The sequence below is a fragment of the Callorhinus ursinus genome, unplaced genomic scaffold (genome assembly GCF_003265705.2).
Source record: "Callorhinus ursinus isolate GAN/ISIS: 27379988/994484 unplaced genomic scaffold, GSC_fseal_2.0 scaffold6, whole genome shotgun sequence".
Taxonomy (NCBI): domain Eukaryota; kingdom Metazoa; phylum Chordata; class Mammalia; order Carnivora; family Otariidae; genus Callorhinus; species Callorhinus ursinus.
In genome coordinates, this window is record NW_027397068.1 from 2,683,361 (window position 1) to 2,827,539 (window position 144,179).

The following is a 144,179-nucleotide window of genomic DNA, read 5'->3' on the forward strand; positions in this document are numbered from 1 at the left end:
GTGGTTCCATACAAATTTTGGGATTATTCTAGTTCTGTGCAAAATTCTATTGGTATTTTGATTGGGATTGCATTGAATCTTTAGATGGCTTTAGGTAGTATGGACATTTTAACAATATTAATTGTTTCAATGCATAGGATGGAATATCTTTCCATTTGTTTGGGTCATCTTCAATTTCTTTCATCAATGTTTTATAGTTTTCAGAGTGCAAATCTTTCGCTACTGATTTCTGGGTATTAATTTTGTATCCTGCAACTTTACTAAATTCATTTATAACTTCTAATAGTTTTTTTGGTAGAGTCTTTAAGAGTTTTCTATGTATGGTATCATGTTATCTGCAAATAGTTACAGTTTAACTTTTTCCTTAGTAACATGGATGCCTTTTATTTCTTTTTGTTGTCTGATTACTGTGGCAAGGATTTCCAGTGTTATGTTGAATAATAGTGGTGAGAGTGGACATCCTAGTCTTGTTCCTGATCTTAGAGGAAAGATCTTAGTTTTTCCCCATTGAGTGTGATGTTAGCTTGGGTTTATCATATGTGGTCTTATAATGTTGAGGTATGTTCCCTCTAAACCCACTTTGTTGAAAGTTTTTATCATGAACAGATGTTGAACTTTGTCAAATGCTTTTTCCACATTGATTGAGATGATCATATGATTTTTATCCTTTGTTTTATTGATGCAATGTATCACATTAATTGATTTGTGATTATTGAACCATCTTTGAATTCCTGGAATAAATTCCACTTGTTTGTAATGAATGATCCTTTTAATGTATTATTAAATTAGGTTTGCTAATATTTTATCGAGAATTCATTGATGTATTTGGAAGCTTTCTTTCCTCTTTTATTTTTTGGATTAGTTTAAGGAGAATGTTTGGTATAATTCACCTATGAATCCGTCTGGTTCTGGGCTTTTGTTTCTTGGGAGTTTTTTGATTACTGATTCAATTTTGTTATTTGTAATTAGTCTGTTCAGATTTTCTATTTCTTCCTGATTCAGTTTTGGAAGATTGTGTTTCTAGGGATTTATCCATATCTTTTAGGTTGTCCAGTTTGCTGGCATATAATTTTTTTGTAGTAGTCTCTTATAATCCTTTGTATTTCTGTGGTGTCAGTTGTTACTTCTCCTCTTTCATTTCTGATTTTATTTATTTGGGCCCTCTCATTTTTCTTGATAAGTCTGGCTAACGGTTTATCAATTTCATCTTTTAAAAAAAGCTCTTCCCTTGATTTTTTTTTGTCTCATTTATTTCTGCTCTGATCTTCATTAATATCTTTTCCTCTATTAGCTTTAGGCTTTGTTTGTTCTTCTTTTTCTAGTTCCTTTAGGTGTAAGGTTAGATTGAGATTTTTCTTGTTTCTTGAGGTAGTCCTGTATTCTATATATTTTCATCTTAGAACTGCTTTTACTGCATTTCAAAGATTTTGGAACATTGTGTTTTCATTTTTATTTGTTTACATGTATTTTTTAATTTCCTCTTTGATTTCTTCATTGGCTATTCACTAGCATGTTGTGTAGCCTCCACTTGTTTGTGGGTTTGTTTGTTTTCTTGTAACTGATTTCTAGTTTCATATCGTTGTATTTGGAAAAGATATAAGATTTCCATTTCTTAAAGTTATGGAGTCTTGTTTTGTGGCCTAACATGTAATCTATCCTGGAGAATGTTCCATGTGCACTTGAAAAGAATTTGTATTCTGCTGTTTTTGATGGAATGTTCTATCTCTTTTATGTCCATCTGGTCTAATGTGTCTTTCAAAGACACTATTTTCTGCCTGGATGATCTATCCATTGATGTATGTGGGGTGTTAAAGTCCCCTCCTATTTTTGTATTGCTGTCACTTTCTTTATGTCTGTTAATACTTGCTTTATGTATTTAGGTACTCCAATATTGGGTACATAGATATTTACAGTTGTTACATCCTCTTGTTAGATTGATGTCTTTATCACTATGTAATGCCCTTCTTCGTCTCTTAATATAGTCTTTGTTTTAAATTCTATTTTGTCTAAGTATTGCTAGCCTGGTTTTTGTTTTTGCTTCCATTTGTGTGGAATATCTTTTTCCATCTTTTCACTTTTAGTCTGTATGTGTCTTTAGGTCTAAAGTGACTCTCTTATAAGCAGCATAGTTGGGTCTTGTTTTTTATCCATTCCTCCATTCTATCTTTAGGGTGGAGCATTTAGACCATTTACATTTAAAGTAATTATTAATAGGTATGTACTTTTGACATTTTTTCATTGTTTTCTGGTTATTTACATTCTCTCTTATTTCTTATCTGCAATTCTTGAATGGTGTAATCTATCTTCCATATTAGTATAGAAGTTGTTCTTCCAAAAGGAAAACCTCATGTCATCTAAAAATCCACTTTGACTTCTCGTAAAGTGCATTGTATATAATAGAAGTTCCATAAACTCTTTTTAAATGAATGAATAAATAAACTGGATGATTGACAGTTGAGTAGTTTCAGTCAGTTATTTTCAGAATAATTAGCTATAAAACAATTGTTGGAAGAATGCCAACCATTTAAAGCCATTTGCTCATCCTTAATCTTTGAGACAACTGGCCATATCACATCAAACTATTGTAGATGAAGTTGCTTTCTTTGTAAGTTTCTTGATTTCATTAAATCAGCCAGAAACAATGATCATACCTTATATGAAAGTTTGGGATTGAAAACGTCAATAATAATAATGATGGTAACTACAACAGGATTTTTGCAGTATTACAGACACCGTGGAGATGTATTTCCTAGTAGCAATTTAAAAATCAGAATTCTTTCAGCTCCAAACCCATATATATTGTGCAACACAAAGGAATACTCTCCCTTAAATAAAAGTGACTAATTCTCATCCACTAAATTGTTATTCAAAACACATTCTTTGTAAGTGTACCTAAACACATTTCTGTAAAGCTAAAAGCATCCAGAGATATATAGCACTCATCTTGCTATAAATTTAAATGCAATCCTGACCTGTATTTTTATGAATTAATAAAAATGTTACTTGGGCAATCCAGGTTTTGCAATTAATCAAGAGAATTGTATCTTTAAGAGAGTATCCTAGCAACATTTCAGCAGCTCAGGAAAGACCCAGCTGACAATATACACCGATTTAATTATGCTGCTGGCTCTATCAAACTTTGTAGTTAATCAAAAAAATGGTTAAAACAGAAACAAATTAAGTCATAGCTGAAAATGAGAACTGGTGAAGGAGCATAAGGGAAGAATTTCATAACTAAAGGAGAACTTTTTACTTGGAACATGTTTATCAATAGAGTAGAAATGAAATTGGTAAAATTATGATTTCACAAAGAAATTGGTAAAGTCATGATTGCTGTGGGGGTGTCAGAACCAACATATTGATTACTCTAAGAGATTGCTAGTCCAGAATCAAAATTACATTGGGATAATCACAGCTTTAAGGATATACTTAAAACTTTCAACCCCACTACATTTTCTAGTGGCAATGCATTTTATGGGACCTAAGCCCTGGAAAAATATATTTCTCCTGAGTACACATTTGGGAATATAGCTAATTTCATTAGCACCACTTCCTTCAACCACCACTCCTCCTACCTCATCACCACCACCACCACCACAATTTTACATGGTCCAATACTTGGTACCATCTTTATCTGTTTATATCTAATCGGTTTATAACAGATTATACAGCAACAGGTCTGTCCTTGATGAGGTGGGGGTTTTTGGTAATAGCCATCAAAGTCAAGGAAGCCAGAGCAAGACAGATGGAGATTTTATATAGCATATAAAATCCAAACTCATGAAAACATGACCTACTTCTCCATCTATAAGTAAACAATACCTCCGGGATGTATATAGAAATTCTTGTTTATATACATCTGTCTTCACAGAGGCAAAAAGTGGACACATGAGAAATTTGAATACTTAGTTCTAATTTTTCTTTTATTTAACATATTCCCTGTTTATAGGCTAATTTCATTTAGATAATTTTAATATTTATTAAACCTCAGGTGCAGAAACTACTTGCCTGAACCATTAAGTACACACACACACACACACACACACACACACACACACATTTTTCTCAAACTTTGAAAAAGCTTAACTTTTAAATTTAACAAACTTGTTGCTATACCAAAATGCATGCTCTACAAAGAATGTCAAATTTAAACCACATTGATTAGTTCTTCAGGAAATGCTATAGGACAACATTTTGAAGGTTTTTCTGGAAGCTTGGGGATTATAGACTATGATAGAGGAATGACATATGAACCACCGAATCTTTTTGGTCTTGGTTGTTCCAATGGCATTCCTCTTTCCTGACTAGTTTAACTCTTCTGATATATTAACCACAGAGAACTGACAGTACAGACCATAACTGTTGTAGCCATAAAAAAGACAGTGGTTTGTTTCTAGTCCAGAAAGTACAGTGTGAGGGGGCAAAGGTGAGTTCATATACTGTACATGGACACTGTGATCCCAAGCTGTGTTAAATGTCAATTTGCAAAACCCTGCAGGTAGCCAATCTAAATAGGAACGCCCCCAACCACTACCTACCGGTGTTAGCTTAGAGCACTGGTTTTCAAACTTGAGTTGCATCAGAATCCCTAGAAGACTCGTACAAATACAGACTGCCTTACCTCCAGAGTTTCTAATTTAGGAGGTCTGGGGCGGATCCTGAGAATTGGCATTTCTATCAAGTTCCCAGGGGACACTGGTGAGGCTTGGGGATTGGGGGAAAATACACTTTGAGAACTACTGCCTAAAGTATAAAGCAAATTAGTTTATTTAAAACTAGACTTCAGAGTTATGAGCCCCACTGATTCTGGACCCCAGTGATAATGTTTGAGGTGATAACATTAACAGATTTTCCTAACATCTGTTCTTCGGTTCTACTGATTCTATTTCTCTACTGAAAAATATTCTGGACACAGAACATAGAGATTTGTGATTACTTGAATGAGCTCTTCTGTAAGAGAATAAACTTTATGGATGTCACTGACATTAGAAATAAACGATGAAGCTAAATTTAAGATTTGGAGGGAAGTTCTTGTAGAAGGGGGAAAAAAGCTACAATAAACCCTTGTTTCTACATGTACCCAGAAGTTTTCAGTATCCATGATTGCCTATGTATAGTAACTCTCAGGTTCTTTTTATCAAGGTGAAGAAACTGAAGTCTGTGATGTGCTGTTACAGATAGTGTGAAAAGTAGGCCTTACCAAGATCCATATTAACTGGGACAAAAATTCTGAAATTTGACATTCAAGTCAGTTAGGAGAGAAGAAAGGCAGCCGCCTTTGGCCATCTATTCATGGCATCCCCCAGCTATATAGCAGGGAGGTTTCTTCCTGAATTCTAATACTCTGCCTTCAGACCAGAGTATGGGCTCCTGATTTCTGTTACTCCTCCATGGAAACAGCTGGAGAAGCAAAACTATGTGTGGATTTAACTGCTTCTCCCACAGGCTGCCTGTTCATGGAAGCAGCAGAGTGCTTTCTATGGGAGACTGCAACTTCTGCATGGGTCCTTAAAGACAAGACGACTTCAAAGATGGCAGATTATAGGAAAAATAATACATTCAGTTTTTAAAAGACCACATTGACAAGCTTCTGTCGTTTAAGAAAAAAAAGTTTGGGGTGCTGATACAGAAACAAAAGAAAACGCTGAATAGGTCATGCTCTCCCTCTACTGACATGCCTATTTTATCTATTCTCTTCTCTCAAGAAAACATCGTCTCATTTAATCCTCACAATAACTTTGTAAAATATGATCAGCCCCATTTCACATCTGAGGAACCTTAAGAAAAATTAAATTATTTGACGAAAGTTGTAATCAGTAAGTGGTAAACTCCAACCTAACTCCTGACTGAAAAACCAGTATTCTTTCTACCCTATCCGGGCTACCCATTTCTAATTTTTGTTTTATTCTAGACTGAGATAGAATATGTTCATTTACATATGAATATATTTCATAAATGTTAGCATTTAGTATGAAAAAATATTTATCTGGAACTTTTCTGTGAATTCCAAAGTATAATTTAAATGTCTTGCATACATATCTTACATAATGATGGAACAGCTCACCCTTCAATAACAAAATGAACTTCATAGTGCAACCCCATGGTTATAATCATATCACAAAAATAGCTTGTTCCTAGGAATAAGGTGTTTTGAGTAATGCTTGTCCCATTAAGATCCTTTCAATGTTTTTCCCTAAGAGCCATTAATTTAAACATTTTTAATTGGAAAATACAGGCATAGCTCATTTTATTGTGCTTCACTTTACTGCACTTCACAAATACTACATTTTTAAAAAAATAATTGCATTTTTTATAATTTGAAGGTTTGTTGCAACCCTGCATTGAACAAGTTGGTGTCACTTTTCCAACATCATTTGCTCACTTCATTTCTGTGTCACATTTTAATGATTCTTGCTAATATTTTAAACTTTTTCATTTTATTTGTATGGTGATCTTTAATCAGTGATCTTTTTTTATCAAAGTGTAGCTGGCACACAATATTACATAAATTTCAGGTATACAACATAGTGATTCAACAAGTCTATATGTTATCTGTGCTCTCAGCAAGTGTAGCTACACCATCTGCCATCATACAAAATATCTAATCAGTGATCTTTGATGTTACTATTTTAATTGTTTTGGGACACCAACTGCTCCCATATAAGATGGCAAACTTAATCGATAACTGTTGTGTGTTCTGACTGCTCCACTGACTGGTCGTTACCTGTCTTTGACCCTCCCCTTGGGCATTCTTATTCCTTAAGACACAATATTGAAATTAGGTCAATTAATAATCCTACAATAGTCTCTAAGTGTTCAAGTGAAAGGAAATATGGCTCTCACTTTAAATCAAAAGCTAGAAATGATTATGCTTAGTGAGGAAGGCATGTTGAAAGCTGACATAGACCAAAAGCTAGGCTTCTTGTGCCAAAGAGCCACGCTGTGAATACGAAGGAAAAGTTCTTGAAGGAACTTAAAAATTCGACCGCCTTGAAGACATGGATAATAAGAAAGTGAAACAGCGTTATTGCTGATATTGGGAAAGTTTTAGTGTTCTGGACAGAAGATCAAAGCAGCCATAACATTCCCTTCAGCCAGAGCCTAATCTAAAACAAGGCCTTAACTCCCTTCAGTTCTATGAAGCCTGAGAGAGGTGATAAAGCTGCAGAAGAAAAGTCTGAAGCTAGCAGATATTGGTTCACGAAGGACAGAAGCCATCTCCATAACATAAAAATGCAAGGTGAAGCAGCAAGTGCTGATGTAGAAGCTACAGCAAGTTATCCAGAAGATCTAGCTAAGATCATTAATGGAGGCTACACTAAACAGATTTTCAATGTAAGTGAAACAGCCTTATATTGGAAGATGCCTTCTAGAACATTCATATCTAGAAAGAAGTCAGTGTCTGTCTCCAAAGCTTCAAAGTACAGGCCAACTCTCTTGTTAGGGGCCAATGAAACTGGTGACTTCGTGTTGAAGCCAATGCTCATTTACCATTCTGAAAATCCTAGGTTCCTTAGGAATATGCTACATCTACTCTGCCTGTGCTCTATAAATGGAAAAACAAAGCCTGGATGACAGCACATCTGTTTAAAACATGGTTTATTGAGTATTTTAAGCCCACTTTTGAGGCCTACTGCTCAGGAAAAAGATTCCTTTCAAATTATGACTGCTCATTGACAATATATCCGGTCACCCAGGAACCCTGATGATGTACAGTGAGATTCATGTTGTTGTCATGCCTGCTAACATAGCATCCATTCTGTAGCCATGGATCAAGGAGTCATTTTGACACTCAAATCTTATTTAGGAAATACATTTTGTAAGACTGTGGCTGCCACAGGTAATGATTCATCTGATGGATCTGGGCAAAGCAAGTTGAAAACCTTCTGGAAAAGATTCACCATTCTAGATGCCATTAAGAACATTCGTGATTTGTGGGAAGAGGTCAAAATAGCAACATGAACAGGAGTTTGGAAGATGCTGATTCCAATCCTCAAGGATGACTTGGGGGGTTCAAGACCAGCAGAGGAAGTAACCACAATTGTGGTGGAAATAGCAAGAGAGCTGGGAGTGGAGCCTCGAGATGGGACTGCATTATTACAATCTTGTAATGAAACTTGAATGGATGAGGAGCTGCTGCTTATGGATAAGCAAAGAGAGTGTTTTCTTGGGATGGAAATCTACTCCTGAGATGCTGTGAAGATTGTTGAAATGACAACAAATGATTTAGAAGATCACGTAAACGTACTTGATAAAGCAGTGGTAGGGTTTGAAAGGATTGCCTCTTATTTGGAAAGAGATTCTAACTGTGTGTAAAATGCTGTCGATCAGCATCGCATGCTACAGAGAAACCATTCATAAAAGGAAGAGTCAATCGATTTGGCAAACTTCATCGTTGTCTTATTTTAAGAAATTGTTACAGACACCCCACCGTCAGCAACGATCAATCACCCTGATCAGTCAGCAGCCATTAACATTGAGGCAAGACCTGCACCAGCAAAAATAATTACAACTTGCTGGAAGCTCAGATGATGGCGAGCATTTTTTAGCAGCACTTTTATATATAGTTTTTTTTAAAGATTTTTATTTATTTGACAGAGAGAGCCAGCAGGCAGAGGGAGAGGGACAAGTAGGCTCCCTGCTGAGCAGCAAGCCCGATGTAGGACTCGATTCCAAGACCCTGGGATCATGACCTGAACAGAAGGCAGACACTTAACCGACTGAGCCACTCAGGCACCCCTTAGCAATATTTTTAAATTAAGGTATGCACATTGCTTTTAGGCATAATACCACTGCACACTTAATAGACTATAGTGTAAACCTAACTTTTGTATGCACTGGAAAACCAAAAAAATAATTTTTTTTTAGACTATCACCTCATTGTGGTAGTCTAGAACCAAATCCACAATAATTATAAAGTAAATGGATTTTTTTGTGTGTGTCTAAAATTTCATCAGGAAAAATGCCTCCTCTATCCATAGAAGTTGTGATCATTCCATGAAGAGGGATAGTAGTTTCATCCTTCTACACAATGCCACCAGCCCTATAGGTGGCATATAACATAAACTAGCCAAGCAGACTTTTGCCAGAGCTATAGGAAAGATTTTATTTTTGAAGTGGGTGCCAGCTGAAGGGAGTCAAGCTAAAAGGTGGACAGAGTAAGCACTATTATTTGAACCTCCAAATCAAACCACACTTTCCTGAGCTTTCCATATTCAAGCCAAAAATAATTTCCTCATTTTGTTTAAGCTGGTTTGATTTGGGTTTCTCTCACTTAACACTTAAAGAGTACTAATGCAAAATTCTTTTCTAAAATATCTTATTTCTTTGGACTACTTAAATTGAGACTACTGAATGTAGTCTATTACCTGTATCCGTCACTTTCATATTACAGTCTACTAGCCCCAACTGTAAAATGGGAGTAACAGCATCTACTTTAGAAAAAATTTTATGAGGAGCTAAAGCACATGCATAAAAACCCCAACTGCTATGCCTGGCATTCAACAAATATCACTTCTCTTCCCTGTTTCTCCATTACCTTTCCAAAACATCAACAGCAATAATCTGAGCCTTTATAATTCTGTTTTTCACGTATCAACTCATTTAATATATGCGATCACCATGAAGTAGGTACTATCATTAGCCCCATCTTGTAGAGGGGGGAAAGGAGATGCAGAGAGGTTTTGTAGCTTATCCAAGGATACACACATTGTGCGAAAGCTGGGGTAAAATTATCACATTATGCAATCATAAAGTCCTGCGTTTTCTGTATTTCATTTTTGCTGTGAGGCTTACTGCACAGTTAATGATGAATAAAGCAAGGAAAGTTCTAAGTGCAGACCTAAGGGGCACAATATATTTAGTACAGATGTTTTAAGATAATTTGGAGGGTTTTTTTTTTTTGCTTGTTACCTTGTATAAAGTGTAGTGTCAATATACGTACATACTTATGCTCTATTTTTCAATTATACTCTAAAAGAACCTCAATCAGCAATGAGAACAGCTAATGTTTACTGAGCACTTATAATGTGCCAGGCACCCTGCCAAGCATTAACTTAAGTATTTCCTTCATCCCTCATAATCACATGAAAAAGTATTAAGAGCAGTAACAGCTGAGTAGACCCAAGGACAGTGAGAGAGCGGTGGGCGGGCAGGGAGGGAAATGTGTACAGTCTGGCCTACTGGGCTCTGCATTCACTGTGAGGGCAAGGGCAGGGTCTATCTTACTCTCCTGGCACCTACTATATGCAGAGCACCCAGTTAATGAATGAGTATACGCTCTTTACTAAAAAAGAGAGCACTTTGAAATGATATAAAAGGTGACTTTAATGTGAAAGGGGCATTTGTTGTGTAGAAAGGAAAAAGCTTTAAAGGCAGATCTTTTCTTGACAATTTACAGTTCCTTTTTTAATCCTAAAAACCCCACATTGTCACTGTAACACAGATCTCCCTTCCCCTTTTCATCAGGCAGATCTGCATTCTGTATCCAACACACACCCAACCAGGGAGACCAGAAGGTGAGCATGTCTGATAGGAGATGGAGAGGAGGATCATTTGAAAAATAGCAAGTCAGCCATGAAATAAGTTTATTTTATGATTCAATTTAATCCTCCTTACCCCCACCTTTTTTATATTATGAGCAATATATGCCATTAGTATAGCTATTAAGGGTGAAAGGATTAATTAAAACTATAATTATCTGATAAGACAAGCATACTGTTGAGCCTGATTTAGGGCAAATTCATCTACTTCAATTAAAAATACTGGACAGGAAAAAATAAATAAATAAAAACTATGCAGGTCCTGTTTCTACCATGAATTTCCTAAATGACCTAAGGTATCATTCAAACAAAGAGCCGTAGTGTGTTTTTAGTTTTTATTAGTTAACAGTTCTTAGTACAAATAACAAATTTAACTTGACATTTAGAAAAAAAAATGATTTACTCTGAGGTTTGTTCATAAAGAAAAACCTGTTCTGTACACTTTAAATTTTAATGTCTAACACCATAATGCTTCTAAGTCTATAACTTAATTTTAGGTTTAATTTTAATAATTCTGTCCTACTATATCTGATGAAAGAGACTAGAAAACATTATGTAGGAAAAAAGCAAGAGACTAATTAAAGACCTGAATATAAAACTTCTACTAAAAGGCTTTTAAAAAGCCTCTTAAAACAATCTAAAAATCAGAATACTTTTGGCAGAAAAATTAGCAACTATGAACAAAATTAACATTACATAATATTTTATCAAGAACTACATTACAAATTGTGGTTTACAGATATCAGAATGATTTGCGGGATACTAAAAGCTTATTTATATCAGACATAAAAATCTCTTTGCTAAAACAATTTTTAAATGTAGTTTAGCACTTTTGGGAGACTCAGTTCCCAATGAATGACAGTAACACAATTTAGAAGACAATAGATATTCTATCTTTTCATTAGAGACCTATCCAGGTAAGTCTTGCCAAACAGTTATGAACTTATACTCAATAACAAGCATTAAGAACTCAAGATAAAACAGTAACTCCGGTCCCCTCATCAGTATATATGCTTGGCATCAGAAATCATACTATTAGTGAATACATACTAAATTCTGGGGGTGGGGGGGAAGCTCACTTTAGAATTAAGTGTCAATCTACATTTTTTTATGCTTTCCCTGATACACTGTTTCTCCCACTCTTCACTTTAACAGTGTTTTCTCCTCGGTTGGTGGTATATTACTTCTTAAAGACCAATCATACCCAACATAATCCAAGGTCATCAACTCCTTTGTAGCTGAAGTAAACTACAAACAGCAGAAAACCAACACATTTCAACAGAAAAACATCTGCCCTACTCAGCAAGGCAGAAGCCCCATCTCTAAAACATTTTTAAACAATGGTTGCTTTAAAATTAGTCCTATAAGCACAATAGTATTACACTATCATTATCATTGGTTTTGATAGCAAGTTCAAACCTTAAAAATATATATTAAAAATTTCCAAGTTAGATTACTCTGGAAACATAACTGAGTTGAAAAATCTTTCTATATTATTAGGATGAAATTTCTTTAATTTCATGTATTTGGGTATGAGATTTCATACCCAGTCACTGAGATACAGAGTGTAAGAGGAAAAGAATTACTGATTACCACTGTACCCAAGTCTCCAGGAGCTATGACAGAGGAATTATCCAAGCAGACAGACAAATGTCTCCTGATCTCAACCTAATATGTTAGCAGAGTTGTAGGCAAGCGATTTAATGCATCTCTTAAGTGGGAAATCCCTATGTTGTCACAGCTTCCACTTAAGAGTAGCTCAACTATGCTATGTGAGAAAGGGACCCCTGTCCACAGAGGACAGGGCTCCTAAGTAGCACCAGTGCTCCACCATCTGGGAGCTATCTTCCCAACGCAGAGCCTCACACCTTCAATTTCCACTCGACAAGACTATATTTACTTCAATGAGGACATGACCAAAAATAAGTAAATAAATAAATAGGGATAAAAATAGGAAATAAATATGAACTCCAATGGAGTAAAACTTCCTATAGAGCTGATTAAGAGGTAAAACCTATTTGTAAATAAAAAGCCAAAACCAAGCAAAATACATCTGTTTTTGGGTTCATTCAAAAGTCTCCTTCATTCTTAGCAAACTATGTGGTGAGATATGATCTACTTCTTTCCATTTACACTGTATTTGTCTATTAAAAATCATTCCTTAATAAGGACTTTTTAACATTAAAAATTCTAAAGGTTTATAATAAATATTGTATTAAAATATTTTAATATTTACAATTGGAAAAATGTATACTGTAGTCAGTCATCTCAGGGCTACTTCTTCAATTTCATCTTCTACAGATTCCACTGCTTTTACTGCTGGTTTACTGTTTGCATGTTTTAATCGGTGTCTATTTGGATTAAAACTTCTTCCTTCACTGAGGAAAAAGTCATCATCTTCATCACGTTCTCTATCCCCGCTGCTCTTATCCCCTGGGAGAAAATTTAGAGGGTCAAGGTCTCCTTTGCTGGCAGCCCGAGAATTTGCGTCACTGCTTTTAGAGGAAATGGTGTTGCTGCCACTGGCACCAAACAGCTGTTCCATCAGATTAGCTTTTTTCTCTCTTCTTGTAATTAAATCTACACTGTCTTTACTATGTTTCTCTATACTGTTTCTTTGGACATCCACAAGGCCACTCTTTTGGCTAAATGGATTTGACTTCCCTGATGTTTTCGCAAATGAAGGCACATAGCTGCCAAATGCAAGCTCATTTGGGAAGGCTGGGCTTCTAGTATTTCCTGGATTCTGACCATCTCCTTTTGGAGTGAAAAGGCTGATGTCTTGCAGATGATGCCCATTAGATACTCTCTCTGAGGATTCAGAGAACATGTATGTTTTGGGGCTTCTCTCTGGGGAATGCAGTTTTGATTCCAAATCAGGAAGCAATGGCAGAGGAGGGCATTTTATATTCCGAGAATCTTGGAGTTCTCTGTTGATCTCATTCAGTTTAGCAAGTAGCATTTCTCTCTTTAGCCTTTCTTCTTCCTCTTCTTCCAATTTATCAATATTTTGAATTTGGTACATTTCCATTTGGTATCTTCCAGTTTCCAATGTGGGCTTTTCTTCTCTCTCCAGCAAAGATATCTTGTCTTTTTGCTTTTTAGCAAGTTCTTCTCTTTCCCATTCTGTATGAAATCAAATTTAAAAAATGGGATTTTACAGCAGTCATTATTTTTAAGTAGGAAAACTTGATTCTCATCTGTTACAAAACAGTCTATCTAATTTAGTTATCAGTACAGTGAGAATGAACACCATAAATTTCATTGCTACACTTGATATTCTGGAATTCAGAAAGAATATACTTAATGTGTATTGCATTTAAAATTCACATTTATAGAAAAAATTTTGTTCTTCAGTGTAGAGGTAATTGGAAGAAGGTTCTCTCTTTTTTTATACCTAGTATAGTACTGTACACTGAATGGATGTACACTGAAGAGATGGATGGAGTTTATTTTAAACTTAAACTGAACCTCTGGGTGTCCTACCCTGAGAAGGACACAACATCACTCATTTGGTATTCTGACTCAAGATACATTAAGTTGAATCTAATTAAGAGAACACTTCAGATAAACCTCAAATGAGGAACATTCTATTTTTTGAAAATGGGTCTTTATTCATCAAAAATGTTAACCTCAAAATATTTAGAGAAGACTAAAGAGATAGGAGAACTAAATGCAATTCATGATCATATCCTGGAGAGAAGAAAATGCTATAAAGGACAATACTACATCAAATAATAAAACTAATATGGACAGCAGATTAGAGAAATGTGTTGTATCAAAGTTAAATTTTCTGAAGTTGCAAACTATACTGGAATGATGTTAGAAAATGTCCTTATTTTGTAAAAGTACACATGCAAGTATTTTAAGGTATGGGCATGAGATATACAACTTATTCTTAGTAACTTTAGTAAATGACATACATTCTCACTGATGTTTGAGATCATTATTCCATACAAACTCCAGGAAAAAAAATAAAGATGAAAAGAAGGGGCCAGTCTTCTGTTACTTTATTCCTTTTCCTGGTACCTAGGAAGACCACAGTACCTTTCTATTCTGTTTTATTAATAATGTGAAAGAATCTCCCTTTGTGCCTTAGCCAATAGTAATATATCTTCTATTTCAACTGTTACATTGTTTTAAGTACACACACACAAATATACATTCACTAATTTAAGCAACAATTTGGTCATAATTTTACGTTCCATTAACTTTAAGGAAAAAAAGGATTTCTCTGCAAGAAGCTTCTATAAAACTAATGAAATATATATAGAGGATTAGAGTCAGGGATTCCTCTTACCCATACCTTTAAGACATTTTATCCAGATGGAAATGAATTTATTCCTGAACTTCATTTTCAGTATCTGAAACTATGTGAGTTGGTTCACTCAACTTCCACACTATTGGTTAAACATGTTAAAGATTTACTTTCATACTAAAATGAAAGAAAACTTACAGGAATATATTTAGGACCTCACAATTCATTGATTTTAATGTTTGGGCTAGTCTACAGAGTCTCAAGGTCAAGCCAATAGAGTGCATTATTGTCTTTCAGTTATCTCTTCATCAAGCTTTAACTAACATACACACAAAAATTTCCCCTTTTATCTGAATTTTACTTCATCTGAATTTTCTGAAGGTAACTTGTCCTTATTCCCTAACCCCAAACAGCAACTTAACCATATGTTTTTCTTTCCTTAGTAACTTTATTCAAATGTTTGTGATTCCTAATAGACCATCCCCTACCACTTTATCAACCTTTTGTTATTCTGTATAACCAATTCATTGTTCAGCTGGAAAATATCAGGGGATGCTAACCCTTTCTTTCCCAAAGGATGCTGATTCATCACTTGATAAAACAAACTCTTTCTTACCATCTTCCAGCTTTTCAACCTCCTGATTTACAACATGGAGTCCTTGATCTTTAAAAAATTTTTCTTCTCTTTTCACAATTGGGTTTAGAATCCCTGCTTCTTCATGTTTACCTCTCTCTTGCAATTCCAGGTCCTATTACATATTTTTTTAAAAATGCAAGTTCACAAAAAAAAATAAAAAAAATAAAAAAAATAAAAAAAATAAAAAAAATGCAAGTTCACATGTCAAAAGGGGGAAAAGCTATTTAAATATCATAGAGTCATCTCCCATTAAATATGACACCAACTAAGTTAGAAATTAAAGCAAATTTTAATTTAATAAAGCAGTAAGTCACAAGCTACCTACCCTTTGAGAGATATTTTAAAGGCACACATGATTATTTACTTAAAAATTTTTTTTAAAAGTATAACACATATCAGAACCAATATCATGGAATTAAAGCCAATACCCTACATAAAATTCTTAAGAGACATGTTTCAGAAGTATCCTTGCTTTGTACGTTTCACAACAAAATCTGATTAATTCAGTTAACGAGGAAAGGTTATTAGCCAACTATGGAGGCCACATGAGAAGGCGCTGAACTATAATACAGGCAACTGCACTGAATCTTTCGAGTTTATACTTACTGTGTCCAAAGCCTCCAGTAAATTTTATATTTAAATCAAAAATGAAAACTTAAAATTACTTTTATATGGTCCCTTTCACGTGTATAATTTTTCTGAATAAAAGAAAAATACCTATTATTAGTACAGCAGTGGATTGTCCCCTAGTATCAATTTTCCTCTTCTTCCTTTTAGTTACAGAATCCCTTGAGTTTTAGCAGGGTTTAAGGCTGCTCAACTGGAAACTACATTTGCTAGTCTCCCTTGCACTTAAACAGGACCAAAGAGATTTGAGTGAAAGTATGTATGCAACTTCTGATCACATTTATAAAAATAAAAGCTGCTTGCCCTCCACTTCCTTGTTCCTCCTTCTCACAAAGGTGGTGAGCCAGTTCTAACCATACAGAGGAACCGTACACTCTTTAAGATGGAAGAACAGTAAGACAGAGGATGACTACCAAGGAACAAAGCTGTCTACCTATAATGGACTACCCACTGACCTTCAATCTATTAGAAAAGAAAGAAAACTTGTATCTTTCTTGAGCCACTGTATTCTGGGTCTCTTTCCAACAGGAAATTTGCTTGCACTTTAACAATGTTCCCTTTTGCTGAGACCCTTTAAAGTGGCAGGATCAGTCTTAAGAACTTTATAAACTGTGTGATTAGTTATTACTACAACCTGATGCACAGCCCATCCTTGTTTTATAGATTAGGAATTGGGGATCCAGGAAGTCACACATGTCAGAGCCAGAATTTAATTAAAAAGGCAGTGCTAACTCCAAGGCTATACCCTTTCACTGTATCAGGTTGCTGCTCCTCATGCTGCATCTTACAAAGACCATTTTTTTAGTCCTTTTAAAGTTAAGAATGACTTTGCTATTTCAAAAAGACAACATGATTTAGTTTCAAAGACAGTGAAAATATAGGAAGAAAGAAACTTAGCAGATACAGCTACTCAGGAACCCAATCAGACCATCTTTTCTCTTTTATACCACAAGAAAAAAATCTCAGGGTCACTGGAAAATCTATAAGGCACAAAAACACAGGAATATATGAGATATGCTGGATCCCTGGCATATTGTTTTCTTTGGAATTTAAAACTATAAATACAAAATATAGAACCTTTTAGACAAAAGAACATTGTGGTATTCTGTTTAAAAGTCCTTTTAAATGAAGGCCCAACACAGACTCCCCTGAATGTCACTCTAATTTGAATAGTCTGAAGTCAGATTCCACTGCAATACTTTGCTCAACATTCAACTAATCTGTAAAATTCTCAAATAGGAGACCAAAAAATATGTAGATAAATCCTAAAAAATTATTTGAAAACTAGTAAAATTTGCTAATAAGTGTAAAAGCAAGGAGGGTTTTTAGAAATTATCTGGGTACATAAAAGGTAAGAACCTCTATTTCTGGGACACCTGGGTGGCTTCAGTTGGTTAAGCATCTGATTCTTGATTTCAGCACAGGTCATGATCTGAGGATCGTGAGATCGAGCCCTGCTTTGGGCTCTGCACTGAGCATGGAGCCTGCTTAAGATTCTCTCTTTCCCTCTCCCACTGATCTCTTTCTCTTGAAAAAAAGAAAAAAGAAAAAAATAAGAAAAACCTCTATCTTCAACCCAGAAGGTACAACTAACCTTCCTGAAGCATCTGGAAGATGCAATAAAAACTAAGAGTCAATCCAAAGGAATTTAATAAAATACTCTCTTTAGAAGGCTACTTGCATATTTACACAAATACAGTACTGATATTGTTTTTGGGAATAACTTCAAACCTAGACTTTAGTACCTAATCATGTTGCTAAACTCACCAAAGTAAGATGTTCAGGTTCTTCCCAACTGTTTTCATAACACATAACCGTTTGTGGTGTTATAGGAAATTCTTCCAGCTCCACGTCTTCACTGGTTTGTACTCCTTTTGTACACTGGTTCGTAAAATCACTCTGGCATGCAGCTACCATGAAAATTACAGAAGTCTTCATTGAACAGTGCTAAGATATATGGAATTTAACTGGTATATGTTTGCCATCTACCTGATATAATGCATGTTTTGCTCAGCTCTATGACTAGTACTATCTTTTTTTTCTAGGATTTACTGGCAATTATGTAATTTGAGGACAATTTAGACAGGTAAACCCTGTTAAAGTCTGTTTTTAACTTTCTGCAATTCAGAAGAGGAAAATTTATACTTTTATTTAAAAAAAAAAGTAAAGATATGCATAATAATACCAAAGTATTTATGAGTGAAATGAAATGACAGCTGGGATTTACTTTAAAATAGTCTAAAAAAAAAAATACTCGAAGTAGAAAAAAATAGATGAAATAAGATTAGTAAAATATGTAACTGTTAAAGCTAAGTGATAGATAAATAAAGGTTCCTTAAAATATAATCAAGTACCAGTTTGGAGTCTTATTTTTATAAAAGTTTCAAAAATTATTAAGAAAAAATTTAAACCTTAGAAAAAATAGAAGATTGACATGATTTCTGAAAATTAACTATAAGGAAATTTAAATTTACTTCAGTGAAGTTCTTTCTCCTTCCTTCTACTTTAGAATTATTTGATTTTATTATTAATAAGTGACAACTACAATGTTTTTCAATAATAATAGCTACTATACCATTTTTTCTTGATCTAAGTTCTTTTTCTTTCTTTGGAGAAGACTTTGGTAGCCGATTAGAATATATGTTTTTTATATCCAGTTCTCTCTCCTTTTCCTGAAAAGTAACCCAATACAATTAAGGATGTAGAGTATGAGTTTAAAATAGAACAGAAAAATTCTCACCTTGCCAACTGGTATTTTCCTTACCAAACTGGAATATATTATACCTAGTTCAGTTTCCCTTCTTAATTACTGAACTATAGAAAGGAATATCTCTAGGACATCTAGGTTAGGGCAGTGATTCTCCCTAAAAAGTGCAATATGTACTGGCAAACAAAAAAAATTAGAGTAAATAAGACAAAATTCATTTTCTACCCATTCCTACCTAATAGAGCTAGTAAGGTCTGAAGACTGTCTTCCAAGCTTGGCAACAGAGACCAAAATAATTTCATTAGCATCTTTCAAACATGGCCTTGGAGTTACTGACAAGTTAAAAATTGGACTTTTTAAAAACACAGTGTTCTTTTATCATTTTGAGGCTATGGTTCCTAGAATTTGATTAACAAAAAATTCTATGTAAGATAATGCATGAACATTCAATTTTGCACAAAATTTCCACCCATCAACGACCTCTGGATAGAATTAAGAACACCTTTAACAAAATTAAATAATGTGAATGCTTCCTCTCAACACTGTGAAAATGAAGGGCATTATTTGAAACAACTTTTAAAATAATCCTAGGGTTATCTGAGAAGAACACTGGGATATTTAATCACGCAACAGAGAAAAACTCCAGTTCCCATAATTCCTTCCAGGATTTCATAACTTATTTTAGTTATATCAATTCTATTAGGATTCAATGTGTCACTTTTGGCATTTGTCACAGTGATTATATCAACAAAACTTCTCTTTAAAAGTACCAAAGAGAATAGAATTTTGTAAATTACATTGTCCCAACTTACAAATATGAATGTTTTTTACAATGCTGAATGTTCAATATATTTTATATATATATATTATCCATTAAATAAATAAACACATACTTACTTTTAATTTGTGATACAGTTGTTGTAGCTCCTTTTGAAGGACTTTATTTTCATCATGAGCCTCATATGCCCTTTTCCTTTCAGCAAGCAACTGTCTTTGGAAACTGTTAGTACTCAGCTCAAGGTTTTTGGATAGTTCCTATAATGTGTATATAAACATATAAAAAAATAGTACTTGAAAATAACTGAAGAGTAAAACACTGCACTCAGCACTGAAATAATGTTTTTAGTAGTACCATAAAAGACCTACAAATCAGGCTGCACTTAGTGTTCATGAACATAAACTGGAAAACAGATCTATCAACAATTTAGTAAGGTACTTAGCCTATTATTCCTTATTTTGCTTTTCACAATGATTTGCAAATAAATCCTTAAGCATTTGCCTGAAGCATACATGAACAGTCATTTAAGTTGGTTGTAAATTCAGCCAAAGCATGTGATGAGAAACACTGGCTTTTGGGAATCATAGTTCAGGCAAATATATACCAAGGCAGCTGCATAAAACTACACAGCACTATTCAAGGTGCAGAGATTACTTTGTAAAACATTTCTAGATAAAAATAATAGTCATTTCAATGGTCTTCAAATGTTTTCCATAAAGTTTGTGAAAAAATTTAGGTTAAAATCTTTTCTTTTAGGTGACATCAACATCATGGTGGCATGAGTCATTCCTTTTTTCCCCACCTTTCAATTTACAACTAATCAGATCCATAAAACAAACATCTATAATTAAACTAAAGCACTTCTGCACAGCACACCAGCATACCTGAGAGAACCATCCATCTCTGCACCTGAAAGTGGGTGGACTGGACATCAGAGGAGGCTATGGAGCCAGGGCTGGTGGTACAGGTGGCAGAGGTGGTGGCAGGCCCATATGACCTTTCTGGCAGAGGAGGCGGAGGGTAAAGGTGGTAAGTGGGAATCTGCCCAGCCACATGTGCGGCAGTTGGAGGGACTCACTCTCTGAGAGATCGCAGTGACTAAGGGGAGGAGAAGGAAAGGGAAGGAGGCAAAGAGAACTGAAGGAATGAAGGAATACCATTTCCTGGGCTGTATACCCAGGATTCTGACAAGAGATCATCCATGAATCTCTGGGAGACATCCCCCAACTCAAGGATCCCCTACTGGGAAATGGGCACAGCCAAAGAATTAAGTGGTAAGCACACACCTCCCTCCACTCTGCCACCACACCTCTTCTTTCCCATCCATCAGCTTTTTTTAATTGTATAATTTTTTTTCTCATATGCATTTTATTTGAAGGCCCCTGATTTTCTCAGTACTGTTACATGTATATAGCCTTCTGGTCCCTAGGGATGGCTTAAGGTCTTTAAATAGCTCAAGGAACAATTGGGAACTTGAGCACTAACTAGATATTTGAAAATATTAAAAAGCTGTTAATTTTTTAGATGTTATTCTTGGTATCGGTTAATGGCATTGTGTTTTTAAAGTCTATATTTTAGAGAGATACAAGGTGAAATATTTAGGAATAAAACAATAGGATATTCAATATCTACTTCCAAATAATACAGAGAGGTGGAGGAGAGTATATATGAAAAAATATTTTTTATAAGGTGACATTTTTTACTGAAGTACAGTTGACCCACAATGTTAGTTTCCAGTGTACAACATAGTGATTCCACAACTCTATACCTTATGCTGTGCTCACCACAACTATAACTAACATCTCACCATACAATGCTATTATAGTATCACTGACTACATTCCCTATGTTTTGTCTTTTATTCCCGTGACTTACTCATTCCACAACTGGAAGCCTGTATCTCTACTCTGATTCACTCATTTTGTCCATCTCACCACCACTCTCCCCTCTGGCAAAAATCAGTTGGATTTCTGTCTTTATGGATCTGTTTCTGCCCTCCTTAAGCCCCATCACCTATTTAACCCATCCCCCCCAAGCCACCCCCTTCAGTAACCCTCAATTTGTTCTCTATAGTTAAGTCTCTTTTATGGTTTGCCCCCCCTCTCTTTTTTCCCCTGTTCATTTGTAAATGGAATTGTTTTCTTAATTTCACTTTCTGCTACTTCGTTATTAGTGTATAGAAACACAACTGACTTCTATTAATTTTGTATCCTGCAACTTCACTGAATTCATTTATTACTTCTAATGGTTTTTGGCGGAGTCTTTAGTGTTTCCTACATATGATCATGTCATCCGAAAACAGTGACAAGTTTAACTTTTTTCTTACCAATTTGGATGACTTTTATTTCCTGTCTAATTGCTATGCCTAGGTCTTCTAGTACTATGTTATATAAAAGTGGCAAGAACAAGACATCCTTGTCCTGTTATTAATCTTAAAGCTGTTTTGCCCCGGGTATGATGTTAGCTCTAAGTTTGTCATATATGGCCTTTATTATGTTGAGTTATGTTCCCTCTACACCCACTTTATTGAGAGATTTTATCATGAATGGATGTTGAATTTTGTCAAATGCTTTTTCTGCAGCTATTGTGCTGATTATATGATTATTATCCATCACTTTATTAATGCTGTGTATCATGTCGACTGATTTTTGAATATCGACTGCCCTGATATCCTGGAATAAATCCCCCTTGATCATGGTGAATAATTTTAAAAAATATATTGAATGCAGTTTGCTAATATTTTATTGAGGATTTTTTGTATCTGTGTTCATAAGGGATATTACTGGCCTATAGTTTTCTTTTTTTGTAGTGCCTTTGGTTTTGGTATCAAGGTAATATGACCTTGTAGAATATATCTGGAAGCTTTCCTAAAAACCTCTTCTATATTTTAGTTTGAGGAAAATAGGTATTAACTCTTCTTCAAATGTCTGGTAGAATTCACCTATGAATTCATCTGGTCCTGGACTTTTATTTGTTGAGTTTTTTAAATTATTAGTAACAAAATTGAATCAGTAATCAGTGTATTCAAATTTCCTATTTCTTTCTGATTCAGTTTTAGAAGATTGTATGTTTCTAGGAATTTATCCATTTCTTCTACATTGTCCAATTTTTTGGTATATAATTTTTCATAGTAGCCTTTCATAATCCTTTGCCTCTGTGGTGTCATTTGTTACTTCTCTTTCATTTCTGAATTTATTTATTTAGGTCCCATCTCTTTTTCTTGGTGTGTCTGCCTAAAGACTTATCAAATTTTTTTTTTTTCAAAGAGCCAGTTCTTGGTTTCATTGATCTTTTCTATTGTTTTTTTAAGTCTCTATTTCATTTATTTCTGTTCTGATCTTTATTATTTTCTTCCCTCGACTGGCTTTGGGCTTCGTTCTTCCTTTCCTAGTTCCTTTAGGTATAAGGTTATATTATTTGAAATTTTTGTTTCTTGAGGTAGGTCTTTATCATTTTAAAATTTCCCTCTTACACCTGCTTTTGCTATATCCCAAAGATTTTGGAACATTGCGTTTTCATTTTCAGTTGCTTCTATGTATTTTTCACTTCCTCCATGATTTCTTTGTTGACCTCTTGATTGTTTCATAACATGTTGTTTAGCCTCCTTGTTTGTGTTTATTCATAATTCTTTTATTGTAACTGATTTCTAGTTTCATATCATTGTGGTCAGAAAGGATGCATGATATGAATTCAATCTTCTTAAATTTATTGAGACTTGCTTTGTAGCCTAATGTGATCTGTCCTGGAAAACGTTTCATGTGTACTTAAAAAGAAATGTGTATTCTGTTGCTTTGCGATGGAATGTTCTGTTAAGTCCATCTGGTCTGTGTCATTCAGGCACTGATTTTCTGCCTAAATGATCTATCCATTGATATAAGTGGGGTGTTAAAATCCCCAACTGTTACTATTTTGCTGTCACTTTCTCCATTTATGTCTATTAGTATATGCTTCATGTATTTAGGAGCTCCAATGTTGGGTGCATAATTACAATTGTTATATCTTCTTCTGGTATTAACCCCTTTATTAGTAGTAATAAGATTAAAAAAAAGGCATTATGTCTATTTTTTTCAAAGGTTTTATTTATTAGAGAGAGAGCATGACTTGGGGGGGCAGAGGGAGGGGGGGCAGAGGGAGAGGGAGAAGCAGACTTCCCACTGAACTGGGAGCCTGATGTGGGGCTGGATTCCAGGACCCTGGGATCATAACCTGAGTCGAAGGCAGACACTTAAATGACTGAGCCACCCAGGTGCCCCTACATGTCTGTTTTAAATTCTACTTTGTCTGTTTTAAGTATTGCTACCCCAGCTTTTTAAATTTTCACTTCCATTTGCATGAAATTATCTTTTCCCCTCTTCACTTTCAGTCTGTGTCTAGATCTGAAGTGACTCTCTTGCAGGCAGCATATAGATGAGTTTTGTCTTTGTATGCATTCCTCCTAACCCCTCCCCACCATGTCTTTTGACTTGAGCATGTAGGCCATTTCAATTACAATAATCACTAATATCTATATACTTATTGCCATTTTGTTAATTATCTTCTGGTTGTTTTTGTAGTTCTTCTGCGTTCCTTTCTTCTCTTTGGGATGGAATGTTCTGTTAAGTCCATCTGGTCTAAGGTCTCTTCCCTTTGGAATGACGGACATTAGTGTTTTGTTTGGCTTACTTTCTCTTCATTTTCTTGTGTATCTATTATAGGTTTTAGATTTGTCGTTACCATAAGGCTCATATATAACATGCTAAGTACATATACCCAGTCTTAAGGTGATGATGGTACTTAAGTTCAAACACATTCTAAAAGAACTTCATTTTTTTACTTCTCCCTCCATTTTTAATGTATATGTCGTCATATTTTACATCTATTTTGTGTGTCCCCTTATTTTTAGTTAAAATTAATTTTGCTATTTTTGTCTTTTAACCTTCATACTAGCTTTGTAAGTAATTGCTCTATTCCCTTTGTTGTGTGTTTGCTTTTATTCATAAAATCTTTTCCTTTTATAATGTTCTTCTAATTATGTCCTTTACTTTTCCACTTAAAGAAGTCCCTTTAACATTTCTGGTAAGGCCATTTTAGTGGTAATGAACTCCTAAACTTCTGTCTGGAAAACTGTTTCTCTCTCTTTCAATCCTTAATGATAACCTTGCCAGTAGAATATTCCTGATTGTAATGTTTTCCTTTCAGCACTTAGGATATATCATGCCACTCTCTTCTGGCCTGCAAAGTTTCTGCTGCAACTTACCTGTACCCAACCTCAGCTTTAGCTGCACTGCCAGGGTGTCCCTGAGGAGGACCTCCTGGCTGGCATACGGCCAGGTTGTCCTCTGTGTCGAGAGCCCCAGGACAAACCAGTTAGCACCCACTTCAGCTATCAGGCCAGAGCACCCACTGTGTGGAGAGCCCTGGGACTCCCTCAGCTTACACCCACTAAGCTTCAGCTGTCCTGCCAGGGTGTCTTCTACATGGAGAGACCCAGGACTGACCCGGCCCCCAACCACTTCAGCTCTAGCAATCCCAACAGGGCAGGCCCAGCATGGAGTGCCCTAGGAACCACAGCCCATGTCAGATACAGCTGAAGAGACAGAGAAATATATGACAAACGAAAGAAGACAAAAACCTCAAAAAAGGACTAATGAAACATAAACCAATTTAGCTAATAAATAGTTCAAAGTAGTAATCATAAAGATGCTCACCCTGAAGAGTGTAAGACTCAGTGAGAACTTCAACAAAAAGATAAAAAATATATAAGAACCAATCGGAGTTGGTTCCAGTCCCAAATGGCGGAGGAATAGGAGACTAGTTTCGTCTGGTCCCAGGAATTCAGATAGATAGCTATCAAATCATTCTGAACAACTGAGAACTCAACTGGAGATCTAAGAAAAGAAAAGCTGCAAGCAACTCTACAAACAGAAAAGTGGCCACTTTTTGCACCATAGAAGGTGAGGAGAAATGAATCCGAGGCAATATAGTGGAAGATAACTGCCTGCTGGGGTAGGGAGCCTCTGTCAGCTGGCTATCGAAAAGTGACATGGCAGTGGAGTGCAAAATCAGAACTTTTAGATTCTGGATCTAAAAACTGCTCCAGTGAGGGACGTCCCTGCTTGAAAGGCGCTCAGGTGGCAAAGTGGGGCAGAATCCTAGGTGGGGCAGTGTGGTCTCAGGACCCCCGGGGATCACAAAGAACGGGGGTGTCTGAGTGAAGCAGAGTCCCAGGCACTGGAGTGGGAAAGCCGGCTACAATCAGCAAGCCCGGAGTGGGTGTTCAGCTCAGTGTTGCCATAAACCAAGAACAGACTGGCACCACACCTATCCACAAAGACCTGCCAGACCAGAGAGGTCTGACCATGTTATATTCAGGTGCTAAATAAGAATACTTTATCCAGCTAGGATGTCATTCAAATTAGAGATAAAAAGCTTCCAGGACAAACAGAAACTAAAAGAATTTGTCATCACTAAACAAGCCCTACAAGAAAAGGGGATCCTTTAAGCAAAGAGAGAGCCCAAAAGTAACAGAGACCAGAAAGGAACAGAGACAATACACAAATGGTAACCTTTCAGGTAATACAATGGCAAAAAATTCATATCTTTCAATAGTTACTCTGAATGTAAATGGGCTGAGTGCCCCAATCAAAAGACAGAGGGTATCAGATTGGATAAAAAACCAAGACCCATCAATATGCTGTCTGCAAGAGACTCATTTTATACCCAAAGACACCTCCAGACACAAAGTGAGGGGGTGGAAAACTATAATCATGCTCATGGACATGAAAAGAAAGCGGATGTGGCAATCAATCAGACAAATTAGATTTTAAACCAAAGACTGTATTAAGAGATGAGGAAGGACACTATATCATGATTAAAGGGTCTAGCCACCAAGAAGATCTAACAATTATAAATATTGATACCCCTTACATGGGAGCAGTCAATTACATAAGCCAATCAATAACAAAATTAAAGAAACACATTGATAATAATACAGTAATAGTAAGGGGACCCACTTGCTGAAATGGACAGATCACCTAAGCAGAAGATCAACAAGCAAACAAGGACTCTGAATGACATATTGGACCAGATGGATTTCACAGATATATTCAGAACATTCCATCCTAAAGCAACAGAATACACATTCTTCTCAAATGCACATGGAACATTCTGCAGAATAGATCACATTCTGGTCAAAAACCAGGTCTCAACCAGTACCAAAAGATTGGGATCATTCACTGCATATTTTCAGACCACAGTGCTTTGAAACTTGACCTCAATCACAAGAGGAAATTTGGAAAGAACTCAAATACATGGGGGCTAAAGAGCATCCTACTAAAGAATGAATGGATCAACCAGGAAATTAAAGAAGAATTTAAAAAATTCATGGAAACAAATGGAAATGAAAACACAACTGTACAAAACCTTTGAGATGCAGCAAAGGCAGTCCTAACAGGGAAGTATATCCCAATACAAGCCTTTCTCAAGAAACAAGAAAGGTTTCAAATACACAACCTAACCTTATACCTAAAGGAGCTGGAGAAAGAACAGCAAATAAAGTCTAAACCTAGCAAGGAGAAGAGAATTAATAAAGATCAGAGCAGAAATCAATGAAACAGAAAACAAAAGACCAGAAGAACAGAACTATAATATTAGGAGCTGGTTCTTTGAAAGAATTAATAAGACTGAGAAACCCCTGGCCAGACTTATCAAAAAAAAAAAAAAAAAAAAAAAAAAAAAAAGAGAAAGGGCCCAAATACATAAAATCATGAATGAAAGAGGAGAGATCACAGCCAACACCGAAGAAATACAAACAATTATAAGAACATATTATGAGCAACTATATGCCAACAAATTAGATAATCTGGAAGAAACGGATGCATTTCTAGAGACATATAAACTACCAAAACTGAAACAGGAAGAAACAGAAAACCTGAACACAGACCCATAACCAGCAAGGACATTGAAGCAATAATCAAAATCTCCCAACAAACAACAGTCCAGGGCAGGATGGTTTCCCAGGGGAATTCTACCAAACATTTAAAGAAGAGTTAATACCTATTATCCTGAAGCTGTTTCAAAAATAGAAATGGAAGGAACACTTCCGAATTCTTTCTATGTGGCAAGCATTATCTTGATCCCAAAACCAAAGACCCCACCAAAAAGGAGAATTACAGACCAATATCCCTGATGAACATGGATGCAAAAATTCTCATTAAAATACTAACCAATAGGATCCAACAGTACATTAAAAGGATTATTCACCACAACCAAGTGGGATTTATTCCTGGGCTGCAAAGGTGGTTCAACATCCTCAAAACAATTTGATACACTACATTAATAACAGGGCAAGAACCATATGATCCTCTCAATAAATGCAGAAAAAGTATTTGACAAAGTACAGCATCCTTTCTTGATTAAAACTCTTCACAGTGTAGGGATAGAACCATATTCCTATTATAAAAGCCATATAAAAAAGCCCACAGCAAATATCATTCTCAATGGGGAAAAACTGAGAGCTTTTCTCCTAAGGTCAGGAACATGACAGGGATGCCCACTATCTCCACTGCTGTTCAAGATAATACTAGAAGTCCTAGCCTCAGCAATCAGACAACAAAAAGAAATAAAAGGCATCCAAATCAGCAAGGAAGAAGTGAAACTCTCACTCTTTGGAGATGACAGGATACTCAATGTGGAAAACCCTAAAGTCTTCACCCCAAAATTGCTAGAACTCATAGAGGACTTCAGCAAAGTGGCAGGATATAAAATCAATGCACAGAAATCAGCTGCATTTCTATATGCTAACAATGAGACAGAAGAAAGAGAAATTAAGGGGTCGATCCCATTTACAATTGCACCAAAAATCCTAACATACCAGGAATAAACCTAACCAAAGAGGCAAAGGGTCTGTACTCAGAAAATCATACGAAAGAAATTGAGGAAGAATACTCATGAAAGAAATGGAAAAACGTTCCATGCTCATGGATTAGAAGAACAAATATTGTTAAAATGTCTATGCTACCCAGAGCAAGCTACACATTCAATGCAATCCCTATCAAAATACCATCAACTTTTTTCACAGAGCTGGAACAAATAATCCTAAAATTTGTACGGAACCAGAAAAGACCCCAAATAACCAAAGGAATGTTGAAAAGGAAAATCAAAACTGGTGGCATCACAATGCCAGACTTCAAGCTATATTACATAATCATCAAGACAGCATGATACTGGCACAAAAACAGACACATAGATCAATGGAACAGAAAAGAGAACCCAGATATGGGCCCTCAACTCTATGGTCAACTAATCTTCAACAAAGCAGGAAAGAATGTCCAATGGAAAAAAGTTTCTTCAACAAATGGTGTTGGGAAAATTGGACAGCCACATGCAGAAGAATGAAACTGGACCATTTCCTTACACCACACACAAAAATAGACTCCAAATGGATGAAAGACCTAAATGAGAGACTGGAATCCATCACAATCCTAGAGGAGAACACAGGCGGCAACCTCTTAGACCTCAGCCACAGCAACTTCTTGCTAGACACGTCTCCAAAGACAAGGGAAACAAAGGCAAAAAGGAACTATTGGGACTTCATCAAGATAAAAAGCCTTTGCACAGCAAAGGAAACAGTCACAAAACCAAAAGACAACTGACAGAATAGGAGAAGATATTTGCAAATGTCTTATCAGATAAAGGGCTAGCATCCAAAATCTATAAAGAACCTATCAAATTCAACACCCCAAAGAACAATCCAATCAAAAAATGAGAAGACACGAACAGACTTTTTTCTAAAGAACACATACAAATGGCCAACAAACACATGAAAAAAATGCTCCACATCACTCAGCATCAGGGAAATACAAATTAAAACCACAATGAGATACCACCTCACACCTGTCAGAGTGGCTGCAATTAACAAGTCAGGAAACAAGAAATGTTGGTGAGGATGTGGAGAAAGGGGAACCCTCTTACACTGTTGGTGGGAATGCAGGCTGGTGCAGCCATTCTGGAAAACAGTACGGAGGTTCCAACTTCCTCAGGGAGTTGAAAATAGAGCTACCGTACAACCCAGCAATTGCACTACTAGGTATATACCCCAAACATACAAATGTAATGATGTGAAGGGGCACCTGCACCCCAATGTTTATAGCAACAATGCCCACAATAGCCAAACTATGGAAAGAACTCAGATGTCCATTGATAGATGAATGGATAAAGATGTGGTGTGTATACAACACACACACACACACACACACACACACACACACACACACACACACAAATGGAATAATACTCAGACATCAAAAACATAAAATAAAATCTTGCCATTTACAACAATGTGGATGGAACTAGAGGGTATTATGCTAAGTGAAGTAAGTCAGAGAAAGACAATTATCAAATGATCTCACTCATATGTGGAATTTAAAAAAGAAAAATCCAGAGGATCATAGGGCAAGGGAAATCAGAGAGGGAGATAAACCATAGGAGACTCTTAATCCTAGGAAACAAACTGAGGGCTGCTGGAGGGGAGAGGCTGGGGAGATGGGGTATGGGTGAAGAACACTGAGGACGGCATGTGGTGTAATGAGCACTGGGTATTATATAAGACTGATTATCACTGAGCCTTACCTCTGAAACTAATACACTATATGTTAATTGAACTTAAAATAATTTAAAAATAAAATGAAAAAAAGAGAACCAGAGTTGAAGAATACATAACAAAAATGAAAAATACACTAGAAGGAATCAACAGATTAGCCAATGCAGGAGAAACTAACAGCAGTCTTAAAGACAGGATAACAGAAAGCACCTAAGCTGAAGTGCAAAAAGAAAAATGAATTAAAAAAATGAGGATAGTTTAAATGATCTCATGGACAATATTAAGCAAACAAATGTTCGCATTATAGGGGTCCCAGAAGGAGAACAGTGAAAAAGGCAGAAAATTTACTTGAAGAAATAATAGCTCAAAACTTACCTAACTGGAGGAAGGAAACAGAATCCATGTTCAGGAGAAAAGAAGAGTTCCCAACAAGGTAACCCTAGGAGGTTCATACCAAGAGACATAAAAATTAAATGTGAAAGATTAAAGAGAGAATTTTAAAAGCAGCAAGAGAGAAAAAGTTATATAGAAGGGAAAGCCCATAAGGCTATGAGCTGATTTTTCAACAAAAACGTTGAAGGCCAGAAGACAGTGGCATGATATATTCAGAGTGCTAAAAGGACAATACCTAAACCAAGCAAGGTTATCATTCAGAATGGAAGGAGAGAGAGAGTTTTTCTGACAAACAAAAGTTAAAGAAAGGAGTTTATCACCACTACACTGGCCTCACAGGAAATGTTAAAGGGATTTCTTTAAGTGGAAAAGAAAAATCCACATTATAAGTAAAATAAAAAGTTATGAATTAAGATATAAAATATGACAAATGGATCAAATGTAAAAAGATTTCTTTTAGAATGTGTTCAAAGTTAAGGGGCTATCAACTTAATATAGACTTCTATATACTTAGGATCTTATAAATGAACCTCATAGCAATCACAAATTCAAAACCTATAATAGATACATAAAAAAATAAAGCCAAGCATAACCCTACAGAAAGCCATCAATCACAACAAAAAAAAGAGCAAGAAAGGAACAGAGAAGAACTAAAAAAACAACCAGAAAACAGTTAATAAAATGGCAAAAAGTACATAACCATCAATGATGACTTTAAATGTAAATAGTCTAAATGCTCCACTCACAAGTTATGGAGGCGGGAGGGTAGGGATAAAAAACCAAAACCCATCTATATGCTATCTAAAAGAGACTTGTTTCACACCTAAAGACACATACAGACTGAACATGAAAGCATTCAAAAAGATATCTCATACAAATAGAAGCAAAAGAAAAGCCAGAGTAGCACACTTCTACCAGACAAAACAGGACTTAAAATGGACTATAATAAAAGACAAAAATGGGCATTATGTAATAATAAAGTAATAATAATAATAAATAATAAAATCCAACAAGAGGATATAAAAATTTTAAATATATGAAGGAAATATTAAGACACTATGGGAGAAGTTGGTAGTAATACAATAAAAGTAGGTGATTTTATTATCCCACTTACATCAATGGAGGGATCATCCAGGCAAAAAGAAGTAAATAATGTCTCTGAATGACACATTAGACCAGATGGATGTAACGAACATAACCAAAACATTCCATACAAAACAACAGAGTACACATTATTTTCAAGTGCAAATGAAACATTCTTCAGGACAGATCACATGTTAGGCCACAAAACAATGCCTCAACAAATTTAACAAGACTGAAATCATACCATGCATACTTTTCTGACTACAACAATATGAAACTAGACATTAAGGAAAAAAAATGGAAATAGCACAAACACATGGAATATGAATAATATGCTACTAAACATCCAATGGGTCAACCAAGAAGTCAAAGAGAAAATAAAAAAAAAATACATGCAGACAAATGAAAGTGAAAATACAATGTTCCAAAATCTCTGGCATGCAGCAAAACCATATGTAAGAGAGAAATTTATAGCAATAAAGGCCTAACTCAAAAAACAAGAAAAATCAAGGAAACAATCTAGCCTTACACCTAATGGAACCAGAAAAAGAAGAGGGAAGGAAATAATAAAGATTTGAGTAGAAATAAATGAAATAGAGACTAAAACAAAACAAAACAGAAAAGATCTGTGAAATCAAGAACTGGTTTTTTGAAAAGATAAAAAAAATTGATAAACCTTTCACCAGACTTAATAAGTAAAGAAAAAAGACCCAAATAAGTAAAGCCAGAAATGAAAGAGAAGTAACAACCAACAACACAGAAATACAAGGGATTATAATAGTATGAAAATTTATATGCCAAAAAATTGGACAATCTAAAAGAAATGGATAAATTCCTTGAACCATAGAATCTTCCAAAACTGAATCAGGAAGAAACAGAAAATCTGAGCACACTGATTACTAGTAATAAAACTGAATCAGTAATCAAAAAACTCCCAACAAACAAAAGTCCAGGACCAGATGGATTCACAGGTGAATTATATCAAACATTTAAAGAAGAATTAATACCTATTTTCAAAAAATAAAAGAGAGAAAGCTTCCAAATACATCAATGAATCCTCAATAATCCTCAATAAAATATTAGCAAATCTAACTTAGTAATACATTAAGAGGATCATTCACCATAAACAAGTGAAGTTTATTCCAGGGATGCAAAGATGGTTCAATATTTGCAAATTGATCAATGTGATACACCACATCAACAAAACCAAGGATAAAAATCATGTCATCTCAATATGTAGAAAAAACATTTGATAAAATTCAACATCCATTTATGATAAAAACTCTCTACAAAATGAGTTCAGAGGGAACATACCTCAACATAATAAAAACCATATAAACCCACAGCTAACATCATACTCAATGGTGAAAAACTGAGAGCTTTTCCTCTAACAACAGAACAAAACAAGGATGTCCACTCTCACCACTTTTATTCAACATAGTACTAGAAGTCCTAGCCACAGGAATCAAACATAACGAAATAAAAGGCATCTGGATTGGTAAGAAAAAAGTTAAACTATGATGATGACATAATACTATCCACAGAAAAGCCCTAAAGAATCCATCAAAAAAAAAAAAAAACTATTAGAATTTATAAATGAATTCAGTAAAGTTGCAGGATAGAAAATTCACAGAAATTGGTCACGTTTCTATACACTAATAAAGTAGGAGTAAGAGAAATTAAGAAAACAATTTCCTTTACAATTGTACACTTTTACAACTGTACACAAAAAATAAAAAATAAAATACCTGGGAATAAATTTAACCAGGGAAGTGAAAGACCAGTACTTTCAAAACTATGAAAAACTGATAAAATGAATTGAAGATGACACAAACAAATGGAAAGATATCCATGCTCATGGACTGGAAGAATTAATACTGTTAAAATGACCATTTACCCAAAACAGTTTAAAGATTCAATGCAATCTCCACTAAAATGCCAGCAGCATTTTTTTTATACAACTAGAATAAACCTAAAATCTGTATGAATGCCACAAAAGACCCTGAATAGCCAAGTAATCTTGAGAAGAGAAACAAAGCTAGAGGCATCACAATCAGTTTTAAGAAATGCTACAAAATGGTAGTAATCGAAACAATATGGTACTAGCACAAAAGTAGACACAGGGATCAATTGAACAGGATAGAGCCTAGAAACAAACCCACACTTACATAGTCAATCAACCTATAATAAAGGAGGCAAGAGTGTAAAATGGGGAAAAGACAGTCTGTCAATAAACAGTGCTGGGAAAACTGGACCATTTTCTTACACCATACACAAAAATAAACTCATAATGGATTAAAGATCTAAATGTGAGACTTGAAACCATGAGACTCTAGAAGATAACATAGGTAGTAGTATCTTTGACGCTGGCTGTTGCAACATTTTTCTAGATGTCTCTCAGGCAAATGAAACAAAAGCAAAAATAAACTATAGTGACTACACCAAAATAAAAAAACTTTTACACAGAGAAGGAAACCAACAAAATAAAAGGGTTACCTAGTAAATGGGAGAAGATATTTGCAAGTAATATATCTGATGAGGGGTTAATATCCAAAACATATAAAGATATAAAATACAGCACCACAAAACCAAATAATCTGATTAAAATGGGCATAGAACCCGAACATTTTTCCAGAAGATATACAGAAGGCCAACAGACCCATGAAAAGATCCTCAACATCCTTTATCGTAAGGGAAATGCAAACCAAAACCACAATGAGATATCATCTTACACTTGTCAGAATGGCTAGAATCAAAAATCAAGAAATAACAAGTGTTGGCACAGATACAGAAGGAGAGAAACCCTCGTGCACTGTTGGTGGAAATGTAAATTGGTGCAATCACTGTGGAAAACAATATGTAGGCAGAAAATTAAAAACAGTAATACCATTTGATTCAGTAATTCTACTACTTATCCAAAGAAAATGAAAACACTAATTCGAATTAGTCATTCTTTGAGAATTTTTATAATCTTGATGCAAAAACTGGATAAGGACAGCCTGAAAAATAAATCATATGCCATTCTTATATATGAATATTGTTGTAAAAATCCCAAATATGAGCCAAAGGAATAGAACACTGTACACAAAATATATCCCAACTAAGTACCATTTATACCAAGAAAGCAAAGGATAAGAGTAGTTTAATAACAATATATAAATGTAATTTTCCATGTTAATTAAATGAGAATAATCATTTCAATAGAAGCATTTGAACATTTAATGAAATTCAATTATCCATGATTTTAAATAAAATTCCTAGCAAGCTAGTAAAAGAAGTAAATTTCTTCACATATAATATACATAATATGTACACACAGAAAAGATACAGGGTATACACTAAAATGCTAAAATTGGTGATATCTGAGTGTAAGAATGTTTTTTATTTTTCTCGCTTTTTTAATAATGCACATGTGCTACTTATATAAAAATAAAACAATTTTTATAAATCTGTCTCAATGAAAATAAAATAGGAAGGAGATATATCTATCAACTTCAGAAAAATAATTACTTCTGAGGAAAACAGAAAAATGGATGTTTTGGAGAAAAGTGTACAGGGAAGCCTTAAAGAAACATCTTCTAAGTATATGATCTAAAGGAAAAGTAGCAAAATATTAAGTAGATTCATGACTGTTTTAAATATTTCCTTTTCTGTATGTTCAAAATATTTCGTAAGAAAAAAATTAAAAGTGCTTCTAGAAATTGAAGATATGGAATTGAAAAAATGTAAATAGTTGTTACCTTTTGCTGGAAGGACTACAGGTATTTTTTCCCCTACTTTACTGTCAATTTCAAAATGTCTTTAAACAAAAATTTAAATACTTAAGTGATATTTCACCAAAAGGAAATATCACAGAATTGTAACTCTTTAAAAGAAATAAAGGTTTATATAATTTAGCAACTTTTGCAAGCAAACCCAAAGGATAACTAATCTTACCTCCACTTACTGCTTATTAATAAAGCAATAACATAACAATACTGCATTTGTTTAAAAAGGTCTGTAAGTGTCTGTTGTTTTCATCTCTGCTGAGTTATTATAACTCAATCCTTAAGATTTAGACCCTTGGGTATACAAGGACCACAGCCCAATTTATAGGAATAGTTTTTTGTTTGTTTGTTTGTTTTTTTACAACAGTGCTAGTAAGATGATCATTCAGTCTCTGCACAAATAGTTCTGGTGACAGAAAGTTCAGTAATTCAAAGGGTCTAATTTCACTGCCACTGGACAATTCCCAATTATTTCGAAGTTCTTCCTTATGAATAAGCAGAAACCTGCTCCCAGAAATATCCGTTAGGTTTGTACTGCCTTTAGGAACATCCAAGAACATGTCTATTTCTCCTTTTCCAACAAAACAGCTCTTTAAATACTGAACTACATTACATTTCCCTTAATTTGAAACTTATTCACGGTTCCATGGTTCTTCCACCGTTTCTTATATTACTATTTTTCACCCCCTGGTTCTCTGCTTGCTCTCTACATGTCACTTTGTTACCTAAAATTTGGTACCTGTTTTCAGATGTGATCTGGCTGGTAAAATTAGTTGTTATTAATGCCAGGGCCTGGGAACCAGCATAATTGGTTAACTGTTTTTTTCCTTCTGTTAACTTTTTAAGCAGCTATATGACCACAGGTTCAACAACTAAAACCCTGTGCTTTTTTTAAAACTTGAATTCCTTTCAAATCAGGTCTCCCCATATTAGTAGCCATAAAATAGATGGAAAAAAACTAAGGACTCAACAGTTAACCAGATTAAATTTTATCTTGCTTGTTTGGGGCCAGATTCTTGAGCCCAGGGAGATCTTAATCTTGTCATCCATCAAAGTAGCTGCCCCTCCTATTTCTGAACCTGCCATGAATGCCACTTTCTTTCACTGATCCATCTATCCACTCAATCCTTTAAAAAAAAACATTAATTCTAGCCAGATAGAATGTCAAATGTTACAAACACAAAATGAAATAAGACCTGTCTGTTCTTGCCCTTTTTAGGAGCCCAAATTCACTGATAAATATGCTGACAAAGGGCCAGGGTCTAAGATGGCACCCCAAAGCACCTACCTATAAATGTTCTCTCCAAACTGATAGCTGTTTATTTATTTGTACCCTCTGGGTTCAGCTGCTGATCCAATTGTAAAGCTTTCTAACATTTTCAACCAGTCCACATTTCTCCATTAAAACACAAACAAGAAAGATTTCCCATATCTACTATATACTATATCTACTAGCATATACTATATCTATTCTTTGTATAGAGAAAAATTAATAGGTATAGTATACTTTGCTGTACCAATCTTGCAATCTTATGAGGAAAAGAGTAAGGGTAGTTCTAAGTGAGAAATATGTTCCAAAACATTCAAAAATTTGGTAGAGACTGGCATTAAGTTTACCTATTAATAATGTCTAACATTACCTCTGCCTACCTTTGAAAACACTGGGACTTCCTTTTTCTCACTTTTCTTACCTGTCCCTAGTCTTCCTAACTCCCCAGTGTATACTGACAAAAGCTCTGAAATCACATTCATAAGGTTCTTCAGTCCTTTGGGGGATAATTCATTTGAATGTGGAGAATGAGCTCATTTAAATAAGTTATCTATCTCTTATTATTTCTTCACCTGCTTTGAGCAGGACAAGATAGAAGCAAACTTGGAATCTAATAGTTATACTTTCTCTGAGCATTACAAGCAGTGGGCTTTGGTCTTATTACTCTAATGAAAACTCTGCTGTTTTCTTTTAAAGTGTCTACAAGCCTTTGCTCACTCTTGAGTTTTTGTCTTCAAACATACAACTAGATGTTACTCCACAGTATTTAGCATGGCTAGTACCAAAAATAAAACAGATTTCAGAAGTGGTTCCTGCTCAAAAAACTGCATATAAAGAATCAGCATGATATGACAGATTTTGAAAAAAACAATTTGTTGCTTTTCTAGTGTGTGCATCATCTTATCAGATATTACTGATAAGACAGCCAAAGTTAGTATTTTAATTCATGCTACCATAAAATTATGAGAATACTCAAATGTACTTTTACAAGAAGATCACAAATACTACTTAGCTTTTAAAAAATGTGATAAAATTACAAGGATATTATTAAAATGGTAATAGAATAAAAAGAGCAACAGAATGGGAGATGGCAGACTGCTGTTCTAGTTCCAAACATGTGGTTCTAGTGACCTGTGTGATTCTATGTGATCTGGAAGAAGAAAAATAACATCTCTCTGTCCTACCTTCCTCAATTGTTAAATGCTTGAATTGGACTACAGAGTTCCCCAAGAAGGTGTTTCAGGGCTGCATCAGACTGCTAGGCAACTGAATTTCTGCAGCCTAACTCACCAGTCACCACAAAGAATAGTTCAGCCTTTATCTGGCTGCCTGTGAAGAAATGCTAAAATTTGAAAAACCAATGGATGAAATTGGTAGTTTTTAAATATTTTTGGAAAACAACAGAATCCTTGAAGTACACTGAACTCATTTGAAAACCAATGCAAAAACGATTTCTATGGTCCTTTCAAAGTCTCAAATACTACTATGCTGTGATGTATTTACTTTTAAATAATGTACTTTGAGTGCACTTTATTTTTCAGTTATATATTAGGTGCCTAAAAAGTACCAGGCACTGAGCTAGAATCATCATGAACTTAATCTCAAACACTGTTTATCACCATCTGCAAGATTTTACAGAGTGAAAACTTGAGTTCAGATAATCTAAGTGGCATTGGATATCATAAAGCTAGCCCAGTAGGGAACCAGAATTTGAACCTAGGTTGAATATCTGTGTGCATGTATAAAATTCTGTTTCATTAGGAACTCAACACCTTAGGAAGTAGTATTAGTTAACAGCATAATTAAATATACACTAAATAATTTTTTTATTTGGTCTTAAATTCTGAGCCAATAATTTTTGACAAGTTAGCAAAAGTCATCACTGTTTCTATATTAAAGATGCTTTCATAAAAATGCATGTATTTTAAAATCATCTTGAGTGATACTAATCACAAGGAAAGTCAATTTAATCATAGTTTTTCTTGTAGTAATAAAGTTAAATTCTTTTATTTTAAGGAATAAAATCTTTAAGAGAATTTAAGAATATTTTATAAATATTTTATATTTATTTCTTGTTCTAATATTTAACTTCTTTAATAAAAAATAAAATCTTTAAAAGAATTTATTACTACAAGAAAAACTATTATTCAAAAGCATTCTTTAGATTCCTTTTATCAACAAATAACCAAAAATGATTTGAAAATGCTTTATTGATTTCCACTTCCAGGAATTTTCCATTAGTATGCTTATATATGCATGCAAAGACTTAAGTTCACTACCATAACGTATATTTATACTAAACCAAAACAAATTCCTAACATATGTGTAAACCAAAACAAATTCCTAACATATGTGTTAGTAAGGGAAGAGGTTCAACATATTATGATGTATCTACACAATGGAATAGATATCACCTTCAAAAAGAATGAGGCAGGAGAAAGTGATGTCACCAAAATGATGACATACATCAATCCTGACATCACTCCCCCTTACAAGAACAATTAACAACTACTCACGGACAAGACACCATTGAGACAATCCTAGAACACAGGAGTGAGGCTGAAGCAACCCCCTACACCAGAGACCAAGACAGACTGCATTAGAAGGGTGAGAGGAACAGCTACACTGATTCCACTGCCCTTCCCATAGGCTGCCACAACACCGTGCCTCTAGTACCTCCAGTGGGAAGAGATGGCCCCGAGGGACATCCAGCTCCTCCAGAATTGTAGGTTGCTTTGTAGGAGCCCTTACTCTGGTTTCACTTCATAAGGATCACAGGAAACTGCAGGACTCAAGCACTGGGAATCTGACTGTGACAGAAGTGGAGAGACTTCTAACCACCAGCACTCAGATTTGGGCAGACCAAATTCCCATCTGCAGAGCCCAAGTAGTAATCGCAAGCAGCAGCTCTGCTCATCTGTAGATCAAGTCTAGGGTGGAGTCTGACTAGGAAACTCAGTGGGTGCAGGTCTGCCTACTTTGGATCCCCAAATGAGGAATTTTGGCAGCCCTGGGGTTTGGTCTTCCCAAGACCCAGCAGAGATGAGTCACAGCCCTACCCTATTGTGGATTGTGGCTCCCAGCCTCTTGAGACCAGAAAGCCTGTTCTGGAAAATTTAGGAGTTGTCTAGAAAGGGCCCTCCTAATCCTGCCCAAGTAGAAGCCTGAGTCATAGCCCCCTACCTGCAGAACATGGCTCATAGTCCCTTCTGACAGTAAGAGCTGGGAGGAACAGCTGGAGTCTGCATAATAACTAAGTAACTCAAGCTAAGAGGTGGGCAAGCAGAGCTGAAGACCTGTAGACAAAGCTAGTGGCCCTGTTCAGCCAGGGAACTTGGGGCACAGGTCAGGTTGATTCAAGACCATAAACAAAGAGCATTAGTGGCCTTGGAGCTGCTTCTCCTGCTGTGCCTGGACAGGGAAACTAATTCATAGCCCCACCTATTGCTGAATACAGCCTTCAGCCCCCCTGACCAGGGAAACTTACCAGACCACATGGGAAGCTGTGTAGCCCATCCAACAGCCATGCTTACAGTAGCACTTGAACAGAAAGCACAGCCTGTGACTTTCTCTGGAGAGCAAAACCAGTGGCTTCACCAGAACAGGATATTTGATGCACACTCTTGCTTTATCTGGGTCCCCAAACAATGAGCTGTGCAGGCCCTGGGTCCTGTCCTGCTGCCCTGCCTAATGCTGAGTATAATACTCAGGACTGACTGTCTAATAAGCCTGATTAGAGAGTCAAGGCAAGAGCAGAGCCCATCCTACAATCTCACTTGGGCGGGGAACCAAGCCAGCCATCCTAGCAGCTGTTCTCAGTAAGTGGCATGTCCCACCACCCCTGACCTCAGAGTGCAAACAGTTGCCTCCCCTCAAAACAGACCCTAATAGCAGGCACCACCTGCCCAAGAACATTACCAGCAGAAACCCAAGCCAAGCTAACTATAGAAGAACTGTCTCTGCCAAAGTGAACCTGCAAAGTCTAGAAGAGACTACTTACTCAAATGTGCAATACCAATGTAAGAATCAAAGATCACAAGAAATCAAATATGACACCACTAAAGGAAACTAATAAAGCTCTAATAATTGATCATAAAGAAATGGAGATCTATGAACTGTGACAATTCAGAATAATCCTCTTGACAAAGGGGAACCCTCTGATACACTGTTGGTGGGAATGGAAACTGGTGCAGCTACTCTGGAAAACAGTATGGAGGTTCCTTAAAAAGTTAAAAATAGAATTACCCTACAACATAGCAACTGCACTACTAGGTATTTATCCAAAGGATACAAAAATAGTGATTCAAAGGGGCACATGCACCGCAATGTTTATAGCAGCAATAGCTACAATAGCCAAAATATGGAAAGAGCCCAGATGTCCACTGACAGATGAATGGATAAAGAGGATGTGGTATATATATGCATATACATACACACACACACAAACACATACACACAATGGAATATTTCTCAGCCATCAAAAGGAATGAAATCTTGCCATTTGCAACAATGTGGATGGAACTAGAGGATATTATGCTAAGCGAAATAAGTCAGTCAGAGAAGGACAAATACCATATGTTTTCACTCATGTGTAATTTAAAAACAAAACAGATGAACACACAGGAAGGGAAGGAAAAATAAAATAAGATAAAAACAGAGAGGGAGGCAAACCATAAAAGACTCTTAACTATGGGAAACAAACAGGGTTGCTGGAGGGGAGCTGCATGGGGGCAAGGGGTAACTGGGTAAGGGGCATTAAGGAGGGCACTTGATGTAATGAGCACTGGGTGTTATATGCAACTGATGAATCACTAAATTCTACCCCTGAAACTAATAATATGTTAACTAAATTGAATTTAAATAAAAAATTTTTAAAAAAAAGAATAATCCTCTTAAAGTTTAGTAAACTAAACAGGCTAGAATGTAGGATATTTCAAAATATCCAGCCAAATGAGCATAAGAAAAAAGAATGAAAAGGAGTGAAAAAAGCCTATGAGAGTTATGGGACACAATGAAAAGAAACAATATTCACATAATAGGAATCCCAAGAAGAGAAAGAGAGAGAGACAGAAAGTATATTTAAAGGGATAATAGCTGAAAACTTCCCAACCCTGGGGATAGACATAGACCTCTAGATTCAAGAAGCCCAAAGGACCACAAATAAGTTGAACCCAAATAAGGCTACATCAAGACATGTTATAATGAAATTATAAAAAGTCAAAGACAAAATTTTAAAAACATCAAGAGAAAAGAGAGAAGTTACACACATGGGAACCCCCATAAGACAATCAGTGGATTTTTCAAAAGAAACTTTTCAGGACAGAAAAGAATGGATGACAGGTTCAAAATATTTTTTAAATTTATTTGTTAATTTGAGAGAGAAAGAGAGAGAGTACAAGTGCATGACCAGAGGGGCAGAGGGAGGGGGAGAGAGAATCCCAAGCAGACTCCATGCTAAGTGTGGAGCCCCACATGGGGCTTGATCTCATGTCCCTGAGATCACAACCTGAGCCAAAACCAAGAGTAGGACACTTAACTGACTGCGCCACCCAGGTGCCCGGACATATTCAAAATATTGAAAGAAAAAAACTGTCAACCAAGAATGCTACCTGGCAAAGCTTTCCTTCAGAAATAGAGGGATAAGGACTCTGCCCAACAAACAAAAACTGAGGGAATTCATCATCACTAAACCTGCCTTACAAGAAATGCTGAAGGAAGTTCTTTGAATGGAAATAAAAGAACACTAATTAATATCCTAAAAACATAAGAAGGCAGAGTAAAACTCACTGATAATTGTAAATATAGAGTAACAGTTTGATCCTGTAATATGGTAATTTTGATGCATAATTCAATTGCAGCTCTAGATTAAAAGTTTTTAAAAACAGTAAAAATAACCATAACTACAATAATCTTATTAGTTGCACAATATTTAAAAAATATGTAAGTTGTAGCAAAACCTAAAATGTGAGGGAAAGGAGAAGTAAAAGTGTAAAGCATAAGAATTCTAATGAAGTAAACTTGTTATTAGTTTAAAATAGTGTTACCGTTTAAAAATATTTTATGTATAAATATTATGATAAGTAACCACAAGGGAAAAATCAAAGCCAGAAAAGGATACTACCAGGAAAAAAAAACACAGACAATATCCTGGTGAAAACAGATGCAAAAATTCTCAATAAAATACTAGCAAACCAAATTTAGCAGCATATTAAGGAATCATTTACCATGACCAAACGGGATTTATACCTGGGATGCAAGCAAGGATAGTTCAACATACAGAAATCAACAATGTGATACATCACAATAAAATGAAAGAAGAAAATCATATAATCATCTCAATAGATACAGAAAAAGCACCTGTAAAATTCAACATCTGTTCATAATAAAAACTCTTAACAAATTAGATATAGAAGGAACATACCTCAACATTATAAAGGCCATATATAATTCCATAGCTAATACCATACTCAATAGTGAAAGGATGAAAGCTTTAGCTTTTCCTCTAAGATCTGGAACAAGACAAGAGTGACTACTCTCACCACTCCTATTTAATAGAGGTTCTACCTAGAGCAATCAGGTTAAAAAAAAAAAAAGGAAATAAAAGGCATCAGAATTGGAGAGGAAAAAGCAAAATTTTCTCTATTTGAGATGACATGATTTTATATAGAGAAAATAAACCTAAATACTCAACCAAAAAACTGTTAGAATGAATAAACAAATTCATCAAGGTTGTAGGATACAAAATTAATCCACAAAAAGCAGGAACATTTCTCTACACTAACAATGAATTATCTGAAAAAGAAAGAAAACAATCCCATTTACAATTAACACCAACACAATAAAATACTTAGGAACAACCTAAATCAAGGAGGTGAAAGATCGCTACTCAGAAAAATACATTGTCAAAAGATATCAAAGAGAGCACAAATAAATGGAAAAAGGTAACCTGTGTTCCTACAGGGGAAGAATTAATAATATTGTTCAAATGTCCATATCACGCAAAGCAATCTATAGATTCAATGCAATCACTATCAAATTTCAATGGCATTTCTTAAAGGAGTAGAAAAAATCCTAAAATTTACATTGAACCACAAAGACACTGAAAAGCCAAAGCACTCCTGAGAAAGAGAACAAAGCAGGAGGCATCACACTTCCTTATTTCAAGGTATACTATAAAAAGCTATAGTTATCAAAATAGTATGGTACTGGAATAAAAACAAAGAGATCAGTGGAGCAGAAATGAGAACCCAGAAATAAATCCAAGTATATATGGTCAGTTACTATTTGACAGGGGAGCCAAAAATACCTAGTGGAGAAAAGCAGTCTTTTCAATAAATGGTGCTGGGAAAACTGGATATTCACATGTAAAAGAAGGAAACTAGACCCCTGTATCTTATACCATTCTCAAAAATTAACAAAATGGATTAAAGACTTAAGCATAAGACCTAAAATGATGAAACTCGGAGAAGAAAACAGGAAAAAAACTCCTTGACATGGGTCTTGGTGATGATTTTTTGGTTAGGACACAAAAGCACAAGTAACAATATAAAAAATAAACAAGTGAGAAAACATCAAATTAAAAAGCTTCTGCACAGCAAAAGAAACCATCGACAAATTAAAAAGACAACCTACTGAACAGGAAAAAATATTTGCAAGCCATATATCAGATAAGGTGTTAATATCCAAAATATATTAAAAAAATCCTACAACTCAATAGCAAAAAAAAAAAAAATCTAATTAAAAATGGCCAAAACACCTGAACATTTTCCAAAGAAGGTATATGAAGGCCCACGAGAAAGATGCTCAACATCACCAGTCATTAGGGAAATGCAAATCAAAACCATAATGAGATATTATCTCATGCCTATTAGAATGGCCATCATTAAGGGCGCCTGGGTGGCTCAGTCAGTTAAGCGGCTGCCTTTGGCTCAGGTCATGATCCCAGGGTCCTGGGATCTCCCTCTCCCTCTGTCTGCCGCTCTGCCTACTTGTGCTCTCTATCTCTGTTAAATAAATAAATAAAAATCTTAAAAAAAAAAAAAAAGAATGGCCATCATCGAAAAGACAAGAGATAACAAAAGCTGGTAAGGATGTGACTATAAAAGGGAACTCTTACACATGACTGATGAGACTGTATGCTGGTATAGCCGCTATGGAAAACAGTATGGAGGATCCTCAAACACCTAAAATTACAATGACGCTATGATCTAGCAATTCCACTTTTGAGAATATATCCAAAGGAAACAAAACCACATAGAATTCATGGCTTTTTTCCCCCATGATTAGTCTTTCAAAGTTAATTTTTTAAATTTTCTTTTTTTCTTTTTCTATTTTTTTTGAAATTTTTTTCCCTTTTTCAACCAGCATCTTATCAATCCCCTTTTTTAAAATCTTTTTTATTTTTCATTTTTAGAGTCATATTCTATCCCTTCACTGTAGTTAACCTTATTTTTGTATATATATGTTGTTCTCTCTTTAAAATGTTGGGATACAGTTTCTTCTAACAGATGAAAATATTCCCTAAATCTCTAGTGTATGGCTTTGTTCTAGTCTCCTGCCTGATCACATTCTCTCCCTTTTTGTTGTTGTTTTTTTTTAATTTTCTCTTCTTTCTTTCTCCAACCAACTTCTTATCAATTCCCTTTATTAAATCTTTTAAAATTTTCATCTTTACAGTCATATTCCATCCCTTCATTGTATTTACCCTTATATTTGTACATACATAAGTTTTTCTTTCTTTAAAACTCTGGGAGGCAGTGTCTTCTAACAGACCAAAATATGGCCAAAATCTAGTGTGTGGCACTGATCTATTGACTAGCCTGATCATATCTGATCATATTCTTTTTTTTCTTTCTTTCTTTCCCTTTCTTTTTCCCCCTGGTTTCGGGTCCATTCTGATTTCCTTAGTGTATATTTTTCTGGGGTCGTTGTTATCCTGTTAGCATTCTGTTCTCTCATTTATCTATTCTCCTCTGGACAAAATGACAAGATGGAAAAACTCACCTCAAAAAAAAAAAAAGAACAAGAGACAGTACCAACTGCCAGGGACCTAATCAATACAGACATTAGTAAGATGTCGGAACTAGAGTTCAGAATAACGATTATAAACATACTAGCTGGGCTTGAAAAAAGCATGGAAGCTACTAGAGAATCCCTTTCTGGAGAAATAAAAGAACTAAAATCTAACCAAGTCAAAATCAAAAAGGCTATTAATGAGGTGCAATCAAAAATGGAGGCTCTAACTGCTAGGATAAATGAGGCAGAAAAGAGAATTAGTGATATAAAAGACCAAATGATGGAGAATAAAGAAGCTGAGAAAAAGAGAGATAAACAACTACTGGATCATAAGGGCAGAATTCGAGAGATAAATGATACCATAAGACCAAACAACATTAGAATAATTGGGATCCCAGAAGAAGGAGAGAGAGAGGGGGAAGAAGGTATACTGGAGCAACTTATAGCAGAGAACTTCCCTAATTTGGGGAAGGAACCGGGCATCAAAATCCAGGAGGTACAGAGAACCCCCCTCAAAATCGATAAAAATAGGTCAACACCCCGACATCTAATAGTAAAACTTACAAGTCTCAGAGACAAAGAGAAAATCCTGAAAGCAGCTCAGGACAAGAGATCTGTAACCTGCAATGGTAGAAACATTAGATGGACAGCAGACCTACCCATAGAGACCTGGCAGGCCTGAAAGGACTGGCATGATATATTCAGAGCACTAAATGAGAAAAATATGCAGCCAAGAATACTATATCCAGCTAGGCTGTCACTGAAAATAGAAGGAGAGATAAAAAGCTTCCAGGACAAACAAAAGAATTTGCAAACACCAAACCAGCCCTACAAGAAATACTGAAAGGGGTCCTCTAAGCAAAGAGAGAGCCTAAAAGTAACATAGACCAGAAAGGAACACAGACAATATACAGAAACAGTCACCTTACAGGCAATACAATGGCACTAAACTCATCTTTCAATAGTTACCCTGAATCTAAATCAGCTAAATGTAAATTGGGATCAAAAGACACAGGGTATCAGATTGGATAAAAAAAACAAGACGCATCGATACACTGCCTGCAAGATACTCATTTTAGACCCAAAGATACCTCCAGATTGAAAGTGAGGGGGTGGAAAACGATTTACCACACTAATGGACATCAAAAAGCTGGGGTGGCAATCCTTATATCAGACAAATTAGATTTTAAACCAAAGACTATAATAAGAGATGAGGAAGGACACTATATCCTACTTAAAGGGCCTACCCAACAAGAAGATCTAACAACTGTAAATGTCTATGCCCCTAACATGGGAGCAGCCAATTATATAAGCCAATTAATAACAAAATCAAAGAAACGCATCGACAACAATACAATAATAGTAGGAGACTTTAACACATCCCCTCAACGAAATGGACAGATCATCTAAGCAAAAGATCAACAAGGAAATAAAGACTTTAAATGACACACTGGACCAAATGGACTTCACAGATATATTCAGAACATTCCATCCCAAAGCAACAGAATACACGTTCTTCTCTAGTGCCCATGGAACATGCTCCAGAAGAGATCATATCCTAGGTCACAAATCAGGTCTATGTTACCAAAAGATGGGGATCATTCCCTGCATATTTTCGGGTCACAATGCTTTGAATCTAGAACTCAATCACAAGAGGAAAGTCGGAAAGAACTCAAATACATGGGGGCTAGAGAACAGCCTACTAAAGAATGAATGGGTCAACCAGGAAATTAAAGAAGAATTAAAAAATTCATGGAAACCAATGAAAATGAAAACACAACTGTTCAAAATCTTTGGGATGCAGCAAAGGTGGTCCTAAGAGGAAAGTATATAGCAATACAAGCCTTTATGACGAAACAAGAAAGGTCTCAAATACACAACCTAACCCAACACCTAAAGGAGCTGGAGAAAGAAGAGCAAATAAAGCCTAAACCCAGCAGGAGAAGAGAAATAATAAAGATCAGAGCAGAAAACAAAGAAATAGAAACCAAAAGAACAGCAGAATAGATCAACAAAACTAGGAGCTGGTTCTTTGAAAGAATAAGACTGATAAACCCCTGGCCAGACTTAACAAAAAAAGAAACGACCCAAATAAATAAAATCATGAATAAAAGAGGAGAGATCACAACCAACACCAAAGAAATAAATTATAAGAACATATTATGAGCAACTATATGCCAGCAGATTAGATAATTTGGAAGAAATGGATACATTCCTAGAGATATATAAACTATCAAAACTGAACCAGGAAGAAACAGAAAACCTGAACAGACCCATAATCAGTTAGGAAATTGAAACAGTAATCAAAAATCTCCCAACAAACAAGAGCCCAGGGCCAGATGGTTTCCCAGGGGAATTCTACCAAACATTTAAAGAAGTAATACCTACTCTTCTGAAACTGTTCCAAAAAATAGAAATGGAAGGAAAACTTCCAAACTCATTTTATGAGGCCAGCATTACCTTGCTCCCAAAACCAGACAAAGACCCCATCAAAAAGGAGAATTACAGACCAATATCCCCGATGAACATGGATGCAAAAATTCTCACCAAAACACTAGCCAATATCCAACAGTAAATTAAAAGGATTCTTCACCACGACCAAGTAGGATTCATTCCTGGGCTGCAAGGTTGGTTCAAAATCCACAAATCAATCAGTGTGATACAATACATTAATAAAAGAAAGAATAAGAACCATATGATCCTCTCAATAGATGCAGAAAAAGCATTTGACAAAGTACAGCAGGCTTTCTTGATCAAAACTCTTCACAGTGTAGGGATAGAGGGTACATACTTCAATATCATAAAAGCCATCTATGAAAAACCCACAGCGAATATCATTCTCAAAGGGGAAAAACTAAGAGCTTTTCCCCTAAAGTCAGGAACACGGCTGGGATGTCCACTATCACCACTGCTATTCAACATAGTACTAGAAGTCCTAGCCTCAGCAATCAGACAACAAAAAGAAACAAGAGGCATCTGAATCGGCAAAGAAGAAAGTCCAATTCTCACTCTTTGCAGATGGTATGATACTTTATGTGGAAAACCCAAGACTCCACCCCAAAACTGCTAGAACTCATACAGGAATTCAGTAAAGTGGCAGGATATAAAATCAATGCACAGAAATCAGTCGCATTTCTATACACCAACAAGACAGAAGAAAGAGACATTAAGGAGTCAATCCCATTTACAATTGCACCCAAAACCATAACACACCTAGGAATAAATCTAATCAAAGAGGCAAAGAATCTGTACTTAAAAACTACAGAATACTCATGAAAGAAAATGAGGCAGACACAAAGAAATGGAAAAACGTTCCATGCTCGTGGATTGGAAGAACAAATATTGTGAAAATGTCTATGCTACCTAGAGCAATCTACACATTCAATGCAATCCCTATCAAAATACCATCAAATTTTTTCACAGAGCTGGAACAAATAATCCTAAAATTTGTTTGGAAACAGAAAAGACCCCGAATAGCCAGAGGAATGTTGAAAAAGAAAAGCAAAGCTGGTGGCATCACAATTCTGGACTTCAAGCTCTATTACAAAGCTGTCATCATCAAGACAGTGTAGTACTGGCACAAAAACAGACACATAGATCAATGGAACAGAATAGAGAACCCAGGAATGGACCCTCAACTCTATGGTCAACTAATCTTCGACAAAGCAGGAAAGAATGTCCAATGGAAAAAAGACAGTCTCTTCAACAAATGGTGTTGGGAAAATTGGACAGCCACATGCAGAAGAATGAAACTGCACCATTTCCTTACACCACACACAAAAATAGACTCAAAATGGATGAAAGACTTAAATGTGAGACAGGAATCCATCAAAATCCTAAAGGAGAACACAGGCAGCACGTCTTTGACCTCAGCTGCAGCAACTTCTTCCTAGAAACATCGCCAAAGCCAAGGGAAGCAAGGGTAAAAATGAACTATTGGGACTTCATCAAGATAAAAAGCTTTTGCACAGCAAAGGAAACAGTCACAAAACCAAAAGACAACCGACAGAATGGGAGAAAATATTTGCAAATGACATATCAGATAAAGGGCTAATATCCAAAAATCTATAAAGAACTTATCAAACTCAACACCCAAAGAACAAATAATCCAATCAAGAAATGGGCAGAAGAGGGGCGCTTGGGTGGCTCAGTCCTTAAGCGTCTGCCTTTGGCTCAGGTCACGATCCCAGGGTCCTGGGACCAAGCCCCGCATCAGATTCCCTCCTCAGTGCGGAGCCTGCTTCTCCCTCTCCCACTCGCCTTGCTTGTGTTCCCTCTCTCACTGTGTCTCTCTGTCAAATAAAAAAAAATAAATAAATCTTAAAAAAAGAAATGGGCAGAAGACATGAACAGACATTTTTCCAAAGAAGACATCCAAATGGCCAACAGAAACATGAAAAAGTGCTCAACATCACTGGGCATCAGGGAAATCCAAATCAAAAACTCAATGAGATACCACCTCACACCAGTCAGAATGGCTAAAATTAACAAGTCAGGAAACAACAGATGTTGGCGAGGATGCGGAGAAAGGGGAACCCTCCTACACTGCTGCTGGGAATGCAAGCTGGTGCAGCCACTCTGGAAAACCGTAAGGAGGTTCCTCAAAAAGTTGAAAATAGAGCTACCCTACAACCCAGCAATTGCACTACTGGGTATTTACCCCAAAGATACAAATGTAGTGATCTGAAGGGGTACGTGCACCCCAGTGTTTATAGCAATGTCCGCAATAGCCAAACTATGGAAAGAGCCAAGATGTCCATCAGCAGATGAGTGGATAAAAAAGATGTGGTGTATATATACAACGGAATATTACGCAGTCATCAAAAAAAAAAAGAAATCTTGCCATTTGCAACGACGTGGATGGAACTAGAGGATATTATGCTAAGTGAAATAAGTCAATCAGAGAAAGACAAGTATCATATGATCTCACTGATATGAGGAATTCTTAGTCTCAGAAACAAATTGAGGGTTCCTGGAATGGTGGGGGGTGGGAGGGATGGGGTGGCTGGGTGATGGACACTGGGGAGGGTATGTGCTGTGAATTGTGTAAGACTGATGAATCACAGGCCTGTACCTCTGAAACAAATAATACATTATATGTTAAAAAAAAAAAAAGAAAAAAGAAAAAGACAGTAGGAAGGGAAAAATGAAGGGGGGAAATTGGAGGGGGAGATGAACCATGAGAGTATGGACTCTGAGAAATAAACTGAGGGGTTTAGAGGGGAGGGGGGTGGGGGGATGGGTTAGCCCGGTGATGGGTATTAAGGAGGGCACATATTGAATGGAGCACTGGGTGTTATTCGCAAACAATGCATCATGGAACACTACATCAAAAACTAATGATGTAATGTACGGTGACTAACAAAACATAATAAAATAAAATTATAAAAAAAAGATTAACTTAGTGTTGGATAAAGTAATAAAATTGGGTAAATGAATGAAGCACAAAAATAAAAGCTAAATTTCACACAAAATTAAGAAACTCAATAGGAAATATTTCAAAATCTGGGTTGATTACTGAGATTATGAAAGATATAATTAGACATAATGGGCCAAAGGCTTTAGGAAGTATGAAAAGGTAAGCTAGAAAGTAGAGAATTACCCTCAGGTGGGTTGCCAGGGCTCCTCCATTCAGAAGAGAACTAGTATATGGTGTGACAGCTGAAATGAGATTGATTTGAGAGAAGGAGGTTCATAATAACATATTAAACGTCAATTCCAATATAACTTCAAATACAACAGAAATGAAGTAGTTTAGATCTCCCAACCAAACTGAGGCTTATAATTAATTTATACTCCTGAAATTTGAAAGTAAACTTCTAAAACCAAGCTATTCCTTCATGTGCATAAAACATTTATAACCCCTTGTGAAAATAATTATTACAACAAAAACAAGCTTTGAAATTTCAAAATAAAAGTTCAAAGATAATTTTCTCATCCAGAAAGAACTGAGACTATTTATAATTGCTTTAAAGAAAATAAAATACTTAGGTATAATCTAACAAAACCTGTATGGATCTATATCCTGAGAGTGACAAAATGATGATGGAAGAAATCAAAGATGACCTAAATAAGTGGAAGAATATACTGTGTTCGAGAGTAGGAAGGTTCAACACATCATTTCTCCACAAAATGATCCATGTTTAATGCATTTCCCATTAAAATCCCAGGAAGGTGTTTGTAGACAAAGACAAACTTATCCTAAAGTTTATATGGAAAGGCAGAGGACCCAGAATACTTAAAATAGCTAAACTTTTAAAAATAAAGCATAACATGAGACAAATCACTCTACCTGATGTTAAGGCTTATTATGTTGCCTATAATTATGTAATGTGTGGTATTAGCAGAGGGACAGACAGAAAGATCAATAGAACAGACTAAAGAATCCAGAAATAGACCCATAAAAACATGCCCAACTGATTTTTGACAAAGGTGCCAAATTCAATGGAAGAAGGTTACTGGAGGAACTTTGCAACAAATGGTTACTGGAGTAACTGGACACAACAGGTAATAAAAAAAAAAAAAAAACCTCAACCTAAACCTCACATCTTATACAAACATTAACTCAAAATGGACTTGAAAGTCAAACACAAAATCATAAGATCTTTGGATAAAAACACAGTAGAAAATCTCGGCGGCTACAGGCAAAGGGTGATAAAAATAGGCAAAGAATTCTTAGACTTTATACCAAAGCATAATCCATAAAAGAAAAATCTGATAAACTAGATTACATCAAAATTTAAAACTTTCCCTCTGAACAACCCTGTGAAGATGAAAAGACCTAAGCAACAGACTGAGAGAAAATATTTGCAAACCACATATCTGACAAAGGACTTGTAACTAGAATAAATAGGCAAAAAAAAAAAAAATGACCAACATGAATAGAATCTACAGATGGCAAATAAGCACATGAAAAGATGTACATCATTAGCCATTAGGAATGATACAAGTTAAAACCATGAGATAGCACTAAACACCTATCAGAATGGCTACAATGTAAGAGTGATAACATCAAAAGCTAGCAAGGATGCAGAGAAACTGGATCAATTACACATTGCTGTTAGAAATGTAAAATAGCACTGCCACTCTAAAAAGAGAACGACGTTTCTTACAAAACCAAAAATGCATTTATCATACAACCCATCAAGTGCACTTTCAGGCATATATCCCAGAAAAATGAAAATTTATGTTCACACCAAAAACTGTATAAGAATAATCACAGCAGCATCATTAGTTAATAGCTAAAAACCGGAAACAATGGGATGTACCATAACACTCTCTGATATACCCATACCATGGAATACCACTCAGGAATAAAAAAGGAACAACTATTGATATATACCACTTGGATGGAGCTCATGGAAAAAAAAAATGAAATCTATTCATCTCAAAAGGTTAAATACTACATGATTCCACTTATATTAACATTCTTAAAATGACAAAATTACAGAAATAGTGAACAGATTAGTGGATGCCACAGGTTAGAGAGAAGGCAAGAAGGTAGCTGTGCCTTTAAAAGCTGGTAACACAGGATCCTCGTGATGGAATTGTTCTGCATCCTGACTCCGGTGGTGGTCACATAAATCTACACATGTGGTAAAATTGCAAAGAACTAAACACATACACACATGCAAACACGAATGCATGTAAAACTCGTGGAACCTGCTTAAGGTTGATGGATTGTATCACTGTATCCAAACCAATTTCCTGGTTGCAATATTATATTGCAGTTATGCATTATGTTACCACTGCAGAAACTGGATGAAGCATATATGGGATCTCTATATATAATTTTCATACAAAGGCATATCAGTCTATAATTAACTCAAAATAAAAAGTTAAAAACTTTTTTACCTCCAGTAAGAAAAGAATGGAGGACACTATACAGTTAACTATTTTAAAGACATCACTACAGATGACTGATTTTCATGCTCCCAAGTGGGCAGTTACATAATTAACCTCCATACTACTACTCAGAATCCAAAGACTTGTTTTTCTTCTCTTCCTTCTTTCTCCTCTTTCCCCCAACACTCCATAAACCTCCTTCATAACTGGCTATGAGAGAACCATAGCATATGTGTGTGTGTCTACATTGCGACACCGTGTTCTCTCTAGTTTTATACATACACAGGTGTTTTTTGTTTGTTTATCATTATTAGCATTCTGTGCTCTTGGTTCCCAATTTTAAAATTCATGATACAGCACATTTTATACTCCTCTTTAAAAATAATTAAAATGTTTGTCGTTTTTTGTGACAATAATTGCTTTCAGACTCTGCCCCCACCCCACCCCAAGTTAAGTGGCCCTTTAAAAAAAAAGTTTCTACATCTTTGCTCTACAGTTTGGGTTGATCACTGGTGAAGCCTACACAACAGGGTAACTTCTGTGCACTGAAAACAGAAGATAACAATTGCTAATTGTATAGAATAAGTTAGGTACTTTTTCTAATCACTGAGGTACACCGTGTTAGTAAGCCATTGCCCCTGGGCTTAGCATCGGCATACCAAACATGGTATAGTATACAAAGAAGCACTATAACATACCATGTATTAAAAACACGTAATTAATACATTGCAGAAAGTTAATTTATTTGTAGTTCTGACTTGCACTTGTTCAGAAAGCTCTACTAGCAGGCATTATTCCTGTACTTTTCCCCTAGCTTTGCTTTCCAAACTACTCATCAATTTTCATAAGCCCTAACTCAGGGCTTCTGTTTGATATACATATATACACACACATATATTCACATATACATTGTATACATATTTAGTTCTATGCAATTTTATCACATGTACGCGATACACACACGTACAAGGTAGCATCTAATACAAATTCTTTGTGTAACAGTCATGGGGTAGTACTCTTTTTTCAACTTGTTTCAAGAACAATATCTTTTTAAAAGCTCTGCTATATTCTCAGACTAGTTAACAACATTCTTCCACCTACCTCTCATATTAGTTTCTATCTGGGGGAATAAGGGAAAGCCCTGCCCCCAAAAATGTCTTTTACAAATGTTCTAAGAAATAAAAACAAAGTATTTTTCATGTGGCATTTCTTACACAATGGCCCCAAATGTCAGTTTTATACACTACAGCTATTAGTGTATCATTTTCAATTTTAGAAAAACAATCAAATAATCAAATAATGTATTTCTCCAAAATGACTAAGATTCATGGAATTAAACACCCATTCATTAACAGGTGGCCCATTAACGTGTAAATTTTTTGTATCTTGCTCTTAAATATACAATCTTAATTTTTTCCTAATCTCTTAGAAAGATAATTTTAAAAATATTTTAAAAAATAGTTTTCATTCCCAACCATATGCTGAACTGCAATAAGCAGTCTTAATAGAGCACATTAAATATCCAATGAAAAACAACACAAAACAGCACAATTAGAAGCTGTATAAGTTTTACCTTAATTCTTCTCTCGGTGTCATCTAATTTTAACTCTGCTGAAACTAGTTTCTTTGCCAAATCATCTCGCTCAGGTAGGTGTCTAGCTTCAGACATCTTTTTCAGTTTCTGTAAGGAAAATTTTGTCCTAAATAGTTCACCTTCTGTATCTTTTACCCTTTTCTCAGTTGCCCGTTCTTTCTCTTGAGATTTTCTTAAGCGTTCTTTGAGTGCTGTAATCTCATTGTTATGACGAGCAATAAGTTGTGAGATTTCATTTTCTGTATCTTCAAACTTATTCAGGGCTTTCTCCTGTCTGTATTGAAGCCTTTTCAAAGCCTTATTTTCTTTTAGGAGCTCAGCTAACTTGACCTGGAGTTCAGTTACTTCATTCTGCAATTCATTGATTTTTAGCAGTCTTGCAGAAAGAACCCGTTTTGTTACAAGATCAGTATCTTTCCGAAGTGGCTCCCTATTGAGGCTCTGGGAGCGAAATCCCACTCGGACTCCCCTTCTGTTTGGTGGACCCTTAGGGCTTGGCTTCCTAGGGGCTAAAAAAGAAACAGTAATAATGTAAAGTGAAAGCTGGACCAATGTAATATTATTTATTCATTCTAACACAAATGGATCTATAACATTCTTTATTTTGTTCCTTAAAAAATGATCTTACAATATTTAAGTATCAAGTTTTATTTAGACTCTTAATATACTGTTTTCATTAAGAAAGGTTCAGAATCCTTTTTAAGAAAGGTCAAGAATATTATGACTTATCAAAATGTTATCCCAATGGTTTACAGGAAATTATTTTACATTGCTTTAAAAAATGGCAGCATCAGACTATGGACTCTGAGAAACAAACTGAGGGTTCTAGAGGGGAGGGGGCTGGGGGGATGGGTTAGCCTGGTGATGGGTATTGAGGAGGGCACGTTCTGCATGGAGCACTGGGTGTTATACGCAAACAATGAATCATGGAACACTACATCAAAAACTAATGATATAATGTATGGTGATTAACATAACATAATGAAAAAAAAATGGCCAGCATCAAGCTTTACCATTTTTAACTTTATACGTAAGATGGCAAGCCAGAATTCGAACACGAGCATCATCAGCATCAGCATGGGATTTAATAAACACTGGACAAAATACTGTGATACTCAAGTAATTTATGCCAAGATATTTGGGATTATAATTTGGAATGTGGAAATGTATGTTTTCTCTAATTAGAACTCTTTTTCTTTATTTGGGGAAACAAGACAACACACTGTATGACAAGAAGACTTGGGTTTGGGACTTTGATTTACCACTTAATAACTCCTTGGGCAATTTTGCTAAACCTTTCCAGGTCTATTTTCCCCACCCGTAGAATGAGGATAACACCACCTACATAACTAGGTTGCTGTGAGGATTAAACAAAGAATGCATGTAAAAAAGGAATTCTCCACAAATATTCTCTGTCAGTAATAACTTAATCCCATTTATCAGTGATTGAAAATGACACTTTTAGCAGTACAGATGTGATTTTAAATGCTTGCTCAGGGGCTTTCTTTTGTGTGAGGTTCAAATCAAAAACATTTGACATAATTTGAGAACAAGATAAAAACAAAAACCTACACCCTAAAAAATATAGGCATATGAAATCTTTAAACTGTACATATTAAATAACATTTCACAAAAATTTGAAATGTCATTATTTTTACTACAAGTTCATTAAACTTAGACCCCAACATACAAAGCACCTGCCTTTTAAAAAGACATATGGAAGTCTGCCTCAGTTGAGAATAATGAACTTTAATCTCCAAGGTGACTGCATTTTTTCCAAGAAGGAAATGCATTCCAGAGGGGGGAAAAAAAAAAAAGAAAAACTAGAAAACTCAACCTTTCCCTACCCTCTCTCCAGCCATGGATACCTTGATTCCATTATGTAAACAGGTGAAGAGTAACAAGTAATATTTACAATTTATATTACAAAGTTTCATTTAAAAAAATGAAAGATTCTAAAGAATGTGTTTTGAATGTGTACTGATTTGGGATTTCAGTTCTATAATTGTTTGAATACACAAAAGGACGTGGTAATAATAAGAAATGGGGGGAAAGCCTGTAAGTCTGAACTACACTTTCCAATATAGTAGTAGTCACTAGCCACATGTGGCTTGAGAGATTTGAAATGTGGATAGTCCAAACTGAGATATGCCATAACTGAATTTCAAACACTTAGTTCAAAAAAAGATGCATAATGTTTCAAATACAGTGCTTTTAACTACATTTTAAAATGATATTTTGGATATTTTGGATTAAATAAAATATACTATTAAAATTAATTATATCTGTTTTTCTTTTTTAATGTGGTTATCAGACAATATAAAATTACATGTGTGGCTTGTGTTTGTGACTTGCATTATATTTCCCCTGGACAGCACTGCTCCAATTTTATTTATTTATTTTTTAAGAGTAAGCTTTTTTTTTTAAGATTTTATTTATTTATTTGACAGAGAGAGACACAGCGAGAGAGGGAACACAAAGCAGGGGAGTGGGAGAGAGGGAACACAAAGCAGGGGGAGTGGGAGAAGGCAGACGCTTAACGACTGAGCCACCCAGGCGCCCCAGCACTGCTCCAATTTTAAATTGGGGCATCCATCATTTCAATTTTCTTTCCTTCCCAACACACTGAGTTAACAGTTTTGGTATCCATATACTTTCACGAAATATGTACGTACTCAATTCTTGGAATGACAGAAACTTTATACATATATTCTATTAGCATGACTACAAACTGATCATAAAAAGTATACTTAACCTGAACTCAAAAATATTTTCTAGCTGCCATTTACTTTTTTTTCATTTTTAAAACTATCAAGATGAATTACAGTGCTAATAAGAGAAAAGATGATTGACTGTCATGTGTATCACTCTTCATTTACCCCTTGTTAAGTCACTATGAAAAAGAGCGTGAGAAAATATTGTTTTTTCTTCCTTCAGGTGATAAAACTAAAACATGACTCCTTTAAGAAACACATAGTAAAGATGAATTATCCAACTATAAAAGACTTAAGATGTTTATACTATTGATAAAACATGAAATATAAATATATAACATGTAATATATAAACATGTATAACTATTAAATTTTATCATGAATATAACTTTTGATAAAGCAACAATTTTATTTTAAAAAATAATTAGATATGCTGAAAATTAAAAAGAGGAAGAATGTTATCAAACATGCAAATCCACAAATTCAAGTGTTTAAGATGCTATTTTAATCACATTTGTTCTTTCCTTAGTTGACTGTACACTGCCAGCTTAAAAAGAAACTAATTCAGTGTTTAAGGAAACACTAAAGTGTTTAACTGTAATTTGTGTGGTCCTATTGATTGATCTAAGGTAGACAAATTATCACAGACTTTAATTCAGAAGACAAAACAAAGGAGAAAATAGTACAAGTCAGATTGAAGATAATAACTGAAATTTTCTGCATCACGTTAGAACTGTTTCTCAAAGCTTTTTCTCAATTATCTTCTTAGATAAGGTTAAGAATTTCTGACTCCTTGGGGCGCCTGGGTGGCTCAGTCGTTAAGCGGCTGCCTTCGGCTTAGGTCATGATCCCAGGGTCCTGGGATCGAGCCCCCACATCGGGCTCCCTGCTCGGCGGGAAGCCTGCTTCTCCCTCTCCCACTCCCCCTGCTTGTGTTCCCTCTCTCACAGTGTGTCTCTCTGTCAAATAAATAAATAAATAAAATCTTAAAAAAAAAAAAAAAGAATTTCTGACTCCTTAATTAGGTGGGCTCCTAAATTTCTTCTGGGGGAGTAGTGAAAAATTAAAGTATTCCTACCAATAATACCAATAATTCCCCAAATATGTAAGTTATTTCTTAGGAATAAATAGGCATTTTCTAAGGTTCAACCCTATAGTCTATCTGTTCTTAATTAGATAGCAAAAGTTTAATATCAGATCATGCATTCAAACACAAAATCAAAACAAGAGGCTCACACTGAGACAGATTTGGAGGAAAAGAACAAAAACCTGCAGCACTGTACAGGCAAAAGAAAGAAAGAAAAAGAAAAAACAGCTAACTGTTGTAAGAATAACATTCCTAGGAAGTTAGATCAGGGTCCGCAAGAGGGATGCTTTCAAAAGTAAAATATTCTTTCCAGAGTATTTTTTTAAAGCAAATACTACTTTTCAAAGTAAAAATTTATAAAGGCACATTTAATTATACCCCTGCTTTAATCTGTTCAATAGCTAACTATTTCCCCACAGAAACAGACAGCCAATATATTATAGGTTTCAAGGTGTTTCATGACCTGACTGACCTGTTTTCCTTTTCGACTTCCAATTTTACCCCTCCCTGTGCCTTACAATCTAAACTCTATATAATCCTTCTAAGCTAGTGTTGTTATAACTGTGCTGTATTCATTAATGTATACTGTAATTACCTCATTTACCTTAGCTTAATTTTCTATGGTGTATTTTTCTATGGTTGTCCTTAGATACTTTGTTACTAAGTACAACTGGGGGTTTCTGACCAGAAATTCATTAAGATGAAGAAGAGATTTCTAGAACAATACCTTGTCAAATTATGTATTAACATGTAGTTCCAAACTAGGAACATTTTAATAAGACAAATTATTTCTAATGATTAATCCTGTTTCCATTATAACACAGTTTTACAGAAAACAGAGTGGTAGTCCCAAGTCCCAAACTCCATTTCTAGATTTAATTCAAACTTTTGCAGTAAGCACTGTGTAGCCTAGAGGAAGTAATTTTACTCTCTATATAAAAATGTCCCTTAACTACTTTATAGCAATGTCATTTGCTGCTTTTTAGAGGTGAAGATTAAAAAAGGTATAAACATTTTGTGATTTTTTTTTTTTTTTTTTTTTGCCTTCACAGTACCTCAGCAACACCAAGACAAACATTTATTTAGGGAGAACAAAATGAGAAGGCTTATTAATGGTTCCTTCTTCTGTATATAGTATGATTTTGATTATAACAAAGGATAACACACAGCACCATAGGCAACAACTATATATAACACTATATATACAACTATATATATATATATATATATATATATACATACAACAATTATATATACAAAAATACATCTTATTCAAAATGTAGATCAGCCCATTTCCATGCATATATCCATACATACATAATAACAGAAGTTTCATTCATACAACTTTCCTAAAAACTCAAAATGAGTCTTCTAGGTCCACTGGACTCTTAAAGAATGCTTACCTTGATGATGCACTTGGCTATCTGAAATTTGTCTTTTAGGATTTTTTCCCTTAATACCCGTAGGTGAAGAACTGACCAGCGATGACCGGCCAGAAGACTGTGGGGTAGATCCAAAATCAGATGAACAATAAGAGTAATGGTATTTGCCTGTCTTACTTTCTTGATCATTATCTGGACTTCTTTCTCTTTCCCCCATGGTTTTGAAAAATAGTTTCTATTCACATAATTTCACAGATTCCTTTTTCCAAAAAACTCCATGACAAGCCTGAAGAGCAATGTTTAGAGTCTTCAGATCCTGGTGATAATATTCATGTCTGCACTTTGTTTCTCTAGGTATCTGTAGTAGAGATTAACACATTAGCAACCAGAAGATACACTTTTTGCCCCTACAATTAAGGAAGGGGAAAGGAAACTCATTATATCTCGTGAAATACGTTTTACGGTTAATTACAATGAAAGATACTAAAAGCAAATAATATACTGTTTATAATTTTTAAAATTCACCTATATTTTCACACATTGTTATTTATACTATTTGGAGAATAGACAGAATGTTGTAGGCTGGACAGAGAACATGTAAAATGCCTGACATATAATTGTTTTTGAATAAAAATTAACTGAATTTGACTCCCTTGAATCTTAAGATTTATAATAAAGACAAATGCTGATTTTTGACAGACATATAATGACCAAATCACCATTTTTTTCTTTTCTGGGGAGGCAGGTGGTGGTTAAGGCAAGCCTGCCTACAGGAACAACAACAAAAAAAACCTAACTACATAAAAGTGTAAAACTAAAGTATGTAAAAAATTAATCAAATTAAAACACCTGAAGAAAAACATTTGCAACATGACAGAAAAATGGTTACCATCCTTAACATATATAACTCATACCACCCCATAAGAAAAATATGAGGTCAAACGTTGAATGAGAAAATACATGTTAAGACCCACAATGGGCAATACAAATGATATGCACATAAAAATATTCAACTTCAGATACCATTTTTAAACTTACCAATTATCAACGATTTTTCAAAACAACACTCAATGCTGCTAAAATGCCTATCAAGAAAAGATCCACAGGATTTTTGTAAAAAAAGTTGGCAAGATGTATTAAAACTTTAATTGCACTTTTAACCTTTGATCCGATAATTCCATTCCTAAATAACAAGAAAATAATCCTAAAACACAAGAAAAGTTATATACAAATGTTTATGCAGTACAATTTTTTGAAAGATTTATTTACTTGAGAAAGAGACAGAGAGCATGCAACCAACTGTGACACCCAGGTTCCCCTATGGTACAATTTTTTTTAAAAACAGAAGCAACGTAAGTGTCAAACAATTGCAAAATAATTAAGAATGCTGTAAAAATCAATACAGCATAATATCATGCTGTTGTTAGAAACACTTACAAAAAGTCTGTGTTACCAGAGGAAATGTTTATAGTACTATGGTAAAGACAAAATTCAAACTAGTGAATACAATATGACCTCAACTATACATATCGATTGAAAATACTGAGTATTCTCCCCTCAGAAACTGAAAAAAATTGTAAAGTACGAGATACATATACACCAAAATAGTATCTGGGCAACATGAATTTTAGATGATTTTCTTCTCTGTATATTTTTATTTTCCAATAAAATAAAATTGGATTACCTTTTGCATTGGAATAATTGTTTTTAATATTCAGAAAAAAAAACAAAAACCCCATTGATGAAATTAGTATTTCAAGTATAGTGGTTCTAGTACTATATGGAAAAAGACCTATGTACAATGCAGCACTACTACTGTTCACTACAGCAGTATTACAGTGGTAGACAGGACTAAAACAATCAGAAGGACCATCAGTAAGGAACTGGCAACATACAACCACATAATGAAGTACAGTTATTATGAAGCTACTAAAGGAATGAGCACTACCTCTGTGTTTTTTCTGCAGTCTGGAGTGATCTCCACAATATACTAAGAAAAGAAATATGGACAAAACATGTATAGTATATTACCATTATCAAAAAGAGAAGATTACAAGTTTGTATACATAATGCTTCATATTTTTAAAAAGTAAAAGGATAAACTAAACACTTACTGGGAAAAAAAAGGGTTCTGTAAGGCAAGGCTGTCCAATACAACTTTCAGCAAGAATGGAAATGTTTTATAATCTGTGCTGTCTGGTATGGTAGCTGACCACACATGGCTACTGAGCACCTGAAATATGGCAAATGTGACTGAAGACTAATTTACAATTTTGTTGAATTTTAATTAACTTAAGTTTTAAAAGCTATACATAATGGTGTTTGGCTCATTGAATCTCAATGATCTCATTTTTAAAGGAAATAATAATAGTAACAGAATAGAAGAATTAATGTGACAGTTAATTCTAGAGTCTATTCTAGTCTATTCTAGACTAGAATTAATGTGATAGTTAAATAGGATAATTCAATAACTATGACACAATAAACACTCAGTAAAAATCAACAATTACATTTACAATTCAAACATACAAGATGCTTAGTAAATTGATTGATATTCCTTGTCAAAGACTCAGTTTTAATTACAATATAATTAAAAGCTGATCATATGGTATAAATGAGGATTATTTGTTTACACGCATATAGCAGAAGTAGCTCCCTATGGCCTGTCCCATCTTAATCAGAGATGCCACCTAACTTTTCACTGCAAAAGACAGACCCCACAAAACATTACCTGCCGTTCATCTCCTATGCACCAGCACTCATTCTTCTCCACCCCTGCCTCAAATATATGCATATAGTTTCTAAAAAAAAAAAAAAAGGAAACATCCACTGCCCCATTATTCAAGTCCTTCTCCCTGGGATGGCTATTTTAGTGGCTTATACTTTCATGCCTATGCTATTTCTTGAATTCGCAATTTAAGACCATGAAAGATGGGGATTTAACTGTGACTCATTTTAAATGGTTGCAACATGCAATGACTAGTTAGTTATGGAAGGTTTTTTTCTTGGAATTCCTAATTGTCCTTTATTCTTACTGAAAAGAAAAAACAATCTTCCTATATCACTAATATTTACCTAGCTTGCTAGTCATTCTACCTATAGCCTTGAAATCCATTCCATTCCTCCTCTTAAAACCATTTTTCTTAGAGATCAATTATTTCTGATTCTATTTTAAACCAATTATTCTGTAGACCTGTGGTACCACTGTCATTCTCGAATCATTTTTATAGTACTTCTGAGTTAATCCATTTCTAATAGCTCATGTCATCATCTTTATTAGTTTTGATCACCATTTTACTTCTCCATATCCTCAAATAATTCCACAGAAGGGGTAAAAAGGTTGAGATAAATGCTCTGAGTCCTTGTATGCCTAAGAATGTCTTTATTTTGCCCTCCAATTTGGTAGTTTTCTAAGTTCTGCATTCTAAGTTATCTTTCTCAGGACTTTAAAGACACTGTTCCACTGTCTTCCAAACTCTGAGGTTCTTAAAAGATGTCATACTCTTTTTTATCCAACATGTATTTCTTTTGAGCTCTCACCATGTAACCATAATGAAAATATCAACCACAAAAATCCCTGCCATTACGGAGTTTACACTCTAGTTATGCTCATCTGATTCTCATTCCCTTATAGGTTATCTTTTTCTTTTCCTCCCTAGGAGTTTTTAGGATTTTCCCTCCTCTTATACTGCAATCCCACAACATGTGTAGGTGTGAGTCTTTTTTCATTAATTGTGTTGCCCCTTTATTTCCCTCTTCCTTTTAATATTGAAACAAGTATCTTTAAGCACTAGAAATGAGTGCTTTTCTGATAACTGACTTTCCTGTTTAATCTTTCTAAGACTTCTACTGGCTAAATAACAGACTGCTCTGTTTTTCTATTTTCACTCAACTTATCTTTTAACTATCCAGGGTTGTTGTGTTTTTGTTTACTTTGTGCAAACATGTTAAGTTCCAAGAATTCTTTCTTGTTCTGGTTTTTTTAAATAATTATCCTGTTCTTGCTTTACTGAGGCAATATATTTTCATTTCTCTGAGAACACTAAATAGACATTTTATTTAAAGTCTCTTCTGATCCAGGAACTCGGTTTCACATGGTGACAGTTTTTCTTTTTACCACTGGCTTTTCATTTATATATGGTTTTATTTCTTTGAAGTAATTTTCAGTTGTCCATTGATATATAAAAAAGAGAGAAAAAAGAATAAATTGAAAACAGGTACTTATGAATAGGGTTTCCTGACAGGCACACTCTGCTTTAGGATGAATAGCAGAGAATCAGCCATTTTCCAGGGGACTCCCTAAAAGCTAGAATTAGGAGGGATAATCTCCAGACACAAATATCCACCATGACAACTCTACTTCTCTTTTAGGGTTGTCTTTATTTTGATTTCCTCAAGAAATTACTTCCATATTTTTTGATGGGAAAGAAAGGGAGTGGTGAAGAGCAGAGAATATTACACCGAGGCACTGCGTATGGGATTGGGTAGGAAAGAAGGCATAAGTATTACATAGTTTTTCAACTATTCTTCCTTCTCGTTTTCAATTATCCTTTCTCTCTGACTTTTCAAATTCTAAGATCCTCTAAGATTCTTTTGGATACACCTGAATCTGTCTTTGCTGTAGTTCCCTCTTGAATATTTTCAGACACGGTTTTCTCTGTTTCAATGTGTTTCATCTATTGTTACTCTTTTCCTTTTTCAGAAATGTGCGGTGATGTCTTATCCACTGAGAGTACCCTAATATCCCTTCAAAGTCATAGGTTCATTCTGTTGTTTTTCTTTAATATACTTTTAATGTGGTCTTCAAGAAGAGAGAAGAAAAACACAAATCTACATCTTTAATAACAAATATATTTTAAAGCCAATTATTTCAAACAGTTATTCTCACCCTTTTAAGACAACTTGATATAAGCAATCACTTTTCCAAAGTCCAAGAAACTACTATTCAATTCATGCACCAATTCAGTCAACAAAAATTACTGATGGTACAGATGTCATTATACACAATGAGGAAAGCAATCTGAGCAAGAATACACTGAGAGTTCTTTTAGGGCAGGGTCTGGCTCTTCCATCAAAGAGAGACAATTAAGAAAAAGTAATAATATATTACGTACATATCATTTATATAGTCCCTAAAAATATTACCTGTTAGTTATATGAAAAACCTTTCTTAATAGTAACAAAAAAATACAAGAGTAACCCCCAAAATACTAGACAACATCTTATCTTTGTCCAGTGTCCAATTTAGGATCTATTCTGAACTAAGGTGGATATTTCTAACCTACATAAACTTGTAACATCCCACAGTACATTACAATTCTTCATGAAAATATAGCACTCAATGATCTAAGCCTTCTCAAAGAATAAACACTTAGACACCTGAAAATTCACTTTTTACAACTTAGTACTTAGACCTTGTGGAAACATTGTAGCCTGGCTAATAGTACAGTTCACATAAGGAAACAAAAAGTAACCAGTCAGAAACAAAAGACATGAAATATTAGATTAAAAGAAACAGAAAGAAATAAAGATGAAATAAGACAACTACTAAAACAACAGACATTAATTTTTCTTATAAAGTACTGGGGCGCCTGGGTGACTCAGTCAGTTCTGCATCCAACCCCTGATTTTGGTTCAGGTCATTATCTCACGGGTCATGAGATCAAGCCCTGCATCTGGGTTCCCCACTCAGTGGGGAGTCTGCTTGAAGATTCTCTCCCCCCTTCCCGTCCCCCTACTCATGCTCTCTCGGGCTCTCTCTAGAATAAATAAATCTTAAAAAGAAAAGCATAAATACTAAACAACCAATGAGTCAACAAAGAAATCAAAGAGGAAATAAAACAATACCTGGAGACAAATGAAAATGAAAACACAGCAGTCTAAAATCCTTGGGACACAAGAAACAAGCAAAATTTCAAATAAACAAGAAGGAAAGAAATAATAAAGATCAGAGTGAAAATAAGTGAAATAAAGACTAAAAAAAAGGAAAAGAAAAGAAAAAAAAAAAACAATGAAGCCAAGAACTGGTTCTTTGAAAAGATAAACAAAACTGATAAACCTTTAGCCAGACTCACCAAGAAAAAAAGAGAGAACACCACAAAATCAGAAATTAAAACGTAACAAATGAAACACAAAGAATTATAATAGAGTATTATGAAAACTTATATGCCAACAAATTGGATAACTTAGAAGAAATGAGTAATTTCCTAAAAAAAAAATACAATCCTTCTAAAATTGAATCATGAAGAAATAGCAAATCTAAACAGCTGATTAGTAGTAAAAAATTGAATTGGTAATCAAAAAACTCCCAAAAATATCTAGAATCAGATGAATTCACAGGTGAATTCTACCAAACATTTAAAGAATATCTATTCTCAACATTTTTCCAAAGAAGACAGAGATGGCCAACAAACACATGAAAAGATGCTCAATATCACTGATCATCAGGGAAATATAAATCAAAACTACAATGAAATATCACCTCACAGCCGTCAGAACGGCTAAAACGAAACGGCTAAAATGAAAAACACAAGAAACAACAGGTGTTGATGAGGTTGTAAAGAAAGGGGAACCCTCTTGCACTGCTGGTGGGAATGCAAACTGGTACAGCCACTCTGGAAAACAGTATGGAGGTTCCTCAGAAAGTTAAAAATAGAGCTACCTGGGGCACCTGGATGGCTCAGTCAGTTAAGCGTCTGACTCTTGATTTCGGCACAGGTCATGATCTCAGGGTCGTGAGGTTGAGCTCTATGTTGGGCTCCACACTGAAAGCATGGAGACTACTTAAAATTCTCTCCCTCTCCTTCTGCTCCTCCTCACCCCCCCCAAAAACAAAAAACATGAAACAAAAAAAGCGACCTTACGATCCAGCAATTGCACTGCTAGGTATTTACCTGAAGAATACAAAAAAACTAACTCAAAGGAATACATCCACCCTGATATTTATAGTTGCATTATCTAGAATAGCCAAACTACGGAAACAGCCCAAATATCCATTGACTGATGAATGGAAAAAGATGTGGTATATATACAGAATGGAATATTACTCAGCCATAAAAGAGAAAGAAGTCTTGCCATTTGCCATGATGTGAATGGAACAAGAGAGTATTATTGTAAGCGAAATTAGTCAGAGAAAGACAAATACCATATGATTACATTCAAATGTGGAATTTAAGAAACAAAACAAATGAGCTTGCGGGAAAAAAGAGAGGCAAACCAGGAAATAGACTCTTAACTATAGAGAACAAACTGATGGTTACCAGAGAAGAGGTGGGTGGGGGATGGGTTAAATAGATGATGGGGACTAAGGAGTGCACCTGTTGTGATTAAGCACTAGGTGTTGTATGGAAGTGCTGAATCACTACACTGTACACCTGAAACTAATATTACACTGTATGTTAACTATCTGGAATTTAAATAAAAACTTAAAAATAAAGGATACCTATTCTCTTCAAACTATTCCAAAAATAGAAGAGGAAGGAAAGCTTCCAAATAAATTCTACAAGGTCAGCATTATCTTGATACTAAAACCAGACAAAGATACTACCAAAAAAACTACAAGCCAATATACCTGATGAACATAGATGTAAAATGTCAACAAAATATTAGCAAATCACATTCAATAATACATTAAAAGAATCATTCAGTACCATTAAGTGGAATTTACTGCAGGAATACAATAAGGACAGTTCAATATCTGTGAACCATCAACATGACACACCACATAACAAAATGAGGGATAAAAATCATATTGATCATCTCATTAGATGCAGAAAAAACACCTGATAAAATTCAAAATCCATTCAATCCATCTATTGAGCAAAACTCTCAACAAAGTGGGCTTACACAAAACATACTGCAACATGATAAAGGCAATATATGTCAAACCCACAGCTAACATCATACTCGATGAAAAATTAAAAGGTTTTCCTCCAAGATCAGGATCATGACAAGGATGTCCACTCTTGCCACTTTTACTCAAAATAACACTGGAAGTCCTAGCCATATCAATCAGACAAAAAATTAAAGAAAAGGCATCCAAATCGGTAAAGGAAAAAGTAAAACTGTCACTCTTTGTAGATAATATGATATTACATATAGAAAACCCTAAAGATTCCACCAAAACATTACTAGAATAAATAAGTTGTAGGATACAAAGTTAATACACAGAAATCTGTTGCATTTCTATACACTTATAACAAAGTAGCAGAAAGAGAACTTTTTTTTAATTCCATTTACAATTGTTCCACGAATAATAAAATGCTTAGGAATAACTTAACCAAGAAGGTGAAAGAACTGTACTCTCAAAACTATTAAACTCTGAGGAAAGAAATTGAAGATGACACAAACAAATGGAAAGATACACCATGTACATGGGTTAGAAGAATTAATATTGTTAAAATGTCCAAACTACTCAGGGCAATCTACAGATTCAATGCAATCCCTATCAAAATACCAACAATATTTTTTACAGAACTAGAATAAGTAATCCTAAAACTTGTATGGAAGTACAAAAGATCCTGAACAGCCAAAGCAATTTTGAGAAAGAAGAAAAAAGATGGGGGTATCACAATCCCAGATGGTACTGGTATAAAAACAGACACATAAATCAATGAAACCGTATAGAGAGCCCAGAAATAAACCCACACTGTGTGGTCAATTACTCAATGACAAAGAAGGTAAGAATATACAACGGGAAAGACCTCCTTTTCAATAAATGATGCTAGGAAAACTAACAGCTACATGCAAATGAATGAAACTAGACCACTTTCTTAAACTACACACAAAAATAAACTCACAATAATTAAAGACCTAAATGTGAGACCTGAAACCATAAAACTCCCAGAAGAAAACATAGGCAGTAATCTCTTTGATATAGACCTTAGGAACGTTTTTTAGATATTTCTCCTCAGGCTAGGGAAACAAAAAAGCAAAACTAAACTACTGGGACTCTACCAAAATTAAAACTTTTGCGCAGCAAAGGAAACCATAAACAAAAAGGCAACCTAGTACATCCGTTAAGGGGTTAATATCCAAAATATATAAAGAACTTATCCAATTCAACACCAAAAAACAAACAATCCAATTAAAAAGTAGGCAGAGAACCTGAATAGACATTTTTCCAAAGAAGACATATAGATAGCCAACAGACAAAAGAAAAGATGCTCAATATCACTAATCATCAGGGAAATGCAAATCAAAACCACAATAAGGTATCGCCTCACACCATTCAGAATGGCTAGTATCAAAAAAAGAATAAACTACAAATGCTGGAGAGGATGTGGAGAAAAGAACCTTGACACCCTGGTGGCAGGAATGTAAACTGTTGCACTGGCGGTGACAGACACCTCACTCATAGTAAGCATAGCATAACCTATAGAGTTGTTAAATCCCTATGCTGTATGGTTAAAACTAATGTAATGTGCCAAGTGGACTTCAGTAAAAAAAGTATAAACAAATAAAAATAAGTAGTATAGCTTAATAAGATTACATACCAAATTTGCACTGGAAGGAACCCTGGGGAATCACTTTTTCCTTTGAAAAGAATAAGGAAACTAACACCCAGAAAAACAAACTGACTTACCCAAGATTACAATTTACCTAAGGTGACAGTTAAGTGAATAAGCCTTGAAATGGACCACAGGCACACCTCAGAGATATTTTGCAGGTTTAGTTCCCAACCACCACAATAAAGTTAATACTGAAATGAAGCAGACTACAATAAAAATAATCAAATGAATTTTTTGGTTTCCCAATGCATATGAATGTTTATACTATACTGTAGTCTACTAACTATGCAAGAGCATTGTCTTTTAAAAAATGTACATATCTTAATTTAAAAATGCTTCATTGTTAAGAAATGTTAATCACCATCTGAGATCTCAGTGAGTCATAATCTTTTTGCTGGTGGAGCCTTGCCACAGTGTTGATGGCTGCTGACTAATCAGGGTGATGGTTGCTGAAAGCTGGGTGGCTGTGGCTATTTCTTAAAATAATACAACAAAGTCTGTCTCATTGATTGACTCTTCCTTTCATGAACGATTTTTCTGTAGCATGCAAAGCTGTTTGAAAGCATTCTACTCACAGTAGAACTTCTTTCAGAATTGGGGTCAATCCTCTAAAACCCTGCCATTGCCTTGTCAACTAAGTTTCTATAATATTCCAAATCCTTTCTTGTCACTTCAACAGTCTTCACAGCATCTTTACCAGCAGGAGATTCCATCTCAAGAAGCCACTTTCTTTGCACATCCATAAGTAACAACCCCTCTTCTGTTCAAGTTTGATCACGAGATTGCAGTAATGCAGTCACGTCTTCAGGCTCTACTTCTACTTCTCTTGCTAATTCCACCACATTTGTGGTTACTTCCCCCACTTAAGTCTTGAACCCCTCAAAGTCATCCCATAAGGGTTGGAATCAACTTTTTCCAAACTGCTGTTAATATTAATATATTGGGGGCACCTGGGTGGCTCAGTCGTTAAGCGTCTGCCTTCAGCTCAGGTCATGATCCCAGGGTCCTGGTATCGAGTCCTGCATCGGGCTCCCTGCTCCGCTGGGAGCCTGCTTCTCCCTCTCCCACTCCCCCTGCTTGTGTTCCCTCTTTAAGCTGTCTCTGTCAAAATAAAATAAATAAATTCTTTAAAAAAATAACCCTTAATGATTGCAGAATTCACTGAACATTCCTGAATCGTTTAAAAAAAATTTAATATATGGACCTCTTCCCACAAATCACAAATGTTCTTAATGGCCTCTAGAATGGTGAATCTTTTCCAGAAGGTTTTCAATTTACTTTGCCCAAATGCATCAGAGGAATCATTACCTATGGCAGCTACAGTCTTACAAAATGTATTTGTTAAATAAAACTTTAAAGTCAAAATTACTCCTTGATCTATAAGCTGCAGATGGATGCTGTGTTAGCAGGCATGACAACAACATAAATCTCACTGTATACCTCCATCAGCTTTTGGGTGACCTGGTGTGTTGTCAATGAGCAGTAATATTTTGAAAGGAATTTTTTATCCCTGAGCAGTAGGCCTCAACAGTGGGCTTAAAATATTCAGTAAACAATGTTGTAAACAGATGTACTGTCATCCAGGCTTTGTTGATGCATTGACAAGAGCACTGGCAGAGTAGATTTAGCATAATGCTTAAGGGCTCTAGAATTTTTGGAATGGTAAATGAACACTGGTTCAACTTAAAGTCACCAGCTGCATCAGCCCCTCACAAGAGAGTCAGCCTGTCCTTTGAAGCTTTGACGACAAGCACTCACTTCTCTGTAGCGATCAAAGCCCTAGATGGCATCTTCTTCCAATAGAAGGCTGTTGTGTCTACATTGAATATCTGTTGTTTGGAGAAGCAATCATCTTTATTATCTGAGTTAGATCTTCTGGATAACTTGCTGTAGCTTATATATCAGCACTTACTGCTTCACTCTGTACTTTGATGTTACAGAGATGGTCTCTGTCCTTAAACCTCATGAACCAACTTCTTGCAGCTTCCAAGTTTTCTTTTGCAACTTCCTCACCTCTCTCAGCCTTCATAGAACTGAAAAAATTTGGGCTTTACTCTGGAATAGGCTTTGGCTTACGAGACTGTTGTGGCTGGTTTGATCTTCTGCCCAGACCACCAAAACTTTCTCCGTTATCAGCAATATGGCTGTTTCACTTTCTTATCTTACTGTATGTGTTCACTTCAGTGGCACTTTTAATTTCCTTAAAGAACTCTGCCTTTTCAACTTGGCTGTTTGATGCACAGGCCTACCTTTTGGCCTCTCTTGGCTTTCAACATGCCTTCCTCATTAAGCTTAAATCATGTCTATCTTTTGATTTAAAGTGAGAGATGTCTGACTTTCACTTGAACACTTACAGGCCATCATAGGGTTATTAATTGGCCTAATTTCAATCTTGTTGTATCTCAGGGAATAGAAAGGCCCAAGGACAGGGAGAGAGATGGGGGAATGGCTGGCTGGTGGAGCAGTCAGAATGCACACATTTATATGGTCTTATATGGGTGAAGTTCATGGCACCCCAAAACAATTACTATAGTAACATCAAAGATAACTAATCAGAGATCACCATAGCAAATACTGTAATGAAAAAGTCTAAAATATTATGAGAATTTAGAAAATGTGACACAGACAGAAAGTGAACAAATGCTATTGAAAAAAATGGTGCCAACAGACTTGCTCAATGCAGAGTTGCCACCAATCTTCAAACTGTAAAAAAAAAAAAAAGCAGTTTCTGCAAAGCACAATAAATCCAAGTGCAATTAAACAAGGTATGCCTATACAAGTTTTCTCTTAGTTGAGTAAGCCATTAGGCATTTCAATATCAACAATCAGATGCGAACTACCTCATCTTTGAAGTCATCTCCATTTGTATCTATCCCATACTGTGGCTTTCCTGCCACTAAAACTGAAGAAGCATTTTTGCTCCTTTTCGAGCTAAACCTTTCACCTGTCTCCTTTCCCGTATCTTCTCTCCATCTCAGGACTGTGCCTCTGCTACTGTACTCTGTACGGGATCATTCCTACCAACAAAGAGGCTCTAATAAAGCTGTTGCTTGATCCATGTCCTAATACATCTACGACCCAGTTGTTCTAATTTTCCAATAAATCTCTTTTGAAGAGTAATCTAGAATGTTATCTCTACTTTGTTGAATCTGCCTCCTCTTCCTTATCTCTAAATGTTGGAATAACCAAAGCTCTCCATATTGGCTCTCTTTTCTTCATCTACACTCTCTCCTTAGGTGATCTCATCTAGATTTCATTTACTCTTTCAGATTCACATATCCACATTCATATGTGACAACTCCACCTGGGTATCTAAAAATCTTTTCAAACTTACATGTCCAAAACCAAAATAGTAATTTGTCCTCTTTCTACACCCACTCTTTCCTATTTTTCTAATTTCATTAAATGGCACTTCCATCTAATAAATTACTCATGTCGCAAATCTAAGGATCATCCTGAATTCCTTCTTAACCTCACAACCCACATCCAAACCATCTGTGAAACCAGGTGGTTTTATCTCCCAAAATACATCCCACATTAATTATTTTTTATCATTCCCACTGCTACTGCCCTAGTCCAAGCCACCATCTTTTTTCACTTGAACTTCTGCAATAGTCTCTTAAGTGATACCCTGCTTTCATCCTTGCTTCCACAGACGAAGCTACCTGACACAGAAATCAGATAGCATTGCTCTCCTGCTTAATACTCTTCAATGGCTTCTTGCAACCATCAGATTCCTCAACCAGACCTGCAAACTCATACAAGATCTAGCCCTTCTGCCTACTTCTCCTTTCTTATCTCATGCCACTCATATACTTTTTCAGCCAAAGTGGCCTTCTTTGGTGCCTCCAACATGCCTGCCAACTCACAGATTTTGTACTTGAAGCACCCTTTACCTAAAATGCCCTTCTCAGAACTTTACAAAGGTGGCTCCTTCTCTTTGTCCTGTCCTCAGCATAAATGTCACCTTCTCAAAGATGGCTCTCCTGACATTTCTATTAAAGTGAGCCCAGTCACTCTATCTTAATTACTGTTTTATTTTCTTCACAGACCTTGTTACTATTAGAAATAATCTTACATTTATCTTTCTCTTCCTACTAAATAGAAGACCCATAAGAACAGAAACCTTGTCCACCTAGTTCACCATGGTAACAACACCATTCACTAATTTCTTATGGAATGATTATTCTATAAAGCTATTCCAAATAGAATGTTAATAATTTCATTCTTTAAAATGTCTTTGTTTTAAAGGAAATGTTAAATTTCCCCTCTTTTAAATAACTAAGTAAGACTTACTTAAACCTCTAAAATTCCTGAGAAGGGAGAAAAGTTAGCAAATCAAAAAGGTCTGCTCAGAGCCATTACCATAGTAAAGTTGGAATATTCTAACTCAGTTGATTTTAAATAACTGAGATGACCTAATAGGGCTTCAAAGTAAAATTCACCTGTACTTACAACACTACTTTCCGTTTGACTAATATAAACTAGTCACAATATTACTAAACGAATAAATGAATATTATTTTTCTCTTAAAAGAAAAAAGTTACCTAGAATATCAGAACACTGAAGATTTATATTACAAGTACAGTTCTCCAGCTAATTTAAGCTAATTCTTTGTGATGCAGAATAAATCAACTAACAGTTGTTCATCTGTCTCCCCTATCTATACAAGGGTAACTAGATAAAAGCAAAAAAGAAAAACTACAAGTCTTGCCCAATTTCAATTCCTAAGAATTGTTTATTTTCTAAAAATGGCCAGGAGTGCTACTATGGCAATGCTAGAAAACTAGCAAATCTAACACGTAATTTTTCTTCCAAAAATAAACTGCTTTCTAAAAATATCCCAAACAGTATAGGTCACACGTAACAGGTCAGAAAAAAGATGACCATAAACCCCTTCAGTACCAGAATGCCTCCTTTACATCCAGTTTCAAATGATTCAAAAGTAGGTGTAAGTAAGAAAGCTTACTATATATGGAATAACATAATGATTATCTGATTTATAGGACTTTAAGAAAAATAGATGAGGCTAGTAAAAGAATGCAGTTCATAACAGAAGATATATTTCAGTAGGGGGAAGCAGCATGTGCAAACGTAAAAGGTATGAGATAAGTGAGGCATATCATCAAACTGTAAACAGTATACAATTGTGCTATCCAAACATGGTAGCTACTGAGCACCTGAAATGTAGCTAGTCAGAACTGAGATATCTGGTAAGTGTAAAGTACACATGGGATTTTGAAAACTTAGTACATAAAAGAACAACATAATCTCCTTAATGATATTTTTAAATATTCATCATGTTAAAATATTATTTTGGATGTATTGGATTAAATAAGATATACTATTAAAATTAATTTCACCTGTTTGTATTTTCCTGTGACTACTGAAAAAAATGTGTTAAATTATGTATATGGTTCACATTATATTTCTTTTAGACAATGCTGCATTGACGGGGGAGTCAGTGGTAAAGTAATAAATGAGACTGAATCAAGTGGAAGAGACTATTACAAGAAGGATCTTTATATCATACAAAGAAGTTGGTTAGAAAAAAAGGATTTTCAGTAGGATTAAAATGATCAGATCTGACACTTAAAAAGATCCATCCCCAGCCCAAGTACTGGAGGGCCAATAAGGCTGAAGGCAGAAGACCAGGTGCTCTTGAAATCAGGTGGCCAGTGACGGTAACAGAGGGTAAGCAGAGATATAGAGTACAGAATTAAGAAATGTTTATCAAGTAAAACAAGCTGGACTTGATGACAGATTATATGTGGACTGTGAGAACAGAGAAGAATTCCAAGTTCTTCCAAATTCAGAGAATGAATTCCAAAGTTTTGGGTTTACCAAATTGGGTAAATATGGTACCACTCAATAGGGCAGATTTGGTGGGGAAAGATGGTTTCATATCAGACACACTCAGTTAAGTTAGGATGCCTGTGGGAAATCTATGTGGAAATACCAAAAATTAGCTACACAAATTTAGAGTTAATTCAAGAGTTCCAGGACAGAGATAAAAATTGATTGTGCATTAATAAAATATAGATGGTGGAAGCCAAGACAACCAGAAGCCTGAAGATGAACTCACCAAGAAAAGAACACAGAGTGCAGAGAAGGCAAAAGACTAAATTATGAGGAAACGCAATAATTATATGTTGAGCAGAGGGGAGCAGGATTCCACAAAGAAGCAAAGAAGATCAATAATAACAGGCAGGAGAAGAACCAGGTGAGAGAGCAGAATCTTCTTTTTTTTGAAGGGGGTGCTGGGCAGAGGGAGAGAGAGAATCAAGCAGGTTCCATGCCCAGCCCAGAGTCCGATGCAGGGCTCCATCTCTCCGGGTGGGGAGATCATGACCTGAGCCGAAATCAATCAGAAGCTTAACCAACTGAGCCACCCAGGTGCCCCAAGAGTAGAATCTTCAAATGAACTTCTGTGTCTTATCCTATTCCATGATTGCTTAACAGAAAAGATGTGACGCTGACAAAAAAAAGAAAAATCTCTTTTCCAAAGTCACCAACTACTTTTTGATATTTAAAATGATACTTCGTCAATTCAGAAAATCAAAACAAACTGTTATTTCTTTTTGTGCGTCTGGATAAACATACAAGTCAACATGCAACAAAAGTCCAAAGTGAAATAGAATAGTAATATCAAATTCAAATGTGGAACTATAACGAAAAAATATGGATTACAATAACACAATAATCTCCACAATTGTACCCTTTTTTCAAAACTGCATGTAGACCCCTCCTGCCAAATACATAAAAACCATTTAAATGATGACTTTCGATCCCAAAGATATATTTAATCAAAGTTCTTAAACTGAAGGTAAAGGACCAGCATAAATATGTTTGTGCCCAAGTGTACTTTCCTAGGGCGAAGGGCCAAAACATTCTTCAGACTTTCAGAGGAGGATCCAAGAAGCAAAAGATTAAGAAAATCTCCAGTAACTGCAGCCCATCGAATTGCCCACACAAACCAAATTCCAAGAACAAATCCACTTTAACAGAACCACCCAATTTTTTTCATTTGCCTAAGTATAGGTACGAACATCTCAATAAATTAATCCTCACAATATCTACTATTCCCATCCCCAAATGGAAAAAATATATATGCCTCTTGTAATTTGTTACTAGCCAATAATTTGTTACTAATTGATGTTAGTAATTTATCCAAGGTCACAAAGTGAATGAGAGGGGTCTAAACTCAGGTGAACCTGGCCCATGATCTTCACCACTGTGAAACACTATATCCTTTGGTCCTGCCAACGTAGAACACCAACCAGAGCACTCTCACTCAGCTACGCCAAGAAGGCGCATTTTTTGCCAAACATCTTTCCTCTCATCCCATCCTTGAAGGACATGTAAAAATGCCACAGCCAGGGCAAATGGGCCTTTCCACTCTAACCACACTGTCCTCAACCTCCAATTTTTTTTAGATATCGAAAGCTTCACAGCCTTCTTCCCCTTCTTGGCTCTCTCTCTTTCCCATCTTCAGTCTCCACAGGCCTCTAGGGTTTCCTAATAATTCCTAACCTCTTCTCTAGATCCTCCTGCAATGAGCTCCCTTCCTCCTCTTCCCGATTCCAACAAATAACCAAACCTCCTACAACTCCGTCTCTTCCAAACTTCCCAATCCCCCACCTGTAGCTCAACCTCCCCTCCTCCCGGTCCTTTCCCAGCTGCCGTGCTCTTCACTTATTTTCCCAGGATTTTTTTCTCCCCGCGTCCTCAAACCCTCCCTATCCCTAATCCTCTCATCCTCCCCGTTTTAACAACTCCACTCGCATGCCTCCATCCACGAAGAGCCAGCCAGCCCCCACACTCCAGTCCCAGCCTCACTTCTCACCCCCAACTCCCCAGTCTCCACGCCCACGCCAAAGCCCACCCCCAACCCGCCCCGGCCCCTCCTCAGATCCCACGCGGCGGCCCGCCTCCTTGCCTTCTCTTCGCGGACCAAACGCCCCGCCGGGGCCTCGGCGTCTAGCCGCCGAAGAGTGGGCGCCTGGTTGCTGCGAAGATTAAGGGGCGGGCTCCGAGGTTGCCGCGGTGCGGGAAGTTTGAACACACGGCCAGGGTAGGGGCGGGGACCGCAGCTTCCTGGCGGCGGCGGCGACACGGCGACTTCGGCACCAGGGTAACGGAGACGGAGGACCATACTGCAATGCGGCACGACTGCAGCCAATGATGCCCCCTCCCCCATCTCCCATTGGCCTCCGGCGCGAGACGACCATTCCTACTGAGTTCAGTGGAACTGGAAGGCGGGACAATGAACACGGGAGAAGGCAGCCATTGGTTGACCGCTTCAGCAGCGGCGACCAAGAGTAGGGAAGTGGTTCGCGCCCAAGCTCAGCCCGGCGGGCCGGGGCCTTTTAGGCAGTGCTGGGCGAAGCGCGACCGCACGGCGGCGGGGGTTTGGATGGTGCGAGGAGGGTGTGGGCGGAGAGGAAAGGGGGTTGGTGTAAATTGTAGAACTTGGCAAATGCGTGATTGAAAACATTGAAAATTGTTTTGAATCCTTTTTTGGAAGTTAATTGATTTTAAATTAGAAAGAAATTAATTATAAAAGAAATAGCTAGTTACTTCTCGGTCTTAGCACCGAAATTGCTTATTTTCAGAAGGAGATGGAGTTAGTGTACTAAGGTTCCTTCCTGGAGGTCCTGGCCTTTGTAAATCACGAACGCGCCGTGAGTTTGCCTTGAAAGTGATTTTTTAGGTTTTGGAAAGCGTTAGAGGCGGAATGACATTTAAGACGTTTGCAGGGTTTTTTTGTTTGTTTTTTTAAGTAAACGTCTGTGGCGCATGTCAGTAACCTATTGAGAACTGCAGTATGGCATTTTCCCGTTTAAAAAAAAATTGACAGTGCATTAAAAGGCGTTAATTACGGGAGGCAGGGAAAGTAAAAAGAAAATCCTCTCTTCGGTGAAGGTTATTTTAAGCCATTCTGAACCTTCTGATTATCAATATGGCTTAATACCACACCCTCCTTTTTTCGCCGTTGGTAATTTCTTGAACACTGGGCTTTGCCCCCATTCTGCAGAGAATCTAAATCTTGAAGGCAAATGCATTGTAATCAATCTTCTCACCATGAATTATGGTAATTCTGTTTCTTGCCTGACCTCATTTTCCGAACTTCGCACTATTTCACAGCTTTCATTTTATCCTGCCAATATCTTTTACTTCAAGGTACAGACTAACCCACCTAAAAAATACTGTAATTAAATACAATTTTCTGTATAGAAAGTAGAAGGTAGGAATCGTCTGTGAAAAATAAAGATGAGTAATACCTAAAGTGAACTTAAATAACATTTCATCAGTGTAAATCTGCTAATACTCTTCGTTAAAATAGCTCACTGGTTATTACTCCGTTAGAGTTAATATTATGTAGTTTAATAAACGCATTAGTAGAGTACTTTTAAAAGGAAATAGCTATAAAGGGTGAAGAAACATGTTGTATTTAAGTTAAAAAACACGTCTCTCCCCAAGGAGTCAAAGGAAGGTTGCTCAAGGACAGCTGAGAATGAAACTAACATTTATTCTGCTCTAGCAATGTGCTAGGCAATATAATCTTATTCCATCTTCATTCCTGATTCTAGACAGGTATTGTTATTCGTTGTTATACCTGAGGAAACGGATTCAGAGAGATGAAAGAATCTACCAGGAGATACTAAAATAGTAAGTGGTAGGGGCAAGAATCAAGCCTAGGTCAGCTAAATTCCAGGCTTCAAATTGAATGCCTTTAATGTGTTTCACCTACAGGTTAATAGAGTTGCTAGAAAGCAAGAAAGTATTTAAAAGGTTAGGAGTCTCCAGAAAATTGTCTAATTGTATGTAACACATTTTCAAGATGTTTACAATGTGCAGTTTTATTCACCCTGTCATATTTAGAGTAACAGTGACTATCAATTTATTTGACCTTGAATAAAGATGCAAAGGATTTATAAATCTCCAGGAGTAAAAACCAGCTTATTGAACTAATTTTTTAAAACGTTATCCCAAAACATGAGATAATTTCTAAATTTTTTATTCTTTTCAAAAAAAAACCAACAAAAGTATATTTTTATATTATGTCACTTGAAATTATATTTAACAGGAATCAGGCTTCTTATTTTTTTTTTTAAGATTTTATGTATTTATTTGACAGAGAGAGAGAGAGGGAATACAAGCAGGGGGAGTGGGAGAGGGAGAAGCAGGCTTCCCGCCAAGCAGGGAGCCCGATGCGGGACTCAATCCGAGGACCCTGGAACCGTGACCCAAGCTGAAGGCAGACGCTTGCCCCAGGCTTCTTAATTGTTTTTAAAGATTATATTTATGAGGGCACCTGGGTGGCTCAGTTGGTTAAGCGACTGCCTTCAGCTCAGGTCATGATCCTGGAGTCCCGGGATCGAGTCCCACATCGGGCTCCCTGCTCAGCGGGGAGTCTGCTTCGCCCTCTGACCCTCCCCACTCTTCATGCTCTCTCTCAAATAAATAAAATCTTTAAAAAAAAGATATTTATGAAAGGAATAATACTAATGATCATTAAGCACTTTGGAGTTTTATTTTTAATATTTTGGCCTTACACAGTATTGCAATATCTCCAGATTATATTGCTAACTGAATGTTCCTTTTCTGCAAGATTTTGATTGCCTTGATTGATGCCATGTGATGATACAGATATTATTAATTAAAATCTTCCTAGAAGTGCTTACCAATAAAATTACTCCCGTTTTCCATGTGGAGAAACTAAGAAGTTTGAACAATATGTCAGAAGTTTCATAAAATTGATAGGTAGACTTTCCAACTGTAGACAATCCAGAAATTACAATGACTACATTTTAAAAGGGGCATACTATAAATAATCATATCTTGGAAAGCACACCAGTATAATTATCTTTAGTTAAAGTTTAGTTGTCCATTTAATACCATTCTTAAAGGAAAAAAAAAAGCACTGTCACAATTTTAAATATTTTACCTAGATAGGTGATAATAAAAAATTTAGGAGCACCTGGGTGGCTCAATATGTTAAGCGTCTGCCTTCGGCTCAGGTCACAATCCCTGGGTCCTGGAATTGAGCCCCACATCGGGCTCCCTGCTGAGCAGGAAGCCTGCTCCTCCCTCCTGCTTGTGCTCTCTCTCTCACTCTCACCATCTCTCGCTCTCAAATAAAATCTTTATAAAAAATAAAAGACACTTAAATAAAAATAAAAAATTTAAAACTTTTAAATCTAACTTCTAGTGTCCATATTGCTAGAAAATTTTAAACTTATTAAGAAATTACAGGTAGGGGCACCTGGGTGGCTCAATTGGTTTAAGTGTCTACCCTCAGCTCAGGTCACCATCTCAGGGTCCTGGAATCCAGCTCCCAATGGACTACCTGCTTGGTGCGGACTCAGCTTCTCCCTCTGCCCCGCCCCCCCCATTTGCGCATTGCGTGTGCTCTCTCTCTCTCTCTCTCTCTCAAATAAATAGTCTTTAAAAAAAAAATTACAGGTAAATAGATTGTCAGCATATTATACTAACTTTTAAACAGCATCTAATATGCTAGATGTTTAAAAGAAATTGAATGGCTTAGGAAAACTTGAGCCAGGTGTAAATAACAGTAAAGTTGGAGACACAGACAGTGATTTGATCTTCCAGAAACAAATTTATTCTAATTGATTGTTATTATTTGCCTTTACAGTACAGAAAGTTGATAACCTTTGATTATTGCTTTGTTTAGTTAAAGGATAAATCTTTTTTTGATCGCTCTTTGAAATTTACAAGTTATTTTGTTAGTGGAGAAAAATAAAACCATTGAAATGTTCACTAGTATTTTTCTTCTTTCATAATTGGTAAGTAAATCATTGATAGTTTCTCAATTTCATGGAATTTATTTGGAACATGGGGATCTTTTACTTTTGCTTCAAAAGTGTTAAGCCAAAAGTTGGTTTAAGCTAGTTTTTAATACATCTTTTCAGATTTCATTACTCCACAACTACATTTTTAAATAAATTGACCTACAGACTAAATGCTATCTCCAAAGCAGTAGAAACAGCTTTGAAGGAAACCATAATTCTATTTGTATTCACATTGTTAGATTTGAAAGGGAGAATGTCAACACAATTTTCTTAGTAGGAAATAATCCATAGGAAATTTTGTTAAAATCAGTGACTACATTTTTAATTTGCAATAAGTATGCAATAGTAGTGAAGGAACACTTGGCACCCTTCACCAAAACAGTGAGTACAGAATGCAAGTGTGTGGTAAAAGAATGAGTAATTTGGGGACTGTGTTTGAGATATCTATGGGACATCCAGGTGAAAATGCAGATCATGTTTCTTATGTAGTTAAATACACATCTCTAACATGTCCTAGTAATTTTACTACAAGGTAAAACAGGAGAAACAAAAGTATATATCCAAAAATACTTAATCAATGGTGTTTATAGCAGCTTTATTCATATTAGACAAAATAGGAAACAACCCAAGTATCCATCAACATGAGCATAAATTTTTAAATGCATATCCCTTTGCATTCAACTAAATTGAATCATAATTTCAACTAATGTTTTATAACAGTAATTATGTTTTATAGTAATTCAGTTTAAACATAATTTCCAAAATCCTTAGGAAACTTAAAAACTTGGATTGATAGTACATCAATTTAATTGATGAATAATCTTTTGATACCTAAAACATTTTTAAGACTGAATATTGAACAGTGATTACTACACATGATTTTAAGTTTTGGGTTTTTCCTTTTTTTATATGTACACAACAAGTGATTATATCTTTAGGTCATGTTAAGAAATGTGTTTTTTTCATTCATATGTGGAATTTAAGAAACAAAACAAATGATCATAGGGGCAAGAGAGAGAGACAAACCAAGAAATGGACTCAACTACAGAGAACAAAATGATGATTACCAGGGGGGAGGTGGGTGGGAGGATGCGTGAAATAGGCAATGGGGATTAAGGAGTGCACTTGTGAGGAGCACTGGGTGTTGTATGTAAGTGGTGAATCACTAAATTGTACTCCTGAAACTAATATTACACTGTATGTTAACTAACTGGAATTTAAATAAAAACTTTAAAAGACAAAAAACAAAAAAATTGTATATCCTTACAATGTAATGCTGGGCATCAATAAAATTACTGATCAACATGATGAATTTCAAAGGTATGTTGAGCAAAAGAAGTCAACCACAAAAGAATATAGTCTGTATATTGCCACCAATAATCAGCTTAAGATAGGTGTTTTTCACTGTATTAACACTGAATGTTATCTCAACCTTTTCAATGACTTTGTTTTTAAAAAGTGCATTGACTTACATAATAGAAAAATCTAGAATTAGACCTATCTCCACATATGGTTAGATCCATATGTTCAATGTCATTAAAATTGTTTTCTCTTTGAAAAAAAAATTATTTTCTCCTCATCTTGCATGTACTTTCCTATGTGTTGGCTTGATATCAGGCAGGCTGTAGGAAAAGCCAGGTATTAACACTGAAGCTCCAAACTTAGACTGTATTCACCTAGCAACCCCATGGAGAAAAGAACACCTCTTTTCTGATTGGTCCAACAGAAATCCTGGTATTCATTCTAATTGCTCATACCTGAACACGAACTCATTACTGTAGCCAAGGGGTTGTTTGGGGTAGGGGAAGAAGAAAGGGTATGATCAAGTCTCCTGAATTTTCATGTTCTTCCAGAAGAGCTGAGAGAAATGTTTCTCTAAAGGAAAACTGGAATGTTGTTACTAGAAACAGGAATACCAGACAAAACCAAAAAAAGTCCTCAAACATGATGACAATTTTATTCAAATAGGTTTGTAAACAAGTCTGACATACTTAATTTAAAATTCATTTAAGAAAAACATATGTAATTATAAGTTCCCCAGGCTGTAAACATAGATAATATCAGCCATATATTGTTGTCTTTTGACCCCTTCTGATTTATAGTACTTACACTGTCAAAAGACTTTCCCACAGTAATTTCTGGGACCTCCCAAAGAGTGTCTCATACTTCAAACACACAGACCTTCACTGGTAGTCCCTGCTAAGAAAGACAGCAGGACCACTGCTCTATCATGCAACAGTCTATCCCATTTCTTTCCAGAACCCAACAATTTCCACTGGTGGCTGTCACTGATTCACTGAGTACCACCACTATATCAGTGCCAAAGTTGAACTGGAATAATGCCAGAAGTATACCTATTGTTTCTCAGATCTGAACCTGCCTTTCTATATTCTGTTCTATAGTTTTGGGGCTAGGACTCAACAAACTACATTTCCCAGACCCTTTGCTAGTTGGTTCATTGTTAAGTTCTGCCAACAGAAGTCATTAGGAAAAGGTGGAAATGTGGGAGTCGGCGAGAAAGAAGTTCCTTGTTGATGTCCCTGCTTTTATCAGTGTTAATACAGCACCAGCAGTTGGCTCTATTCTAATATATCTTTTGCTGTTCCTAGGTCTACATACCTAGAACTGTCCCCTATGGGTGTAGATACCAGCCCTGTGGGGCCTCTCCTCCAAGTCCCTAGGTTCTGGCGACCCCCAACCCCAATTATTTTGTTCCCTTAACCATACAGGTTAACAGCTTTCTACAGTACAAATATCTGGATTATCTCAGTGTTCCCTTTGTGATCTTTTAGCCTTTCAATACCTATGTCCCAATTCCCTGTATTAAATACCCTCTGTTCAAACCTCTTGTGGTTTCTCTTTTCCTGACAGTATCCTGACTGATCCAGTGTTCTAGAACCAAATTTTGGAGGTGAAGATGAAATGCCCCTTCCCTATGTATTACTCTCTGTTAGATGGATCCCAGTAAAGCGTTACTTGCTATTACAGATTAAATGTTTGTGCCCCCCTCCCAGAAAAGTGTATATGTTGAAATCAAATCCCCGATGTGATGGTATTAAGAGATGGGGCCTTTGGGAAGTAATGACATCACGAGGATAAAGCCCTCATGAATGGGATTAGTACCCTTATGAGAAGACACCAGAAAGCTAGCTCTCTACTCTCTGCCATGTAAGGATACAACAAGACAGCCATCTGCAACCCAGGAATTGGGTCCTCACCAGACAACAGATCTGCCAGCATCTTGATCTTGGATTTCCCAGCCTCCAGAACTGTGAGAAATAAATTTCTGTTGTTTAACCCACCCAGGCTACGTTATGGTACTTTTGTTATAGCAGCCTGAACTAAGACATTTGTTATGCTCACATGTTTTATGTAAGTTAGTTAAACAGTGCTTTCATTTCTCTTGCATTATGACACAAACCCAGTAGGGAGCTGGCCTGGTATAGCTTTGAATAAGTCACTGTGCTACGGTCAGACACTACCTTCTTTGACAGCTCTTGATCAAGATAGCCATGCTTGACTCTTCCCCTTGGAAAAGTTCTTTTTCGATAGGATTCTGAGGTCTATCACTCAAACTGAGATTTCTCACTGTATGTAAGTAGCATCTACAATCTATATGGCTCTGCACTGAGACTAATGAGTAGATGGGCTCAGCACATACACAGAATATAAATAAGACTGAATGAATGTGTTCATTATAATGTTTGCAGCCTACACTATTATCTACCTCCTCCTCCACCTTCTTCCCACCAAAACATATAAACAACAACCAAGAAAAAAACTCCACAAAACTTTTACTGCTTTCCAGGGAACAATTAACACAATAGTTGACAAAGCAAGCATTAAAATGCCTCAGAATATGATCTTATATTTGAGTAGCATCTTGTATAACATTCTCACAAAGATTACTTCATTTGACTTTAAAACAACCCTGAGAGGGGTGCCTGGCTGGCTCAGTCAGAAGAGTGTGTGACTCTTGATTTTGGGGTAGTGCGTTCGAGCCCTATGTTGGGTGTAGAGATTACTAAAATAAAAATTTTTAATAAAAATAAAAAAATAAAACAACCCTGAAAAATAGGAAGGGCAGATATTTTCCACTTTTAATAGGCGTGGAAACTGATGACCCTTAGACTAGATTAGATTTGCCTAATAAAAACACAACATGAGCCACATATTTAATTTTAAATTGTCTAGTAGTCACATTAAAATAAGTTTTAAAAAATGAAATTGAATTTACCATGTATTTTATTTAACAGAATATATCCAAAGTATTATTTCAGCATGTAATCAATATTTTAAAATTATCAATGAGCTATTTCATACTGTTGTTTTGTGCTTAGAATTTGACACTCGGTGTGTATTTTGCAGTTATAACACATCTCAATTCAGACTAGCCACATTTCATGTACTTCAATAGTAACATTTGGGTTGTGACTACCCTACTGGGACAACATAGGATTAGATTATTTACCCAGAGACAGATAATGGGAAGTAGTGTTCCCAGGTAGCAAGCTTCCAAAAAAGGAAATACTGATCTGGAAACCTGAATTCAGAGACCTGAATTCCAGACATGACTCTGCCTATTACTGGTTGTGAGATAGTGACAAGGTATTTGTTTTCTTTAAAGCTTGGTTTCTGGTTTGTTAAACAAAGCAAATGGCATTAATCAGTTGTCTTTACTTCCCCTCCCATTCCCCAGCAGAACCCTTTCTTCTAAAGAAACCTTATATGGAAACCCACTATTTTAAAAAAACAGGAAGCATAGTTTCATAGGAAGCATAGGAAGGGCTGCTTCTCCATCAAAAGGGGCATGGCAGTGGGGAGAGGAGGGGTCACAAGTGAATTACAATGTGTTCAGTGCACACACACATGCACACACAAAGAGGCATTTTCTGAGGGGGTTCTGATGAACACTTTGGGCATCTTTGAAAACGCTTGGAGGAAGTCTTCTCTAAGATCCTACTAATTTTAAAAAGTCTATGATTCCATGTATATAATTCCACTCAGGCATGGTTGACTCTTTCAACCAGTGTTAGTTTAAGATTTAACCAAGAAAGAAAGTCCAGTACTATCCACAGACATCCTTATGTTGGTGTTTGACTCCCATTTTAAGTTTCATAGAATCATCAATTTTCATAAATGGAAGGAGTTCTTTGAGATCAATAATTCAAATGTCTTTCTGATTTTTTTTTCTTATTAATCAAAGCTTTTCTTCAAACAGTACCTAACATAGAAATCTAAAATCCCCTCTGATAGAGTCAGGATGGGCCCTTAAAGTTGAAGTGGATGTGAGGAGGTAGAAAACCCTAACAGTGCAGCATCTCTCAAATACCCTTTTCCAAAAGCAGCCCCCAAGAATCCTTTCTCCAACCACCAGGGCAAACTCATGAAGACTTTTAACAACTAGAGTTAAGCCCAGCTCCAACCCTTTTACTTGATGGGGAAACTGAGGCCCAGGGAGGTGCCCAAAATCTCACCCTAAGCTGATGGCAGAGCTGGCCCAGAACCCAAGTCACTGATACACTAGAGCTAGCTGGCACCGGCTCACAAGGGCCGATTATTACATCTTCAGACATTCTGCAAGCCAGTTGCCATCATGTTGGTCACTGGAAATCAGCCATGGTGAAAATATTTACACCACAGAAATCAGCATATGCTACAAATCAGGGCTTTCTCCAGAGAACTGTTTGTTAAAACCTTTTCCCAGCAGCCTGGTATCCAGTGTTCCTGAGTCCAGGTCTTTATATGCTACACAGCAACCTGAGAATGGATGCACTGCCTTTGGATAGGAAACACAATTTTAAGTTAACAAAAAAATTTAAATAAAGTAAAAAAAATGTGTCTGTTTATGGAAAAGGACTTAATACCAAAAATAGCCATTTTTCTCCATATTTACCACTTCCTATTGTCCTGTGGGTACTGGATCCATCATCTTTCAAGCTGTTATTTGGAGTCTTCGGTCAGTTGGGGGATTGGTTTTTAATATTAAGTGAGCCGGGCAGCTCAAAGAACATTAGTTAAATTAATGCCTAAACATAAGAAGAACATAAAAGAAATTATCGAAACTGCTGTTTGAGTAGCAAATTATCTGATATACCTTCTCTCTCAGTCCCCTATGGTTCTATTTCTGGCTAAGAAGGTATTTAAAGGTCGGTGTAAACAACAGCCGGTCTCCAAGCTTCTCAGATGGCCTTGAGCCTCCCTGCATTTAATCCTCCCAACTGAACTTCTGATTCATCGCCTTAACAATGACCCTCTCCTTCTGCCTCTCCCTCCCCTCCCTTCACTGCTTTTCTTCTGTCCTTTGTGGTACTGGCATAGCATGCAGCAGCTCTCCTCCTGGGCCTGTTTGGGCATGCTTGTGATGTCAGATGCCTGCACTTCAGCTGTCCTTTCGTAGCCATGGTGATGGATGAAAAATAAGCTGCTTTGCAGTGATTTGAACTTTAATCCATTCAAATGATGCATTGCTTTATTACTCAGGTGATTTTTTTCCCCCAATACTTTCAGATCACTGAAATCTTGAATTATTAAAGAGGAATTAACATGCCTTTTCTTTGTTTCCTTTTTTTTTTAACCTTTTATGCTTTTAATCTTCTTTGATCTCAGCACCTGGAAATTTTTTCTTGATAATTAAGTCAATAGGAAAATAATTTTAGAAATATGATTCCAAAGGAGAAGAAATTATAAAAGATATTTGAAGTTTCTTCTCCCTACATACTTATAAGGAATTTTTATTAAGCTGAGTAAAGTGTGAAGGGCTCACATAACACAAGGGAAACATGACAAAAACTGTAAAACATTTACAAAGTGGTGCTGCCCAAAATGTTGACCACTTAACACTAGCGGTACTTGAAATCACTTTAGTGGTCTCTTGGTATAGTAATAAGTAACTGGCTTCTAATTTCTTTGAATTCAGAAAAGAAAACATCTCAATCTGTTGGTAGTCTTTAGCATCTTGCTAATATTGTTAATCATTTTTTTACAAAAAACGAGAACTGGCTTTTTGCACGCAAACTGCATACAGTAGTTTCTAGCTAAAATGTAATGACTATGTTTAAATTCTATCAATTTTCATAGTTTCTTCCATTTATAAATAACACTGACCTTCCAGTGATATAAAGTTCCTTTCTATTAAAAAATGACCAATCAATACAAATAGCAAAATCATGAAGTTAATATTCCTAGGAAACTCAGTTGTCTACAGTTGTGCTGTAGTCACAGCCAAGATCTCGCCTCTCTTTCTAAGGGACAAAGGGAAACCTGCATTCATATACTTTTCTTAAGTTAGCTATAATCTCTCTTAACCTCTCTTCTGCTTCAGAAGCCTGGACATGCATTGGTCAGTGTAGCCAGAGGTGAGTAAGCCTTGGGAAAAACCTAGTGATTCACAATATAGGATCCCGAGACAAGAGCAAGGGACCTGGCTGTGTAGACTCAGGTAAGAAGTCAGATAGCAGGAAGCATGATCCCACTTGGCCTGTTTGACATCACTGAACTGTGTTTCTTCTCATCAAGGGCATAGTGGCCAATTGCCTCTCTTAGTGATGGGAAAGAAGTGGGGTCAAGATAATGGTATCTGGGGGTGCCTGGGTGGCTCAGTTGGTTAATTGGTTGCCTTCGGCTCAGGTCATGATCCTGGGGTCCTGGGATTGAGCCCCACGTCTGGCTCCCTGCTCAGTGGAGAGCCTGCTTCTCCCTCTCCCTCTGCCTGCCACTCTGCCTACTTGTGCTCTCTTTCTATCTCTCTGTCAAATAAATAAAATCTTTAAAAAAAAAAGATCATGGTATCTGGATCAGGTGGAAAGGTAGGGAAAACAGCATATCAGTTTCATGTGTTATGATCTAGTTTATAACACCAAAATTAATAAATGGGAACAGAAGCCAGGTAGATTCTAACAATATGACATAATCCAAGATATTTAGGAAAATCATAATAGTTGAATGAATTGAGATTTTTCAGGTAATACAAATTAAACAATACAAATAATGAAGTAAAAAATTACTAAATTTGAAAGTGTCTCTAGTCTTTCCCTCCCTACTTCCTGCCAAATGGAATCTTGCATGGAATTTTTCCTGTTGCCCTAGAATTGTGGCTATTGTCTAGAGCTGAGATAATTCTCTTAAAAGCCATAAGTAATTAGGACTTGAAATCTACTGACACTTATTAAAAAGTGTAGAACCAACCTTACTACCATCAACCACCCCCTAGAAAACTCTTCACCTTCACCTCACGAAAGGAATGGCCTAGTGGGTGGAGGTGAGGGGAGGAACTCCAAGAGAAGAATTCGTAGAGATCCATAAGGCGCCATGAAGAAGGAGAGGCTATCATCTAGATTCCTGACTTGTGTCTGCTCCTTTGTTGCAGCTCCTTTGTAACCTTGTGCTGCCACTGGAGTAAAGCATTTGAGACATACTTAGGAGAGTTTTCCATTGTTCATGGGGGCATCCGTAAGACACTAATGTCCATTCCTACTCTAGAAATGCCTAAAGATAGGGGTCGAAAAACCATTCCAAATAACGTTTAAAGATACAGTATAGCTGAGAAGATGAGGGCTCCTGGCCCCAGTCTCGTTTTTCATGACCTCAAAAGCCATGGCAAGGATGTCCAGGTTTCATGATTCCGTATATAGGAGGGACGAGTTAGAGGAGAGCACAGGGCTGCACAGGGCTGCCTAGGAGGTTGCTGGGTGATAGATGTACAACCCAGAGACAAAGCTGAGAGGGTGAACTCCTGGTCAAACTGAGGGAAGTCTAGTTTGCCCCTCTCTTCCTCACAACAAAAGGGAGCTAGGTAAAGCTGAGCATTATCCCAAAGGAGGTACACTTCATGTGCTTGGAGACCATCTCATCCTCTGGGGCATTGGCCTCAGATATGAACATGCTGAACCAGAGTGAGGCCAGTGATGCCTCCTCAGCTTGACCTGTGGACATTCACATAAGAAGGTGTATGACTTCCCTATCCCTCCACCAGAGCCAGTTGTACCATCTCCCCTATTTCTGTTGTATTCAGAGTTCTAGCTTCTACTACATGGGGGAAAGAAAAGAGATTGAATCAGAAATGAGACTGAAGTTTTCAAACTGGACTACACTTCAAAACATGAAAGTAACCAGAATCTTATGGAATCTGTCCAAGATGTTAATCTGGAATTCACTAGAGCATAGTTGAAAGCAGTGATTGGGGGAAAAAAAAGTGATACTAGTTTTATTAATAACCCACTGAGCTAAGGTGGCCCAAGTAACATACAGTGTTAAACTATATACATAATTTTATATCATGATTTTTTTGCTTAATAGTAATAATTTTGTCATCTATTTTAAAAAGTCTTCACTAATATAATTTATGATAGTCTTATATTTCCACTTCACAGATATGTCATAATTTATTTAACCATTACTCTATTATAAGACACTGATGTTGTTTTCAAATGTTAAGAACTGAATTATATTTATTTGTTCCTTTATGTGATTATTATTATCATTACTAAATATCCACTGATCTGTAGACCAAAGTGATTCTAAATACCTAATAATTTGTTAGAAGACAGCCAGGAGTTTTGATGATATGTTTAAGTTGGCAGCATTACACATTTTATCTTTCTAGTGTTTGCCAGTTTGTGTGGAGACCATGACTATAATTCTACAGGATATAACATATCCCTGCCTTCTAGAATATAATCACCACAAGGGTGGGAGTTCATCTCTGTTTCATTCTCTGCTGTATGCGTAGCACCTAGAATAGGGCCCAGAACAGTGTAGGCACTAAAAAAAATACTTAAGAAAAAATGAAAGCAATTTTGAGTAGGAGTGGGACATAATTACTCCTCTATTTCCCTTTGGTTTTTGCAGAGTAGGTTTATGGGACTCACATAAGTAGTTGGTTAGGGCAAGAATGGATCTAACAGAAGAAATAATGAGAGGATGGCAGAAAATAGAGACAAAGAGGAAAAGGGAGCTCCAGGTCCCTGGCATCTGAATAAATACTGATGCAATCCTATGGCTTCATTTTCATTAAGATCTTAATTGATTAATCCAATCATTAAGACATCAGGCTTATAATAAGATGGCTGAAATCAAGCAATGGATATATGGGAGAAATTATTCCTAGTGTTGCTAAGTGGTGGATTGCACATACCTATCTAATCCCTGGCCTCTCAGTCTCAGTAAAATAATGGGAGAGTCATTAAATAAATTTAAAAAAAATTTTTTTAAAGATTAAAAACATATCATTAAGTGAGGGGGCATAGAATGGAGATAGCCACTGACCACAAATTTGAGGAAATCCTGGAAAATAAAACCTAAACAGGAGAAAGAGTCCAAGACGGCAGAAAAGTAGGAGATCTTAGTTTCATCTGGTCACAGGAATTCAGCTAGATAGCTATCAAATCATTCTGAATACCTGTGAACTCAACCAGAGATCTAAGAAGTGAATCCTAGGCGATATATGAGAAGATAAACTACAGGGGGAGGGAACCTACTTAAGCAAGCTACCAGAAAGCTATATAGCAGCAGAGCACAAAATCAGAACTTTTAGAAGTCTGCTCCTGTGAGGGATGTCACTCAGGTGACTAACTGGGAGCGGAACCCTAGCTGGGACAGTGTGGTCTCAGGATCCTCATGGTCACAGGAAGACCAAGGGAGCCTGAGTACGGCAGAGTTCCCAGCCATCAGAGTGGGGAAGCCAGCTGCAATCAGCAAGCCCAGGAGTGGACCCTCAGCTCGGGGTTGCCATAAACTGCAAACCATGGCACAGTTGGGCAACCACTCTCTGAGCGGGGCCCAACAAGCAGCAGAACAGGCAAGACCCGCCCCTCCCCCCCTTGGAGGAGCTGCTCAGGAGGATACCACAGGAGTCTGCAGGGTTTGGAGACTCTAAACAGGTCATGTGCCAGGGATAAAAATGCCGGTCACAGGCTGGGTGAGCATGGAGTGTGGACAGAGACCAGGGAGATAGAGTGATTGACTGCTGTTTTCTAAGGGTGCCCTGAGTGGGACCCGAGGTTTTGGCTCTGGGACTAGAGATTGGGAGGTTGCCATTTTCATTCTCATCCTCTAAAGCTGTACAGAATGCTTTCAGAGAACGAAATCCACAGAGAGCAAACCTGAGCAGATTACTTAGCCTGGCGCCCTGGTAAGGGCAGTACAATTCCTCAGGGGGACATACACTTGAGAATCAAAGCAACAGGCCTCTCCCCCAGAAGATCAGCAAGGACATCCAGCCAAGACCAGGTTTACCAGTCAATGAGAACTGCAAAATTCCAGTGCTAGGGGAATACAGCACATAGAATTCATGGCTTTTTTGACCAAGATTCTTTAGTCTTTCAACTTTAATTTTTTATTATTTTTTTCCTTTCCATTTTCAACCAATTTCTTATTTTGTAACTCTTTTATTAAATCTTTTTTTTAAGATTTTATTTTATTTGAGAGAGAGAGAGAATGAGAGAGAGAGAGAGCATGAGAGGAGGGAGGGTCAGAGGGAGAAGCAGACCCCCCGCTGAGCAGGGAGCCCGATATGGGACTCGATCCCAGGACTCTGGGATCATGACCTGAGCTGAAGGCAGTTGCTTAACTGACTGAGCCATCCAGGTGCCCCTAAATCTTTTTTAATTTTCATTTTTACAGTTACATTCTATCCCTTCATTGTATTTAATTTTGCTTTTATATATATATGTTTTTCTTTCTTTATAATTTTGGGATGCAGTTTCTTCTAACAGATGAAAATACACCCCAAATCTAGTGTATGGCTCTGTTCTATTCACCTGTTGGATCATAGTTTTTTTTTTTGCTTCTTCCTTTATTTTTGTTTTGTTTTGTTTTGTTAGTCTGTCAATTTTCATCTCTATAACTACTTTCTATTCATTCAATGTATTTAATTTTGTTTTCGTATATATAAGTTTTTCTTTCTTTACAATTTTGAGATTTAGTTTCTTCTAACAAACCGACCAACATACAGACAAGATATAGTGTATTGCTCTGTTCTCTTCACATGTCTGTTTATATCCCTTTCTTTTTTGTTCTTGTTGTTTTATTCCTCTTTTGTTTTTCTTTTAATTTTCATTTTTACAGTTACGTTCTATCCTTTCATTGTATTTAATTTTATTTTTGTACATATATAAGATTTTCTTTCTTTACAATTTTTGGATCTAGTTTTCTAACAAAAGGACCAAAATACACACAGGATCCAGGGATTACTCTATTCTGTTCATCTGTCTGATCATGTTCTTTCTTTTCTATTTATTTATTTATTTACTTATTTACTTATTGGCTTCCAGTCTCTTCTGATTGGTTTAGTGCCCTTTTCTCTGGGGTTGTTGTTGCCATTTTAGTATTCTGTTCTCTTGTTCATCTATTCTTCTCTGGACAGAATGACAAGAAGGAAAAACACCTCAAAAAAGAGAACAAAAGGCTGTACTGACTCCCAGGGACTTAATCAGTACAGACATAAGTGAGATATCAGAATTAGAGTTCAGAATAATGATTATAAAGATACTAGCTGGGCTTGAAAAAAGCATAAAAGACACTAAAGAATCCCTTTCTAGAGAAATAAGAGAACTAAAATCTAACCAAGTTGAAATCAAAAAGGTTAATAATGAGATGCAATAAAAAATGGAGGCTCTAAGTTCTAGGATAAACGAGGCAGAAGAGAGAATTCATGATACAGAAGACAAAATAATGGAGAATAAAGAAGCTGAGGAAAAGAGAGAGAAAATACTGGATCACGAGGGGAGAATTAGAGATATAAGTGATACCATAAAACAAAATATTAGAATAATTGGGATCCCAGAAGAGGAAAGAGAGAGAGGGGCAGAAGGTATATTGAAGCAAATTATGGGGGAGAACTTCCCTAATCTAGGGAAGGAAACGGGAATCCAAGTCCAGGAGGCACAGAGAAACGCCCTCAAAATCAATAAAAATAGGTCAGCATCTTGACATATAATAGTGAAGCTTGAGTATCTCAGAGACAAAGAGAAAACCCTGAAAGCACTTCAGGACAAGAGGTCTGTAACCTACAAGGGTAGAAATATTAGATTGGCAGCAGACCTATCCACAGAGACCTGGCAGGCCAGAAAGGACTGTCATGATATATTCAGGGTGCTGAATGAGAAAAATATGTAGCCAAGAATACTTTATCCAGCTAGGATATCTTTCAAAATAGAAGGAGTGATAAAAAGCTTCCAGGACAAACAGAAACTTAAATAATTTGTGATCACCAAACCAGCCCTATAAGAAATATTAAAAGGGAATCCTTTAAGCAAAGAGAGAGCCCAAAAGTAACATAGATCAGAAAGGAGCAGAGACAATATACTGAAATGATCACTTTACAGTCACTTTACAGATAATACAATGGCACTAAATTCATATCTTTCAGTAGTTACTCTGAATGTAAATGGGCTAAATGCCCCAATCAAAAGACACAGGGTATCAGATTGGATAAAAAAACAAGACCCATCAATATGCTGTCTGCAAGAGACTCATTTTACAACCAAAGTCACCTCCAGATTTAAGGTGAGGGGGTGGAAAACCATTTATCATGCTAATAAACATCAAAAGAAAGCTGGGGTGGCAATCCTTATATCAAACAAATTATATTTTAAACCAAAGACTGTATTAAGAGATGAGGAAGGACACTATATCATGATTTAAGTGTCTATCCACCAAGAAGATCTAACAATTGTAAATAGTGATGCCCCTAACATGGGAGCAGCCAATTATATAAGCCAATTAAGAACAAAATTAAAGGGGTGCCTGGGTGGCTCAGATGGTTAAGTGTCTGCCTTCAGCTCAGGTCACGATCCCAGGGTCTTGGGATCGAGCCCCGCATCGGGCTCCCTGTTTGGCGGGGAGCCTGCTTCTCCCTCTCCCTCTACTGTCCCCTCTACTGTGCTCTCTCGCTCTCTCTGTCAAATAGATAAATTAAATCTTTAAAAAAAAACGAAATTAAAGAAACACATTGATAATAATACAATAATAATAGGGGAGTTTAACACCCCACTTGCTGAAATGGACAGATCATCTAAGCAGAAGATCAACAAGGAAACAAGGACTTTGACACACTGGACCAGATAGACTTCACAGATATATTCAGAGCATTCTATCCTAAAGCAACAGAATACACATTCTTCTCAAGTGCACATGGAACATTCTGCAGAATAGATCACATTCTGGGTCACAGATCAGGTCTCAACTGGTACGAAAAGATTAGGATCATTCCTTGCATATTTTTGGACCACAATGCTTTGAAACTAGAACTCAATTACAAGAAGAAATTTGGAAAGAACTCAAATATATGGGGGCTAAAGAGCATCCTACTAAAGAATGAATGGATCAACCAGGAAATTAAAGAAGAATCTAAAATATTCATGGAAACAAATGGAAAATGAAAACACAACTGTTCAAAACCTTTGAGATGCAGCAAAGGCAGTCCTACAGAGTATATAGCAATACAAGCCTTTATCAAGAAACAAGGAAGCTTTCAAATATGCAACCTAACCTTATACCTAAAGCAGCTGGAGAAAGAACAGCAAATAAAGCCTAAACCTAGCAGGAGAAGAGAATTAATAAAGATCAGAGCAGAAATCAATGAAATAGAAACTAAAAGACCAGAAGAACAGAACTATGATATTAGGAGCTGGTTCTTTGAAAGAATTAATAAGATTGATAAACCTCTGGCCAGACTTATCAAAAAGAAAAGAGTAAGGTCCCAAATACATAAAATCTTGAATGAACGAGGAGAGATCACAACTAACAGTGAAGAAATACAAACAATTATAAGAACATATGATGAGCAACTATATGCCAACAAATTAGGCAATCTGGAAGAAATGGTTGCATTCCTAGAGACAAAAGAAACTAACAAAACTGAAATAGGAAGAAATAGAAAACCTGAACAACCCCATAACAAACAAGGAAATTGAAGCAATAATCAAAATCTCCCAACAAACAAGAGTCCAGGGCAGGATGGTTTCCCAGGGGAATTCTACCAAACATTTAAAGAAGAATTTTAGCTATTCTTCTGAAGTGTTTCAAAGAATAGAAGTGGAAGGAACACTTTCGAACTCTTTCTATGAAACCCGCATTACCTTGATCCCAAAACCAAAGACCCCACCAAAAAAGAGAATTATAGACCAATATCCCTGATAAACAGCAATGCAAAAATTGTCACCAAAATACTAGCCAATAGGATCCAACAGTACATTAAAAGGATTATTCACCAAGACCAAGTAGGATTTATTCCTGGGCTCAAGTGTGGTTCAACATCCTCAAATCAATCAATGTGATACACTACATCATCCTCTCAATAGATGCAGAAAAAGCATTTGACAAAGTATAATATCCTTTTTTGATTAAAATTCTTCACAGTGTAGGGATAGAGGGAACATAACTCAATATCATAAAAGCCATATATGAAAAGCCCACAGCAAATATCATTCTTAATGGGGAAAAACTGAAAGCTTTTCCCTAAGGTCAGGAACATGACAGGGATGTCCAGTCTCACCACTGCTGTTTAACATAGTACTAGAAGTCCTAGCCTCAGCAATCAGACAACAAAAAGAAATCAAAGGCATCTGAATTGGCAAAGAAGTTAAACTCTCACTCTTTGCAGATGCATGATACTCAATGTGGAAAGCCCAAAAGACTCCACCCCAAAATTGCTAGAACTCATACAGAAATTCAGCAAAGTGGCAGGATATAAAATCAATGCACAGAAATCAGTGGCATTTCTATATGCTAACAATGAGACAGAAGAAAGAGAAATTAAGGGGTTGATCCCATTTACAATTGTACCGAAAATGATAAGATACCAGGAATAAACCTAACCAAAGAGGCAAAAGATCTGTACTCAGAAAACCATAGAACACTCAGGAAAGAAATTGAGGAAGAATACTCATGAAAGAAATGGAAAAACATTCCAAGCTCATGGACTGGAAGAAAAAATATCGTTAAAATGTCTATGCTACCTAGACCAATCTACACATTCAATGCAATCCCTATCAAAATACCATCAACTTTTTTCACAGAGCTGGAACAAATAATCCTAAAATTTGTATGGAACCAGAAAAGACCCCGAATAGCCAAAGGAACGTTGAAAAAAACTAAAACTGATGGCATCACAATGCCAGACTTCAAGCTCTATTACAAAACTGTAATCATCAAGACAGTATGGTACTGGCACAAAAACAGACACATAGATCAATGAAATAGGATAGAGAATTCAACTCTATGGTCAACTAACGTTCAACAAAGCAGGAAAGAATATTCAATGGAAAAAAGACAGTCTCTTCAAAATGGCGTTTGGAAAATTGGACAGCCATATGCAGAAGAATGAAACTGGACCATTTCCTTACACCACATAAAAAAATAGACTCAAAGTGGATGAAAGACCAAAATGTGAGAAAGGAATTCATCAAAATCCTTGAGGAGAACACAGGCAGCAACCTCTGTGACCTCAGTCGCAGCAACTTCTTGCTAGACATGTCTCCAAAGGCAAGGGAAATGAAGACAAAAATGAACAATTGGGACTTCGTCAAGATGAAAAGTTTTTTCACAGAGAAGGATATAGTCGACAAAACCAAAAGACATCTGACACAATGGGAGAAGATATTTGCAAATGTCTTATCAGATAAAGGGCTAGTATCCAAAATCTATAAAGAACTTACCAAACTCAACACCCCAAAGAACAAATAATCCAATCAAGGAATGGGCAGAAGACATGAACAGACATTTCTCCGAAGACACTCAAATGACCAACAGACACATGAAAAAATGCTCAACATCACTGGGCATCAGGGAAATCCAAATCAAAACCTCAATGAGATACCACCTCACACCTGTCAGAATGGTGAAAATGAATAAGTCAGGAAATGAGATGTTGGTGAGGATGCAGAGAAAGGGGAGCCGTCTTACACTGTTGGTGGGAATGCAAGCTGGTGCAACCTCTCTGGAAAACAATATGGAGGTTCCTCAAAAAGTTGAAAATAGAGCTACCCTATGACCCAGCAATTGCACTACTGGGTATTTACCCCAAACATACAAATGTAGTGATGCGAAGGGGCATGTGCACCCCAATGTTTATAGCAGCAATGTCCACAATAGCCAAACTCTGGAAAGAGCCCAGATGTCCAACAACAGATGAATGGATAAAGAAGATGTGGAATATATATTCAATGGCATACCACTCAGTCATCAAAAAAATGAAATCTCGCCATTTGCAACAATGTGGGTGGAACTAGAGGGTATTATGCTAAGTGAAATAAGTCAATCAGAGAAAGAAATTTATCATATGATAAATTCCACTGATATGTGGAATTTAAGAAACAAAACAGAGGATCATAGGGGAAGAGAGGAAAAAAAAAACAAGATGAAATCAGAGAGGGAGACAAACCATAAGAAACTCTTAACTCTAGGAAGCAAACTGAGGGTTGCTGAAGGGGAGGTGGGTGGGGTGATGGGGTAACTGGGTGATGGATATTAAGGAGGGCATGTGATGTAATGAGCACTGGGTATTATATAAGACTGATGCATCACTGACTTCTGCCTCTGAAATGAAAAATACATTATATGTTAATTAATTGAATTTAAATTTTTTAAAGTGGGAAAAGAACAAAAGCAAACAAACAAAAACCTAAACAGGATCTGACTGAAGGAACACCTAGAGGAGTGAAACACTATAGCCCCAAAACTCCTTTCTAAAGTAGGTCCAGAAAAATTCAAAGTTCAGAGGTAACATTTATAAAAGTCAGTTCAGCATAGGGATATCATCAACACGGTTTATTAAAGAAGTGCTGAGACCATTCATTGGGTCCTCCCCACTCCCTTTACTCTTTCTTCCCCCTGGGTTTACATTTCCAAACTCAATCTATAAATACAAAATAGAAGAGCTACTTTTTAAAAATGAAAACACTGAGACAATATAAATATAACTATCAACAATTTAAGAAGTATAACAAAAATCAGGAAGAACAGAGGTAGAAGTGTCCTAATTTCCTCATCTTCCATAACAAGTTTATGAATACTGTCTAAAATCAGTAAGTCCAGAAACACAAGTAAAATGTATCCTTTAAAGAATAACCACCACATACAAATGAACAAACAAAAGTCCCTTAAAAATATTCAATGGGCATGATTATCTGATGAAAATGATTATGTCTGGGTAGTGAGACTTGGCATAGGAAGGTGGGAGGAGGGGCTAGGAGTCTCCCACAGTCACATTTGTCTAATTTTAAAGGGCTTCTAAGTTTTGATATTGCTTTAATTAAAAACAAGCTAATTTTCAAGTGGAAGTAATTGGAAAATGTAAAATGTTACATTAAAATGTTAATAGTGGTTGTTTTTGAAAGATAAGAATTATGAACAATTGGGTGGGGGTGGATTCTACAATTCTACATTTCCCAAGTTTCTTATCTTCATTATTTCTTAGTAGAAAAAAATCATTAAAAAAATGTCACGACCATAGGTTTGCTGTAAAGTATTATACATACAAATTAAGAATTTTAAAACAATATTTAGCTGAATAAAGGAGAATCAAAAAGGCCAAGAAGGAAGGCTGGACTTTATAGTCCCTGGTAACTGGAAGAAGCAAAATTTGGGATTGAAGAGAGGAAGCTGGCACCACTTTCAGAAAGGAATAAATTCTGAATGTACACTAGAATGGAAAGTTTGACCAGCCATGGAGTTTACTGAGCCACTCCTGGATTTTGCCCCACTGTGATCCTGTTTATCTAGATTTTTCTGTATGATGAGGAGCACGCATATCCATTTTTCCTCTTACATTTATTGCAACCAGATACAAATCTGACTGCCACAGAAAACATACATAAGACCCTCCCATTAGGACATACTCTACCTGAAGCTGTTGCTTCCTGATTGTGTACTTTCTGACCATGTCCCTACAAATCAGATGTGATCTTATGCTGTTCTTACTTGGTCAAGGAGTCAGGGCCATGCAGGCTGTTGAGTTCTTCTGCAAGAAGAACTTGTCACATACAGTGTGGTTAATGCAGAGTATGACCAGAGAGTAACTGGTTACTGCAGAAGGTACATCTGCATAGCAGCCTCCATGCTGCCACAACTATGAGTGCCTTCAGCAAACCTCTGTTACTTGTACTTCGATGTCATGGCCATGGCATCTGTCTTTGTGCCTTTCTTTTAACACTCTGTCAGTGTCTCAGAAGAGCATATTCTTTTATGCAACATCCAGGAAAGATCTGCTACAAAAGTCAGTAGTCAAGGATGCAGTGTTAATTGAACATCAAAATGGTAGCATGCCAGCCTACTACAGGGAAAGAGTCCCTTCAGAAATACCCACATTTCAGAATGCCTGGGTGGCTCAGTTGGTTAAGCGTCTGCCTTCGGCTCAGGTCATGATCCCAGGGTCCTGGGATTGAGCCCCACATAGGGCTCCGTGCTCAGTGGAGAGTCTGCTTCTCCCTCTCCCTTTGCCTCTCCCCCACACTCATGTTCTCTCTATCAAATAAATAAATAAAATCTTAAAAAAAAAAGAAATATCCACTTTTCAAGAATCACTGATGAAGGCCATTTGAGAGTTTTTGTGCAATGTTTCCAAAATTTGAAGGATTTTTTTCTTTTTAAGCACCTTTTTTACTGATCCCTCTGGCAGACTTTTTTCATTACAGGCTGTAATGATTAAACTATGTACAAGTTCTTTGGAATTACAAAGCCTCATCCCCAATTCTTTGCCATATAATGGAGCAATAGAGGCTACTGAAATATTAAGGGAGCCATGGCTGTCTTCCCAGTGGGCTATCTAAAAGTCAGCTGGGATCTCCTTTGGCCACAGTCTTGCTTCTCACAGTGGGGTCCATGAACCACAAACAGTGCCAGCATTGCTGAGAAATCAGTCAGGATATCAGGCCCCAACCCAGACCTACAGAATAAGAACCTTCATCACAGGTGATTTGCACAGTAAAGTTTGAAAAGTACTGGCTTAGGAAAACTCATGGTTGCTTTAGGAATCTTCTCAGCTGTCAAATCAGACTTTATATCTTACAAATTTCACAGTTAACTTCTGAGCATGCTGTACTGATTATTTGATATTCAAGATAGGTTGGATGCTTCTCATAATGATAGCAGTATTTCAAATAGCAGTTTCTCTAAGTATAGGATGTTCTGCCCTGGGGTGTGGAATCAACCTCTTCATTGTCTTGGTGATTCAGACCATTTTAATTGTGATTGCAGTAAACCAGAGAGGATTCTGACTCCCAAAGAGATTTTCATTTGGAAGCTGCTTTTCAGTTCTTGGCTGGAATTTTCCTTTGAGAATCGTTTACATGTTCTACACAACGAAAGGAAGAAAGAAAAGACAGAGTTCACAGCTGAAGCAAGTCAAGGAACAAAGTTCTCAATTCAGCATCTTATCTGCCATGGCCTCTGGGTTTATACCTGCCGGTCCTGATGTTACTCTGACCAAAAATACAAAAGAAGGAAGATGGTGTTTGTATGTTTTCTTACACATGGAAATACTTTTCAAGTATGAGTTCTGATGAAACCCTTCAAAATCACAAAACCTCAGTTTTAGACAAAATATTCACATGTTCAAATGAGCTTTATGAAGAAGAAATTTATCATCTAAATGAAAATAATCCATGCTGTGACCCCAGTGGATAGAAGGGACCCAAAATTTTAATGTGTGTTTTGGTTTTGATTTGTTTCTTTTTTTTTTTTTTTTTACCACTTGGATGGACATGCAAACATGATGTATCAAAACAAGAAGGCTGATGCTTGCAGCCATGATGGACAGAAACCATCAGAATACCAAAGAACCTGGGTGACTTAATCTTGTAAGACTGAGCCATTTTCTTTCTTTTTCCACTAAATATCTTTGATAATACACAGCTTTCTGAGAAAATTATATGGTCTGGTCCCATACCTAGTCTTTTCCCATTCTTAAGAAATACTATAGTTGTTGTTCACAAGCTATTATTTGATATGTTATCATCCATTTTTTAATGGTCATTTTAGTTAGGTGGTCAGTTGAGCTGTGCTGAGAAACTCCAGCTCATAAATACAATTCTCAGTGGACTTTGGAGAGGACGTAACCTATCTCTCCCTCTTATTTTTCCTGTTGTAAGTATAGTAGTTGTATTAATACTATATCATTATAATGATTTTCTAATGTATAAAAAAATTAAATAGGAGTTTCAAGAAGTGTCCAGAAGCTTTTTTTATATAAGAAATTCCAGGGTGGGAGGGAGATATAATATTTAAATTGCAAAGTTTGTGCTTAGGACATAATATATGCAAAAATATTAATAGAGACTTTCTAATCTTCTTTTGACCTTCTACTGACAGTCATTTGAGAGTTCTTGTTTCTGGAATATTCTTTGAAATTCAATAGAGGATTTATTGAGGAGTCTGCAATAGGGAATAAAGAATGCTGACTTGAAATTTGTAATTCAAATATACTTTTCTCTAAATCCTGAAATTTAGTCAATCGGAATATAGTGAAAAATATAAAATTTAATTGCTTTCATATTATAAAGTGGTGTGGTTCAGAGCACAGAGGTCAGAGAGACTTGGCTTTGTCATTCAGAAGTTGCAATTTGAGGCAAGTTACTCAACTCACTCTTTTACTTTCTTTGTCTGTAAAATGGAAACTATAATGCCCACTTCCTCAGATTGTTTTGAAAGTTAAATAAGATAATTACTTAGTAAACCCAAAGGCTAATGAATGTTGGTATTATTATTTATTATTATATACCTGGTAATATCAAGGTAGACAATGAAAGAGATTATTATATAGACAAGTATGACTACTACAGATACTGTCATTATATAGCTGCCAATATCTGGGTAGGTAATGTAAAAGACAAGATATTTCATTCACAGTAGTCACCTTCTGTGACCTACATAAGGAAAAAACTAAAAATATATCATGTCCCTGGAAAAGGAAACTGAATAATTTAAACGTGTTGAATCATCCCAAATTGAATTATAGGCTCACCGACATTTCAAAAACCATTTCTTTAAGTTATTCAAAATGATCTTAAAATTTTTAGATGAATAAACACACAAAGTGAGTTTTTAAAAATGAAAAATAATTATGAGGAGAGATAGTAAATGTCCGGACATTAAAATAGTACTAACACAAAATTAAAATATATGATAAAGTAAAGGTCCCAAGTCAAAGAAAAAAACCCAAAGAATTATTCATTAAATGTTTCTGGGGAAAGTCGTGGGCTTAGAGATCTTTATTTATAATTGGGACTTTACACCATTTCATTAAATATATACCAAATGAATTTAGGAATTAAATTTAAAATTCAAATATAAAAAGCAAGCATAAAATTAAAGTAAATGTTTATCAAATTTCTGCAAAGAGGAAACTTCATGAGATTAAAAATAGGGGGAAAAAAGTCTCCACGAAGCACACACACAAAAAGCTATGAATAGATAATTGCCTGAAGAGAAATTAATACATGTTAACAAATGTGGAAAAGTCTAACATCATTAGAAGCCTTTAAAATAATTAGATCCGGGTAGATTCCATTATCATTTCTCCACTTATTTCATATTTCAAAAATAAAAATACTGAATGCCTGTAAGGAGATAACAAAAAAGCCATGCTCAGAACAAAGCTGGAGGTATCACAATCCCAGATTTCAAGATACACTACAGATCTGTAGTAATTAAGACAGTATGGTACTGGCACAAAAACAGAAACATAGATCAATGGAACAGAATAGAGAGTCCAGAAATAAACCAATGCTTTTATGATCAATTAATCTATGACAAAGGAGGCAAAAATATACAATGGGAAAAAGACAATCTCTTCAACAAATGGTGTTGGGAAAATTGGACAGCTGCATGCATAGGAATAAAACTAAACCACTGTCTTACACCATCCATAAAAATAAACTCAAAATGGATTAAAGACCTAAATGTTAAACCTGAAACCATGAAATTCTAAAAGAAAACATAGGCAGTAATTTTTTTGACATTGGCCATAGAAACATTTTTCTAGATATACCTCCTCTGGCAAGGGAAACAAAAGCAAAGTTAAACTATTGGGGCTACACCAGAATAAAAAGCTTTTGCGAGTGAAGGAAACCGCAAATAAACCAACAAGGCAACCTACTGAATGGGAGAAGAAATTAGCAAATGATGTATCTGATAAAGGGTTAATATCTAAAATATATAAAAAACTTAAATAAGTCAACACCAAAAAAACCCCAAATAGTCCAATTAAAAAATGGGCAAAGGACCTAAGTAGACATTCTTCCAAAGAATACATACAGATGGCCAACAGATACATAAAAAGATGCTCAGTATCACTCATCATCAGGGAAACGCAAATTACAAACACAATGAGATGTCGTTTTATACCTGTTATAATGGCTAAAATCAAAAACACAAGAAATAAGAAGTGCTGGCAAGGATATGGAGAAAAAGGAGCCCTTGTGCCCTGTTGGTGGGAAAGCAATTGTTGCAGCCACCATGGAAAACACTATGGAGGTTCCTCAAAAAATTAAAAATAGAATTACCATATGAGTCAGTAATTCCTGAATTACTGGGAAAGAAAATGAAAATAGTAATTCAAAAAGACAAATGCACCTCTGTGTTTATTACAGCTTTATTTACAATAGCTAAGATATGGAAGCAACCTGTGTCCCTCCATAGGTGAATGGATAAAAAAGATGTTGAATTTCACATAATGGAATCTATAAAAAAAGAATGAACTCTTGCCATTTGCAACAACATAGATGTATCTAAAGGATATAATACTGAGTGAAATAAGTCAGTCAGAGAAAGACAAATGCCCTATGATTTCACTCACATGTGGAATTTAAGAAACAAAACAAATGAACAAAGTAAAAAAGAGATAAACCAAAAAAAACTGGACTCTTAAATAGAACAAGCTGGTGGTTGCTAAAGGGGAGGGGGTAGGGGATGGGTGAAATAGACAAAAGGAATTAAGAGTACACTTATCTTCATGAGCGCTGAGAAATGTGTAGATTTTTTGAATCATTATATTGTACACCTGAAATAAATAGAACTCTGTACGCTGATTATACTTAAATAATAATAATTTAAAAAAGCATACTCATACTGCATAGGAGTATAAACTGGTTTAAACTTTTCTGTTAATAATATATACAGCCTTAAAATGACTACATTTCTTAACCCAATAATTTCACTTTTAAAATTACTCTCCTTGAAGAAATTCCTAAATACATAAATTACTTTGTGTACACAATTATCACAAATTCATTTACAAAAGAAAATTGAACATACCATAAATAGTAATGTGATTAAATATATTACAGTATATGATTGAACTTTGGAAAACACTTAAAATATTTATAAAATTTATAATGAGAGAAAATATAACAATTTTTTGTAAAGAAATAAACTTCCATACAAAAGTATAATAAATGTGCAAAAATATTACCTTTGTCTTTGGATAGTGGAACTACAATTATTTTTTAACTTATTTTTTAAGCGTATGTTCTGATTTGTCTATCATGAACATGTTTAACTTTTATGATTAGAAAAAGAAAAAGTACTTTTGAAAACTGAAAGTAACATATATACTTTATAATAATTCATGCATTTCTGCCTATGTGAGAAATATACAAAATAGCAATAGTCAATTTATATTATTTCCCTAACCACATGCATAATTATAGATTCCTGGGTGTCCAAGTAGAAGGATATATACATTTCAACAAACCTTGATTTAAAAAAAAATGAAAGTTTTTTTAGTTTTAATAACAGATATAAAGAGCATCTGCAATTAATATTTTTTATAATACCTTATACATCATTTCAAAACTAACTGATATAAGTAAGGTGATTGAGGAAAGAAGAAGAAATACCGAATTATAATGGTGAATCATGTTTTAATTTTTATTAAAATTAATACCTACCTGTAATTTTTTTGCCTGTTAAAGTCATGATTATTTTAGTGGTTCATGACAAGAAAAATTAAAATTTGTGACTAAGGAGAAAATATTGAATTATCCAAATTATCAAAATACTAAAGATTTAAATTCTTCTTGAGCAACAAAAAGCATCTAGCATAGGTTTTCAAAGAACATCTGTACATGAAAAAAATGTGTGGAACTATTAATAGATAAATGAGAAAACTGGAGCTATTCCACTGGGAATGTTCCCAGATTGTCACAGCTATTACCATGCAATAGCCTTCCAAGAGTAATTATGTTTGGAATATTTACATTTGGACTAAATGCGCACTGGAGGAAAGAGCATTGTAATTAGTAGCAGATAAGCTTGCTAGGACACAACCTTGCGCCAGCCAGCAAACATTAGATGTCCAGAGAATGTCTTTTTTCTAAGTAAATTTTAATATTTTATGAGACAATTACTCAGTTATATGTCTCATTTGGCATGCAAAACTTTTCCCAGAATGCTTCCAGGAGAAAAGTTACCCTGATTCCGGGGGAATTTGGAATTAATCAGGTTGGAATGGAAAGACTATAATGTATATTACAGTTCATTGTTTTGAACCTCCATGATTTAGGACTTGTGATCTTTCAGATCTGACTGGGATCTTGTTTTTCTTGAAATTGTCAAGAAAGAAAACATTTATGATGCAAATTGATATCCTAAATGAGAATATCCTAAGAGAGAAAACTAATTTAAACACATCAGCACATTGTTTTGCTCTGAGCGTCAGAGGAGTTTCACTTGCATGAGTGATACATGCAAGGGAGGAGGTGACATAGTCCTGGGAAGTGAACAACAGGTCAGCTGGTGTGTGTAGAGCCTGCTGCTGTAGCTCCTGCAGACAGCTCAGCTCCAAAGATGGAGGCTCTAAATCGGCAGTTGGGACACAGGTCATCTGTACACAGAAGGGTCGCTGCTGTAAAATAGGCAGTGGTTTAGGGTTTTGCACACATAAGGATAGCACTACATCCTGGTGTCAGGACGGATCTTCCATAGTTGCATAAATACCTAGTATAAACGTGATTTATAGAATCCCTTTGGAAAGGAGTGAAGCAATTTATTGGAAGGTATTCAGACCACAGAATCTGTTAACTATACAGCGAAATGTTTACTTTAAAACATGAAAACTCTACATGAGTTTTCCGTGACATAAGACATCCCTAATTGACCTTCTGACTAATGGTGAGACAGTGGTTGCTCAGCAAAAGATTCTGATAATAAACAGAGGTGAACCTATAAGATGCACTCTTGGCACTTCGGGTGTATTTTAATTTAACTCATTATTGTAAAGATGTTCAAACATATGCAAAAATAGAGATTAATATAATGAATGTCCATGTAGCTATCACCAAGTAAAAACAATATTTTGGTTGCATAGACTTTGATTAGAATTACTGCTGCAGAGCGTGTCTATTTTTCCATCTTATTATCTGGTATACTAAGCGTAGCCACGACACATACAAATGAATGATTTAATGAACAAAGCTCAAATTAAAAGAAAATAAAAGGATGTAGTCCAGAAAGTTGTAACAGGAGAAAAGGACTAAGGAAGCTGCTGGAAGAATATTGTACTCTAGGTAGACCAATTTGATGTAAGAACTATTAAAATGAAAGTGTAAAATAAGAGGCGCCTGGGTGGCTCCATCGGTTAAGCGTTTGTCTTCGGCTCAGGTCATGATCCCAGGGTCCTGGGATGGAGCCCCTCGTCAGGCTCTCTGCTCAGCGGGGAGCCTGCTTCTCCCTCTCCCTCTGCCTCTGCTTGTGTTCCCTCTCTCGCTGTGTCTCTCTCTGTCAAATAAATAAAATCTAAAAAAAAAAGTGTAAAATAAAAATCACAATCCAACCATACACTCGCACACATACAAAAAGGTAGGCAGATTCCACCATTTCCAGGGCACAGAATGAAAGAAGAAAAGAAAGAAGTCAACGTGTATCTATTTGGATCTGTCAAAGAAGGGCAAATCAGGAATGAGGGTTGATTGGCAGAATAACAGTTACAAGATGTCATAATCATCAGCTCTGTGATTATTTTAACCAGGCTGTAAGCTAGATAATGGCGGGTACTGTTTTGTTCACTGTTGTATCTTAAGCACCTGTCATTGGTCTCATATCAATGGCTAAGTAATTTTTCTTGAAATATTTATGAAATGTGACTTATTTGTACCACAAATTTAATTTTGATCAGAGGCAGCATGATGTGGTAGAAAGAGCACTAGAACAAGATGGGTATTCTGGATTAGGGTCTCAATTCTGCAATTAACTGGCTATGTAGCTTTGGATAACATCCTTCAGTTCTCTGGGCAGTGCCAAGATGAAAGGTTGAACCATATTTCCAATCTCCAGTTCAATACTAATACTCTAAGATTAATCTCCCCATATCTTTGCCAAAAAAATTAGTAATTTTGCAAGATTCCAGATGTAAAAGCTTAGTAATTCACTGATTTCCAAATGTGTGACATTCATCTGAAAACTCTCACCATATCACACAGGCCATGAGGGAGTCAAGACATAAATTTGGGTTACAAGTGCCCTGAGCAACAATTTCCAACATCTAGATCACAGAGGTAAAATGTTAGAAAACAGACACTTTGGCAAAGGCATAAAAGAGGTTTGGTAGCAAAACATTCTGGCTCCTGCAGCTAAAAGTGAAATGTGTCTCAATGCAGATGTTTCTTTCAATTCAGAACATCAGAATATGGAGGGTTGTATAATGTCACTTAAGCACACAGTAGGGTATGTGACACAATAGGTCAACTATCATAACTGGCTAAATCATTTTCTGTGTAAAACTGACCTCCGCTAATAAACTTTACTTAGTCATAAACTTTACTCAGTCATCCCTTCCACCTAGTTATAGCTGTAAAATCCATCATAGCCAACAGTCTGTTTTTTCAAGGAATTCCGCTGGTGCGCTTATTGTTTTCATACTGTGCCCACCACCACTCCCAATGTGACTTGACTTTGAAGGAAAGAAATATTAATGACTCATTAGTTGTTGTTAGTGAGCTGACTCGAAATGTTATCATATTTAGAAAATGGTGACAATTTTTCAGGCAAGTTGGTTCAACAATACAAATTGCATTTTTTTACTGTTTTCTTCATGAGTTTTAAGATTTCTTCTACTGGGGTGAGCAAACTTGGGATTGAAATTCAAATTTTATATTAAAAAATTGTCTAGGTTCTTTTTCTGAAGCTTGAAATATGCAAGGTTGAATGGTGGCAAAATGAAGAAAGGGTAGAAACACGTATTTTCAGAAAAGGTCATGTTTGTTTCTCCATGGCTTTCAATATAATTTTCCCTCTTCTTGCAGTGAGTTTCCTTCCCACTTGACTATCTGTAAAACCAAGTGCAGTCATCACTACCTGTTATACATTGTTTTTAAAATTTCCTCCCTTACACCCATGACCTTGGAAAAGAAGTACCACATTGACCACTGACTTTTGCCTTTGCCAAAGTGTCCTGCTTGTCCAATGAGAAAATAGCAAATGTGACACAGAGACTTAAAAAAATGATTACACATTGAAACTTACTTTCTCTTTCTGCTTTTGGAACCCAGAAACCGCATGAAAAAGCCTAGGCTAGCTAGCTCCACGTTGGAGCCCTGCCATTCACCTACTATATATGTGAGTGAGGCCGTTCATAAGCAACTAGATCCCAGTGACACGCCAGGTAAATGTAGACTCATAAGTGAATCTGGGAGAGACCATCCAGACATGAACATCTGGATATATCCAGCCAAACTTACTAACATACAGACTTGTGAGCTAATAACTAATTGTGCTATTAAAGGACAATTTTGTGGGGTGGGTGGCTTGTTATAAGCAAAGATTAACCGATATAAAAATTTGTATCTATAAGTGGGGTGTTGCCAGAGCGAATATCTAAAATGTGCAAGAGTAGCAGCAAGTGGAAGCTGGGAAAGCTGTGGACCAAGGCTGTTAGCAAAGACAGGAATAGTAGCAAGAAAAGTGTTAACAGAGGCTGGAAAATGTTGAGCAGACGATGAGTGAAGGCTGGAACAACAATAAGTAAGCTGCTATGGCAGGCTGAATAAAAGGGTGACCCATAAGAGTTATTAGTGGAACAATTTTTACTATGTCACCTATGGTACCTTGGAAAATAGAAAATACGTCTGACAAACCTATGGATCTGACTAAAGAGATTTCTAGGCAGTGCCAACCAGTTTCTGGTCACTGTATATCAGAGAGAGATGAGTTCACGTAGGAACTGTTCAGTTTATAAACAGGATTTAGAAGATAATGACCTTAAGGAGAAAGCTTGAGAGTGTAAAACTGTACTATATTTTAGTCCATTTTTAGATTTTTTTTTAAAGATTGTATTTTTAAGTAATCTCTACACCCAACATCGGGCTCGAACTCACGACCCCTAGGTCAAGTGTCACATGCCCCTCTGACTTAACCAGCCAGGTGCTCGTCAGTTTTTTAGATTTTTAAATCCAATATTAATTTGTACTTTTCTTGAGGTTGCAAATTCTGTTTTTCACTAATCCTGCCATGATATTTTATTAGAAAATGTGAATCCCCAAGGCTGCAGATGAGGTACTCCACGCTGAGAAATTTGCCCAATTGCACACAGCAAGTTGTAAGGCTGGGATTTAATCTCGAGCTATCTGGATCCCAAATTAGTATTCTTTTCAGAACACCTTTTCTTCCTCCCTGTTTTCCAAATTTTTTCAAAAAGGAGACCCTTCCAGTGTACGTTATTTAACTTAAAATAAATATATACTCTATTTTCATTTATAAGGATTCTCAAAAAATATACAAATTTCACAGATGTAAATCCTTTTAATATTCAAGATGGGTGATAGAATGATACATTATGTATGAAGGGCTAGAATATGCTTTCCATTTTTGTAATCATAATAGAGAGGAAATTATGGTGTCCCAGCAGTTTGTGCAGTTGAAGGTGGACTCTCTTTGATATGTGACCCATAATGCTCTCCTGGTATATCTCCTGCTGCTTCTGGCTTAGCATCTTCCTCTTTTTCTGGATAAGTTTTTCTCCCATTTTATTTGGAAAATTCCCATTTAGATTAATGAAATGGAATTTTCCTTGGCAAGAGAACAAGGAAGAAATGGATTTTCAACAACAGGAAGATATAATATTAAACCTACTTAGGAAGGGAGGAATACATTCAGTTAGGATAATTGCTGTTTCTTTTTCCCTTCCAAAAAGGAAAGAAAACTATTCTTGGAACAATTTATATGTTATTTTCCTTGGAATTAGAGAACACAGATGATAAATTTCCTTAAGCCCTCATTCGCTGAATTTCCTCATAATCTCCATTCTCTTGGGATTTGGAAAAGAGAAAATTCTCTATTTTAAACAAGAATACAGTAATAATTAGGCCTCCTACAATGATCATTATGTGTGGCAGAAGAAACTTTAAGAATATAAAACTGCACTGTATTTTATTCTGTATTACATTTTTTATTTTATTTATTTTTTATTTTTTTAAGATTTCATTTATTTATTTGACAGAGAGAGAGAGACACAGCGAGAGAGGGAACACAGGGGGAGTGGGAGAGGGAGAAGCAGGCTTCCCGCCGAGCAGGGAGCCCGGTGCGGGGCTCGATCCCAGGACCCTGGGATCATGACCTGAGCCAAAGGCAGATGCCCAACGACTGAGCCACCCAGGCGCCCCCCCGTATTAACATTTTTTAAATTCAACATTGGTTTCTATTTTCCTTTGGTTCGCAAATTACGTCTTTTACTACTTGTGCCATGTTGTTTTATTAAAAAATGAACGCTCATTAAATGTAGTTGATGTTTCATCATTTATCAAATATCTTAAATGTTGGGGAACAGAGAGAATTAGAATACAACCTCTTAGTTTATCATGTTTGGTATCGTTACAATGTATGACTTCTCAATAGAGGCGCCATTTATTTGCATTTGGGGCAGAAAAAGAATTCCTTGTGTGAGATTGTTCTGAGCATTGCATTAGCTTGCCACCCCTGGTGCCAACACACTAAATGCCTGTGGGGGCCCCAGAGTCACTGTGATAAGCAAAAATGCCTACACACATTTACAAATACTCTGGGGGTATGATCGTCCCTAATTGTGTGAGATTAATTGGTACAGGCAAATTTGAGAAAGGCAAAATTCCTTCTCCCCTCTAAATCTCTCCCTACTAATTATGGAGACTCTAGGGGACATCTTACTTGTACTCATGAAATAGTTCTCTCCACTCCCACATGGCAGCTAATTGCCTTCTTCCTGCTTTAACTTTCTGCAATGACATCTGGTTCATCATCGCTGGTGATTTTTCCTGCTCTTGCTCTTTCTGGATAGATCCTGGTGTAACTTGCTTCTCAGAACTTGCATGTTTCCTCAACATTCCTATAGTTAGTATTAAGTGAGATGAGTGGTATGCCATGGTGAGTTTTGGGGTGAAGAGGAAGGTACAGGAGCAGTGGAGCTGAGGGCTCTCTCCTTTCATCCCAGAACTTGTGTTCAACACTTGCCTCCCTCCAAATGAGTTACTTCCCAAGAGCCTCTCAGTGCCTACTAGATTTTGGATTCCATGACAGAAAGGACTTCTGAGGAACAATATCCGGCTGATTGCTGGTGCTCAAACATTTGAGGCTTGGAATCATATTGAATTCATCCAATAAACCTCTGGAATTGAGCAGCAGCCTCTGCCAATCTCTAGGACATTCAGAAGTGCCCCATCCAAACAGAGCCCTATTTAAATTCTCAGGCTGAGAGATCCCACTATAATTTCAGTTTTTAAAAACTTAGCTAACATCTCAACTATGTTCTCATTTCATGCTTCCAATTGCTTATCGCAAACTCAGTATGTCCCGAACAAAAGTATTATCAGTCCCCTCAAACCTGCTAGAAAGTCTTTCTAACTTCTTAATTTGTGGTGGAGGGGAGAGGAAATCAGCAGTTTAATCATACTTATGGATCCTAGGTGAGAAAATTTGAGGTAACCTTTGACTTTTCCCTTTCTTATTAGATACTAATTATCTTAATTCCTTTTTAGTGACCTAACAGGTCACTAATTTCATTGATTATTTGATAAATATTTCTTAATTTGCCAAGTTATGTTCTCTTCACTTTGCCAGGATGTGTTTTTCAGAACTTTATTGCCTTAAAACTGGATTAATCCACTACTTTGTGGTTCAGTTTCTCCTCTGTTCACTCTGTCCTCCATCTAACCTATCAGACGGACTTTCCCGTGGAGTGCCATAGCTTCTGTACCAATTTGGCCAAATAATCCTTGATGTCACTCATTTTACAAATATTTATTGGATGTCTACTATGTGCCCAAACTTGCTCTTCCTTTCCTTGTTTTTAAAAAACCCTACTTACTTAGTATGAAATTTATCCTGATTACTTTAATTTGCACTGTTGTCTCCTTTCCCTGAACTTACTCCATTACAGCTCATAGAACTAAAGTTTGGAATTTTATTTCTTTATCTATTGTTTCCACAATAAACTATAAATCCTTAGAAGACTTAAATCACATTTTACTCCATTTATATGTTTTCTATGGTATCTACAACAGGGCTTGGTACATTATAATTGCTTATGAATAAATACCTGTTCATTGATTTTATTTAAAGCTTCGATTCTCCCAAGATAGGCCTGATACAAAAATGAACTAGCTGAAATAGAGTATATATCTCTATTCATTGATCTTGGCTGGCTTTCTATAGGCTCTGATGCTCCATGTTTTTTAAACAGAATGAAATCTCGCTAATTAAATGTTTTAGGATTTATGCTACTGAGTTAACGCATTCCTTAATCCTCAGCCTTCCTTTGAAATGGTTTAACACTAATTTGTGCAGACTTAGCCTACGTTATAGAAAAATTATAAGGAATGAAAGTAAACCTGCAACAAGTATATTGAATTGTTTTTGTGAAATCTGATAAACTAATGGCAAAATTTATATAAAAGGGCAAAAGAGCAAGAAGAGCCAAGTAGGAGGAAGAATAGTCGATACACTATTGGAGGAAAATAATGTGCATATCGGGATGGAGAGAATTTGCCCCCAGATTTCCAGGATTATTTAAAGTTTCACTAACGTGTTCCTGGTGCAGAAATAGACAAATATAGCAATAAAACAAAAATTGGAACCTCAGAGGCAGAGCTTCACATGTATGAAAGAAGTCAGAGCTGCAATTTTAGAGTAGTGTGGGAAGAATGGACACTTAATAATGCCTGGACAATCTTTTCCTATATGGACCCACATCACTACCAAAGGATAAATTCCTGATGGATTAAATATATATATAATGTTTAACTTCTGAAGAAAATATAGGAGATCATCTTTGTACACTTGTGTTACAAAAAGGATTTAAGACCAAAAAAGGGGCAGAATCTGTAAAGTAAAAGCTAAATATCAGTCTATTAAAATGAGAACTACCATTTATTGAAAGATACTATTTTTAAAATGTGAAAAGACAATACATACGTTAGGGGAATGTATTTCCAACACAGATTAGTTTAGAACAAAGTATCAGTATTCTCTTTCTATATATATAAAAACACTCCAAAAAAACCCCACATTCAAACTAATGGAAAAATGGGCAAAAAAAGTAGACACCCATTTTACAGAAGAGGAAAAACCGATGATTAGTAAACATATAAAGATGTCCAATTTCACTCATAATCAAGAAAAGACTGAAATACCTTTTTACACCCAAAATATTAGCAAAAACGTTAAAGCCTGAGCAATCAACGTGTTTGTGAAGATGAGGGACAACAGGAACTCTTATATACTGCTAATGAGAGAGTGAATTTGTCAAGCTCCCTTTGAGAACAATTGGACATTGTCTAGTAAAGTTGAAGCTGCATCTACCTCATACCCAGCAATTCAACCCTGGATATCTACTCTAGTCTAAAGAAACTCTCATGTTTGTGCAAGAGGGTGCAGGTACTAAAATATTCATTGCAGCACTGTTTTTACCAGTAAAAAACTGGAACCAACCCAAAGAACCAATGACAAGAGACTGGATAAGTAAGTCATGGTAGATACATATAATGGAATACTTAGTATATAGCAGTGAAGACAAAGGAGCTATAGTTTCATGCACCTACATGAGAAGAACATAATGCTGATGAAAAAGAAAGTGACAAGAATACATAGATTGCAGTTCCATTAATATAAAATTCTAACACACGCAAAACTGAACAAACATGCTATTTAGGGATACATATTTTTTAAACTACAAAGAAAATAAAGAAATGATAACCCGTAATTCAAGATAATGGTTACCTAGGAAGCAAGAAGTGGAATAAGTTGAGAAGGATGGTGATGCTAGGCAGAGTTACAGTTTTCATTCTTAATGCTGAGTGGTGGGTATGTTTAATTTATTTCTCTTATTCATACTACACATACGTATATCATATATTCTTTGCATATATGGAAATAATTCAAAATGAATTTTTGGCTACCATGTAACAAGTATTCAGCTAAATAACTGTGCTTCTGGTTGTGTTATGATTCTAACGTGGATTTGTTTGTCTAAATAGTCTGGATGTGTACCTACAATGGTCACTGTAAGCATAATTTCTGCTTCGTATGCATGGTTCCAATGACTGTATATAGACAGAACTCACTCTTTATAGCTCTATCTTCCTTCATAGAGAATTTACACCCAAACTCTACAGAGTGAGGCTATCAGTGGGAACATGCAGAAAATTGGGGTAATTTGGCTGAAATTGAGGGCTGTGAGTATTTACATTAGCTCTGCATATGAATAAATTGGAAGATTTCGACTTTGCCCTGTGCTGAGTGGTAATAATGGTCTTTACGTCTACAATTTAAAAAAAATTTTTTTTCAAAAATAACCCCCTTACCCCCTCCATTTTTACAAGTCTCCCCTCACTAAGTATCTTTAGGAACATACGGTAATTCCCAGAAAAAGCTAAATGAATATCTGAAACATTAATGCGCTATGCTGCTATCATCAAAAGAATAAAGAAAACTGGGAATCCAGCAATCTCCTAACACAACCACCATTGCCTGCCAGTTCTTATATCAAATAGAAATCATCACTTAGGGGAAGGATGGTTGCACAGTGACTAAGCAGACAGATGGCAGGTGTGAGTCAAAACACTCTGGGGTGCTAGCTCAAATCACTCTATATTACTCACTGCTGGAGAGAGAGGGAATCAAAAAAACAAATTGCCCATTGGACTAGGAGGAAAATGCTGAAAACCCAACTAATGGAAATATAAAATGTGGAGGAGACGGTTTTAGGCGTTATTTTGTAACTTTAAAAACCAAATTCGTTGATCTTTCTCTGCCTTCATCTGACTTAAGCCTCTCCCACCTTTCCTAGCTGCCCGGCCCTGTGATGGATGATGCACAGGGAGGTTACAGTTTCTCTGCTTGGGCTGCGGTCACCTGTCACGAAGGTTAGCCGGCTGCATTCCGGGAGGGCACCGATCTAAGGAGGGAGAGGAGATGTTAACTGCGTCCTTGCCTGGCCAGCTGCCCGTGGTGGTTCGCTGCCTTAGCGATCCGTTCCTAGGAGTGACCAAATATAACCTGCAAGTGTTAGACACATGCTCAGAATAAAACAAAGACTCAACCGCTCTGTCCTATTTGCATAACTGTTTTCCATATTGCCTCATAAGAGAGATTAGTCTTAATGAATATGAATGTAATTATAGAAAAGGGCCCTAGGTGGAGCCTCGGTACTAGTGGCGACAAATGGAAGAACAAATGGAAAATAAAATAAATCCAAGTCCTCCAGAAATACCAGAATTGTAGTATTTTTATAGTGTATGTTGCTGTTGTTGTTCTTCTAGCAAAGGAAACAGCTGAATATAGAAACGTGTGTTCTGTTTGAGAATAACTCTCAAAAGAGCATGTTCCCTAATAAAGAATGAAAGCACATGAGCGCTAGAGTTCTCTCTCTGTTGGGGTTTCTACAAGGCAGTGATGAGGGAGAAGTGTCCCTAACCTGTTAGCACACTCTCCTGACCATTTCTCCTTGCTCCTTAGAGAGACACCACCACTGACTTATTTATTTTTACAGTAGAAAACCTCACATTATAAGAGAAATAATCAAAATTATTTTTTAAATGATTTGCTTTTATTAGATTAAAAACAGAAACCATAAGATGTCAAAATTACTGTTTTCTGTTTTTTTTTTTTTTTTTGGTCTTTGTTACCATTGCCAAAGAATCAAGACAGACTTTTTAGATTTTGAAACTTAACTTTATAATAAGGAATTTATGTAGCACATAAACAGAAAAACTGATTGGTATTCATTGTCATGTGTAAAGATTATTAATGCAAAAGTGAGACTTGGAAGATGTTGATGGATCTCCCCAAACAATATCAAAAAATGGTAGAAAAGTGGAAAAAGTGAGAATACTGCCTAAAATGCAGGAATTATTAACCTGGGGAGGGAGTTCTTGGGTAGAATCCTTTGGGTCTGTAGATAGAAATCAGAGCATCTATACTGACCTCTATTTAATAATCTTGGTATTTTGTTCATCATGATTTTTTGGCCTTAATTTTGAATTTTTTAAATATTGCTTTAAAATATCTTGATAGCTGAGGGATTTGGTGTTCGTTAAGTTCTGCCACCAAGTGTGATTGCTTCGGTCACCTCATCGTCGTCCTGACCTTTCTCTATAGACTATTACTATTTTCACAAACATCTAATTGAAACTTAGCATTTCCTTTAACTATGAACTTGGACAGCAAACCATAATAGCATAAGCTTTATTTGTGACTTTGCTGCGACTAGTCTCGAATTATGAGTTATTATATCTATGGTATATATATCATGTTATCCAATGCCTTAATAAAGACGCAGGCACTAATATGCAACAAATCAATTTACTTTAATAATTTATAACTACATTTCAATATAATGGGGTTTCTGTTATAATCTTATGCAATTTATTTTATTCCAATGCACTATTCTGAAAACTTTACCAGACTGTCAAAGGGTCCATAGTACAAAAATGGTTAAAAACTTTTATGGGTTATCTACCAAGCTAGCTAATCTCTTGGTCAAATTATCTCTGGGCTGAAACCATTTATTAATTTACACAACCTATAACTCATATATACATATATTAATACTCACATAAGTATATATAGGTGTATATAAATATATGCAAATAAGAAATTTTTGGAATTGATACATGGCTGAAATAAACCAAATCAGTTTACCCATACAGACATACTTTAAATGGTATGAAAACACTTAGGGAGTCTGATGAAAGTTCAAGTTCCTGGGTCCTACTTGAACTCAAATCTCTTGGGATCTTGGGCCTAGGAATTAAACTTTTATGCCAGCTTCCTTGAGATTCTGACTCAGATGGCTTATCCTAAATGTGCTTCAAACTCCAATCCTTAAAGACAACTACAAGAGGTTGTTAAACTTGTTCTCAGTAAGACTTTCAAATCACTTAGGAAGCAGTATTTTTAAAACCTCCTTATATTTAATACTGCCTTCCTCTTTCTTCTTTTTTCTTCCCTCCTGCCTTCCCTTCTTTCTCTCCCTTCCTTTCTTCCTTTTAGAGAAACAGAGAAACTGCCTTTTTTTTTAAATCAAATATTTCAAATAATTCAAAGGGAAAATTTTATAACCAAATCTGCATATGTACACATCACCCAACTTAAGAAATCAAACACTGAAGGAGACGGACCATGAGAGACTATGGACTCTGAGAAACAAACTGAGGGTTCTAGAGGGGAGCGGGGTGGGGGGATGGGTTAGCCGGGTGATGAGTAGTAAGGAGGGCACGTACTGCATGGAGCAGTGGGTGTTATACGAAAACAATGAATCATGGAACACTACACCAAAAACTAATGATGTAATGTATGGTGACTAACGTAACATAATAAAAAAAAAAAGAAATCAAACACTGGAAATAAAATTTAAATTCTGTCATTAACCTTCCTGATCATTTGCCAGTTCTTCACCTCCAAGAAGTAATTAATATTCAGAATTGGTGTTTATCATTCACATATGTATGTTTAAAATGATACTACACATATTTGTATCATTAAATAAAACTATTATATTGAATGCTTCTAAATTCATATAGTTGGCTATATACTTCATGTGTCTTCTGCAACTTGCTCTTTTCTCAACATCGTGCTTGAGAGATTTATCCATAATGATACTAGTAGCTCCATTTTTTAAATAAACTTTTTATTTTGAAATAGTTTTAGACTTACAGAGAAGTTGCAGAGTACGGAGAGCCTCCTGTACACCATTCTCCCAACTTTCTCTAGTGTTAACATCCCACACAGCAGTGGTACTTCTGTCCAAACTAAGAAATTAATATTGGTACATTACAAATAACTAAACTCAGACTTTATTTGGGTATCACCGGTTTTTCCACTAATATCCTTTTTTCTGTTCCAGACCTAATCTGGGATACCACATTGCATTTAGTATTCATTCATTTTTTTCCTATTGTATGATTATACTAAAATTTATTTCTCCATCCTCATATTGACAGATGTTTAGGTTGTTTCCAGTGTTCGTCAGTATACCTGATGATATCTTTGTATACACATATAATATCCTTGTGCACACATATGTAACATATATGTTACACCGACATACAAAATATCTCAAAATAAATGAAAGTTCTCATTTCTCCAAATTCTTTCCAGCTTTTTGTATTGTCAAACTCTATTTTTACCAATTTACATTTAATTTAATTATTTTAATTTACATCTCCTTTATTACTAACAAAATTGAACATTTTTCATGTGTTTTCTATTTTGTAAAGTGCTTGTTCATATCCGTTGCTTTTATTTTTTTGTATTGATTTGTAGACATTTTTATATATATAGATACACATACTCTATTAAATCTTGGTTGACAATATGTATTGCAAATATCTCCTCTAGATAGTGGCTTGTCTTCTCTCACTTTTCAAAACAATGTCTTCAGGTACATGGACATTTAAAATGTTAATGTGGTCTAACTGAATCATAGTCTTTCCCTAAAGGTTTGAATTTCTTTTTCTTGATAACACAGTCTTTCCAACCCTAAAAGCACAAAAATATTCTCCTATATTTTATTCTAGAAGTCTGAAAGTTTTGCTTTGTACATTTGGTCTTTCCTCCACTTGATGCAGATTTTTGGGTATGGTGTGAGGTAGGAATCCAGTTTCATTTTCCGCAGATAGATATCCATTATCACAGCAGCATTTACTGAATGGCTTATCTTTCCCCACCGATCTGCAGCACCAACAGTGTTAAATATCAAGTTACTATATGTGCTTGGCTCTGTTTCTGGACCCTGTTCTTTCCATTGTTCTCTTTCTTCTCTCTGTTGTTTTACTAATGCCATACCATCTTAATTATATCTTCATAAGTCTTAGTATGTAGAAGAGGCTCCATTTCATAGTTTTTCTTCAAGAATGACTTGGCTATTCTTTGCCTTTTACTCTTCCATTTCATTGAAAGGATTCTAATTAATCCTTCATTTTAGGATCAGCTTGTTAAGGTCCATAAAACAAAACAAAACAATAACACAAAACTCAGTAGAATTAGGAATTGTGTTGAATTTGGAGTAATATTGATATCTTTATGTTCTAAATCTTTGTATCCACATTCATGGTGTATTAGTATGTCTCTTTTGAAGTATATCAGTATAGATTTATAATTTTTTTTCAAGAATGAGAGTGAAATAAAGGCATTATTTATGCAGTTGTGAACCTGAAAGTTAGCACCAATAGTTTCTCATTATAAGAAATGCTAAAAGATATAATCCAGACAGAAAGTGATCCTAAATGGATTGTATTAGAGGTAAGAAGGAATGGTGAGCAAAGACATTAGTGTAAATGTAGGTTAATAATAACAATAATGTCTAATTTGTGAAAGGTATCCAGAATAAAGCCAAAATACTAAACACATAGCATATGATAAGTGGGTGAGGGCAGCTAGATCATTCTAATATCCTTATATTATTAGGAAGAATAATAAATATATAGATTATTTTAGACTTTAAATATGCATGCTAATGGCAAGAATAATAATTTAAAAAATAAATATTGAGTGTATAACATTTCCAAAGAAGAAGAGGGAAGGAAATAGAATAAGAAAAAGGAAGAAAGAAGAAAAGACAAAACAAAAGATACAAACAGAAAAATAGTAAACATGAAATAAAATAGTAAAAAAAACAAATATATGAATAGTCAAGCAAAAGTATTTTTAAAGTTCTCACATCTCTAGTTAGAAAAAAAAGATTGTCAGACCGGATTTTTTTTAATTCAGCTATTTTTTTAATAAAATGCACATTTAAAACATAAGGACATAGACTGAAAGTCAAATTGGAAAAGGATATATCAGGAAAACACTAACCAAATAAAGATCATCTGGCTATAGCAATAGCACCCAAAATATGCTTTAAAGCAAAAATCACTGTTGGAGGTAGTAAGATTCATTACATGAAGATAAAAGTCTAACTTTTTACCAGAAAGATATGACATTCTAAACTCATAACACAGAAAGCAAGCAAAAATTTAATGAGAATATGGGAAATTTGAACAAAATTTGCAAGCCTGAGCTAATAAACACGGAGAACTTTGTAATTGTTCCTTGCAATTTCTCCATATGTTCGTTGACACAAAATTGTACAGTCTTTTTAAACACATGAGGAATATTTACAAAAATAGACTGTGTTTTAAGCCATAAAACTAGCCTTAATGAATTTCAAAGGCTTGGTGTCATACAACAACAATCTTTAATGCAATTGGATTAGATTTCAATAAAAAATTATAAATACACATATAAAGAAGTACTGCTTAACTGAATATTTTAATGGATATTAGGAAATATTTGGATTTAAATAATAAGGAAAGTATAATCAAAATTTTGAGATGCAGCAAAGGCATTTCTTAGAGGGAAATCTATAGCATTACATGCTTGCAAATGAGAAAGAATAAAAGCTCTAATTAATGAGCTAAGAATCAAACTTAAGAAGTTTAAAATATAAATTGCAGAATAAACTCAAAAAATCAACTAAAAAAAGAAACAAAATAATTATATTATTAGAATAGAAAAATATACAATACATGGGAGTGAGAATGTCAGAAGTTGGATCTTTGAAATGTTAATGAAATTGACAAACTTCTCCCAAGTTCAATCAAGGAAAAAGGAGAGGATTCAAAGTAAGCACAATTAAGAATGAAAAAGGAAACAATACCAAATTCTGTAGATCCTGAAAAGAAAATAAAAGGAAATTGTGAACTTTTAACCCATAAACTTGAAAAATACAGCTTACTGAAACTGAAAAATACAACTTACAAAACTGACTCAAGTGTAAGCATATAAGAAATATTCTCTAACCATTAAAGAAATTGAAAGAGTAATTCACAATTTTTTCCAGAAGAAAATCCCAAGCCCCATAAGGTTTTCTTTTTTTTTTTAAAGATTTTATTTATTTATTTGAGAGAGAGAGCATGAGAGAGAGCATGAGAGGGAAGAGGGTCAGAGGGAGAAGCAGACTCCCTGCTGAGCAGGGAGCCCGATGCGGGACTCGATCTCGGGACTCCAGGATCATGACCTGAGCCCAAGGCAGTTGCTTAACCAACTGAGCCACCCAGGCGCCCCTCCCCATAAGGTTTTCAGGCAAATTCTATCAAATACCTAAAGAAAATGTTATTCCAACTTTACACAAACTCTTCTGCTCATGATGACCTGAATCCAGGTAAGTATTAAATTTATATTATGATCCCAAATCCCCTGAAGATGAATAAGTTTTGAGGATATATGATAAACTATAATGATAATTTTTAAAAATGGGTGGTGGGTTCTGCATGGAGCACTGGGTGTTATGAACAAACAATGAATCATGGAACACTGCACCAAAAACTAATGATGTAATATATGGTGATTAACATAACAATAAAAAAAATTTTAAAAAATGGGTGGTGGTGGCAAAGCTACACAAACAGATCAGTGGAACAAAATACACACTTTTGAAGCAGACACATTTAGGGAAACTTCATTTATGCTACAATAGGCATTGCAGATCAGTGAGTAAAAGAAAAACTAAGATAATTATCTTAGTCTGGTGTTTTTAGAAACTAGAGTCTGGAGCAAAGCTTAAGGGCTATTTCTTTACTGGGAGATCTAATTGCAGGACAGAAAAAGTGAAGGACAGTGAGGCTGGGAAGGAGGGCGAAACAAATACATTTCTGAGCTTCACAAAGAGACACAGCTGGTTGCTCAATGCTCAGTCATGCCGAACATTGTAAGACAGGCTGTTCAGAAGCATCACACTTCAAAACAGTCTCTCAGAAGAAGGATGAGGGGAGAATTAATCTGCACGTTTTCATTTATCTTCTATTCCACACTGGTCGAAGTTTGTCTCAGAAAGCATTAACCCCACCACAATTCCAGGCTGTATCACTTGGTCCCTTTGGGCCACCTCTACGATACTCATGCCAAGATCTCATGCCTCATGGCACTGGATTTTATCTAGAGAGGGGCAGTGGCAGGAGGAGCCAGAGACTCTATGAGTCCATTTGGGTTGGGCCTGGGTGCCAGATCCACTGGTACCCCCACAGCAACAAACACGATGGGGGCAGCTCTGCCATCGGCACTCTCTACGGGGCAGGTGGAGACAAATGGCAGTGTTGGTAGGCGAAGCAACAGCTCCAGCCGCCAGAGAGCCATCAGGAGCTCACCAAGAGCCATCAGCTGAGGACTCTGGGCAAGGTGAATCTGAGTGAATTGAGGAGCTGCATTAATTGTGTCCAAAACAATTGAATATTCATATGGGAAAATAAGACATCTGATCCTACCTCACACCTTAAAAAAAAGTCAATTCCATGTAGAATAGAGATCCAACTGCGAATGGCAAGACAATTAAGGAGAAGATATTTACCACAAGAGAAAGATTTCTTAGGCCTCCAAAAATATAAACCGTAAAGATTTAAAACTTTTATAACACTGAGGTTAAGGATCTAGTGTTCACCAAAGACCTCATGATGAGAGGGTTTTATGAGACAAACCACATATGGAGAAAATATTTGATATGCATATAACTGATAAAGATATTTAGGCTATATAAAAATTATTATAAACCAGAGAGAAAAAGATGAGCAATCCAGTAGAAAAGGCAAACAATATGAAAGGTGTTTAACAGAAGAACACAAATGGCCTGGGAACATATTTTAAAATGGCCCCACTTAACATCCAAAATCAATTAATGTAATGTATCATACAGAAGGATAAGGGACAAAAACCATATGATCATCTCAATAGACTCAGAAAAAGCATTTAACAAAATTCAACATCCTTCATGATAAAAGCCCTCAGTAAACTAGAGCTGGAAGGGAAATTCCTCAATCTGATTAAGGGTGTCTATGAAAAACAGCTTCCAACACACTTAATGACAAAACACCAGATGCATTCCCCTTAAGATCAGGAACGAGATAAAGATGTCACTCTGGCCATTTCTATTCCATGTTGCACTGGCCATTTTAGCCAGGGCATTTGGGCAAGAAAAATAAATAAATAAAAAGCATCGAAATTGGAAAAGAAGAAGTAAAATTATCTCTACTTGCAGATGACATCATCTTTCTTGTATATAGAAATTCCTAAGGATTCTATTAAAAAGCTATTCAGACTAATAAATGAGTTCAGCTAGGTTGCAGGACACGATACCTATATACACAAATCAATTGTGTTTCTATACTGTAGCAATGAACAAATTGTAAGTGAAATTAAGAAAACAATTTCATTTACAATAGCATCAAAAAGCATAAAATACTTAAGAAAAAATTTAACAGAAGTACAATACTTATACTCTGAAAATCATAACATATTGTTGTAAGAAATTAAAGAAGACCTAAAATAAATGGAAAGACAGTCAGTGTTCACAGATTGGATGACTTAGTACTGTAAAGATGGCAATACTCTCCAAACTGATCTACACAAACAATGCAATCCTTATTAAAATCATAGCTAGTTTCTTTGCAGAAATCAACAAGATGAACCTAAAATTCACATGGAAATCCCAGGAACCCAGAATAGCCAAAACAATCTTGAAAAAGAACAGATTTGGAAGGCTCATATTTCTCAATTACAGAATTTACTATGGTGCTGCAGTAATCAAGAAAACGTGGTGCTGGCATAAGAAAAGACATAGAGGGGATGACTGGGTGGCTCAGTCAGTTAAGCGTCTACCTTCGGCTAATGTCATGATCCCAGGGTCCTGGGATGGAGTCCCGCATCAGGTTCCCTGCTCAAGAGGGAGCCTGCTTCTCCCTCTGCCTGCAGCTCCCCCTGCGTGTGTGCTCTCTCTCTCTGACAAATAAAATCTTTTTTTTTTTTTTTAAAGACTAGAGATCATTAGAATAGAATTGAGTTTATTTCTAACCCTCACATTTAGGGTTAACAGATTTTCAACAAGGATGTCAAGACAATAAAATGAGGAAAGAACAGTCTTTTCAAGAAATGGTGCTGGGACAACTGGATATCCACATGCAAAAACAATGAAGTTGGACCTATACTTTACATCATATACAAAATTTAACTCAAAATGGGTCTATCTAAATGTGAGAGCTAAACTATAAAACTCTAGAAGAAAGTACAGACAGAAATATTTATGACCTTAAACTAGTCAATCAATGGTTTTGTAGATAGGATGCCAAAAGCAATAACAACAATAGAAAAAAAATGATAAAATGGACATCATTAAAATTGAAAGGTTTTGTGTTTCAAAAGACACCATGAAGAAAGTGAAAAGACAACCTAACAAATGGTAGATTTTTGCTAATTCTATATCTGATAAGGGACATTTTTTCATAGACCATGTAACAAACTCTCACTACTCGATAATAAAAAGACAGTTAAACCAATTTTTTAAAATAGGCAAATGATCTGAATAGACATTTCTCCAAAGAAGATGCATACACAAATGGTCTGAAAGCATATGAAAAGGTGTTCGACATCACTACTATTAGGGAAATGTAAATCAAAACCAAAATGAGATACCCACTTGGCATCCACTGGGATGACTAAAATCAAAAGACAGATAATATATTGGTGAAGATATGGGGAAATTGGAACCCTCATATACTACTGGTGGGGATGCAAAACGGTGCAGCTACTATGGAACTGCAACCACTAGCATTTCCTCAAAAGGTTAAACATAAAGTTAACCATATGACCCAGCAATTCCACGCCTAGGTGTATATGCAAGAGAAATGAAAATATATATCCACATAAAAATGTGTACACAATGTTCAAAAGTGGAAACAATTCGTATGTTGTATTCCTATACAACATTCAATGGATGGACGGATAAATAAAATGTTGTATATCGATAGAATGGACTATTATTTGGCAATAAAAAGGAATGAAGTACTGATAATGGTACACACTACAATGTGGACGAACCTTAAAAGCATTATGCTAAGTGGAGGAAGCTGCTCACAAAGAACCAGATGTTATACGATTTCACTTAATGGGAAATGTCCAGAGTGGGTAAATCAATAGAGACAAACCGTTACCAGGGCTGGTGGATTTGGGTGGGGGGAAATGGGAAATGACTGTTAATGGACACAAGATTTCTTTGGGAGATGATGAAAATGTTCTAAAATTGCTTGTGATGATGCTTGTACAACTCTGTAAATAAACTAAAAAGTTTTGAATTGTGCACTTTAAATGATTGAATTGTAAGGTATGTGAATTACATATCAATGAAGTTGTTATAAAAAATTAAAAATTGCTTGACCTCATTCAATATCAGATAGATACAAATTAAAACCACAGTTATACATTGTTCTATTCAAAACAAGCGGGGAGGGGCGCCTGGGTGGCTCAGTCGCTAATCGTTAAGGGTCCTGGGATTGAGCCCTTCTCAGTGGGGAGTCTGCTTCTCCCCCTCCCCCTCCCCTGCGTGTGTTCCCTCTCTCGCTGTGTCTCTCTCCGTCAAACAAATAAATAAAATCTTAAAAAAGAAAAAAAACACAAGTGGGGAAAATTTAAAGTTTGGAAAGTGTCAAGTGTTAGCATGGCTGGAGAACAGTGAGAACTGCCATCTGCCGCTTATGGGAGTGCAAATTAGAAGCACCACTTTGGAAAATGCTTTGGCAATGATTTGTACACATCCTATGACCTAGCAAATCAGTTCTTTTCACAAAAACATCAGGAGACGTGAGCAATAATGTTTACAGCAGCTTCTGTTGTGAGAGCAAAAGACTGGTGCAACCCAGACGTGCAACTCTGGGATGGATTCAGTTGGCCAGGACCCTCAGGCACTTTATCAGTTGTCCCACGGAAACCACCCACAGTGGAGGAGAGGACATTCTGGAAGTGGAAGTTGGGTGCTATGAGGAAGGGGGAATAACCAAAAATAACCAGCACCATCACAAAACAAATACTCTCTACACACCAGGGCTTGTTTGTTTGTTTGTTTGTTTTCCTTTTACCATTGGCTCAGGACCCACAGGGAATATGGGTGTGATTGACTAACTCCCTCAAACTCCTGAAAAGTGTGGAATCATAGAAAGAAATGATATGAGGGTCAGGAAAATGGCGGCTTGGCAACCAAGTATTTTCCAAGGTGCAAGATGGGACTCTGGGGTGACAGACACGGTCTCTAGCTATGAATAGAGGAAAAGTGACAGTAGGCAGAAGGCAACTCACCCCCCTTTTGTCCCCTGACTGTATCCCCTGCCCTAGAGAATCAGGGACAGGGACAGAGGAAGCCAGTGGAGGCTCCATTGCTGAGCTGGTTCAAAACCTGTGTTACCCACATTCACCACTCCTCCACTCCCCACCCACTCGCCAGGGGCCGGGGAGAAAACCAAACGGATGCTCCTTGCTTTCCTTCTTGCCCCTTCAGCCACAGAAGTAGAGCCTGCCTTATCGCTGGGAAAAGGGCTCCTTCTTTCTTCCATCTGAAGTGGGTTCCCAGCTCCTCTTGCCACTAATCATTTATTTTCAGAGTGTGACATTTTCCCATACTTGTTCTTTCTGTTAATAAATCCTCACTAATTATTTATTTTCTAAGCGTGACATTTTCCCACATTGTCCTTTCTATTACTGAATCCTCACCTGTCTTACCATCTCCCCAGGTGACACTGACACCATCGATTTGCTCCCTCACCACAACTTCCTCTTCTGGCCACAGATTCTTAAAAGCATCTCAGGAATCCCTCCTCAGGCTCCGACTCTTCCCCTTCCACCAGCGGTAAGCAAATCTCAGTGTCAATTGAAGGATTTCATGCCCTGAATCTGCAAACCAGGGTCATCTGTCAACACCATTTACCTAAGGTGGTAAAACCTGTGAATTATGATTTTTAGACAGGTTTTGTTTCTCTAGAAAAAGGCAGCAGGGAATCTTATAGGCCACAGAGGGAAAGGGTTTTAAGTGGGTCTGCAAGGACAAATATGTATCTATACATTTTTTATGTAGACACATAAATCATATATAAATATAGTATATATAAATAATGTAGTAATGTTTCAGCAATTCAAGTGGATTTTACCTTTTAAAAGTTCAGCTATTTTGCTGATAAATATGACAAGATTTACATATAATGCTTGCTTATTTTCACCTAATACCTTGTAACATAACTAAAGAGTAAAAAGGCCTTTTCAGTCTTCTACTATTTAAAGTTTCTTTGGTTAGGGGTGCCTTGGTGGCTCAGACGGTTAAACCTCCGACTCTTGATTTCGGCTCAGGGTCATGAGATTGAGCCCTACGTTGGGCTCCGGGCTCAGCAGAGAGTCTGCTTGAGATTCTCTCTCTACCTCTCCCTCTGTCTCTTCCCCCCTCTAAAATAAACAAATCTTAAAAAAAAAATAGTTTCTTTGGTTATCGTTCATGTCATTATTTGATTCACAGTACACATCATTCTCTCTAGGAGATTCTTGAAAAATCATTTTACTATGAAGTATCTTATATTTACTTTGTCTACTACTATTATACACTTCTTGCTTTCAAGAAGTATTTGAGGAGGTGTCTGGGTGGCTCAGTTGGCTGAGAGTCTGCCTTTGGCTCGGGTCATGGTCCCGGGGTCCTGGATCAAGCCCCGTGTGGGGCTCCCTGCTCAGCAGGGAGTCTGCTTCTCCCTCTGCCTCTCCCCTGAGCTTGTGCTCTCTCTCTCTCACTCACTCTCTCTCTCAAATAAATAAAATCTTAAAAAAAAGAAGTATTTGGGTGGCTCATAATAAAAAACCTAAAAATAATAAAACTATAATAGTAGAAAATAAAAGCCATGCAAAAGAAAGAAAGCAAATATGTTTAACTCATTAGCAAATAAAGCTATCATGATTGAACATTAACCTGAGCTTCCTAGCAGCCAAAGTAAAAGGGGAAACAGAAACCATACCAACTCTTCAAATTTGAAAACAGGTTTGGTTTTGTTCTGCAACCAAATCTAAAAGGAGTATCCAAAAGGAAACATTCATTCATTCATTCATTCATTCATTCATTTGAAAATGACTTATTTAATACTTCCAAGGAACCAAATCCTGTATAACATACTGGGAATACAATGTTAAACATTTCAAAAATGGTCTCTGCTCTCATTTAGGATAGACTCAAGTAAAACTTTTAATGTGAGGGTGGGTGGAAGTTAGATTTACGTAAAGAGGTAGCAGAATCTGCTCCCAGGAGTCCTTAAGAGTGCATGCTTACCTACTCGGGCTTACATGAACTTGCCTAAACTCCACGGATTAAAAAACGGCCTTATTTTGCAAACTTGTGGCCATATCATGGCGTTCCCTTCCATACCTCCTATTTAAGTAAAAGAGAGACAAGTACGAAATGCAGTTTATGATAGAAACATTATGATTCAGACTCATATTTAAGGTTGAATAATTTAGAGATTGAATAAAGAGGAGGAAGTTATATCAGACTTTTTTGTTCTTTTTCAGTTTGCCAAGAGTGAGTGGTCAGAGGAGAGTGCAAGGAGAGAGGAGAAAAGGAGGAAGAAATGGAGAGAGGGAGAGAGGAGAGTCTGAGGAAGTGAGCATGAATGTGAGAGAGAGCCTCTGCTTTAAAAGGAATGTGATGTTGAGAAAGGCTGACAGGCAGAAAACAAGCCCCAGTGTTGTTGCTATGGTTACTGGACCATCTGTGTTCTTGCCTACCATACACCAAAGGGTTATATAACCTAGTAGCCAGCTAAATATTACAATGGACCTAACAGTGACATGAGTTATTTTTGTCATTTTTAAAAAGGGTGATTCTAAATCAAATTGCAACATTACACAACTGCTCTTTATGTCTACTTCCACATGAAGCGCTCTAGAATGCTAGTACAATTCCCCTTGAGGGCATCAAGAAATATCTGAAGTATTGCAATGGCCCTGATTTTCAGTCTTTCAGAGACCATTATTCCTATTTTTTTTTTTTTTGAAGTAGGCTCCATGTGGAGCCCAGTGTGGGGCTTGAACTCACAACCCTGAGATCAAGATCTGAGCTGAGATCAAGAGTCGGGCACTTAACCGACAGAGCCACCCAGGCACCCCTTATTAAATTTATAATTAGGCAATGTCCCAGCAATTGATATATTCATATGTTTTCAATTGCAGTTGATTTACAAATAAACCAGAAGTAGACTAAAACACAAGAACTATCGTCTACAAGGAAATGAGGCTCTCCATTGACCAAAACTCGAATTTTCCTCAAATGTGAGGTATGCAAAGAATATATTCTCCCCAGCGGAGAAATATGAATATTCTAAATCCATCTCTCACTAGAAATAGAGCTTTCTTGTGCAAGTTCAAGGGAACTGTGGTGAGAATTGTATCACAACTAGCAGAAAAACCAGCCCTGAGCCATCCCACCTACCCATGCCCCACAGCATGATTTATGAGAAATGCCAGCTGCAGAGAAGCCACTTTTAACCATGACAAGTTCGAATTGAGCAGGTGTTGGATTTTGCCAATTTCATCCCCAAATGGCATCCCCAAATCCCTTTCCCTTCCATTACCTCTTATTTAAGTAAAGGAGACACAAGTAAGAAATGCAGTTTTATGATGGAAACATTGTAATTCAGACTTGTATTGAAGGTTTGCATAATTTAGAGGTGGAAAAATCTCTAAAGAAGGTCAATCACTCCTGAGTGTTTATTTCTAGCCCTTAGCTCTTCCCCATAGGTATCTTGCAGGCACCTACCTCAAAGTCCACGTGTCCAAAGATTAATTCAACTTTTCCACTTCCTATCACTTGTGCTGCTTTCCCTATCCCAGTTAATATCCAAGCTAGAAAGTTCAAAGCTATCTTCAATCTTCCCACCTCCAACCACATTAGCCACAGGGCTTAGGTGAGTTAGTTCACTTACCGTGTCTGAGCCTGGGTTTATCTCAATTGCCAAATGGATTCCTTTCTTCGCAAGTTAGTGATGAAGGTTAAATGAGAAAGTGTGTGGAGAATGCTCAGAACAGTGCCTGGCATAGTAAATGCTCAGGAAATGATGGTGGTTCCATGATTATCCCTCACCAGATGACTGCATGGGCTCCTAATCCATCTTTCTGAGGGCAGTCAGTAACATCCCATTTTGTCCATGCTTACCCCACGGTGCACCACATATAATCATTTGTCTGTTGCAGTTTTCCTGTCCTTGTATCATCATTGTGTGTTGGGTGTGTGGGGAGCAGAAACTTGCCTTTTTGTTCACAAATTTCCAGTTGGAGAGAAGCCTGTCTGAGCAGCTGTACACGAGGGCACAGGGAACTCACCCTTCCGCATTTGAACTTGATGGAGATGACTAAATCCCAAACTTGAAGCAGGAGTCATAATGGGATGAGCCACGGGGGTGGTGGTGATTAGTGCATTGATTTATTTTTTTATTTTATTTTTTTAAAGATTTTATTTATTTATTTGAGAGAGAGAGAGAGAGAGAATGAGAGATAGAGAGCACGAGAGGGAAGAGGGTCAGAGGGAGAAGCAGACTCCCCGCTGAGCAGGGAGCCCGATGTGGGACTCGATCCCGGGACTCCAGGATCATGACCCGAGCCGAAGGCAGTCACTTAACCAACTGAGCCACCCAGGTGCCCTAGTGCATTGATTTAGTTGGGTGGGGTGTAGTAAAGGGTTTGCAAAAATGGCTTGCCTCAATATGTCCCATCCCTCAAGCTTTTTGCAACATGGCTTTGCCACTTCTCTCCTCAGGAGGCGGAGTCTGTTTTCTGTTCTCTTGAATCGGGGCTGGCTTTGTGATTTGTTTTGACCAAAGAAATGTGGCAGAAGGGACACAAGTCTTATAGCTTCTGTTTAGAAGGTTTTCTAGCTCTCTCCTCACACTCTGGGGATGTTCCCTCTGAGAACTCTGCCTTGGGACTACCACACTGTAAGAAAGCTCAAGGTGGTTCTATGGAGAGTCTACATGAGGTAAGATCAATGTGCTGTGGCCGACAGCCCCCCGCTGAGCCCACCACCAGCCAATCTGCCACATGGGTACCACCCCAGGAATGATGCCAGGAGAGATCAGCAGGACAGTCAGGCAGGCGACCCACAGAATTGTGAGGAAAAAATAAATTGTTGAACTACTAATCATACAAATGAATACCTTCATAATCTTGTTCCAATCTATTACAGTTTAATTTCCTACTCTCCGCCCTTGAGGTAGCATGAGGAATTCTTCAGACAAGTATTAAGATCATAACTTTCTTCACAAACCACCTTGAATTTTCAATGTTGTGGTAAGGCTGTAATATTCAGTCAACTTTAAGATGCGGGAAATTAGTTCAATGAGTACCCCCATTCAAATGTTAAGTGCCAATATGAAATGTGTGGCACAGGAATTCAAGCAGCTGAACAAGCATTGTTGTTATCTATTGACTGCCAGTCCAGTATTCAGCACGTGAGAGCCAAAATGCAAGTTTTGTGTAGAAAACTCGGAACATGTGTGGTTATTACGGTCAGTCTGTTTAAACACATCCAAAAGAGAAATCATTCCTGCTGAGTGAATCAGGAAATGAAAACAGTGTCTGAAAGCATTCTGGTAGAACTGGTCACTAGGACGCAGATTTCATCTGGAAATAGAATCATGATGGAAAATTTTTACTTTGGTTAGTTCTCCTGGACATTAGATTGCCGACTTAATCATTATTAATCCGCAGTGGAAGAAGCCAGAGGCTACTCATTTAAAAGAAGCAACAATGTAATGAAACTTTAGGGCGCCGTTAGATTGGTCTTCTAAACCTAACCGTGCAAACTGGGAAACTGAGGCTGAGGGCTAGAAAGGGCCTTTCCGGCGGTGAGAGATGGTCTGCCAGAAGCTCACAAACCCGGCTGGCGTTCTATTATCCCAGATGGGGATTGCAAGCGTCCTTTCTCCTGAAGGAAAGGACAAGTCTGCCCTGTTATGTCACTGGGTCAGCTTAACGTCTCGGGAGGATCCTTACACAGAACGTTTAGGTGTTTGGTGGTGGGGCATCTATTTTGTTTTTCCCAACTCTTTCTAGTCATATACACATCTATAGCTATATTTGTATTCATTGGCCTCCGAAAACTTTTTTTCATGTTGGGCATGAGCTACCCTTGCTGGGCGAGTTCAGAAGTTTCCGCTCTCGCAATTCTGGTTACATTGCCTCTTTCCGACCATGCTGAGTACTGCTGCAGAGTTAAAACTGGAACCGACACTAGTGCGTCACAGTAAAACAGTCTGAGCCTTAGTACCTGGCTGGCTGGCTGGCAGACCCTTTAGAAACCGTTTGCCTTTTGGTTAAAATGTCACAGGTCACTGTGTCAAGGAAATTGGATATTTGGCTTTTTAGAAATCAGAAACTCACCTTCCTCCTTCTTTTTACTAAACACCATACCTTTTTGTCATTTAAACCCAGGACAATTTCCTTCTTCAGATGAATTTATATAAATTAACAGTTTTTTTTCATTTATTTACACAACTAAATGTGGATGAAAAGTTCTGCCAGTGGTACACATCCTATGAGTAATGCCACTGTTACCTACTACTGCACTTTCATTTTATTTTTTTTAAGAAAACTATTTTGGCTTTGGATGTTCATTATTTTCAGAACTCCACTTTGGGCTCCAGTCTTGAGATAGACATGAGTATTTTTTTTCCTAGTTGTTTAAAAGGAAAACACACTTGGTTTCTTTATCAGAATAGAGGAGACACCCCTCTACGGTACATTTTTGGAATTCTTCAGATGTTTAAAAGGGACTTCATGGCTGACTTTACTACCAGAACCCCAACCATCTTTCCCCCAGCACTCTTTCTATAAGAACATAAATAACCTTGTTTCGTAACACACCCTTACACACACGGGCCTTGATTGCTCCCAGATTCAATGTGATCTCTGTTGACGCTGTTTGGTTCAGCTGGTCTTAAAATTTTCGGCAGTGAGGAGTTTCCTACCCCCAGCTGATTCCCTGTAGCTTCTGAACCCACAACAGGGAAACTCTAGCCTTGCAAGAGAAAATGCATAAATGAGAAAGCCTGCAGCCTGGTGGACGGATCCAGAGATGGTGAGCAGAGCACTAGAATATTAGGGTCAGAATGCACAGCTGGACAAAAAGCTCATGCGGGGGTCCCAATGTACCTGGCAGAAGGCGGAATTCCTGGCTCTTCTTATCTCTTCTTTTCTCATCTTCATTATCATTTCCCTCCCTTCTTTAAATCCATAGTCCTGTTGAGTACTTACCCCACAGATCTACAGCATTACTGGATATTCCAGCCTTTCTTCAGTTCTTCTCTCAGAGACTGGGAGGTACTTCTCTACTGCCTGGTCCTACCCTGCCGGGACAGCCGTACCCAGCACAGACGCATTGTGACCTTGGGTGTTTCATCAATCACAAGAGAAGTAACATGAGACTGGAAAAGGGCTCCCCATGGCCTCCTCGGAGGACAGTTACCAACATCACCTGGATCAAGGTGTACCAGACTCATCCCTTCAGTACCTCTTACTCTTTTAGTCTCCAGATTATCATCTGAATTTTCATGGATGACAGGTTTATTCTCCCCAGTCTAGCTAGATTCAGTGTTAGCTTCCTATAGGTAGATAAGAAACATGTTTAACCCATTTTATTACCCAAAGGTCTTGGCACATGGTAACTGCTCAAGAAGCTCTGACTTAAGAGGATCCAGAACCTCCTCCAAAAAGATTACAGTTCAAACCGAGGACACTAACATAGTAACTCGGGGCACTATGACAATGGTTTGGTAAAGATTCCGAGTGTCTCAGCATAACTGAGCATATTCAGGGGGAAAATTCTGTCCATGACCTACAAAATTTCTCCCCCAGCCCCAAATTCAACCTAGGAATCTGGCTTCCTATCTCAGATCAGAGCTCCCTGGAGTACTTGTTGAAACTCCAGATGTTCTACCCGCACCCCCACTCACCTTACCTTCAATTTTGATTCATTAGATATGGGATACAATTGGAAAATGTCCATTTATTTTAAGTTGCCTAGGTGATTGTCTGATGCCTAGCATGGTTTGGGTACACTGCCCTCAGGGAAGGCTGAAATGCAGAGTCCTGTGCTAAGAGACTAATCCTCCACACCCTGCAAAATTGCTGGGGAGACTGAGGGTGTAGCACTCCAGGGACCTAACAATCTGCTTCTTATCAGGGTTAGAACAGTGAGGAGTAGAGAGTCAAGTTGATCATTTACACTAAAACATACATTCATGGTTGGTGGGAGAGGTGCCTTCTTATTGGCAAGCAATAGGATTTCCCCTTGTGTGATAAGCTCCTTTTCCATTCATGACATTGGACATTGGGGTATGTATTTGAGGCCGGGGTGCTCATACTAAGGAGGTAGCATTGTTTTATAAGAGGAAAACCTATATAAAGGGCAGAAAACACGGACTATTTGAAAATTCTGTTTGACTACCAAGGACATTGTTTAGACACATCCAGACGAGTTTGACTAGCTGAGAAGGAATGGCCATATCCGATACTGGCTTTGATTCAAGAATGTGCCCTGCCTTTTTCCAGGTTCAAGGTTCCACCTGTACCACCCCTGCCCTCCCCCTACTGACAAACAGCTTTCCCAAGCAGAGGAGTTTCTTTCTTTCATTCCTCACGTTTCCGTCCAGCCTCATCCATTCCCAGGCCTACCGTATGGTTAAGTCAACAGAGCCAAATGAGCTGGCACAATCCTTTTTTCTATGGCAATTATTAAGAGTTCATTTTTACACAGCTGATCTAATGGCCATATTGATCCAAGCAGTCACATAACTATATTTCCATTAGTTTTCAGGATTCCAAAACACTGAATCAGCCATGTTTCAGCCTGGCTGCCTTTATTATAAAGGCAGTCTTATTATCCACTAATGCAGCAAATATGCCTATGGACACAAAGTTAAAAGAGGCTGGCTAGAATCTTCTCATCCATTTATCTGACCAAAGAAGGCAAGCTATTCAAGTCTTATTTCTCGTGTAACCCAGCAAATGGAGTTATTATTACATTTTATGCACACGGAAGGCACATTTCCAGTGTCAAATTAGAGAATTTTAGAAATGTCATTATGCAACCTGTTACAGGTTTTAGAGATATGCTGCCTGAGATACCGTCTGCCTTTCCATACATTGACTTTACACTTGCTTGTTCAAAGATTGCAAGACATTTTGCTGACATTCTTATTCCGGAGCAAAGGAAGGCACAATATTACCGCTCTTCTTCTTCTTCTTTTTTTAATAGTGTTGAAAGATTCCAAAGAAGCAAATTGGAAGAGTGAAATACAATTTAGATGGAGGCTTCAAGTCCAAGATTGCTGTTAATTAGTTATATAACCTTGGATTGTCACTTAACTCATTGAGCTCACTTTTCTCAATCACGAATTTTTTTTTCAATCAACATACATTTCTTGAATTATATGTAAATATTTAGAGTCAAAAGAGTCTCATAAATACAGTGCTTCAGGAGTTCATGCTTTCGGCTTAGAGAAGGTCTTATGCCCTTGAAGCCAACGGGGAAGCTGCGCCCCAAGTTGCCTTGTGCACAAGAGAGCCACTCTTATCTTCATAAATGCCCCCACAGTTCACAAGTTGTGAACTCGATGAATAAGGCCCTTTGGTACCGAAGCAGATGTTTTTCGTAATTCTTATTAACTCTGTTAAAAGAAATCATGCAGTGAGGACCTAATAAAAAGGCTTGGACTTTATTTTACCCAAGACAAGTTATTCTGAAAGTAACTCAGAGTAGTTTTTTTTTTTTTTTTTTTTTTTGACATTCACGTTTAGGATCAAGTTGTGACTGATACTCCAGCTCTCATCCCTCCCCTCTGGCTTCAGGGCAGGTTGAAAAATTTTCTTCCCAATTGTTGTCAGTCCCATGACTAAGATCTCATGTTCTGGACACATAACCTTCTCCACAAGGTCCGACAGTGTCCAGGAATTTCATGCATATCTGTCATATTTCACAGTAGTGCCTGGCACACAAGTAGACCCTCAATAGAGGTGTAGCATATGAATAGGCAGTAAGCAAATGAACGGATACAACTCCCTCTTCAAGCCCTGTCGCACTTTTTCTCTTTACTCTTCAGGCCCCAGGCTCATCTCCTGTAGAACTAGGGGTGAGTTGCGTGATCTCAGGCCCTATCCTGCCTTCTACACAAAGTCTGACAGAAAAAGTCCTTAATCCCAGAAATAGGAGACCTGGGCACGAGAGGCACAGAGGAAGCACTCAAATTAAAATTAATTAATTGAATTCAGTCTGTATTCAAGTCTTGGATTTACAACTAACTACATAATGTGTGGGGTTTTTTTGGTAAGATTCTAAACCTAGGTTTTCCTACATATAAAATAAAGGAATTAGACTAGGTCACCTTGACTATCTCTTTCAGCTCCAAGTTTCTATGATTTTGTAATTTTATATACTGGCTTTACCCACAGCTTGGATCCATAGCCTAATCCTTCTGTATGGAGCCTGAGAGACCCTGAACTGATCCTCAAAAGGATTCTAGGTAACCAGGTAACCTTTCTGAGTATCATTGTCCTTGTCTACAAAGATGGGCAACAATCCTAGGGCTATTTTGTTGCTTAAATAAAATAAAGGATATGAGATACCTGGAAACATTCTTGACAAATAGAATGTGCCCAACATCCATTTTGCGTTTATTTTTGTGTGTGGCGTAAGAAAGTGGTCCAGTTTCATTCTTCTGCATGTGGTTGTCCGATTTTCCCAACACTATTTGTTGAAGAGACTCTCTTTTTTCCATTGGATATTCTTTCCTACTTTGTCGAAGATTAGTTGACCATAGAGTTGAGGGTCCATTTCTGAGTTCTCCGTGATGAATGGATAAAGAAGATGTGAGATACATAGATAGATAGATAGATAGATAGATAGATAGATAGATAGATAGATAGATTATGGAATATTAGCCATCAAAAAGAATGAAATCTTGCCATTTGCAATGACGTGGATGGAACTAGAAGGTATTATGCTAAGGGAAATAAATCAGAGGAAAATATCATGATTTCACTCATATATGGAATTTAAGAAACAAAACAAATGAACATAGGGGAAGGGAAGGAAAAATAAAATAAGATGAAAACAGAGAAGGAGGCAAACAATTAGATACTCTTAACTATAGAGAACAAACTGAGGGTTGCTGAAGGGGAGGTGAGTAGGGAAAAGGGATAATTGGGTGATGGGCATTAAGGAGGGCCCTTGATGTAATGAGCACTGGGTGTTATATGCAACTGATGAAACACTAAATTCTACCTCTGAAACTAATAAAATAAATAAGTAAATAAATAAGAAGGTGTCCAATGAATGATAGTTGTTGCTGTTTTTATTATCAAATAGTAGCCTTTTCTCTTTTAGCTAATAGAGCTTAGTTAAATCAATTGGCCTTAAATTAACTACAGTATATAACTCAAATCTCTAGTTTGGAAATATTCAGTCATGGAGTCCAGTGTTGGGCAAATCCAGATTCTAATAATAGATGAGCCAGTTAATAGCTGTGTAACCTCAGACAAGTCACTCGTATCTGTAAAATATGAATCATTATGCTTCTTTTATTGATTTTCTGGAAGGATTAATTGTTTGTAAAGAATCTGGCATGGGGGGGCGGCACCTGGAGGGCTCAGTAGGTTAAACGTCTGCCTTTGGCTCAGATCATGATCCCAGGGTCCTGGGATGGAGCCCTGAGAGGGTCTCTCTGCTCAGTGGGGAGTCTGCTTATCCCTCTCCCTCTGCCCCTCCCCCCACTCAGGGGCTCTCTCACTCTCTCTCTCTCTCAAATAAATAAATAAAATCTTAAAAAAAAAAAAGGATCTGGCATGGGAATAGTTCCCAAAATATCAGCTATAAGCAAGTCCATGATGTTAAGCAATGTTGGGCTCTGGGTTTTTTATAACTTTACCATCCATGGAAGAGAACAGGTATGTGTAGTCTGTTACAAATTCCATTCTCCCAGTCGCAGCCTATAGTGATTTCTGCCAACATTCCCCATGATTGTTTTTTTCCCCTAACCCCACCTTGTCTAGGAACTTCCGGATTATTATCAAGGATCTGATATTAAGTGAGTGAAAAAAATTTAACTGATTTCAAACTGCAAACCTACTCTCTGTTACAGTGCTGCTAAAGTACATGCTTGGAATATCTAAGTAATCCTAACCATGGAATAATACAAAAATAATTTTGATTTGACTTTGGAAATGAAGTTTGGGATGTTGCAGAAACAAAACGTCCTCTCTAATTAAGTTCTACCTAGGATAAAATGAATTCCCATTTCCTGAGCTCACATCAACTGAAAGCAGGAAGAGACAGCTCAAAAACCTACTTGGTTTCAGAGAAGCCCAACTTGCTCAATGTTAAATATTTGCTACAGAAATCCTCTAGCAATCAAACCAAAATTGAGTACTCATCAAGTTGGAAATGTGAACTGATTCTATGAATTCAGCCGGCACAAGCCGGTCCCACTCACATTCATCTGTGTCCCTCCTGGACAACTAAGGACCTGGGGGCGGCCAACAAGGACATCCCATTGCTGACCCTGCTGTCAGTGGCTTTGTCCAGGGGACCTCAGGCTCCCCACTGAGGAAGGCCAGTCTTACTGGAAGTGTTATTACCTGAGTCTTACTGCAACTTTTATTACCTGAGGGGCAGCAGGTGTGGAGATACCTCTGGGGGGCCCTGTTAACCCCAAAGGCAAACAGCACTCTGTTTAGACCATGGCTAATAAAAAATCAACCAGCCTGTCCTTTTCAGAATCAGAAATGAAAACAATCTGTAACCTAGAGAAGGAAAGAGGAACATTCACTGGAGTGAAATAGACTAATATTTGAACATTTTATTTCAGTTTATAGTATACTGTATTATAATCTATAGTTTCTAGGGACATTTGGGGAAAATAATGTAGAGAAGGACTTGTATTCTTCCTCAATGCCAGGGAGCATTCGTACTTAAAGATAAGGCTCTATGTAAATGTGACAAACAGTGGATGAACTTTGGAACTCCTACCTGGCAGATAATTCACTGATCAGAAGCTATAATAGATGGGACTCTCTATCTTTTGTATTTTATCAAAAAAAAAAAAAAAGCCACATTCGTCAGGAGCCAGTGCTCATGGCACCAAAAGGACTGCTTTCCTGCTTTTTGTTCTGCCTTTTGAAAGATGTATGAGGTCGGGGAGTTTATTTGACCTCCCTAACCTGCAGTTTTCATCTGCAATATTGAGAAGGCACTTACTGAATTGACAAGAGCTATACACCAGACAAGGTATTGGTAGTCTCTGGCTGGTCCACTTTTGGTCTCCATGGTTGTGCTCCCTATGAATTAGGGTTTTTACCCATGTCTAGGCAATGCTGGGTGAACAGTGGGTACTTGGCAAGCAAATGATGATGAAGAAACTGAATGTGGATAATAATGTCCCAGACATATGTCAACCGTTTTATGGTTCACAAGGCAGGGCCAAATATTTAAAATGATTTGCTACTTTCAGCAACTCTATCAAGTAGGTATTGTTATGCCCCTTTTGCAGAGAAAGAAACCCAAAGAGCTAATGTGAGAGGTCAAGGTGAAGGCATCCAGCTCATTACCTGTTGAATGGCAGAAGTTCCATCCAAGTCTGGGCTGTTCCCAGATTGACACGGAGCAGATTTAATCCCTATCTTCATACTCTTAAGTCCTGACCCTTTCCTTGATGACAAAGCCACATTTTTTAAATAAGAAATGGAAAATGTAAGTGTCGTTTTCCTCATTTTGCTTCATAATAGATGCCACATAATGTGTCTGGTTCCTCTCTCTCAGTAAGGCTAAGGATGGGAAACACTAAAATACAGAATATTTGTATTCAGCTTCTCCAGGCTTCCTCCTCAGTTCATTTCTTGTTCTTTGTCCAGGCTTCACACTTCCTCCTTCTCTGGTGCTGCTTCAGCTTCTTTTATTGCCCTGAGAGACAGGTTGGTGCAGTTGTCCCAGGTGGGGACAGTGCCGCCACGTCACCTGGTTTACGGCACTGCCACTTACTAACTACATGACCACATCAAGTTCCTCAACTCAGACTTCTCTCCTTTAAGTGGGGATGGCACTCGCTTCATAATGTGACCGCAATTCGATACGAGTTCACAGAAGCAAGCTCGCGCAGTGCCTGGCTGCTAGGAAGGGCGCCGTGAATGTTAGGTGCTGCTGTGGTCACTCAGGAAAGTCATCCCATTAACTCATCCTGACTCAAGTGTGACATACGTTTTTGGAGGCGGGGGGCGGTCCTAAGCTCTTTCACATCTTTGTTTAATGCTGTGGTCCTCAAGCTTTAGGACTAACCAGAATCACCTGAGAAGCTATCCACCTTCTTATGAGTCAGTAAGCGTGGGTGAGCCAGGGCCACTGCCCCCAAGCAGGCCTAAGAGGACCAATGTTTAAAAACCACTAGATTAGGGGCGCCTGGGTGGCTCAGTCATTAAGCGTCTGCCTTTGGCTCAGGTCATGATCCCAGGGTCCTGGGATCGAGCCCCGCATCGTGCTCCCTGCTCCACAGGAAGCCTGCTTCTCCCTCTCCCACTCCCCCTGCTTGTGTTCCCTCTCTCGCTGTCTCTCTCTGTCAAATAAATAAATAAAATCTTTAAAAAACAAAAAACAAAAAACAAACCACTTTAGTATATAAAAGGCTTCCGAGGCAGAGACCATAGTTGGTTTCTAGTCACATGACCTGGGACCTGTCACTTACCTCTCCACACCACATACAAAAACTAGGAATAAAAATAATTCTCTTGTGAGGTTACTGGGAGAAAAAAGTAAAAAGTTTATAAAGGCATCACAGTGGATCCACTCACTTGAGTCGTGTATGTGAAAGGAAACTTGGAGAAGTTCTAATTAATTGTATTTGCATTAGAAAAGGAAAAACAGACTTATGAGGTTAAGTTAGTAGGTGCTCAAAAAACGCTCATTGAAAGCTGACCTAGCCCTTGAACTTCAGAGCCGGGGCTTGAACTTGTGTTTCCTGTGACTCACATTCAGGATCTCAACAAAATTCCAGGCTCTAACACTTCCCTGTGGAGCTCACTCTCGTATGTTACCTTATTAGGGTGCAATCCTCTCAGAATCTTTAGAAGGAATCGTGCTTAACACACAGCACAAGATGGGTAATGGTGGCATTTTATGCGCCAGGGAGGGAAACACTATGTAATGGTCCTATGATTTGGAAGAAGGAAGTATTAACTTCTTCACCTCTTCTCTTCCTCCTCCTTTTGGCTCTTCCTTCTCTCTCTCAGTCTTTGGCAGATACACTGTGTTCAATGCGGAACTGCAGCCAAAGTCAAACTGCAGCCTGACTCCGAAGGCCCAGAGGGCTTCCTCCCACTCCCACCCCTCAATGGCAAATTTTCAGCTAGATACTGTGTTACCCCAGAAATCTGGTACCTGTCACTGCACTATCATGAATAATTTCTTGAATTGAAGAAACATGGGATAACTACCTCGTCAGCACAACCTGAAGTTGCTGGTTGTTGGCATGAATACTTTTTCCTTAAAAACAATTTTTTTTCCTGCTCATTTCCACCCTCAAAGTTGCAAAGAAAAGTTGGAACTATTCTACACATCTTGACTTTTAAAGCCAGAAGGATCCGAAGAGAAAGGCTTCCAATCTTTCTTGACCATGATCCATAGTAAGAAGTGCATTTACATATGACCCAGTATACACATACACACATGTACACATTCTTTCTCACATATTCTAGTTTATTTCATATTACTGCTTGTTTTTTGTTCTTTTTCATATTTTAATGTTTGGCTCATTAAATTCGTTTCTCGATCCATTAATGAGTTTTGACTTGAAGTTTTTTTAAAAACACTGCCGTAGAGATTACAGTTCTACTTTTCCATGTTATATCAGAAAATGCAAAAGCCCAGAAAAACGAGGTGACTTGTCCAAGGTCTCATAGCAAATACTCATATAGAATAGCATTCCAAGGCAGGGAGGGCTGAAATAGGGTAGAGTGGAGAAGGTCAGAGTTGGGGGAGGGGAAGGCAGTGCGATCGGTAGGGCCAAAACACGAAGCTCTCTGTGTGCGGACATCACGGTCACACATACAAACTACAAGCTAGGAAAGCCAGGGAAGGATTTTGCATAAACAACTAACCAACAAAGTTTATGTTTTCAACATAAAGAAAATAATGGGAATGGGGAACAGGAGAGAGGCAATCTCTCCTCTTCTCAGTGCCATACTTCCTCTCCTCCTTTGCAGCAACCTCTTCCAACTCTTGCAAGCATCATGTCCCATCTGAGGCAAGCATCACGTCC

The 144,179-nt window shown here is 36.6% G+C and overlaps 1 protein-coding gene and 1 long non-coding RNA gene across 4 annotated transcripts; one reads left to right on the plus strand and one right to left on the minus strand.

The window, feature by feature from the left end:
- Positions 1-10,868: 10,868 nt before the first annotated feature.
- Positions 10,869-87,861, minus strand: LCA5 (lebercilin LCA5). Of its 3 annotated transcripts, XM_073893541.1 has the most exons (9): positions 62,224-62,276; positions 61,314-61,479; positions 60,297-60,633; positions 55,073-55,602; positions 19,668-19,805; positions 18,639-18,735; positions 17,831-17,973; positions 15,416-15,548; positions 10,869-13,667 (listed from the first exon to the last, which is right to left on the minus strand). In XM_073893541.1, the coding sequence occupies exons 3-9, from the start codon at positions 60,490-60,492 to the stop codon at positions 12,805-12,807; spliced, it is 2,100 nt and encodes a 699-aa protein (XP_073749642.1). In that variant the 5' UTR covers positions 60,493-60,633; positions 61,314-61,479; positions 62,224-62,276; the 3' UTR covers positions 10,869-12,804. The 3 variants fall into 3 exon arrangements, with proteins under 3 accessions (XP_073749642.1, XP_073749643.1, XP_025714302.2); XM_073893542.1 differs by lacking the exons at positions 61,314-61,479; positions 62,224-62,276 and adding an exon at positions 87,698-87,861; XM_025858517.2 differs by having other exon boundaries at positions 61,314-62,321.
- LOC141372956 (uncharacterized) lies at positions 85,077-117,100 on the plus strand. Its single transcript, XR_012378481.1, has 2 exons — positions 85,077-85,194; positions 116,849-117,100. It is a non-coding gene; the product is annotated as an uncharacterized lncRNA (long non-coding RNA).
- The last annotated feature ends 27,079 nt before the right edge of the window (positions 117,101-144,179 follow it).

Coding starts and splice junctions, on each gene's coding strand:
- LCA5 (XM_073893542.1), bottom strand. CDS start 60,492: ATGGGGGAAAGAGAAAGAAGTCCAGATAATGATCAAGAAAGTAAGACA. Junction 55,603..60,296: donor TAGCCAAGTGCATCATCAAG/GTAAGCATTCTT, acceptor TTTCTTTTTTAG/CCCCTAGGAAGCCAAGCCCT. Junction 15,549..17,830: donor AACCTGAACATCTTACTTTG/GTGAGTTTAGCA, acceptor AATATGTAATAG/GACCTGGAATTGCAAGAGAG.